Source organism: Rhizophagus irregularis, chromosome 6 (assembly GCF_026210795.1).
Source record: "Rhizophagus irregularis chromosome 6, complete sequence".
In the NCBI taxonomy this organism is placed as follows: Eukaryota; Fungi; Glomeromycota; class Glomeromycetes; order Glomerales; family Glomeraceae; genus Rhizophagus; species Rhizophagus irregularis.
In genome coordinates this window covers 2949907-3088207 of record NC_089434.1, presented here as the reverse complement: position 1 = coordinate 3088207, position 138301 = coordinate 2949907, and the positions used below count along the sequence as shown (strand labels likewise).

Genomic DNA, 138301 nt, shown 5'->3' with positions numbered 1-138301 from the left:
TTTCAACAATATTCATTGTTTCATTTATATCATTGTCATTGACTTCGGTGAGTTCTCCGTTAGATTCAATTTGATATTCAATTTCATTACGCACACGATCAAATAATCCTTGGATTTGATCAATTGAAGAATCTTCGTTTTTTGGAAGATTCTTTATAAAATCTCTAATAAAGCTAGAAAATGTTCGAACAAATAAATATCAGCTTGCTGATTCCTAATATTTAATTAAAAATAATTCTTTATTAAAAATTCATACTCATCAAGTAATGACTCCGGTAAAGATCCTTCAACCTTTTTCTCCATTTCCGTACGCGTCGAAATGCGCTCTGCAATTTCTTTTGTTCTGATAGGTGATTCTATTACTATGGTTTGAATGGGCATACCATGTAAAAGGATGTCATTATTATCACGTAAAATTTTAATTGAGGGATAATCATAAGAGAGATCGGGCTTAGAAAAAGCTTCAAATATAGATCTATAATATAATTGTATAAATATGAAATTATTCCGTGAATGGCATAATTTAGGCCTAGACAAATTTTCAATGAAAATAATATAATAAAACTAACTTGTGACTCTTGGAATTCTTAATATCAACTGGTTCTGTAGATATTAAACCAACGGCTTTGAAAACATCCCTTGAATATATGAAATTATTTTTGAATATATTACAAGAAAAGCCAAGATATTTACATTATTAAAAAGCATACTCACTGTTGTATAAAACCTTTTAGCCCATTTAAAGTTATCACTTTGGCCCCACCTTCAGTTGATTGAGAAATAACAACATGAGCTTCTAGGTAAATTCGGTCAACATTCTCGAAAGGCGTAACTTGAGACGCAGGAAGTAAAAGTGTCGCCTGATAGCAGCACGAGAAGTGTCCATCCAGAACAAAATTTACAATAATGTGTCAACCAAAAAAGTTTTATTTTGGAGACACTGCAAAACTTAACTTTGATACCACATTAAGGTCAAAAGACATGCAGTCTCCAACCTTTTTTGCAATCAACATATGTACAATATCATCGAAGCCCGCATTCATTTCACGAAGTTTCGTAAGTAACAATCCGCCTACTGAGCCGCCTGGAACGGGATGTATAGAAACTCTAGGCTGCAAAGACGAGGATGAAGAAGTCGAAGACGATCGTCTGCTTCGCTGACTGGACCAGGCTGAAATCACATCACTTTCTTCATCGTCATGGTTTAACAATGGATGGTGTGTAAGAGAATCTGTACTCTTAGCGGGTTTTAAACGAAGATAGGCAAGTTGAGGTAAGTTGATGGTATTAGTACCAGATATAGTTTTAGCCTCAGGTAAAGGTGTCAGAGAGGAAGACGTTGCTTTTTCGTCTGGACTTGATATCGTGTTTTCCTTTTCGTCCATAACTAATAAAAACAAAAGCAAACAGCAATGTACATTAAACTGAAAGATCAGCGCACCCTTTTTTGTGTGCCAGGTTCGTGGCTTGACAAGCCGCACGCGCCACAAACTTTATTTTGGCCAGAATTAAAGATGTTTAAATTAGCCAATCGGAAATCGTGAATTGAATGTAAAATTTTAATTAAATAAATAATAATTATCTTTATTGTATGTATATGGTAATATGGGCAATTTTAATAAAGTAAAAATATTAAAAAATATAAACTTTATTTAGAAATCTTCCAAATACACAAGTAAAATGAAATTTAATTGGCTGGTTTCTAAGGATATTTTTGCTCAAATTGTGTTCTTTCTTACCAGTTTTCCTTTTTTTCCAACTTGGAATAATTTATGGATTTAAATTTTCTTTTCCATTAACTTGCTTAGTATTACTTAATCCTATTTTCTTGTGCCACTTGACAGATTTTACTTGAACATAAATCATTGCACCGCTTTTAACACATGTTGGATCTACATTTTGGCTAATATCATAAAGGAAGGAATATAAGCAAGGAACTGATTTCAATTTTGAAGCATGGTAATGCTTAGCAAATTTGTCTAATGCAGTATGAAACTGCAGACCACAACTTTTATAATCTGTTTTAATTTCTTCCAAAAAAACAACTAAAGTAGATGTGTTAATTTCAATCTCTTCATTTAATTTATTCTTTTCATCTAACTTTTCTAAAAATTTGTTATAAGTAATAAAGTTTAATTGATAGTTGCAATTTAAAGTCATTTCATTTTCATCATATGATTCTATTAGGACTCAGAATTCTCTAATACAGGTTATAAGTCACACTTTCAGGCAAACATGGCATAGCAACCTTTATCTTTATTAATTATTTATCGAACTTTATAATTTTATATACAAGAAAAAGAAAATAAAATAAAATAAAAAACTAACTAAAAACAAAGCTATATAGTCTCCTAAAAAGAAATTATAATTAAAAGAAAATTCAAAAAGAAAAATCGCTAATACTAACACTTCCTAGATCTTCTCCCTTGATATATTCCAACCAAAGTAGAAGCAACTATGCTAACAAAATAACAAATGACACATCCATTATTAAAATCGACACTCTATCCTGCAAAAGCTATTATTAAGTAGCAATGTTAAATGACTCATAAAACTCGAAATGTGATTAAACTAAGATAATTCATATTGCATCAAGTTCTTCAACAAATCAGTTCTAGAGTCACGTGAATCAACATGGGTCAGAGGTGGTAAAGATAAGTAAGGAAGATATGAAGATTTGGACAAACCTTTAGACCTTGAAGAGTATTTAAGTTTTGAAGTGATGTTCATCACATATTCTCATAATCCTTTATAATAAGAATGTAGATTCCAAATTCGTTTCCAAAATTTGTTAATAAAGTTGTTAGGGGCGTGCCAGAAATCACGTGATTATGTTCAATTAGAGACCTGACCCCCCCTACCCACCATGTGATTGAATTCTGATTGGCTAAAAAAATACATACAATATAATATATATATTATATTAATATATATATTATAATACAATTAGTTTGCTATCTAATAATCCAATTTGCATAAACTTTTTTTTGTTTTGTAGCTCCATTTATGCTTTATAAAATAAAAAAAAATTCATACTGCTAGATGGTGAAATAATTGCAAAAAAGCTTATTAATAAATAAATTACCATATATTTTATATTATAATACAATTATTTCACTATCCAATAATTCAATTTGCATAAACTTTTTTTTATTTTGTAGCTCTCTTTATACTTTATAAAACAAAAAAAAATTCATTAAAATTGGACTTTTAGATGGTGAGATAATTGCAAAAAAAGCTTCTTAATAAACAAATTATATATTATTTACTATAAAAGATATCTTATTACCATAAAAGGTATATTGTGACACCTGATTGCAAGACCTGACCCCACCCACCCACTAAATCATGTAATTTCTGGCACGCCTCTTATGAATAACAGCAATTACATTTATGGCAGTGAAATGAAGAATATCAAAATTCTCAAATACTTGGCAAGAAGGCAAAGAATCTACGAACCAGACTATAGGAGAACCAGTTGCCAAATGAGAAAGACCAACAGGGAGAGAAGTAGTTCTATTAATTTAAATATAAGTGCTTAAATTTGCTATCCAAGTTGCGCTGAAAGGAATAAACCTTAGCGCATTCTTTGTTAATAGTGGGCTTTGCTCCCAGGTAACAGTTACAGGGAGGGAGAAGAAGACCCGCCTACTATTAAGATAGGTCACCCTGTAGCCTAAGGTAAAGTTTACATATAAAACTCTTTGAAGATCCTACTATAAAAGGAAATTTTATATTATATTATTATGATTTTTTTCCTTTTTAGTCAATTAACTAATAGAATTTAAGCAAATTCTAAAGTAAGATTTCATATGAAAGTGAAATTTCTACTAGTAACATATCTTAGTAGTAGGCAAGGTCCTGGGAGGAGATATAGGAGCGTAGCTGAAAACTGGGATTAATGGTAATAGAAAAGCATTACCAGAAGAAATTAAAGGTGAAGAAGGTTGACTGGAATGTGTAATATTAGGGGGGACATGTGAGTTGTCATCAATCAACATTTGTGAAGAGTCACTAGGATCAGAAACTGAAACATCATCGTATTTATGACCAAAAACATGTTTTTCAAGTCAGAATATTCTTTGATCAGCTAGTTCAGTAACTAACCCTAGCGCACTAGCCAAATCTTTTTGGAGGATTTCAAGTACAGACAAGATTTCTTGGATTTGCAAGCAATTTGGATTGACCAAAGGACGGTTAGAATTGACAAAATGGGAAGAAAGCGTCCCATTAGGTTGTGTGTTGGAAAAGAAGACAGAACGGTCTTTGCTTTTTTGTTCATTAGACTTTGGTCGATAGGAAAAATTAGTTTGGCCTAAAGATTGATTATGGCCGGAAAAGAGAACATTATCATTGTAATCAGGTTTACTGGATGAGTAGCTGCGTTGGTGAGAATTAGAGCGATCTTTAGATTGAGAATGGAAGCGCTGTTTATTTTAATTAGTTAAAGAATTTTTAGAAGGTTGACTAATATTAAACCATTCTTTGAGCCGAGCAACAGAATTACAAGTACATGAATGGCTTCTAGAATTGTTCATTACGCAAGCGATAGGAGCACATCTGAGTTTACCGCATCTGTGGCATAATTTGTTAGTATTTTGCAGAAGTTCCCAGGTGAATCTACGTCCTTGTAGAGCAATTGATTGTTTCATGGTGGTATCCATCATTTGTTGTGATTTGAAGGTGATGTAAGTCCATTTTTTCAGCTTATACGAGTTGAGAGATAAGGGGACATTAACAGCCATAACACCAATTTCACACATTAAAAATGCTAGATGAATATCCTTAGTATTTGGAGGAAGCTGCAATAAAATAGCGATAAATTCACAACAAGATTTCTTCTGATCTACCGTAAGAGAACAAGGGTGATCTGTAGACAAGTGGAGTAGCAATAAATAGCCCATTATTTATTAACAAAGTGGTTAATCAACGAAGTATTGTCGTGATAATGTGTGTTTAACTTTAGCAACGTTACATTGGCACATATGAGCTGGCAAGATTGAATATTCCCATATTTCTTAAAGAAGATACATGATGTTGTTCTTTTTGGGTTAACAAGGAATATCGGTAACTTTATGGCATGAGATGCTTTGAATCAGGAAACAGTTATTCGAATAACTCGAGTATATTCGAGTATTCGAATAAGCATAGTGGTTATTCGAGTATTCGTTTGTAGATATAGTATAGTTAAAATTCTAATTGGGCATTAAATCCTTAAATTTAACTGAGTTAAAATCATAATTCAGGCTAAAAATTATGTAAATCATTACTATAAAAGGAAATTTAACTTATTCGAATATTATTCGAATACACTTTATAAATTTAAATGAATACTGAAAGATATTCGAATATATTCGATTCTAAACACTAGCATGGAGATCTTCATTAGTACAGAGTTGCTGCGGGTTATACAGATAGAATTAAAGATTTGCAAGATCTTTATGTAAGACAGAAAGACATGCGTTTTGTTCAGTAGATGAGTTAAAGTGAATAACCAGTCTTTTTTGGTCTCCAGAACCAGAAATGCGAGCACGGCCAATATAGAAGTGATATGTTTCCAAAAGGAGATTTTTAACAGCATCAATCATTGCTCTATTGGTAGGATATTTTTTAATAAATTCAGAGAAAGCATTAGGCACTGCAGCAGCCTGAAAATTGTACCTAAGAATGGTAATGATAGGCGTGTCGTGGGAAAGGGCTAGTATCATTAGTTTTCATAATATATATCCTTATTAGGGGACATGTCTAGAGAGGAGTTTTCTTTGTCTTTCGAGCGTCGTGGACGCGTCTGTACCAGACGTGTTATAACCTGGCGCAGAGGGTGTAGCAGAGTCCTTGGGAGGAGAAGGAGACAAAGAGTTGTCAGTATTCTTTGGTTGAGAAGGTGTATCACTATTGCCTCTAATGTCAGCTGCTGAATCAGTGACGTAGTCTTCTTTTATAGAGTTTTCTAGGGACGTATGGGTAAGCTTAGAAGGGTTGTTTTTATTGTTTGGATTTTCAGTGTCAGAGTTTGAAATATCAGAACCAGAGTCTTCCATTTTTCTTGTCGCTTAGCAAGACCCTGTTAAGGTTGTTGCCAGCTTTCTTGTTACTTTTACCAGTTATGTAAGTTGAAAAAATAAGAGTTGTATTAGTATGAAGAGTAAAAATTTCTTCCGTGAAATTTTTGTCCAAGGATCTACAAGAATGAGTTTAGCAGATCGGGATCAAGTCACACTTTCAGTAAATTGATCCATTTTTTAAGGGCTCAAAAATCGTATTTTGTAAATATCTCAGCATCCAGTGATATTTCGATAAACTTTTTTTAAATTGTAGATCTGAATGAGGACTACAAAATAAAAAAAGTTCATTAAAATTAAATCACTGGATGTTGAGATATTTACAAAATACGATTTTTTGAGTTTTGGTAAAAAGTGGTGTTTTTGGCCAAAAGTCCCTTATAACCTCTATATTAGTTTTCCGTAGTCATATTCTATTTGTAGAGTCTAAACTTATAAAAAAGGTCCTATATGTAGCGAAGCATAAAAATAACTATTCTTTGCAATGAAACCTAAAAAAATAAAAAATTAAAAGTGATCATTATAATAAATATTAAAAGCAATGGGATCTATTTACAAAGTGCAATATAAGAATAGATCATGTAATCATTAGAAATTAATGATGATAGAAATAAGGTTGCTTGCTGAAACCTAGGGGTTTAGGCAAGATGGTGTTTCGCCAAAAAGTGAAATTCTGCCGAAACTATATTAAAGTTATATTAAAAAACTGGCGAAACTTTAGAGAAAGGCAAAATTGCTGAAACTTATTATAAATGCCGAAACTGCTGAAACTCTGCTGAAACTATAATAAATCTATAGTAAAATTTTGACGAAACTAATCATAGGATTTTGAAGAGGTTTAGACAAGCAACCTTAGATTAAGATTGCTTAGCTAAACTCATTTTAACTTTTGACAAAAGTCTAAACTTTAATTAGCAATAGTTTAAAGAAAATTTCTTAAAATACACTAGTGTGCGAAACACGGGTCACGTGACTTTAATTTGTCACCCATGTCACACCCTTTTAGTTTTCCATTTTTACTATTTATTCTAGGGACTTAGAATTTTTTCAGTAAGAAAAACCTTATTTGTCATATATTATATGTCGCGCCCTATAATTTCGGCCAAATTTATAATTCCAGCCAAAATTTACCTGAATTTCCATTTTTGGATATTGGAGTAACGTTACACAACCCAAAAAAGCAATTTTTATTCTCGGTAAAATGAAAATTAGTTACACAAAATTCCAAAAAAGGAAATTTTTATGTAGATCACCGGAAAGTATGATAAACACGTGATCCGTGTTTCGCACACTAGTGTACAAATAGAAATAGTCTAGTTTAAACTATGACAAAAGGTTTCAACAATGGCTAAATGTCTAAACTATGTCTAAACTCTTTAATTAATAAAATTTAAAATAAAATATTAAATATTAATTAACAATTATTAATAAATACAGTTAGACCTCTATATAGTTACACTTCATATAATCACATCATATAAAATTTCTTCATATAATCATACTTTTAGAAAAAACCAATTTATATAATTATTATATAAAAAAATCTTTATAATCACATCATATAGTAAAATTCTTTATATAGTTACCAATTTTTGCAAAATCCAATTAAATAACTATATAGAGATCTAACTATACTAGTAATAATATATAAAAAGTAAAATTATAAAACTGATTATTAGTTAAATTTACTATATATTTTAAATATATAATGATTTAAATAATTAATATAAATCATATAATTTATTATAATAAATGGTAAACTTTATTAATTAATATATAAAAATATGTCTAAACCTTTCACAGTTTTACCAGTTTTGTCAGTTTCGCAGTTTTGCAAATTTTTAATTTTTTAATAAAATGTTTCAAGCTTAGTTTCAATTTGACAATTGTCATAGCTAGTTTCGTAAAGCACCTTACCTTAGATAGAAAATTGAAATTTAAAATGTGAAATTTTATAGAAATGACTCCTTGATATTTGCATAGTATGCCTAACATTCTAATGGAATAACTACATATTCCAATAGCAGTATATCAGGAAATTTGTTTAGGCGTAATTTAGTGTAATATTTTGAAGGTGGTGTAAAATTTCAAAATATTACACTAAAAACATAATATTACAAAAGTTTACGCTTTTAAATTTAAATAATTAGGCTGTCCCAATTTGATTATTTGTTTAACGTCCCCCACTCCCCTCTATTTTTTAAAAAATTTGAGATCTAATAAACATATATTATTAAATACCCCCTCTATTTTTGAAAAAATTTAAAAGCAAATAAACATATAGTAATAAATATTCCCTTTAAATTTTGCCTGAAATTTTCAAATTTTCCTATGTTTATTTATTTAGTTTGTTTAACTTAAGCCCCCCCCCCTTAATTTTTTCAAAAGATCTGGACGTTAAACAAACAATTAAATTGGAACAGCCTTATAGTAATTTAAGAATATCTCGCTATCTACTGATCCAATCAAGATGATCTATAGCTCATTGGAATCAGCTCATCAAGACGAATCGAATGGTAGTAAAATCGCATTTCTACAGTTGATAGAACGCTCTATAGTATACAATAAAGTTTTAAATTAATAGAAAGCCATCTATTGAACGTAAAGATGCGATTTTACCACCATTCGATTCGTCTTGATGAGCTGATTCCAATGAGCTATAGATCGTCTTGATTGGATCAGTAGATAGCGAAATATTCTTAAATTACTATAATTATTTAAATTTAAGAGCATAAACTTTTGTAATATTACGTTTTTAGTGTAATATTTCGAAATTTTACACCACCTTCGAAATATTACACTAAATTACGCCTAAACAAATTTCCTGATGTATTTACAACATAAAAATATGCCAACTCAAAACTAAGTATTCATTTTCAATAGTTGTTCGCTAAATAAAACTACTATCCACTATACATAAAACTGAAATTGGTTAATTTTGACCTCCGAAATGGTTGAAATGGTTGAAATGATTTAGACTTGAGCCTCTTCAAAAGTCAAAATAGTCAAAATTACGTCATGGTCATATGATATTATAGTAAACAATAATATTAAAATTCAAAGTTAACGAACTCCGCATCCAGTGATTCGATTTTTATGATCTGTACGCGGTTGGATTCAGCTCATTGAGAGGATTCCAATGATATGTATTTCATATCTGTAGCATCAATATTGACGAAGTTATTCACGTTTAAAATTTTATATTAAATTATAATTATAAAAATCACATGACTATGATGTAATTTCGACCATTTCGACTTTAATTTCGACTTTTGACCTTCCTAAGTCTAAATATTTCTACTTTTGGGCTTTAATTTCGACTTCATATATACTATCCACTGTCAACCTGGATAAAAGAATCTTTTTGCAATTGTGTGTCCCAGATGTTTGTGTACGATTCTGAGTAGCCTAAGTTTGTAAAAACAGTTCATATTTTTTGTGACAAAATAAAAGATTTGAATTGAATTAAATGCTTAGATTCTAGAAAAAATGATACCCTTCATTATTTTAAAGTTACATTTAATATAATTGTTCATATTATTTTCACATATTGGTAGTTTCAAACAGAAAGATAAAACCTATAATTAATACCGTTTCTATAAAAGAATAAAGTGCTTTTGTAATTAAAGATATGAGTAAAAAAAATTATGGTTAAACTCTTGATAATGGTTATCTATCTCCAGTTCTGTTGATGCATAAATAATTTTTTTCATCATCTTTATAATAAGTATTATCTTTATTTATATGATGTTTTAAATTATACAACCATTTTTAAAATATCTGGAGTATGTGAAACATGTACAAAAAACGTATTCTCTGCAATCAATAAAGCTCTAAGGCATTTCATTCTATACTTGAATCATCTGTAAGAAATACCATAGGTTCGACTTGAAGTTCTCATTCATAGAACACATGTGGAAGAAGAATATTCTTTAACAAGTTAAACTGATTGTAAAAGAATATTATTATTATTATTATAAAAAAATTTTAATTGCCAGTAAAAGAATTATAGGAAAATTACCATCTTTTTCAATGTTATTTTTAATTCATCTGATGTAATTAATACTTTAAGCGGTAGCACACCTGCTACACAGCTTATATATAAGGGGATGGCCAGAAATTACGTAATTTAATAAAGGGGGGAGGGGGGTCAACCTGTGATGACGTTACACACGATTTTGATTTTCCATTTTTAGTATATGAATCATCAATTATATTCTCACAGTAAAAAAAGCATATGCTTTGAAATATTTTTCTTTACATAATAACTTTACATAATTATTTTACATAATTATTAAATGTAGATTGTGAACTATGCGGCCTTTGCAAGATTTAATACGTTTGTTCTTTTCCTGCAATGAAGCAAACGTATTTTAAAGAACCGAAATACTCCAAAAATTACCTTATCCAAAGTCCTAAAAATTTATATGAACAATATGTGAATGCCTTTGCATTCAGCGAAATGGTAAAAAGTCACAATAAAACACCAAACAAGAAAGTACTACACCAACAAGCTCAAGATAGTTGGCGAGAAGTGAAAAAGGAAGATAAAGAAAATATTCAAAATCGTATCTTTGAATTACTACGTACACCCATTCGATCTTACCCTTTCACTTTTTACGAACCTGTAGGAGAATCTCAAAGTGAATCTCAAAAAGAATCTCAAAAACGACCCTTAATACCTTTAGAGAATCCTCCCGAACTATTTGATAATATTCAACCTTCGTCAAATGCAACAGCACAAAAAAAATCGCTTGATATTATTCAAAAGTCTAAAGTTGACTTGTATGAATACAACAATCTATTACGAACAGCATCATCACACGAACTTCGTTCCCAATTCGTCTCAAGTATTAAAAAGCTGGAGGAAACAATATTAATAGAAGAAAATAGACTTAAAAAGTTGAGGAACAATGCAGCAGCTCAGCAACGAGTACGAAAGAAAAAGAAGGAAAATATAGAGGAAAACATTGTGGAAGTGTATGATACACCAGGTCGTCTGTCATTTTTAATTAAAAATCCTGATCTTTTGGAAAAAATGCATGCGAGTGTTGAATTTGGAGCAGCAGATTATAAACGACGCAAAGAAATAATTAAAGTGCGTACAATCAAGCACTTTCGCGAAAAAATGGACGAAGATTATGGTATTTATATGGCTAAATCCACGTTGCAAAATTATATGCAACCCAAACATCCAGGATCGAAAGAGGCACAGCGCCATCATCATCCCGCGCAGATTCGTTTTGCAGCTGTTAGAAGAGACGAAATGAATAGCCATGTTGACGAACATTACTGCCTGGCATCAGTCAAAGGCGTGAAGTCGTTTGCAACGGCTTTTCCTCAAGACGTTTTAATAATTTCGCAAGATGATAAAGCTAAGGTATTTAAATATTTTTTTAAATTTTCTCTTTTAATTTTATTATTTTAAATTCTAATTTAAGTTTCGATAGGTTCCACTTGGAATGGCTGCTGTTGGAAGGACATTCAAGACCATACAAACAACGAATGAGCCGGTATCCGTTCCTGATCATGACTTTCCTAAAGCCGCAAAGCACAAATTAGTTCCGTCTGTCTATCTGTTGATAAATCCTTCCGATACGAACGATTCATTACGCTCTGGTAAAGTGCGAATTTTTATTCGCCCGGAATATTTCTTAAGCACGTCTTGCGAAACTCATATGGTGGATCTCATGTCAATAACAAAAGAAGAAAATTTTCGTGAGTTTACACATAATGGAGATACTGTAAAACCATTTTGGTACTTATTAACTGATGGTGGACTGGACGAAAACCCTCGATTCCTTGCCAACATCACAAAATATCTATTACTTTTTAAGAAACTTGATCTTGATTATCTTACGGTCCGAACCCATGCTCCAGGGCAGTCAGCTTATAATCCAGTAGAGAGGAGTATGGCGTCACTTTCTGGAAAATTAGCTGGAGTTGAGTTAAATGCATTTACGTATGGTAACCATCTTGGAAGTGTTGAAGGAAAAATTACAATTACGGATAGGAATCTCGGACGTAATAATTTTAGACATGCAGGTGAATGTTTATGCGAACTTTGGAGCCGGGATAATATCAATGGGCATCCAGTTATTACCACATACGTTGAGGATCATGATCGGGCAGATTTTTTAGATATAGAAAAGGGATCGTGGGATTGGATTGATCGGCATGCACAAATTTGTAAGTATTCTCTTGATATAAGGAAGTGCAAAGACCGAAACTGTTGTGCACAACCACGTGCACCGGAGATACATAATCTTTTATCCGCAAACAATGGCTTTTTACCACCCGTTATACAAGGTCATGATGGACATTTTTTAAATTTAATCCATACTCTGGAGTATTTTGGAGAAAAATTGCCGGGCTATGATGAGCACTGTCCTAGCATCACTTCAGATTTATATCACAGTTTAACATGTCGAAAATGCTTTAGATATTTCCCATCCAAAGCATTTCTAAAGCAACACACTAAAACAATTCATTCAGGTGAAAGGGAATACCAGTAGAAAGAGTAGCAATAAATGTTGTTATTGAAGCATCCAAATATTTGCAACAGGATTATGAATATAATGCAGAAAGTACACAAGATGATGAGAACGAGAATTCAAATGATAATACTTCACAGGAACTTCAAAAAGAAAAGACAACAAAAAGAGGTAGAGTAGTAGGCCACGAAATTACAAACATAATTAATTCAATAGTAAAACTTTAGAAATAAGGAAATTTTACATTTAATTATCATGTATTACAGATGCTTAATGATAAATAAAATACATTGAATTTATGAAACAAAAATATAAAATTCATTATTTAAACTGTTAAATTTATAAAATATACGCGTTCAATAAAATAAATAAGAGAGATAAATATTTACGTCGTCAAACCTTTTTAACATATCACGTGATTGTATGATTTCTTTATTTGGAAATGATGACAGAGGGGGAGGGGGGGTAAAAAACTCAAAAATCAAATTACGTAATTTCTGGCCATCCCCTAAAAGCATAATTAAGATATTTAAAGAGTTAAATGAAGTAGAGAAGTCTATATAGTAAAGTTACTAAGCACTTGGAAATTTTTCATAAATGTGGCATATTAAACTGGTCATAATGCAAAGGATGAATGCCTTTCCAGTTTACATATTATTAAAGTTCTTTGCAAGCTAGGTTTGCAAGCTAATATATTTTAAAGTACTTTTAGTTTATAGGCTGACTTATGAAGAGCTTTATATTTTTATATAATTACTCTACTATTACCTAAAGCATATAGGCTGATTTGTTTACCTTTAATTAAAATATTAATTTTATTACATTTTTATTATACAAAATACTATATAATATACAGTAAATTGGGAATGAGTATTAAAAAATTTTTATTTAATGTTATTATACTATAATTTGGTAAATATTTCTTTTAAATTAATATAATTCTTAGCACTTATTATATATGTTAAAAATTTATATCTCAACTTAAAATGTAAATATCTCCAGATCCAGTGATCCAATTGGTAAGCTCTTTTTTTGTTCATATAGACCAGATCAAGGGCTTTTCAAAGAGTCTAAATTTATACAAAATAGATCTGTGGATCCCAAAATATTTGCATTTAAGCATGTTAAAAAGTTTGTACCTCAACTTTAAACGTAAATATCTCCAGATCTAATGATTCAATCGGCGAGCTCTTTTTTCGCCTATAAAGTCCAGAATAAGGGCTTTTCAACGAGCCTAGAATTATAGAAAACGGATCAGTGAATCTTGATATATTTACGTTTAAAGATAGTAATACAAACTTTGACATAAAATAATTATTTTTATTGTTTGAAAATATCTATTATGATACCATCTTTTATATGATATTTTTATTATACTTTTATAAACATTTATAGCTACTAAGGCTATATAAATTTTTATTTTACTTTATATTCTATTAAAATATACTTACTTTTTAATAATATATATTAAAAATTCCATATATATGAGAAATGGGTTTTTTATTAGTGAAATGGGTTTTTTCACAGTTCTTTTACATTTAATAATTTAAGTTTCACAAATGTAAATTTTTGTTTAACTTATTATTTAGTCAAGTGATCATCAATCAGATGATTTTTTGGTATTACAAAACAATTTTGAGTAACAAAAATTGTGAAAATCAATCAATAACTCTTTTTAATGCAGAGTAAACAAATCAGCCCATATGCACTATTATAATTATCAATTACTTCTATTAAACATTCGAATATTTTCTTGCCATTACGACTTCTAAAAATATTATTATGGTATTTGTAGAAAAGTTTAACAACATAACTATAGTCTAAATTTATAGCTCAATCTGCAAGTGTTTTAAGTAACTTTTAATCACTTTCTGTGTAATGTGAAGTTCATTTTCATAAGTATATATTGCTGAAGCTGATAAATATCCATCTTTAAACAACTCTAGAAATCTTTCACATACTTCTTCTTTAATATGCCAAAAACTTAAAGATTCAGCTAAATCTATCACATGATTGTATGTAAATCTAATGCTAATTTCTAGTGGTTAGCTATATGACTCAAGATGCCAATTTTCTAGCCAAATTTTGATGCTTGCACTATAATGAATATTTTGTATTCTAAATGATAACTGTGTAAATTTTGTTTCATAATTACCTTATTTTTTTTAACTTTATTTCCATGTATACAATGTTATTTCTTTCTTAAAGCACCTTTTTTCTCTTTATTCTATATCCTTTTATTTATGGTATAGTTATTTTAGAATGAGATTCAAATGTTTGAAACTATTCGTGAGCTTTTTCTTTATCACTGATATTTATAAATGCTTCTAGTTCAAATTGCAGAATCGAAAAATTCTCAAAAGTTTAATAGGATGGTGCTGATTAAACTTTTTGATTAGATACGAATAGTCTGATAGAAAAATTAATTTTAAAAGATTGGGTAATGAATTTCAAATTAAAATTTAAAAGAAATAACAATTGTAATAAATTTAGTAACAAAAAAATATTTTAACAAATCGAATGTAAATCAATAAAATTTTGCAATATATTTATATTTAATAAAGATAATATATAATAATACAATAATAATACAATTTAATAAATTAAAAACATAATATAACTATATAAAATATTACTAATAATTTCATATTTGTATTCTTTATATTCTAGGGATGCAAGATCAGCAAGATAATCATAACTACCCCAGTATTGCTATAAAATTTTTTTATCTCACATGATTTTGTGACATCTGAATTTAATTGGTACAATATTTATTTTGCATAGGACTCCGTCTACTATTAAGATAAGTCACTCTGTGACTTAAGGTAAAGTTTACATATAAAATTCTTTAAAGATCCTACTATAAAAGAAAATTTTACAAGTTTTATCATGTAGATTTTTTCAGTTTCTTTTTTAGCTTAATTAATTAATAGAATTTAAGCAAATCCTAAAGTAAGGTTTCATATGAAAGTAAAATTTCTACCGGTGACATATCTTAGTAGTAGGTGAATCCCTTTTGCATATATTATAACATTTATTTTGGAAAAAAAAATTGAAAAATAATATTTTCCCTTTAATATATTAATTATTTATTACTTTTAGAGTAGTAACATATATTAGCTAATATTATTTTAATAGTAATATTTACTGACCAATCAAAACTATTTCACATATTTTATATTATGTGTAACCTAAGATTTTCTTTTACTTCTCCACCAGGGACGATGATTTTTTGTGGCGGTATAAAGTAAATTTTGTGTGTGATAAAAGTAAATTTTGTGAAATTTTGTGATTTGGCCAGAATTATGCAAGGTTGGCCAACATTACGATTCGTAAATTCTGGCCAAATTTAGTGTCTGCCGGAATTATAATAATTTCAAATCCTAAATCAGGCCAAAAACTTGAAAATTATCAACATTTTTATAGCCAAATTTTGTGATTTTCTGTGAAATTCTGTGATCACAAAAAATCATCGTCCCTGTTCTCCACCTCCTAAAATATTAGTTAATATATGTTATTGCCCTTACAATAAATACATTTGAAAATAATTCTTCTCACTTTATTAAATTTAATTTTAATTAATCCTTTTAAAGAAAAGAAAACTAATAGGAAAACAATTATACACAAGTGCAATATTTAAAGTCAAGTCATCTAGTATATAACTATTATGACTTTTAGAAATATGATAAAAGCTTAATTTTGCAGAAGTAAAATTTCTTTAATGAGAATTACTTCTGAATGAGTTCTGATATCTGATATATAGCTTCTTTAAAACTGGAAATTTTTAGCTTAAATGAATTTTGAAAGAATTACTTTTATCTTATATGGTCTTAAGATAAGAAAAACCAAGTTTTTCTTTCAGCTATCTTCTACTGCTAGAAAAATAATCAAGTGATTAGCGTAGCAGTCAATTCTCCAATTTAAATTATTAATTAATTAAAAAAATAGAGATATATAATATATTAAAAACATATACAATAGTATACATTTAATAGACAAATAAACAAACATTATTTTTAAAGAAATAATTTTTAGTAAAAGATACTAAATTTATACATTATAAATATTTGAATCAGCTTGATAAAAATTAATATTTAAGTAATTCCATATATGCTGAACAACTTTACTTAGCCTATTTTATCTAGTTAATTATGCTTTAAAATAAATGTAGAACAGTAAATATCAATTTTTACAAAAATTTAAGAAATATTAATACTTCCTTTTTTTACCTTTTCATGTATTTTTAATATGAATTTTGTTATACATATACTGTAAGTGCTCTTTTTCTATAATAGAAGCATTTTTTATATTTATAATATTACCATTTTAAAGTTATTTAACAAGTATGAAAATACTAATTTATTAATTAATTGATCGCTACACACAAGTCACGTGGGGTGAAAATTTGGTGGTGGTACGATATTGGTGAAAATTCATATAGTCACGATCAGTTATAAATTTATCCCGTTAAAAAGATCAAGATTATAACAATGTCTTTTAATAAAAAGAAACCTAAACATATAGAAGACGATGACGATGCTTTTAATGAGACTTTCGTTATATATGGAACAGAACTTCCTGATACGGATGAACAAGACAAGGGAAAATTTCAACCTGTTTGGAAGCAAGAGGTGAAAATTCTTTTACTTTAATTCATGGTTCAAAGCTTATTCTGACATTTATATATATATATTTTTTTCTTTTTTCTAAAGGTTCGTGATGAACAAGGCTTGAGGCGTTTTCATGGTGCTTTCAAAGGCGGGTGGTCCGCGGGCTACTTTAACACGGTCGGATCTAAAAAAGGTATACCGCAAAGTTTTAGGTTTCAATTATCTGTATCTTATTAATTTATATGCTTATTACTTTGCTATAGGATGGACGCCGTCAACATTTGTTTCATCACGAAATAAAAGATCAGACCGTAAAGATTTTAAACCAGAAGATTTTATGGATGAAGAAGATTTAGAGGTAAATATCAAAACATTATACCGATTATTTGTTGTCTACTTAAAGAACTAATGACTGTATTTCAATGTATAGGAATCGTTACAAAATCAAAAACTTGTTGCCACTGATGAATTCGATTCCTTTGGTTCCACTGAACGCGAATTAGAAAGGAAGCGTATGTTAGCTAGCTCTATGGAAGAAAGCGGCAGGTATTTAAAATTAAGAATTAGTATTTTTTTAATATTTCGTATTTTATATACATATTTTTGTTTTACTATAAGTGTGTTGGGTGCGTTACCAGACAAATTTATTGATGATTTGGTATTACCTAATAAGGAGCCTGTAGGTATGATATAGTTTTTTATTTTTTGAATTTATTCATCATCAAATACATGAATGATTACATATTTCATTTTTTTTAATAGGTGTTCGATTATTAAAAGCAATGGGTTGGCGGGAAGGTCAGGGAATTGGTCCTCGTGTTTCAAAGATTCAGAGTGAAGATACAGGTAAAGCAATCAACAATTTTTATAAATTTACTCAATATAAGTTTAGAACTTACATTCATACTTGTTTAACTAGAATTTATTGAATCTGATAAAAGTGTCTTATTCGCTCCTAAGGATACTCAAATAATAAAATTTGACCAAAAAAATGACACTTTCGGTCTTGATTTTGATCCTTTCAAGAATGCTACTGAATTTATCCCTCATTCAGGCAACATTAAAGGTAATTAATTGTATTCGATAGTGCAGCTAATTCAACAGAATGTAATGTACTACAGTCATATTAACCTCATTTAGGTGACAGTTATCTTCAACACAAAAAGCTTCAAGATTCATTATATACGCGAGGTAAGGATATTCAAGTTATATTATTTATCTCATGTTATTCTAACGTAATAATTTTTTTTTTTTTGCAAAAAAAGAATTAGATGACGATGACGACGCAATTCTGTATGGTGAAACTTCGAAGTCAAATTTTCATACATCACTAATTGATGACGATGAGGATACAATAGTCATGGGAGGAAAAAAATTATCTAAATATTTATCTTCTAAAAAAAATCGAGAAAAAAAGGTGGCATTTTGTTTCATAAATCTGTAAGATTTTAACTTATGAACTATAATACTAAATTTTGTTCCCGCCTCAATTATGCTAGTTTTCAAACGGAGTATGTCATGATGGGAGGTTACCTCTACAAGGATTTGTATTGGCATCACGTCCTGTTCCGATTGATAAATGGTAAATTTCATTTATGCTTTGTTTAATATTTATTATATAATAATGAATTTATTTTTGATAGGTTTGCTCCGCCAATCCTTCCACAAGGATTTGTACCTATGCATGAATTTAATCCTTCCGGAGAAATAAATAAGATAGATACTCAAGAATTATTTCAAAAGGGTAAACAAAAGCAGACAACGTTAGCTATATTAGCCGAACAGGTATTCACATATATACTGTAAAATACAGTACGCTTCTTTCATATAAAAGTAATAAAAACTAATATGTCTCGTTTAAAGCGTGGTGAACTATTAGGAGAGACTCCACTGAGTGCACCAGCACGTTCTGTGTTTGATTATGTCTCCCGAAAGGATAAGGATAGATTGGATAATCTAATTGGTTATATGATTGATACTACAGGTGAAGTAAAGAAGAAACAGCCCAGTGAGGTAGAAATTCCAAAAGTAGATAAAGACGTCGCATTAGCAGCTTTGCAAGGATTTATTCCTTTTGAAAGTGATAAGAAAAAGCAAGCAAGATACAAACACTTTTTGGAGGTGCAGGCTGAATTGAGTACTATTCCTTTGAAACAGACCGAAGTAAAATTATTTTACTATTTATATTAAATGAAATTAAATTCTAGTATCATTAATTCATTAACGATACATATGTTTATTTAATCCTAAGGGGATTACCGTTGAGGAATATATCAAAGAACTCGACGAATTTGCGCAGTCTGCGAGAATATTCCGTCCAATGTCAAAAATGATGGCATCTCGTTTTACCAGTGCAAAATCTGTGGAAGATTTCAGACAACCTGAAAAAGATAGTGCGCAGCCAACCCAAATAGATCAAGATGACACTGGTATTCGCAAGGCAATTCAAGTTCCTCTAGAGTCTTCTGAATCTTCAGCTGAAACTGCAGCTAGGATGAATATGTTTGGTCCTCTTACAAGAACTAGAACAAGTTTTTATCCTAGTCGTCTTTTATGTAAGCGGTTTAATGTTGCGAATCCACATCCCGAGTATAAATATGATAATCAATCTGGAAAAACTCAAAAAGGGCAAAAAGATATTTTAAGCAAAGAAACAATGAATGACATTCTTGAGAAGCAGGATTCGCAAAATTTTATGGGATTTACTAATTCTAAGAGTCAAAAAGAAACCGAAGAGGATAAGGCCGTATCTTTGAATACATCTACAGAAAGCGGTGATGTTAAGGAAGTTGATGTTCATAAAACTAGGCCTGCTATGGAACTTTTTAAATCTATATTTGGCGAATCAGATACAGAAGACGAAGAAGCAGCACCAAAACATAAGGTAGCAAATATAAATTTTATGTAAATGACCAATTATCATGCAAGTACAAAAGTAATATTAATTTTTAAAATTTATTATCAGGAACCACCAAATATGGTTATCGGGACAATAAGTGCGGTAGAAGATAAAAAATCACCGCCTGTTTCATCGGAATCTGTAGAAGCAGTTAGCACACCATTTCGACCAATGTTCAAAAAGAAAACAGATCGTGCAGAAAAGGTACAATCTAATGAATCAACGGAAGTATCGCAATCACAGACTTTACATTCTAAAAGAAAAGAGAAAGATCATGTGACTCGAGTATCATTGTCATTCGATGATGAATCGATAATTGGTCCATCTATAAAGCGAACCAAATCCAGTGAAAATGATAGCTCGTCATCAGTAGAGTCCGGCGAATCTTTATCACGTCGTGAGCATAAATATTCACACAGTCATCATAAACATTCTCATGTTTCATCATCTAAGAAACATAAATCGGAAAAAAGGAAAAGGAAAAAGAAACACTCGAAAGGTTACGAGAAAAAAGCTAACAAAAGATCATGTGAAGAGAGCGGGGATGATGAAAGACGTAGAAATAGTAAGAAGAAACGTCATGAAGACGAAGATGGATATAATGATAGAAGTGAAAAATATCATCGCGATAAAGATCCTCATCATCATCAAATAACAAAATCATTAGATAAAGCGAAGGAAGAGGTGAATGATAAAAAAATTGAAAATCGTTCAGAGAAACAAATAGAAACAATAAAACCTAAGAAATGGGAAATACCATCTCCATCTTTAATACATTCAAAAGAAAAACGAACTACTTCACCACAATCCAAAAATGACAATAATAATAAGTCTAATACTAGCAGAGTTAGAAATCGACCAAGAGCAATGGATTTATGGTGAAACATGTACAGATGGAGCATTTTTATTATGTAATATATAGTTTCCTAAGACTGTTTTTGTTCAAGCCGAATTTGAGACGTTTCCATTATTAGAAAAAGTCAAAAAAAAAAATATTTACCATACCAAATAAATAGAACCATTTAAAATGATTAAATTAATACACTATATTATTAACAATTAAAACTTGGTAATTAAATAATCAAGATTTCTAATCGGTTGAAATTGTACGTTAAATATCATTATTCATCAAGATCACTAGTAGGAAAGGGTACATTCAATGGATCGATAACAGTTCCCATTTTAGTTATAATTCGTGGTGTTACTATTTTCTGGAAAACTTCTTGAGTATTCCATTCTTTGCCAAGAGGAGTACGAAGACTTCGTTCATATTGTTCACGGGTTTCAAAAGGATGCGGGATATTCGTAGAAAGATATTTCTTGGCCTATATGAATAAAGTGTTGATTGGTTATCAAATTTGGGAAAACAATAATATACAAAAATTCAATAATATACAAAAATTTTTTACCTTCTTAATCCTTTTCTCATTAATAATCACGTGTTGCAATTTCACGTCTTTTCTTTTGGAAGCTTCAATACCTCCGGGTAGTGGCTTGGCTAAAACAAGTTTCTTCTTTTTTGGCTTCTTCACTCCTTTGCCACCCCATGAACCCTAAAATATTTAAAACATGATTATGTAAATAATTATGATTGATTAAACAGAAAATGTCAATGTCTAAAATACTTACCCATCCTGGTAACGTCAAGTCTTGTTCTTTTGGCTCATCATCCTCTATAATTGCTTGTTTTTCCGCTTCAAATTCCTGAAGATATATAATATAATTAAGTTGAATTGAAAGTTGAAACCTAATAGATTGATAAACTAAAAATTATGATTATTACTTACTTCTACAACATTATCATTTGCAAATGCACGAGCAACTAATTCTCTTTGTGAAAATGCTATAGAATCTTTAGTATGTACAAAATTTGCTTCAACGTCTAATGTATCGTCAGAATTTTCTTCCGCAGATTTAAACTTCGATTTTGCGTTTGAAGTATTATCATTTCGTGAAATTGATGAATCCTCTATTTTATTATTTTTATTCTCTTAAATTAATAAATTAATTAGATCTTAATAAAAAAAAATATGTGTATATTAAAGACTTACCGGTCATTTGTACAGAACCGATTGTAAGTACTTTGTCTGCATCAATTTCAATACTATCTTGTGATTGGTCTCCTTGTTTCAATTTTTTCAATTTTGATACTATCTTATCAGATCTATTGTTTTCTTTTATAATGCCTTTATTATTCTTTTTACTGGAAGATACTATTCTGGAAGAATCTGTTTGGAGCCACGGATTCTCTTCTTCGGAATTAGTTTCCACAGAATAATCATTAATAGGTTCAGTCTGTCTACTATCATCTTTCGATTCCTCTGAGAGCGAAGATTTCGGGTCAAAAATAGATTTCGACAACTTATGAATAAAAAAAAAAGGACGGATAAATATACATTTAGATAGTTCCAGCTCAGATTATTAAAATAGATACCTTTTTAATATCAACTTTGTGTTCGGAAGTTGATTTCTAAATAAATTCAATTTTAATACTAATATATAATTGTTTATAATTGGAAAATAATATGTATTAAGGAAACATGTTTTAATTTACCTCAATGTCCCCTCCAAATATCATTCTACCAGGATTGTTTCCAACGTGAGTTATTGAACTCTCTTTCGCTTCTTTTTTAGTTTCATCTTTTGTTGCATTTTCTTCATTTTCTTCATTTTCCAAATCCTCGATGAAATCATCGATCATTCCTTGGGTGCGATGTTTTTCTCTTTCTGTAGCAATTCGCATAAATTTCATTCCAAATAATCCTTTCATTTCTTCTTCATTTTCACCTTCTTTCTGTTCTAATTGTGCCAATTCGTCAAATACTTTTGCTTTGATAGCGTCAATATCATCCTCTTTTTCAACATCAGTATTTTCACTTGAAAAATCATCTAATTCTTCATCAGATCCAAGGTCATGAATTTTTCGTTTTAATTCCTCGTGTCTTCGCAGTTGCTCAGCAATTGCTTGGCGACTCTCTAAATTATGATGTCCATGTTTTAAAGCCTGCTTAGCCCACTTGCTAGTATTCTTATGTTTCAAAGTCATACGTTCTTGAGCACGTGTTGTTTCAAGCCTTAACTGTTCTTCACGAGCAAGTTTGGGATCAAGTTCGGCCAATTGTTTAAGACTTAACTTGTTTTTTTCCTTCTTTCTGATTTTACGATAAGTCTTACTTTTAATTTTAGCGATCCTTCTCGCTTTGATCTCTTCGCGAAATGCTAATTCACGCATTTTACGCAATTCTTTCACTCGTTTTTCAACCTCTTCAACCGACAATTTACTCATCTGAAGTTCTTCATATTGTTGTAAATTCTTTTCCTTTACACCACTTTCCACCAATACGGAATCTACTTCTTTTTCAAATCCTGTTGAGGGCTAATCAAAGATTAGTAAATTAGTTATAAAACAATGACAAAATAAAGTTTAAATAATAATGAAAATAATTTAACACACTTGAAATGTGGCAACCAAAACACTATTTGTTTGCTTATGTGGAAGAGATGCATTGATGGGAAATTTTAAATGTTCGGCTTCCCGATTTTGCTTAACAATTGGTTCCCATTTAGTAATATCTTTTTTAGTCTTTTCGTAAGCAACTTGTCTATTCAATCTGTCTTGAATTCGGGGAGGTAAAGGAGCTGGTAAAGGTTCCTTATAAGTTCCTTTATTACCACCACTTTCCAGTGATGCTAATTTTTGTTTCAATCCACTAAAACCAGTTTCTTCTTGAATTGATCCAAGAAGGTCACTCAGATCAATCTTCTTTCTAACATTTGAAGACTCTCTAGTTGATAAATTATATTCTGATTCTTCATAAGCTTCTGTTCGCTCTTTTAATTGCTTTTTTGGTTTTTCGAAAGAATTTATTTCATCATCAAGAGTTCTTTTCCTTTTTTTATCTAATGAACCAATAAAAGAAGCCAGATTATCTGCCTTGGTTTCATCATCAATTTCTTGCATATCATTATCTTCCTCATTTTCTATCAAAGCTTTAACTTCCTCATCCGTTTCGTCTTCATCGCTGTCTGATTCACCAAATCCAACAAAGCCCTCCACATTTATTCCTGTTATCCCACTCTCATCTTCCTGATACTCTTTATCTAATTCATCACCTTCATCTGATTCACCCTCCTCACTGGAGTCGTCATCAGTTTCGTTTAAATCGATCTCTTCATCCAACCGCTTTTTTATGTCCTACAAAATCTTTAAATATTAAAATCGTGTTCTATATAGTAAAAACCAACTCAAATAATAGCGATAAAAACTAACTTTCTGAATAGATCCTCTAAATATAAAATGTTCAAACCTTTCTTCATCAGAATCATTAAAAGCTTCGTCACTATCAATCTCCTCATCATCCTTTTTTTCAATCTTATCAACACCGATATACTCGTAGCTTTCTATTTCATCGATATTTCTACGACGTCGTTCGTATTTAGTTTCGTCTTGTTCAACTTCAAAAATATCATTTCCGAAAATTTTATTAGGTTTTTTCTGCTGTTTGCTTATTGAAGAATTTTTTGGTCGAGGTTTTTTAGAATTTGTAGTTGAAGTTTTTGAAGTTTTTGAATTTTTAATAGAATTTTCATCAAAGCTAACCCTAAGTTTTGAAGAAAATTTCGTTATTTTTTTCTTTCCCATGTTGGAAAATGAGTTTTTTTTTTTAAAAAAAAAAATTTTAGATTGTAGTGTTGATCATTAGATCAATTTTTCAGTAACACCAACAAATTTTCTACCCACGTGACTTCATATAATTGAATTGAATTACGTACAGTCGTACAGAGTACATTTGAGGCTGTCACGTGTTGTAACATAAAAAAGGAAGTTTCGTTTTAATATCATATTATCTTAGCCCGAATTAAATCCACCAGAACTAAAAATCTCCTTGTTTATAAAAGAAAGAAACACGCGTATATAAACAACTTTTATAAAAAAATAAATTTTTAAACCATTTGTATTAAAAACTTAGAACTCAAATTTCAAATTTCCTTTTAGAAAGATTTCATTTATATTCCTTTATATAATAATACTATTATTCTTTTATTTTTGAGTTTTTTTTTTGAAAAAAAAAAAAATGTCTTCAGATATCAAAAGTGGTTTTGAAGTTATAAATAATAAAAATCTTAATCTTGGTAACATGGTACAAGAAGATAATCATTCCAATTACGCGTCAGCTTGTTCTTCACCTGTTCCAAATCGTACTTATACTTTTGAAGAATCTAGTAACGTTTCTGATATAATTCCTTCTATTATAGCCAAAACTGTGGTATCTAGAGAAAATATCGATTATCGAGATATAGGAGTTGAAATAACAAGTTTTGCTCACCCTGCAAAAGCGAATGAGTATGATCAAACTATACAATATTCACAAAATGATTTGTCAATATTAAGTAATTCAACTATTACTGAAATGCCTTCTATCATGAGTAAATAAATCTTTTTAATAGATATATATATGTTATATATGTATATATATGTGAAAAATTTCTGATATTAAAATTTATTTATATTATATCTAGTTGAAAAAGGAGATGTAACACATTTTGTCGCAAGTGTTGTAGAAGATGATGAAGTTAATTACACAAAATTGAGACAATTATTAGAAAACCGAGAAACGAAAAGTTCATCATCAAATGATTCTTCTAATATTCTAGGAAATGTAAATTGTTTTTAATGCATTATTACATTTTTTTTTTAAAAAAAAAAAATTTCAATAATAATTATTAATTTAATCAATTTTAATTTAATTAGTCAAATGAATCGTCTAATCTCATAAAAAACATTTCACAAGAAGGGATTGCGTTAGAAAAGGAAAACATAGAGAATAAAACAAAAGAAATAGTAGAAGAAGTAATAAAAGAAGCAATAGAAGAAAAAGTAATAGAAGAAGTAGTAGTAGTAGAAAAAACAGTAAAAGAAGGAAAAGAAATTAAGCAAGCTAATCAACTTGATCCCATCATTCAAGAATTAGAACAAACGCGTGAAGAGAATGAAAAACTAAAAATTCATTCTGATAATCTTCGTAGAGAAGTTGATCTATTACAAAAAGAAAATGAACAAATAAAAATTTATTCCGATAATTTCTTGAAAGAATTAAATCATTTACGTGAAGAGAATAAAAATTTCAAGTTTGATTCCGTTAATTGGCAAGAACTTGAAAAGTTACGTGAGGAAAATAAACGCTTAAAAATGGCGTTGGATAGTCAAAACAATACCAATTCTCTTGAACTTGAATCTATGCGTGAAGAGAACGAACGACTCAAATTGGAATTGCATGCATACAAAAGAAACACAAGACCATTATCTAAGAGTCCTTCTAAGGGTATATAGAAATATATAAAATGTGATTGATTTATAATACACATTTTTTTAAAGTTAAAAATTTATAATTAATTTATTAGATACAAAGGAATCAAAAACAATAGAAACGCGACGTAACATTTTCAGGGATAAATTATATTTCAAATTGCAATTAACCAAAGTTGATGAATTGGAAGTAGAAGCCTTGGCTGATTTAGTCAAAGTAAGCGAAATATTTGTATTAGGTAATTAATAATATCTGAATATCTAAAACAAATAATGATTAATTACCCTACTTCATTAGGAAATCATGTTAATTTTAAAAATAGATGATGTGAATCGAGTTATTCCTTCTCTAGAACAAATTAACAAAGTTGTGCGATTAGTACCACAACTTCGAGATTTTATTAAGACAGTTATTCTATTGGTACTAAATGATTATGAAGAAATAAATCAAGAATTTTCATCTAATGTATTGCCACAAGATATTCCACCGGAAAATATGCTCAAGACGACGATAGAAGTTTTATCACAATGGCGTGAAACTGTCAAAAATATGGAAATATTTGCAGCTCAACTTTTACAGAATTCTAGAACGAATACACAAAATATCTCATAAAAAAATATTTGGCGTTTATTGTTGTTATCTATTAAATAAATAAAAAAAAATAATAAATATTAAAACCCTTTTTTTATTTGTAAATAAAAAATGAATTATTTACAAATAAATAATAAGTGTAAAAAAAATTTTTTTTAAAGTTACACGAATGAACGAATTTTTGTTTCGAAAACAAAAAACTTTTTCGTACAACCATTAAATTAAAAAAAGCATCCACAAAAAGTAGGAAAAAAATTTTTTTTTTTTTGAAATTCTTTTCACATGTAAAATAAATTGGACAATGCGTATAGAAATCAGGATGATACAGGATTGATGTAAACAATAACAAGTTTTCTTAATTATTTATAGTAATAATTGAATTACCTATTTCCCATATAAATTGAATTGGCACAAAAAAAAAAAAATTTTTTTCGCAATAAAAAAACAAGTTTAATAACTTGTAATTTCACATTTGAACTAATCGATTTATGATGGTCCGTGCATATCTATTGGAATTACCGGAAAGAAAAGTTGGAATTTGTTGAATAAATTGGAAAAAAAAAATTAAACATTTCTCACAAATGGCGTTATCAGTAAATCCTGTTTAAAATGAGAAACTCACCTGCGGTAAGGCCATAAAATCGGATCGATGAAATCCGGTCATTTTAGTAAATTTTGATATATAAAATATGTCAAAAACTATAAATTCAATCTTCATGTGACAGGCTATTAAAAACAATAGGAAGGAAATGTAGATACTCATGAAAATGTTAGAAGATGTTTTCCATGTGGTAACAACAATAAGATGTTACACCCTTAAAACACTTAATCATCGATAATGGTCTGTGTTACTTTGTTTGTTAGGGTGCCATGCGAAAAATACGATACGCGCCAATTCACACTTGATTTCCATTTAAGGATTCCGAAAAAGATTTTTTCTAATTCCTAGATTCAAATATAAAGAATATAGTACATACATATACATAAATATTGTATATTTTTTTATAGATCGGATTTATGGTAACATGGATTTATCTATCAATCATGATCTAACATTCGGAAAATTTTCCGACATATCTAAATTTCAAATGGGATTCATTGTCGTTATCAATAAGAACCTGGCAACCGCCAAACAATAGCCACTAATTTCAATCAAGTTAATCAAAGCATATCATGGCGCATATAATATAAACAATAAAAAAAATTTTTTATATGTAATTCTCTAAAGGTTCCTAGCTTGTACAATATAACATTTCATCAATCAAATCAATTATCACAAAATAATGCTGCTTTTAGTGTTCCAAATAATTATATATACCCGACTATTTCTCTCTTCTTTTGTTTATTCGGTTAACTGATTTTTACACCCCAGTTCCTATAACGTTCCTACCTTCTCTTAGACTTTTTTTAAAAGTCAAAGACTATTTCAATTTTTTAAGTTAACGAAAAATTTTTTAAACTTGCAAAAAATTATTTTATGATATTTTCTCATATTTTTTTTTTTAAAAAAAATTACCTTAAAAAAACCAACCCTTTACTCTTTTTCTTATTTTTAACCGATATAATTAAACAAAATATTTTTATGATATAAAATTTATCACTTTTTTTAACGAAAACATAATAAACGAAACACACTTTTTCCCTTTTATACCTTTCATATCACACAAATAATCATGGTTTTACTCGTATTGACTGACCGTATCCGAACTGCCATATACCATGCTTTACAATCACCTGAATTTGATGAATCTGCCAAACAAAGGCTCAAAAATTATCTTAAACTTTCCTCTTGTATTCCTCTCGACCTTATCAAAGAGGTTTCAAAATTCTTGGTTAGCCACGATGGCAAACTCGGTAAAGAAATTGGTAAATTATCAATATATTTTCTGCGGTACTTTTATTGTATAACTTTATATTATTATTTATGTTATGTAAGCTTGTATCATTTTCCCGAGTTTTACCGAAGTTGCTTACCATAAATAATTAATATCTGCCAACCTTGTTACATTACCACATTACTAATTTATTTATCTTTTTTTTCACTTTAGGCCTTTCACACTATTGGCTACATGAGCTGCTCACCGGGAGCGGGGTGTACTTGGAACCTCGCAAAGAGAAGGTTAAGGTAAATAAATAAATTCAATGAAACTGACTTTGTATAAATTAAATTTAATTACCTAATATTTAATAAATTTTTTTTTTTTTTCACATTTTTTCACAGAGTCCAGAATTAGTTGCTAGGTTAGAAAAAATTCTTGCCGAACAAGCCAATAAAGAATATGCGCGTATGGTTGGCAAAGTCGCCTCCTCTTATGATGTAGAGACCTTTAAACTACTCGATACCGAAGAATTCCAAAGTGTTCGCAGCCAGCTTACTGCCATAGTCAACATCACGTTTACCGTTGTCGCCGTTTTTGCAGCTGTATATCATGTAGCTCAAACAATTACTGGTGATACGGGAATGGTATTTACAGATTGACTTAAAAAATCTTTTTTTTTCTTCGCATATTAAATTGTATTATCTAATCTTTATTTTTTTTTTGTCCACCCCCCTATTCTTTAAATAATTAGCGTGTGTTGCTCGCTTTTACCGGAAGTGTTATCGTTGGTGTTGCAGAAACATTTTTGTATATGCGATATCTTACTGGATACGACAAAGACGATACGAAAGAGCGTAAACCACGAAGAAGGTCAACCACTACAGGCTATCATAATAAAGCTGCTACTACCTATACCTCTACTTCAAGAAGGTCAAGAACACTATGATCAATTATAGCATCTCATTTTTCTTACAGTACAAAAAAAAGATATTTTTAACTAAAAAATCCTTATGGAACAAAATTTAACAAAAAAAAAAAAAAAAAAATTTTTCTTTGTATATTTTTTTCTTCTTCATTTGTGCCATGTTTTAATGTCTTCTTTCAAAAAAAAAAAAACAAAATTACCTAATAATAATTGTACAGTTTTTTTTCTCTTTATAGAGAGAAAGAAGAAGAAACATGGCACTCAAAAAAAAAGCCTCTATTCTATCTTTTATTTTTAGCATTATTTTGATCATGTAGTATAGTAGCAATCAAAATTTACTTCTCTTTAAAAAGGAAAAACATTTATGTGATTTAACATTTTGCATATTATGTTATACTTTTTATTTTTCAAAAAAAATATTTTATTTCTTATTTTTTATCATTTTTTATGAAATTGAAAAAAAAGTAGATCTTCCTTTCCCTATCCTCAATTTTCCCTTTTTTCTTTTTTTTTATTTTAGTATTAATCTTATTAATTACCAATCAAAATCATAAAAGGGAAAATTGAACTTTTGGGAATGACTTTGAACTTTATAAAAAAAAAGACAATGAAAACCAAAAAAAATCGGGAAGATCTCAAAAAAAAAAAAAAATTATTTTATTTTTATTTAGTTTTTTTTTACTTTTTATATAGCGTTTGTAAACTATAACAAAAAAAAATTTGCTATATTTAAAGTAATTTTCCTTTTTTTTCTTTATTTTTTTTTCTTTAATTCAATTTTTTTTTCTACTTTTAAATTTGAACTTTTTTTTTTTAAAAAAAAAAAGAAAATCAAAAAAAGCAAACAAAAAATTATCAAATAAAATAAAAAGTTATGATTTTTTTTATGCGACTAAAAAAAACGGCTCAGTAGCAAATGTAACGTTCTTATACGTGTACGACATACTATCTTATACGACCTATATTATGTGACATATACGTCGTATAAGAACATAGCACCTGATCGTATAAGAACGATACATTTGCGGCTCAGTAATATCAAATGATCAACAAGATCTAGTACAAATTGTATTCAAACAATGACTGATCATAAATTTACTAACAGCTAATATTTTTAAATAAATAAATGAACTGAGCTTATTTTTTTTTAAAAAAAAAAATTTCAACTCTGATCAAAAAAATGTCGTCGTTTATAGAGACTGAACAGAAAGTGCTCGTTAATACTAGAGCGGGTGGTGTATATATTCCACCCGCTCGATTACGGGAGATGCAACAAACGATAACCGATAAATCTAGTAAAGAATATCAAAGAATTACTTGGGAAGCTCTAAAAAAGAGTATTAATGGTCTCATTAACAAGGTATTCTTTTTATTTATTATTTTATTCCTTTAGATCTATTAGGTAATATTTCTTTATTTAAATCGCAGGTCAATACTTCAAATATAAAAAATATTGTTTTTGAGTTGTTTAATGAAAATTTAATTCGTGGAAGAGGTCTTTTTGCTAGATCGATCATGAAAGCACAATCGGCTTCTCTACCGTTTACACCCGTTTATTCTGCATCGGTAGCTATTATAAACACAAAGTTACCACAAATTGGTGAACTAGTTCTCACTAGGTTAATTGTTCAATTTCGTAAAGCATATAGGCGTAACGATAAGGTATTTTATTATTGAACCAAATTTATATTTTTTATAATGATGTTGACTAATTAATTAATTAATTTGAATTTTAGACAACTTGTTTAGCTACTACTTCTTTTATTGCACATTTATGTAATCATCTAGTAGCTCACGAAATTGTCGCATTACAAATTTTAGTTCTTTTACTTGAGCATCCTACTAGTGATTCAGTAGAAGTTGCTGTCGGGTTTATGCGTGAATGTGGTGCTCACTTGGCTGAGGTTTCACCAAAAGCGAATAATGATGTATTTGATCGATTTAGAACTATTCTTCATGAAGCAAATGTAGATAAAAGAGTTCAATATATGATTGAAGTTTTATTTCAAATAAGAAAGGATAAATATAAGGATAATCCACCAATTCCATCAGAATTAGATTTGGTTAAGGAAGATGATCAAATTACTCATCATATATCAATTGATGATGAATTAGATGTTGAAGAAACTCTTGGTACGTATAAACATATATACATATGTATATTTTTTTCTTAATTAAAATTTTTTTTTTTAATTTTTTAATATACTAAAATTGGATATTTTTTCATTGTTTTTAGGTGTCTTCAATTTCGATCCTGATTATTTAGAAAATGAAGAAAAATACAAGGAAATAAAATCACAAATATTAGGTGAAGATTCTGATGATGATGATGATGGAGAATCAGGTACTGATGATAGTGATGACGAAGATGAAGATAATGAGAGCGAAGAGGAATTAGCAAAGAAAATGGAAATTCATGATAATACAAATACAAACTTGATAACCTTACGTAAAACGATATATCTAACTATTAAGTCAAGTCTTGACTTTGAAGAATGTTGTCACAAACTTATGAAATTAAATATTCAAGAAGGACAAGAGGTATGGTTTTATTTTATTTTATTTTATTTTATCTATTTATTATTATTTTTCTTTCGTTATTTATTTTATTTATTAAGGTTTCTTTATTATAATTTATTCAGATGGAACTTTGCAACATGATAATTGAATGTTGTTCTCAAGAACGTACTTATGAAAAGTTTTTTGGTCTTACAGGTGAACGTCTTGCAAAAATAAATTTGGTTTGGGCTAAATCTTTTGAAAAATGTTTTGTTCAATATTATGAGACAATTCATCGATACGAAACGAATCGGTTAAGAAACGTATCAAAATATTTTGGACACCTTATAGCATCAGATGCTATTTCTTGGGAAGTTTTTAGTGTAATTAAATTGACAGAAGATTCAACCACATCAAGTTCTCGAATTTTTATTAAAATATTATTTGAAGAACTCACTGGTACTTTAGGTATACCGAAACTTAAAGTGAGATTAAATGATGAAGCAATGTGTCATTATTTCGACGGTCTTTTTCCAAAGGATAATCCACGGAATACTCGTTTTGCAATCAACTTTTTTACAAGTATTGAATTAGGTCAATTAACTGAGGGTTTAAGAGAGCATTTGGTGGTAAGGATCATTTATTTAATGGATGATGATACGAATTCATGTGACCTGTTCAAATGCTGAAACTTAAATTTTCTTTTTTCAATAAATATAGAATGCACAAAAACTCATTGCAACAGAAAAACGTAAACGAGTAGAGAGTGATAGTTCTTCAGATGATTCAGATGATTCGTCAGATTCGTCAGATTCGTCATCATCAGACTCATCTGATTGATACCTGATTATTTTCTAACCAGAATAATAAGATGAAGTCGGATAAGGTTCATCAAATTTGTAGATTCATCATCATCAGATTCATCTGATTGATCTTAATTGGGTCAAGAAGTGAGTGAGTTTGATTATTTTCCTACCAGAATATAAGATGAACATGTTAAAAGTTGTCAATTAATTTCGATCGAAGCGTACAATATTTTTCCGTATCCTGTTTTGGTTTACTTTAATAATGTAAAATGAAAAAAAAAATTTTTTTTTCATAGCATTAAATTTTTTTCATATTGTTCTATGGGTGTTGGGCATGAATTAAAAAAAACATCAATAAAATATATTTAAAGCTAATGAAACTTTTTTTTTGGGATATAGATAAAATAGCATATATTATATTTATTTCTTATAGATAAGATAAAATAATTTAAAATAGTACACTAAAATTATTGCGTTTATAATAAATAAATTATTTTAATGCAGCCGTTTCCCTTTCTAACCATCGAAATCCAAGACTATCTGGTTTTAAGAAAGGAGATACTTTCTTAAAACATTCGGCATTATAATCATTAATCCATTTATGTTCAATAGGATCCAAAAGAGAAACATCAACAAGTTTTGTCTGAATAGGCACAAAGGTAATACGTTCAAATCCTAAATAACCCCTATTACCAAAATTATGAGGTGTATCCACCTCTTTAACTAGTACAACAGATTCAATTCGGACACCAAATTTACCATCTTCATAATATCCTGGCTCATTGGTCACCGTCATACCCGCTTGAAGTGGCACGTCATTGAATACAATTCGAGTTCCGATTCCGTGAGGACCTAACAATTAATTCATAATAAACGCCTGCCATTTATTTGTTTTATATACTTAAAAAATCCTTACCCTCATGTACATTCAAATAACATCCAACACCGTGTCCTGTACCGTGGCGAAAGTCCAACCCATCTTTCCAGAGCGATGTTCTCGCGAGAACATCCAACAAATATCCTAAATTATTTAATATTTCAAAACAAGGAAAAAGAAAAAAAAAAATTGTACACAATAATAATATGATTTACCTGTAGTGCCCTTTGGAAATATCGCACGATCAATTGCAATATGACCTTGAAGAACTCGTGTAAATGCACGTTTTTCTTGTTCAGTTGGTTTACCAAAGTGTATAGTACGCGTCACATCGGTAGTACCATTTCTAACAAAATATATATGAAATTATTTTTTTTTTTGTTAAAATAATATAATAATAATAATAATAATTGATATTACTTGTATTGACCACCGGAATCGCATAAATAAAGCAAATTGGGATCAATGGCGGCACAGGTTTTTGGTTCTGGTGAATAATGTATAATAGCGCCGTTAGGGCCAGATGCAGAAATAGTGTCGAATGATAATCCAACAAAATCTTCTTGCTCTCTATTATCAAATTTTATCAGTATATATATTATCACTAATATAGTGCATTCGTATTTATGTAATCATACCCTCTAAATTTTTCCAACCGATTTGCTCCATCGATTTCATTCAATACATTTCCGGCGGAAAGTTGTTGTTCAAGCCATGCAAAATAATTAATCTTTAAATAAATAAATAAACGAATAAATAAATTAAATTTATAATAAACAAAATAGACATTTTTCGAGTTATATATACCACTGCCGCTGCATCTCTTAAATGACATTGTCTCATACCCTCTAATTCAACTTCATTTTTAATTGCTTTCGCATCTAGGATAGGCGAACGAGCTGATTCTGTATTATCCTATAAATTGGTATATTTTAATCACAATCGCATAATTATTATTCAAACACAAGAATTAATTATTTTTTTTATATAAACTCTGTAAAAAAAATACCTACTTCACCAGCAGCCAAAGTCAAAGCATAACTCGTGCGTGTACTGATAAGAAGTTTCTAATATAATATAATATTATAATATTTTAGAATTCTATAAATAAACCAATACCGATATAAATATAATTTAATAAACCTGATTATCACTCTTAAATTTGACACTTAAATGCCTTAAATCTTCAAAAACTGCATTATAAGAGCGAAACTTGACACTGGATCCCAAATGCGCCTTGACTTCATTGGATAATTTTTTTTCATCAATATAAAGAATAATGTCGTCTTTAGTAATAAGAGCATAAGCAAAGAAAACGGGGTTATATTTGACATCAGATCCACGTAGATTGAAAAGCCCTTATTTCGAAAAGAAAGGTTAAAATTTATATGTATAAATAATAAACAACATAATAATAATCTACAAACATGCAATCTCATCAAGAGCAGACACGACAAACCCATAATAATTCTCTTTGGAAAGTTCTTCTCGAAGATTTGCAATTTTATCGTCATGTGAACGTCCTTTATAATATAATGTAAGTAAATGCATACAGAACCTGTATAACAAACAAATTTAAACCCCTATATTCATGTTATAACGCGTATTTACCAGTATATTTCGATGGTAAAACATTTGCTGGGTTACATGGACGAGGTGGTCTAGCATTTCCCCATACCAGATCAACTAAATTCTCTTCGGTAGAGACTAAAGATGATCCAACTTTCCCAAGTGATTCTTTCAAAGTTTTTGCATCGCCTTTAATATGATGATATAAATAATGAATAACACAAATTAATTGCAATACTTACTTATTTTGCAATAACAATGAAATAAACTTACATGCCGTGATCAACGTTGGGTCAATTCCAATTCTTGAATCTTTAGGAAGATTCTATTAATGTAGATAAATAACAAACCTATTTATTTTTCGCTGTTTTCTGAATTAAATAACAGAAAACCTTTGATAACTACCTGTACTAAATACTCTTGCCAAGTTGGGACATCAGGTATGCCCTGTTTCATTAATGTCCAATTGTGATCCAGCTGTTTATTGGCTTGCAAAAAATACCGACCATCTGTAAAAAGAGCAGCATCGTCTGTTGAAACAACTGCCAATCCTATTGAAATGTTAAATAAGAAGTTATTATTCATCATTTTTTAATAACTCAGTTCAAAAAATTTAAACAGACCAGCCGAGCCAGTAAAACCAGAAATAAACGCTCTCCGAGCATCACACGCTGCAGTATATTCACTCTGAATAAAATTATAAAAAATTATTAATTAAAAATTGTATAATGTCTCTAAAAATAAATTTAAACGCTCTATATATTAGATAAAAACTTGATAATTAGAATTCTTATATGTCGTTGTGAAAATTGAGTTAACGACAAAGACTTCATACCTGGTGAGCGTCTTCCGAAGGAATTACACTAAAAAAAAGAAAAAAATAATAAAAAGAATGTTCAATGTTCACATACGTGAAGAATTAAACTCATTAGGAACGAAGCGTAATTTTACTTACTACGCAGTTAAGTTATATTCTTCTTTCTTAAATAAAGTCCTAAGTTTCGTTATTCTTTCTGTTGTATCAACAGCTTGTATTTCGGACGCGTTTTTATTGTTGCTCATTGTTCTTGATTTTAATAATGAAACAAAACTATTTAGAGAACAAACTCTAAAGGCTGCACTAATACAGCAAAAACTTCGATAAAAAGAAGTAGCCACGAAGCAAAAGAATATTTTCTAAATTTCTAAATCTATATCGGATCAAAATTGATTTATATAGTAATTATTCCGGGGCAATACTGGCAATACTCAATCAATCGACATTATATTGTAGGGGTTAATGTAAACACCCTTGATTTTGATTGCATCATAGTAATCATACTGCTTACGAGCGCGATTTATTTTTTTTTGCATTTCGGTTCATTTACAATGACTGACCGTTATAGGTGACATATTCTTTAATACTTATACTTTGTTTATTTTATTTATAAATACTCGAAATACTATCGTTAGTAACTAAAGAATAAAATTTTCTTTTTTCTGGTTAGTTTCTCTTTAACGACTTTTTCACCGTCGGGAAAACTTGTTCAAATTGAATATGCATTAAATGCTGTTGCTCAAGGTGTAACGAGCATCGGCATCAAAGGTAAAGGACAATTTTTAATTTTTTAAAAATGTTCGTTTTATCTTATTAAAGTTATATCACTAGCAACCAACGGTATTGTTATCGCAACCGAGAAGAAAAGTGCGTCACCACTTATCGATGATTCTTCTCTTGAAAAAGTTGCAAGTGTTTGCCCAAATATTGGAATGGTTTATTCTGGAATGGGCCCTGATTTTAGGATCTTATTATCTAAAGCAAGAAAGGCAGCACAAAAATATAAAAGAATATATAATGAATATCCTCCAACAGGAATTTTAGTAAAAGAAGTTGCCAGTGTTATGCAAGAATTCACTCAGAGTGGGTAAGTTAATAAAATATTAAATGGAATTAGATTTGAATTTTTTTTAATTAATTGGTTGTATAATACATTTTAGAGGTGTTCGTCCATTTGGTGTTTCCCTTTTAATTGCTGGTTATGATGAAACTGGTCCAGCATTATATCAAGTTGATCCTTCAGGATCATATTGGGCATGGAAGGCATCTGCAATTGGGAAGAATATGATTAATGCCAAAACGTTTCTGGAAAAACGGTAATTAATTTAATTTACAAAAATTACATAAATTATTATTAAATTGTCACTAATGTCATTTGTCTCCAAACAGATATAATGATGATATTGAACTTGAAGATGCTGTTCATACTTCAATTCTTACTCTTAAAGAGGGTTTTGAAGGACAAATGACTGAAAATTCAATTGAGATTGGTATCATTGGTGGCACTGCAACAGGATTTACAGAAGGAAAGGAAAGACCCTTATTTAGAAAGTTGAGTCCTTCGGAAGTTCGAGACTATTTGACCTAGCTTTTCAGATTTCACAATAACATGAAACTGGAATTGATAAACTTTTTTTGGATCATATTTTGTGATCTTATAAATTTTTTTCTGTAAATTGGAATTTGAATTCAATAAATTAAATGATATTATTACAAATAAACTGACTATATCCTAATCAAAGATAGTGTGATGGTTATGAAATTTTGCATTTAAATTGGATTTTTAAGACTTGAATTATTATTCATTGATCCAAATTTAAAATAATAAATACTCTTAATATAATTTGTAACAATAAATTTTTTCTTTAAAATATAGGTAATGTTATTTCTTGAAAATAAAGATCCATAATATGACAATATCTTGCTTGAATATCAAATTGCATGTCATTAAGATTTTCTTGAGTTATTTCACATGAACGACATCCATGGTCTGCAAAAAAAAGGTTAGCTCAGTCTTTGTCTTTTGTTGTAAGATTATTAGCACTGTAATTAGTTTCAAGTTATTTACAGTCTTTTTTTTTTATAAAAATAAAATAAATAAAACAACTTTCAATAATTAAATATTTAATAATTACAATGATAGTAATATTAGTAGTAATAATTATTACTATATTAGTATTAAAGCAAAATTTCAGTTAGGATTTTACATTTTAATTCTACTTAAAACATAAATTTTATAACAAAAAGTTAAATAATAATAGTAAAGTAAATTTAAAATTAATAAAAAATGGTGCAAAAATATTTTTTTTTTATTAAACCACTTAATAAAGAATATTTTTGCAACATTTTTTTGTTAAAATAATTAAAAACATTTGTAAAAACATTTTTTTATAAATTTATTAATTAAAATAAAATTTTAAATAATTTTTATAATATATATAAGTAATAAAAAATTGACTTTACTAATATATTACTAAGTATTTAATATTATAATATATGTTTTTATAATATTATAATTCAAATTAAACAAGTTATATTAATTAAAATTATTCAATCTCTTTAAAAATAACCAGAAAAAAATTTAAATAATACTATTTTTTTTTATACTAAAAATTTTGCAGTTTCACTTTTCCCTCCATTCAAAACTGCATTAATATTTTTATATAAATCATTTATTATTGTTACTTTTAAATTAATAATCACCATTTTACCTACATAGTCTGATGCAAATTTTATAGTTATTTTTATATAGGATACTCTTAACATTGCTATTCAAAACTCATTTAATGATAAAATTTAAAATTTAAAACTCAAAAACTTTATTTTTAATGAAATTCAAAACTTTTCAAAATTTTAATTAGTTTCAAAAAAGAATAAAAACAGTTTTAGCAATTAATTTTATTATAAAAATTAGTTTCAAATTGAATTTTAATTAAACTAAAATTTTGAAAAAATAGTTTTAGTAAATATCTTTAGTACCTTTTATCAATATATTCAATTTTTTTCATTAAATCTATTATGATTTCTTGCATAATCCTTAATTGAAAAATTTGTATAAATATGGACTATTTTGTAATTAATAATATTTATACTATCACTTCCTTCAATATATTTAAGTAATATTTACATTGTATAATTCAATTGCTTTTTCAAGCTCATTTAAAATATCTGAATTGTTAGCACTCTCTAAAATGTAATAAGGAATCCCTCCCCACTTTTTGTACAATTCCAAAACTCTCTTTTTAGAAAGATGATCGAAAAATTTAGTTTTATATTCATCAATTTTCTTTCAAGACTAAACATGTATAAACTATATAGTTGGATTACATTTATCAAATGCAGTATAATGACTTTTACATAGTGAGCAAATTAGTATTATCTAGTTGTTTTGACTGTAGAATGGTTTAATATTTTTCCATCTACAATATACCAAATTTCTTCGCTTATATAAATAACTTTGAATTTCTTTATTGTTAAGTATTGAATTAAGATAAGAAACTTTTTTTTGACTAAATAAAATAACACAGTTTTTCATATTATAATCCTCATATATAACCGTCTTATTATTTTGTATAAGAATATAAAGTAAATAATAACCAAAAAAGGGTTTTCTAATACCAGGATTTCCTGTAATATGCAAATTTCTTACATCATGATTTAAAGCAATATCAAGCAAATAATCGTAATAATCACAAATATAGAAACTATAAGGTTTATTATCTAATCCAAAAAAATTATAAAAATGCCCATTATTAAATACAAAAAGAAACTTATCATTATAAATATAACTTTCATCTTTTAAGGCCTACCAAAAATTTTTCAAAGCTATTTCATTCTCTCTAAACTCTAATATATAAGATATAATTGAAGTAAATATTTAAAATAATATCACATATTTACTATATTGAATATTTATTATGATTCACTTACCAGTAATGGCAATTTTTTTTAATTGAGCTAGTTTTTTTTTTAAAGAATTATTTTTTTGCATTAATTTCTTAATCTGTTGCTCTATGATAATATAAATGTATTTTTTAAGCAGATTTGACAATAAAAAGTAGAAAAAAAAGTATAAGAATAAGTAAATATTTGGTATTGTTGGCAAATATAAATGATACAATATAAATAAGAATAAATTTTACTTACCCTCCTAAATTTCTTTGATCAGTTCTATTAATTTTAAAGCTGGTCCAACTGGAAAATTCAAAGGGTAGCTTATAAGCATTTTATATTTTAGTGCAAAAAAAACTGAACCATCAACTTTTTGAGCTGTTAATATATCTATGTACTTATCAATATTATTTGATCTCATTTTTAAATAGCCATTAAGTTTTTTATTAGAGAAACTTGCAATATTAAATGACATAATTATTGTGATTAAAAAGGTAATGAAAAAGTAGTATAAATGGGCAAATTTTTTTTTTGGGTATATCAAGATTATCAAGTAGAGATGCTAGGCAAAACTGAAATATTTAGTCATTTGATGAAACTGAAATAGTTTAGACATTTAAAATTAAAAGACGAAATGCCGAAATTCAATATTCCATGGTATTTTTATAGATTTTCATAAATTTCCATGGATTTTTAATTATAATAATTATTTAAAAAAATAAATTTTTATTAAAATATAATATTTTTAGGACCCCGGATATCTCCAAAACAGGTCATAAGTCACACTTTCGGCAGATTGGCCCATTTTTCAGGGGCTTAAAAAATCGTTTTTTGTAAATATCTCGGCATCCAGTGGTCCAATTTTGATGAACTTTTTTTAAATTGTAGAGCTAAATGAGGGCTACAAAATAAAAAAAAGTTCATTAAAATTGAATTACTGGATGCTGAGATATTTACAAAAAACGATTTTTTGAGTTTCAGCAAAAAGGGGTGTTTTTGGCCAAAAGTCCATTATGACCTTTATATTAGATATCCGGGGTCCTATATTTTTTAAAAAGAATTTATAAAACTATTATAAATACAATTAATTTTATATATTTTTATAATAAAACTATAATTTTATATAATTAAAATTAAAATTAAAAATTATTATTATATAGTTTAGTCAATGACAAACCTGAAACTAATTGGTGACGAAACCAAAATTTTTTGCAAAAAGAGTTTAAGCAGGCATCACTATTATAATCAAGTATATATAAGAAATCTATTATTGCACAGGTTGATTTGTGATTAGTTACACAACATACTATAGCTTTATATAATTCATACAAATTTTGAGATTGGGATTTTATAATTTTTATATATTAAATGATAAGCAAAAAAAATATTTATAATACTTTATTAATTAATAAAATAAATGCAAATGTAAAAGTACATGATAAAGCTTTTATACTACAATTAGTTTATTGCTTGAAGTGTTGCAAGTAAGACAATATTTTAACTTATTTTGAAGTAATAATTTTGGATCTTATAAAAGTTGATTCCTATTTTTAATTTTTACAGTACTATAAACTATATAATTCATAATTTCCATATTTTCTATTATTAAGAATATAATAAACTTTATGGTTAAAGTAATGCAAAATTATAATTATCAATTGTTTTAAAACTATTTCAGAATTTTAGGTATATAAAATACTCTAATACAGATTTAATAATTAATTCTAAATTTAATAAACTCTTTTTCTTTACATTATTTAAAAAAAAATAAATAGAATACTTCATTTTCTAGCTTCAAATTTATAAGAATGCAGGCTTTTAATAATAATTACTATAGTTCATGTCCAGTTTTTTTTTTATAGTTTTTGCATACAGTAAATTGGAATGAATTTTATCTGTCAAAATATTTGGTAAACCAGTTAATTTGGTATACCAATCCAGATATTTGGTTAATATTTTATAGGAATTGGTCTAAATATTAAAACTTTTGGATAAAACTCTGAATGGTTCAGTTCAGTTCCATTTTTCAGTTCTTTTCTGATTAATCAGAATTTATTTTATGCAATAATTCACTATCCAGTGATCATAAAAAGCCGATCAATAGCTCATTAAAATCATTTTGTCAAGACTATATATGAAGTCGAAATTAAAGCCCAAGTCAAAATAGTCAAAATTACATCATAGTCATATGATTTTTATAATTATAATTTAATATAAAATTTTAAACATGAATAACTCCGTCAATATTGATGCTACTGATACGAAATATATATCATTGGAATCCTCTCGATGTGCTGAATCCAACCATGTAAAGATCATAAAAATTGAATCACTAGATGCAGAGTTCGTTAACTTTGAATTTTAATATTATTGTTAACTATAAAAATTATAAGACTATTTAATACCAAATTTTAAACGTAAATAACTCCGTCGATATTGATGCTACAAATATGAAATACATATCATTGGAATCCTCTCAATGAGCTGAATCCAACCGTGTAAAGATCATAAATATTAAATCACTGGATGCGGAGTTTGTTAACTTTGAATTTTAATATTATTGTTTACTATAAAATCATATGACTATTAATTTCAACCATTTTGACTTTTGGAGGGGCCCAAGTCAAAATCATTTCGACCATTTCGACCATTTTGAAGGTCAAAATTAACCAATTTCAGTTTCATGTATAGTCAAGATAGTTCAAATGGTACTAAAATCATATTTTTAGAATTGATAGATAGCAAGTTATTTTTTGAAAAATTAGCAAAATTAACTCGCCATCTATTGATGCTAGAAAGATAATTTTAGTACCATTCGAACCGTCTTGATGAGGCGATTCCAACGAGTTATTAATCGGCTTTCTACAATTACTGGATGGCGAGTTATTGTGCAAAACAGATTCTGATCAATCAGAAAATAACCAAAAAATAAAACTGAATCGGATGCTAGACAAACAAATTCTTTAATTTTTTGTACTCTTTTAGAAATAATGATTTTTAGTTTTTTATTATACCATATTTCAAAAAAGGAAATTCTATTAACATATATATAATTTTTTAATTTAAATTTTCATCAATTTTATTTTAAAGATTGTAACAGTTATATATTAGGTAGTAATTAAACCTTAAATACTGCATTTATGTAAAGTTTTTCTATTAATTTCTTTATTTTTAGAAGTATTATAAAGAAAATAATACTGTATAGTGCTGCATATAGTTTTTTTTGATACTATTTAAGAAAGTTTACTTAGATTAAATAATATTTAAAGTTTTAAAAGTATTATAGAAAAAGAGAGGTACTATAAAAAGAATGTATATTAGAAGAGGAATACTAATTATGTAATAATAAAATTAAATAATTAATGATTTAATATTTAATTGCTAATCTGTTCAATTACTTAATAATATGTTTATACTTAGCAAAATACTATCTTAATAATCTGAAAATAAAACATTTTGTATATATAGTATATTAGAATACTCATTTAAGTAGTATTGTATTAATTATACAAGTTTTAAAAATTTAATCACATCAAGTTATTTAGTATTAAAAATAAAAAAAATTGAAATTTTTTTAAAATTTGAGAAATTTTTAATCTATTCATCCTAATTTGCTTAATATTTCATATTTCTTAAATTAGTTTTTTTGAAAATCTAATAATATATATTTGAAAATATATATCAGTTAATTTTAAAACTTCTAAATAACATTTTTATTAAACAAAAAATTTTAACAGGATTTTACTAAAAATTTGGTTAATTGGTAATATTTAGAAATTACTTGTAAATTTTTTGCTTATAAAATTACATTAAATAATTTGGATAAAAAAGTTTTAATTTCAAAGATTTTCAGTAAAAATTTTGAATAATTTGATTAAAAACTGATGAACTTTTACTATTTAAAAAAGTAGCATTTCAGTTTTGCCAATTATTTGTATCACACAAGTCAAAAAGTGAAAAATCGGGAAAAGTCAATCGTCACCAATCAGGCAGTTTGCTAACTTTTGATTCAGTGATCAGAAAAGGATAAAATATAGCTCATTGGAATTGTCTCAACAAGACGAATCTAATGGTAGTAAAATCGCATTCTTAGGATTAATACTTGATGAGAAATTAAGTAAAATATAAAAATAAAGATATATTATTTATATTTTATTTAATATTTTATTAACTATTAATCCTAAAAATGTGATTTTACTACCATTAGATTCGTCTTGTTGAGACGATTCCAATGAGCTATATTTCATTTTTTTCTGATCACTGGATTAAAAGTTAGCAAACTGCCTGATTGGTAAAATGCCAATTAGTCACCAATCAGTTACCAATCAGCTACCTGATTGGTGACCGATTGGTGACTGATTGATGCCTGATTTTTCACTTTTCAACCTGTGTCAGTAAGTAGCGAATTGGCTATACATGCTGCCCAAATTATTTTGGAATACTATAATTATAATTTGGATGCCGTAATTCATTTAATATAAAATAAAAACTTCAAATATAAAATTTGATAAATTCAAATTACCATAATGATTTACAATTAAATAAATCAAATAAAATATATAACTAATAATATAAATCAAAATAAATTGAAACATGTTCTTAAATGAAATAGGATGAGAACTCTAATGAATAATATTGATAACAACTTACATTTAAGTTTACTTAGAGTTTATATTTAAATTTTTTAAAAATTGTGTATTATAAAAGTATTTTCAAAATTTATTTATTCTACATACTTTTGTATTTAACATAACCAGTAATTCAATTTTAAAAAAATTTATATCATTAGATTTTCATCTTGATAAAAGGATTTTAATCATATTTCTAGCTTTAATATTAATAGAATTATGCTATAAAATGTATTTTTACTTCAATATTTAAAGTTTATTTGTAAATTGTATTAATATTATTTAGGATTCTACAGAATAGAACAGTTCAGAATTTAAACAAAATGTGATAAAAATTCATTATAAGAGGATATATAATTTATATATAATATTAATAAATTGGATAATATTTTAAACAGGATAGGATGAAACAAATAAAATGGACTTGAACAGAATATTAAAATTTTGTGAAACACTATTTTGTTATATTACTACCTAAATATAAATTTAAATAATATTCTAGTATTATTTAAAAGAATATTATAAGAAAATATTATATATAATGCTATATAGTAATTACTTGAAAAGTGGATTTTTCTTATATTATTAGTTAATATTTAAACGGTAATAGAAGTTTGGTATTTATATATTTTCTTTTTTTTTCAGTATTTCTAGATTTTATCTTTTAAAAAAACTGAAAATATTAAAATATAAACTAACTGAATTTGAAGGTTTAATATTATTAGTTTTTATTAGGATTTGTAAATTGGTTTAATAAGAAAAAATAATGTAATTGATGGATTTTATTTTAAAATTTACTAATCTAATAATGTAATTTACTTAATTACCAAAAAACTTGTTAAATTTAATATTAATAATTTACTTAAAGTGAAATTTAATATATCTATATAGAATCAGATAAATAGTAATGGTAATAAAATTAGACTTATTAATAAGGCCAATTTGCTATTTTATTAAAAGTGGAAAAAACTGAAAAATCCTATAAAGATTATAAGAAGGTTTAGTTTTTGTTTATATTAATATTAATATAATAGAGTGGTTTTAATTTAATTTATATAATTCAGATTATAGGATGTTAATATTAAGAATAAATCGCTATAAGTAAAACATATCTGTATAGTTTTAATAACTAGCCAACTGTGTATATAAGAGGTCTTAAAATAATAATGATAAGTAATTTATTAATAGTTTATATTTTTAGATTAAGAGCATTTGTCTTATATTATAAAAATATATATATATATAAATCAAAGGCTTAAAATATTACTAGATATTAAAATTAAAGGTAAAAAATAACTTTAAAATAGATTTCTAAAATATAAAATGAAACTTTTTTAAAGATATATAATAAATTTATTAAAATTATATATACTTTAAAGAATTAATAAGATTCCAAATATCATATTAAGTTTATATGTTAATTCTAACCAAAATTATGTATTATGGAGGTATGATGCTAGATGACAATAAAATATAATATTTAAAAAATCTCTTTTAACTCCTTTAAAAAAATACAAATTAAAAAAAATAAACTTGTAACTTTATTCTTTGAGATCAAATTTTTAAAAGAAGATTTATGTAAAAAGTTATAAACAATTAAAATTGTATGATTTTCATATAATTGGCCCAAATTTAAAATAAATATGTTGGGCCAGAACTTATGATAATTTAGGCTAACTTCATGCATTGTAATAATACCAGCCCAAATTGTTATATAATTTGATTTTATCATTTATGACTTTTATAAATGTTAGTTAATTTTCTTATATTTTATTTTATTTATAATAAAAAATTATCAAAAGCTAGTACTTTACATAAGAAATTCCAGTTTTTTATTGGCTGAATTCCAGATCACATGATATAAATCAACTCAAAAAAATCGAAACAAGTTGTTAAGTATAGTCTTCTGGTATCATATTTTCAAAAATTTTGTTAGATATTTGGAATTCTACTAATATTCTTATAATATTTATTAGCAGTTTTAAATTAGTTTAAAATTTTATTTTTAATTTTCAAAAATCAATCTAAAGAATTAAAAAAAAATATTAATAAATATTTTTAATTTAAAAAATTTTTTTTTTAAAAAAAAAGTTTTAGTTAAATATTTAATAAAGATTAAGATGCATTTTCCACATAAATCTTATGAACTTTTTAATTTGGTAAAAAAACTTCCTAAAAGACTTAGATTTAACATGCCCTAATTTCTAAAATTTGGTAGTGAAACCTTCACTTTTTTGTCATTTTAAAAGAATCTCTTGTGACATGGATATATCCTATAAGATCATACATTAAAATTATGTTTTCATCTCTGTAATATGTTAAAAAGGTAACAAAAAAAGTAAATGTGATATGATCACAGTGTGTTTATAATTTTTAATCCATTTTCTAATTAAAACAATTCTTTTTTAGGACTGCAGTTTTTAGTAGAGACATAACTCGTGGGACTGCCAGGTATATCCAGCGTCAGATAAGCCCAATACCAAACTACTCTTACTACCCTAACCCCTCAAGTAACAATTCTATGTATTAATAACATAACGAATATAATTACTCAACCCCCAAGTAACAATTCTATGTATTAAATAAATAACGAATGTAATTATATACATACTCATGCCATCAATCAAGTTATTCTAAACAATATTACATATTATAACAGATAAATATTAAAATAAAAAATTTAGATTTCATGGAATCTTTTAATTAAAAGAGTGTATACTACGATAATAAGTATATTAAATTTTGTTTGTATATATAAAGGCGCAATATACAAACATACTAATTCATTTTTTATCGTATGTAACTAAAGTTCGATTGAATTGAGTTTACTGATTTATTATCAAGTTGTACCAATTGTGACACGATAAGAAAGTTATAACATTATTGATACTTATAAATAAGAGTAACCCATCAAAAATCTCATCTATCATAAATATTAATACAATTTTTTTATTTATACTACAATATGTCGAATGAAGCTGGACTTTGTGAAGAAGTATGTGTAAATTGACCCAAAAATCACTCCTTCTTTAACTATGCTGGTATAGAAGATGGAGTAAAATGTCGTTGTGGGGATATGGATGCACTCTTATCTTATATTCAGGTTGAAAAGGTTCGAAAGCGATAAAATATGCAATATCAAATATAATTATACTACTACAGGAGGTATGGTTTCTTATCCATGTGGAGGAAAAAATGCATATTCTATTATTCTATATATAAGACCACCTTAAATGTTTCTATACTAAATATTATGGAATGTAGTCTTTATTGAAAGAAAAAATGATGACGGTGAAATAAGTAAAGCTGAAGATAGTCTTAGAAACTATGAAATAGAAAGACTTCATAGATGATTCCATGGTTTTTAACATGGTTCTTTATATCGAGGTTCTGACATCAACACTTTATATAATCTTATAAGAGAGAATATTTTAATCATATTTTTCAACAATTATAATTATACCTAATAAATTCAATAATATACTTTTTTTATTGGGTTTGTTTTAAAAAGGATATCGAAGAAAATGATTTTTTTTCCTAATGTAACAACAATTTGTAAAAATTTCTTCATTAAAACATATGATTTAAATGTTCGCTTATTTACTTACAAAAAAAATATATATATATAATGTTGTTTTGCTTTTTTTTTCCTCCAAATTTGATGTAAGTATCACCTTTCAGAATAAAATAAAATTAAATACGGAAAAATGGCGTTTGCAAGCTGCCTATTTTAGAAATAATTAATGTACGATTATCTATTCATGTCGTGCAATCCTTTGGTCAGAATTTTCGCAAAATTAGGTAATTAAACTTTTGTATCATGTTGATACATATTTGGGATCTAATGATTCTTATTGTAAATATTTGTGGGTATTATCTAATGACGCAGTACTCTTTCTTTGCCGATCTGTATTGAAAGGTAGTTAACCCTTTTATGGAATGTTAAATGCATAAAACGTAACATTTAAAATTGACTTTTTGAGCCGTTATACTTAGAAACTTTCATTCAATTTTAAAAAAGAATTTTTATTACAAATGATATTATAAGAACTTTATATATAAACTATTTTAAGCATAAATATATATGTGAATAAACTATATGTGCAAGCACATGTTATTTTATTAAGAGCTCATTGAATGACTTGAATGTTACAGTGTGTTACGAAAATTATTTAAATTTATAGTTCACCCCAATTTGGTTCATCTATAGTACATAATAATCTTGAACATTAAAGGTTACAGTCTCATAAACATTTTACTATTATTTGAAAAATTTAGCCTTTAAGCAAATTTGTGAATTATTATTGGTGGATTGAATTTAATAAAAAAAGTAAATATCAAAAATTATTCTTCAAATTGGTATAATTTCAATTTATCATCTAATTTGAATTATCTAAAATGCAAAATAATTCTGAATTTTAAAGTTATATTTTGATATCTTTTAAGAGTCATAGTTGTTTTTTTTTACTTCCTGAAAAAAATTCAACTACAAATGCTTATTACTGGTTTAGAAATTTAGTATAAAAATTTATTAAATAGAATTCACTTAAAAATTCTTGATTCTTAGTAAAGAAAAACGAATTAAAAAATATTTTTGTAGCCTAAATTAAGTTACGTATAGTCGTATAGTTAAAAAAATTTCACGTGATTGGAATGATCATCACATCAAATTCCGGTTTTTTTTGAAACACTTAACACTATTTTATTTGGCTGAACATGGAATGTTCTAATTTGGTCTTCACCGACATTGACTGAAAAAACAATATTTAAGTAAAACATATGAATAAAACAATATTATACCATCTTAAGTTTTGTTGTCGTTATTAATATTTACTGTTACAAAAAAAAAAAAATTAATATAGAACTCATGTCCACGTTGGTTCATTCCATTACAATGATACGATGAAATCAACATTTGTAATACATTTATAATGAGTTAATAAACTTTGAGTACAAACGGATTTTACGAAATGTCGCATCGGTGCTCATTGTAAAAAATGTACAGTACGTGTACTCTGCAGATATAATCTATTGTGGTATCTTTCGTGATAGTAATTTGCTACATTTATGGAAAAAAATGCGGAATAACGGAATTAAATGCGTTTTATTTTTATCTTTGTTAAAACTATTGTATTTAAGGAACTGAAAAAAATTCTTTCAGGATTTATTTATTTATTTCTTTCTTTCTTAATGTTAATGTCAAAATAAAATTCAGTCCAAAATTAATGACTTATTCCCTTTTTTTTTATTTTAATATTTCTTATTATTCATACTCGGACGTTATATAATATCAAATTCATTAGTATGGCAGAAACTTGTAATGAAAGCTGCGACTCAAACGGTGAGGTTCTTAGACAAGATCCTCAAGTTAATCCAACGGGATGTTTTATTTATAATACTAGTTCTATTGCCGATTCTTTCAATGGTCTGGCAACACTAAACAGTCCAAACAGACCAAGTTTAAATTTCCCTGATCCTTACACAAATCATAATCTTATGAATGTAGGTCACTGCATTAAACATTGTATTGACTACCTTTTTACTTATGCGGCTTTAGAGAATGGTATTAATTGCAGATGTGGATATGCAGATGCTCTTCAAACTTATATCGAAGCTGACAATAAACTTTGTAATAAATTATGCACAACAGCTACCTATAAAGGAAATGTGACTTACCCGTGTGGTGGATTAGGAGCTTACACTGTTTACAAAGCGGAAATACAATATTTTACCCCTCCAATCGGTATCACGGTTGAAGAAAAACTTAATATAATGAATAATATAGATAAAGATAAGGTTAAATATCCTAATTATAGAGGATGTATTGAGGATAATAGATATTGTGGTCAAAGAGTTTTGGGCAATAAATGTACAAATACTGAAACTATGACAGTTGAAGAATGCATAAATTATTGTCGGGAGGGAAACTATCGCTATGCTGGATTAGAAGCAAGAGTTCAGTGTTTTTGTGGTAATACATATAATCCTTTAGGACGATTATTAGGATCAGAATATTGTAGTAATAGTTGTCCAGGCAATAATTATCAATTATGTGGAGGTTCTTTTGCCCTAAGTATATATGAAGTTCCACCTCTTTCAAATTTAAATAATTCAAATAATCTTCCTTTAATAATTGGTTTGAGTGTTGGCCTTCCTTTGTTAATTATTTGTGTAATAGGTTTTTTAGTATATACTAAAAAAATTAAAATATGTAGTCAGTCGTCTGATGATCCTGATGATCCCAATAATCCTAATAATCGCCATTTTTAATATACATTTTCAATCAAAATTTACATTTAATATCAAATTTAAATATCGTTTATAAAAAAAATTCTGAAAATTATTTATGAATAAATTAGAGGTTAAATAATATTATTAATACGATTTTTTTTTATTTTAATAATAAATAATTAAAAATAAATTTTGAAAGCTGTTATCAATAATTTGAAAATAATATATGTTTAATTAAATTATCAGTTGAAATGTGGAAAAAATAAGGTTTTACAAGTAATATACCGAAAGTATATAGGGAAATCATTATTTATTATTATAGGGATGTTGGGTTGCTTAAGCAGTTCGGTTCAGATTCCAAACCAATTTGAATCTAGTTCAAACTCATCTATAAAGCTTCGGATTTTAAAACATGCTTTGAACTGTTTATATATATATATTTTAATAAATTTGCTTATTCAAACAATTTATTTTAAATCCGATTATGTTAATATAACATATTTTGTGCATTTATAAAAACAATGCATATATAAATATAAGCAAAAAATTATTGCTCATGTTTTATTAGTAAATCACATGATCATAGAACTCAGTTCAATCTCAAAACTCGATTAAAATGATATCATTTAATTCGTCCATTTTTATTGTATGAATATTGTGGCCTTGGATAGAACTACAAAAGAGGATATAATAATAAAAATAATAAAAGGAGATTAGACCAGCCAAGTGAGCGAAAGATTACAGTTTGTCTACAAGATACGAAGATATGAGTAACTCGCTTAGGTTTGGGCATAACCGCACTATTCCATCATAAAGACCCTCGGGATAACCCTCACCATTGCCATGACTATTATAAATAGTAACTTCTATGGCACTCCGCTCGTATACAACAACTTCCCCCTGCAAAACAGCTTTTCGCGAAGACTATAATATCTAAGTACATCAGCCCTATGGTAACCACCAGACGACGACACTTACTTAACGTTTGTAACGGTCGGAACGTAATAAGCTTCGAAGCTCTTGACGTCTACGAAATTTTTCAGTTTTCTAATAGATTTTTTTTCTATCTTTTTTTGGCATATTGTTGTGTGTGAAAAGTAATATATTTACATTGCGCCACAGCCCGACCACGTGATACATCCAATCAGAAAATCGTGTGCGCAGCGCGCCTATATTGATTATCAATTATTCAATAATTCAATATTAATACAAAATATAAAAGGCTAAAAAAGGCTAAAAGCTATAAAAAAACGCTACTATTGTTTTTTTTTTCAAATTAGTAAATTAGTGATGACGACATATAAATATCGGTATAACTTTGATATAACGATATTTTCTAAAAAATTTCATATTTATCCCGACATATCGTTATATAAAAGTTTGACTGTATAAGGGTACGCCAAAATGAGTCTGTGCTATACAGTAATTAATTTGTTTATTTTTATAAAGAAAATTTATTAATCAAAATAATTAAAATATAGAGACAATATCAAAGAAGTGAGTGGTACCAACTTAATAAAATAATTATTTCTCGTTGGTATTATTATCAATTCTAGGGACAACAATTATAGGTCAATAATAATTTTTATATGATTTTGAATTTCTTTTGATAAATATTATCAAAAATTTAATTCATAAATTAAAACTGAATTTTGTAATTGATCTGAATTTTGTAGTTGGTTTTCAAAATTGTGCGTAGAAAAAAAACATTAATAAGTCACGATCAAACTTTTTAAAATTGTTTTGACAATTAAAAAAAATTATGCGTAAATAACTATTTACACTTTAATTTAAAAGTAAGTTTTTTATATTTGTTTATTTGTAAAGTTTCCAACATTATTTCTTTTTGTGACTACCTAGCGTGACCACGAAAAAATGTTCCGAAATAGCTGAGAATTATGACATTCGGCTGTGATGTACATTGGATTTTTCCCACTAAAAAATTTCTAAATCAAACAAGGGAGAATTAACTATGCAAGTCCCAGCATCTTTTATTTCTCCGCTTCATAATTTATAACTTCAAAATATAGATATTATCCAAGTTGCTTATATTTTTAGTTAATTTTTAATTTATGATACCAAATTTATTTTTTTTCATTACAACAGCATTTTTATTTTTAATAAATAACAAGATACATGATAATATTTATCATTTGAAAATCACAAATTTCTAAAATTGGTAACTTGTAATTCGCCCAGATCTTTTCTCGCTTTTCTAAAGTTAGTGTATTAACAGAACGAGTATTTTAATTAAATAAATATATATATATATTAAAAAAAAAAGATTTAAATTTAGTAACTTTTCATACGATTATGAATAGGTTTAATCGAATGAAAGAAGAAAGTTATCATGAAATGAAAGTTTTCGGGTAACTCTGATTTTGTTCATATAATTTAAGTCAAGATTAGTAAACTTCTTTTCTTACTCCTGAGATGTGCATGATATCATTTATTATTTCCATATCTAATTCAGTCAATTCATTATAAAATCCTATTAGAAATAAAAAAATCAAACTTTGTTGTTTTAAATTTATACGTCTATTTTTTTTTTTCAGTTATCCTATCATATCACATCTAAATCATACACTTTAGCGGGAGTGAACAAGAATGAATTCATATAGAAATCTTATTTTATTATTATTCCTAAATTTACTAGAGTGTTATCTATACGCGTTAAACTTTGAATCTTAAATATTTAAGGAACAATATAAATCGTTTTCTTTCTTAATACTATAGTACCAAAAGTTTTTTTTTTTTACTTAATTTAAAAATAAACAGTTCAGTTAATAAACCTTTTATTATTCGTATATTTAATCTCCACCTTTTTTTTATTATCTTATTAAATCACATTACATACTGTTTATTATGGCAAATGAAACATGCGATTCATGTGATGAAAATGGTAATATTCTTCGACAAGAACCTCAAGTTATTCCAAAAGAGTGTTATATTTTCAATAATGGTTCTACTATTGATACATTCAATGGTCTTGAAAATTGAACAGCCCAAAAAGACCTGAGCTAATATTTAAAGATTCCTATACTAATCAAAATCGAACGAATGTAGGCCATTGCCTTAAGGTTTGCATAGATTTTAAATTCGATTACGGGTGGTATTAACTGCCATTGTGAGCGTGCAAATGCCCTTCAATCTTATATTAAGGTGGGTGAAAAAAATTGTAATATCTACTTCACAACTACTACTCTAAGCGGCAATAATGTAACTTACTCATGTGTATACGGTTTATAAAGCGGAAATTCATGAAGATAATTAGGCTTGTGGTAAAAGGATCTTGGGTGATAAACGCTTATCAACCGAAACTATGACAGTTGATAAATGCATAGATTATTGCCGTGAAGGTAATTATAAATATGCTGGGCTTTAAGCAAGAACTCAATGTTCTTGTGGGAACGCCTATTATAGTAGTATGGGACGGCAATTAAGTTCAGGATCTTGTCAGCAGTTGTCCCGGAAACAAGTGAAACAACTCTCAGTTGTGCAGGGCTCTTGGGGTCTAAGTTTGTATGACAAATTGGTTTTGGTGTTGGAAATCCTACGTTTATAATTGCAATTGTTGCAGTTTTATTTTTAAAAGACGTTTAACTCATGATGATAATTTTGATGAAGCCCAACGATGATTATCACTAGTTATCTTAGATTGTAAAATAGTTAACTTTTTCATTGATTTAAGGAAAAAAAAATAATAATGTAAAAGTAAATTTGTATACACTAGTGATATGTCATTACTGAAAAAATTATCAAAGTAACAGTTAAGGTAAAAAAAATTTTTTTTTTTTATTAATGATAAATACTTAGGGATGGAATCGGTTCAAAATGAGTCGACTCGAGTCAATTCTGGAACCGATCTTAAATTTAAAAGATTCTGGATCTCTTGGGCTTAAAACTACTTTTAATCATAAAAATCGTTCTTAGGAACTCCTAACCCCGAACTGACTCAAATTGAGTCATCTGATGATCACACACCAACTATCATTTGAAGGCCAATCAAAATTTTTCTGATTGATCATCATTACATGCTCTACTAGTGTCTTAAATTTGTTGCGCGTAACTCATTTTTTTTATTTATTAGGGCGATGTGGTACCGAATTAAGATACAACAGTGAATGAAATTGGAAATAATGTTTTTTAATTCAAAATTCGAAAAACTGCCATATCTTTTTTTTTTACCTAATAAAGTTATTAAAGAATAAATTAAAAAGAAGGTTGATATGGGAAATTGGGATGTAAGATTTATGTCTTATTAAAACTCATTAGATATCGTACTGTTAAAATTGCGAAAGTCTTTAGCATCATGATTTTTTGCATTCATGAAAAAGAAAGTATGCCGTTTTATTTCCTTAATTGAAATTTATTTTGTTAAAAAAAATAACTTACATTACGTAATGAGAAATTATATTTATATATAAATACTATTATTAATTTCCTCTTGCTTAGTGGTACTTAAAATTATTATTCTTTTTATCAGAATATTTTCTATCAAAAAGGGTACTAAAAAAAAGTACCTATTCAATTTAGAACTTCAAGAATGAAAACTGCTTTTGTCATACAAATAGATCGTCATTCTAGATGCGCACAATAGAGTTCGATGCCATTATCGAAAGTCAGAAGATCGTTCATATTTGTTAAATCTTCTAAAAAGTATTTATGTATACTGCATATGATCTAAAGTAATCTCACTCCTGAAATGTTTGAAGTATAAACTTATTCTATGGGGCATTTCTAATGAAAGCTCTCATATAAAATATACCAATTACCATTTGATTACCATTTTAGATATTATAATGATCTCAATTAGTCATATTATTAACAATAAATTAAAATTTTTTAAATCATGTTCAAACCTTAATGTTTCAGGGTTACATTTATTTTGTACAATGCTACCTCAATTGATATCAACCATTCTTAAATTAACTTTTTGTATAACTCTTGATATCAAATTTTATAAATGTATTTAAGGAATTTGACAGGAAATTTATTGATGGTTTCAGAAAGCTTTTTACAATTTGTTAATTAGCTTAGAAAATAAAATTTAATTCACCTGGATGTTTTATAATATACTGTGCTTGATTTATTATGGCAAATGAAGCGTGTGACTCATGTGATGAAAATGGGAACATTCTTTATCAAGATCCTCAAGTTACTCCATTAGGATGTTATGTTTTTGATAATAGTTCTGTTATTGACACTTTTAATGGTCTTGCAACGTTGAACAGCCCAAAAAGACCTGGTTTAGTATTTAATGACCCTTACACCTATCAAATTAGAATGAATTTGGGTCATTGTTTGAAACGTTGTATAGATTTTAAATTTAATTATGGAGCTTTGGAGGGTGGTGTCAACTGCCGCTATGGATATGCAAATGCTCTTCAGTCTTATATTAAGGATGATGACAAAAAGTGTAATATGTACTGTACCACTGCTACCTTTACTGGCAATGTAACTTATCCATGTGGAGGGAAAGATGCTTACACAGTTTATAAAGTAGCAGTGCATTTAAATTACACTCCACCTTACAATATCACTCTTGAAGAGAAACTCGATATAATGCATAATGTTAATAAGGATAAAATTAAATATTCTCGCTACAAAGGATGTTAGGAGATAAGTGTACATCATCTGATGAATCTATGACAATTGATGAATGTTTTGATAATTGCCGTGAAGGTAATTATAAATACGCTGGACTTGAAGCAAGAACCCAATGATTTTGTGGAAATTCTTATAGTCCTATAGGAAGAAATCAAGGCTCAGATTATTGCAGTGCTAGTTGTCCAGATGATAATTCTTAGTTATGTGGAAGCGTTTGGACTTTAAGCTTATATGAAATTTCAGCCATTCCTCCAAACACTTCTCCAACCCCTTCTCCAATTCCTCCCTCACTTTTAAATTTTACTCTCACTTTAAAAATTGTGTTGGGTGTTTGTATTCCAGTATTTTTAATTGCCATTCTTATTATAGTTATAATAGTGTATAATAGGCGTTGTAAAACTAAAGAGACTGAGAAGACTGATGAGAAATATAGAAAAGAGCTGCATGAATGATTTCACGAGTATTTTTTTGACTTTATGAATTTGCACCAGTTATTTTATTTCCAGTATTGTAGTACAAGCAATTTAATTATGATAGCTTTAGGAATATTTAATATTAAATATGGTAAAAATAAAATCTAAATTATAGTTTTAATGAGTCAATTGAACCATCATAAACACGTGAAAAATAATTCCATTGTATGCGCTGCAAGAGCATTATCCTAAAATGTACATTGATTATCCGCCAAATTCGCCAAATTGAACAGTATTATTATCTTTAAAACTCACTCTAAGCATGATATTTTTTTATTATATAAATTTTTCCTTAACCCTATTCTTGACAGCATCTAACTGAACTTTCTAATTTTTATGGCTAGCTCATGGGTAATAATAAATAAAATTTTTTCTTTCTTAGTAATGCAAAAATGTTGAGTGAGCTAGGAAAATAATTTCTTTAAGTTGATAATCCTTACATTTTTAATTCACTTTATTCATCTTTTGACTTTTTTTTAACGAAGAACTATATAATTCTACGCAAGGATGTTACTACAGCACGTGATGATGTCACGTGACGAAGTCTTTACCATTTTAGGCATGATCAGCAAATAAATCATGTGCTATTGATTTTTTGGTGTTACGCTAGGGAGCTGAATTTGCTCATACGAGAAGTGAAAGATATATTGAACTCCGACGAAGATGGACGTAGTGGTAACGAAAGAGAAGTTGGTTCGAACGCAACTGGGCTAGCATTTTCTAAAGAGATATTAATGGCAGATAAAAACTTTTCCAAGAAGGCTAAGATTCAGACACATATACGGATAACTGCGTAATTGTTCCGATTGATCATAAAAAAAGTACAGATAGCAAAAGTATAGCAAGTATAATCATCCCAAGTCTACATCTGATACTCATAATCACGTTTATTGTGATTATTGCAACAATACATAACTTCGAAGGGATATAAAACCATCTCTATACTCAAACCCATCTGTCAAATGTGTCTCTACGTGAAAAGGAAGAATATGTTATTATAAGTTACATATACTGTATACTGTCTCGTGTGATTTTTTGTATTTACGTGATACGTGAAGTGAGTCCCTTGGATATCATGTAATAAAGTATTAAATATGCAAAAATAAAAGTATTTTGTATAATGCTGTGACTTTTCTAACGCACATGTAATGGCGAAGGAACGGATTTCGTGATCAGGTAGATTTCTTTGGTTTTGCATTTTTTGTTATACAATGATTTTAACAGGTAAAGCCGTAAAGGTGAATATATGTACAGTAAACTAATAGTATATAAAATTTGGGATCGCAGATCTCCACGTTTCTCGATATATATATGTTATCAATTTTCAACGTAGGATGATTCGTTCCAGGTCGTTACTAATATAAACTAAAGTAGTTAGTGAAGTCCGATTATATATATATAATAGTAGGACCCCGGATAATTATAATAAAGGTCATATACAAAAAAAGTATATTTTATTGTATTTTTAATGAAAAGGTCATATGCAAAAGCGGGTATTTTAAGTAAAAGTCACATGCAAAAATAGAATACTTCTGAATTAGGTCACAGTAAAATAAGTATATAATTTTATGTAAAATTTTAAGGTCATATGTAATTTTTCTAATAAAGCGTATATTTTAGGGAATATAATATGCAGTAGTGTTACATCAAATTTAATATAAATAGCAAATTTTGTTTGAGATAATTTTATCATAATGATAACGTAATAAATTTATATTCAAAAAGTTCATTTTTTATCACAATGTAATATAATTATTTAAATTTATTAAATTTATTTGCTTTTCATGTCAGATAAATTTACCAGAGATTCAATATGATTTACCATTAATTATTTTTAAAATGTTAAGACTTAAGACACGCGCTTTCGTGTTTTAATTTTTGTCTTTAATGTCATTATATATCAATACAAAATGAAATATCTTGAGAAACTTTTAAACATTAATACTTTCTACAATTCCACCTCCTAATATTCATTCTGTTTATGTTTCAAATATTAATATATCTGATATCTTTTTTATTACTTTTGATACTCCTTATGAGACTCTTCCACCGTTAGCCAGAATTGATAATACTGCTGAAAAGATCCTTCATTTGCAATATTCACATTTAACTTCCGCAGCTGTCTTTTCTAATGGGGGTTGTTTATTAAACCTTAGCATTACAATTTAGACTAGCTATGATTTTAAAATTAATGAATTTTTGGGAAATTGCGAAAATTTCACTGAAAATATGGGATTTTTAATTTGTAGGAAAAAAAGAAATGATAATCTATAATTTTTAATTCAGCTATAGATAAATTACAGTTGATTATTTCTACAGAGTCAATTGATGATAATGCTGTATAATTTTAATATAAAATAAAATTTTGACCTATTTTTTAGTAAATTGATGTCATATGATAAAAAAGGATATTTGTAGTACAAAATAAGGTCATATGATAAAAATGTATATCAAAACGGCAAAATTTATGTATATTTCATTAGATTTTTAATTAGTACTGCGGATGTGACCTCTATTATAATTATCCGGGGTCCTATAATAGTGATAAACTAATACTCACGTGAGGAGTCTGTACACAAATTAATCATGTGATCTCTGGAAAGAGATTATCTTTTTATCATAGAGTCATGCGCTATCATTTAGTAGTTTGGATTGTCTGCTAATCACATATTTGTTTGTTGTTCGAGATACTATTTACTTAAAAAAAATGTTTGTTATTTTACGTAAATTTGCTTCTAGTTAAAAATGTATTCGTATTGCACTTATTGTGCCCAGTCACGAGTAACCTTACTATAAATAAAGAATAAGAATATGTTTATGCGAATTTTACTATTAGTTATGATTATGTGTCTAAATGTGACAATCTTAACACTCATATTATTAATGAAGTAGAGTAGTAGTAGAGTGTCTAGTATTCTCACAAATCACACCGTAAGTAAAACACATCTCTATGGTTTCTCGGTTAAACATCCAAAAAATTTCTTCCAATAAATGATAACAATGGATTCTTATGATAGATTTCATTTTTTTTATTCTTTTTAGAGGTAGGACTTACGACATTATCTACATAATGTAGCAACATACGAAAAAACGGATATCCGTAAATATGTTTTTTTTATTATGATGCAAAATATTTGTGATGTAAAAAGTTAAACAATTAATTCATATAATATAAGGGTCTGATCTAGAAAAATCAAGGTAAGAGAATTTTTTAGCTAAAATTTAGTCTATAACAATAAAAATCTCAATTTTGAAAAAAAATTCTCTCTTGATCTTCCTAGATCAGGCAAAAATAGGGCCGCTACGTTCGGAAAAGTAATTTAGTAATTTTTTATTACAATTCGTTTTTCTCTGTAGGAGTTCTCGATGTTCCTTTTTTAATCTTAAACGCTCTTCGTTATTATTATTTACTGGTAAATTACTCAATCTTTCTTTCACTATCAGAATATCGTTGTCAAGCGCTTGAATTCGAGAGAGAAGTGTTACTTTTGGAGGGTAAAGGTTATTAAGTGCATTTATATCACCGTCGCTTAATTTTATTCTTTGACCTGAGTTGTGGAAAATATTCGTTATTATGCGAAGTAGTATGAAACAAATAGAATAGTTTCGGCATACAAACCTATTTTAAAATTTATTCCTTCCTTCAAAGTCATTTTCTCATTTTCACGGTAAATCATAATAGAATGGAAATCAAGAGTATTACTATAACACACACTATTTGATTCTGAACGCTTCTTATAATTTGCAATTTTAGCAGCTTCATTGTTCACGTCCAAATATTCGTCTCGGTCGGGACGAGAATGCTCATGGTAAAACCCAAGCGCATGCATCAGTTCATGCATAATTTGGCCAACAGGATAAGCTGAACCCTCGGCAACCCATAACTTATAATGCGGAATGAGATAATAATGGGTTATAGTGATTGGTATTATTGATAGAATATAGTAATTATTAAGTCCGAACCTTGTTTCCATTATGTTGCATACCAACATTGGAAAGAAATTCAAGCCCCTTGATAATTTCAATGTAATTCGTTCCTTTTGTTGATTTAGTTATCTCCAAGAATTCTATTGCAGATTTAACAGAAATATTTTCCATTGCTTTTTTCGCAGAATCTTTAAGTTCTTCATTTACATTATCATTGAAAAAGAATGGGACGCTTCCATTTTTCCAAAGTTTTCCAAATTCGTTGATACAGCAATCAGATAACAATTCATCATTTTCATCTTTTTCATCCTCACTCAGAAGTGTACAATAATAATCTTCCCTTAGTACCGAACTCATTTCCTAACTATTAAAAAAACAATAAGAACATTAGTTACGACTAACGTGATAAAACAAAAGTATTCGACTTTTTCTTAACTATGAAGCAACTGTTGGGGAAATTCTCTAAATCGTTTTTGACAGTAAGAGATAAATAAAAGTTCTTTAGTCTTTTTATATTTTTCATGTCTGCGGAGATATTATCATTATCTGTTGTCAATTGAAAAAAATATATATATAATATATATATATAAAATAATATCTGCGGGTGTTCATGTGTTTATGATGTGCTTATGCATCGTAATTATCATTATCCCAATTTGTTCTATCACTATTACTACTACTTCCTAAACCAGCAGAAGTTTGTTCATATCGCCTTTTTCAATTTAGTGCGTCTCATAATTGTGTAACCAGATGTAAATCTAATTTGATTTCCCGATTTCCTCCATTTTTTTTTCAATTGCTTCTAATAAAAGTTTCTTGTTAAGTTTATTTCTCGCAAATTTCCCATGATTTTGTAAACTTTTTATGACAAACTATATACTTGCAAGGTTATAAGTATGATATTTACCAGGTAAGAGTTGTTTTTCAAGTTATGAAGTTTTACAGATTTCGATTTTCTTTTTATGCAAAAGTTGTCTTAAAAGTTATACTTTCAAACAAAAACATTACTTTTATTTAATTATATAAAGCTAAACAAGTGTTGATTAAGTATTTTTTTGTTTATATTTTAATAGGTTTAAGTTTAATTAAATAAACTATACATTTCACATAATTTATACTTTAATTAGTATTATGTATATTTAGATGGTTATAACTATGTATAGTCATGTCAGATTTTAAGTATTAGGACAAGCTTTGTTTGTTCTTTTAGAATATTAAAAATTATTTAAATTGAATCACAGGAAACATAGTTATTAAATTTTAAAATTATACTTTTTTCTTTTTTTTTTCGTTCGAAATTAATCATGTGATACAGCTAATTTTATTGGAGGTCGCACTAAATTGAAAACAGCGAAAAATTCATGGGAAAATCATGAGAAATGGAATCCATTTAGACAAAAAATAAATCGAAGTCGGGATTCTGAAAGCGGTGTTATATACTCTCAGTAAATACTTTGCCACTCAACTACGTTTATTTGATGAAGGTAAAATACAAATTTTATCTCATTTGTTATTACTTGGAAGGATATTTATTAAGATTAACAGTATATTCTGGACTTTCTTGATTCTACAAAAGATTATTCTGAAGAACGTAATTCTCTATGTAACTTCCAAAGATTTGTAAAAAGTTTTCCTCATACAAACCAATATTAAATAATAACCCTGTTTCGCCAACAAAATGTTGACCATTGAAATAAAAACTTTAGAACAGTGGTCATTCCATATTTATACCAAGTAAGATGTATCCGTTGGTTATTAGTCATATAATTATTTAACTAACTATTATTACAATATTTTACGTTTAGTGGGATGATCTTAATCGTTCTTTCTAAAGAAATTCGTAACATTGACGACAAGGACAATACTATATCAAGGATATACAACTCAGGCTAAGCAATGGAACAGTCGTTGGTGGTAACGAAGTCCTCGTTACAATTTTTTAATTATTCTTTTACACCCCATATTATATTCAGAAGAACGAAAACCAAAGAAATATCGAGAAAAAAATTCAACCACAATCCGAAGTTGATGAAAGGATAGATGAACCCTGTTGACCACGCAACCAAGGTTCTTGAAGTCAATGATTTCTGTTCATCGAATTGAATTAGATGCAAATTTGCATGATCATGTTTAATTTAATTATATAAGAACAAGTACGAATTTATAAATAATAGCTATTGGGTAGGGGTATCACCGAAATGCGAAGCAGTTCGGATGATATTTTAACCACCCAAATAGCTGTGTTATTATGTTCCATATAGCTTATTTATTAGCAGTATTTAACCTATAAAGATTAATATATGTGATATTTAATCCAAATGACATAATTTGTCAAAAATATCAAAGATATTTATGCAATATTATGCAATAAATAATTTATTTAATATGACTCTATGTAAAATATTTAGACCTATTTAGTACAAATTTAGATATAAAAATGATATTATAAATTTATGTGTAAAATAGCTTAAAATTAAGCTACAACTTGAACGAGTTAAAATAAATACAATCAAATTTGAAAATAATAAAGTTAAAGCCTATCGATGATTCTGACTTTATCATTATTCATTTTTAAAGGAAATAATGATAAATTATATATATAATTTCAGTCATCATTTTAGATTTTTCAGTTATTAGTTTTTTGTTAATCATTTCATTTATTGTAAAATAAATCAAATTATCTATATATAATAAAGTGTAGAATAGTGAATAATATAATTGAGTTACCAAATTCATCGTCCAAAGGTTGAATAATATATATAACATATGTATATATCATGGCGGATTTATGAAATACCCCCAAAATTTGTGCGTCATGTCAAATTAATAAATATTTGATAGTGTTTTAGGTAACCAAATTTCTATTTAAGTCCCAAATTTATTAGTGAACAGTCAAAATGAGCTCTAAAAATTTTTTTGTACCCCAAAACTTGCGTCTAACCAATTTTCCCATTACCTAACCAATTTTTCCAGGGTTAAAAGCGCGTCATTATTTGACATTTTTTAGGAAAAAAGCTTAATGTCAATTTTAATTCCCAAGTGCACAGCAGGGTTTTTGCCAAATTTCATAAATCCGCCGCAATGTTGTATATATTTTTAAGAGAATTCATATATTAACAAGAAAAAAAAGAAGATCGTTTCTACATTATCAAAGATTATTTTCTATCAAAGAATGCAGATATGTAACAAATAAAAGATTTTAGTTTTTTATCTTACATTTTATCTTACATTTGGGAATAACCTTTTACATAACAAATTAAAGAATTTATTTATTCGTGAAATTTAGATTAAAGTTCCAATCCGACATCCGACGGATGATCAATCTCTTCTCATTTATTTTTGGAGAGAGACATTTATATTTCATAATTTATACATAAGGAACTGCATTCGATGTAAGGTAATTAATTGAACATAAAATAAATGGGGATGTAAAGGTGATCAGACTATGCATTATTTAATTAATTGAACATAAAATAAATGGGGTGAAATCTTAGTCGGATTGAAATTTTCATCCGTCAGATAATATTTTAATCCGTTTATATTAATTAAACGAGCGTACAACTGTCAAAATATGATTATCCGTCGGGTGACGGATTGGAACTCTAAATTTTAGATCAATGAAAAAAAGGGTTGATATCACGAAATTAAATATAAATTTATATGTATAATTGAACTTGTTGTAATTGCTGAAACTTTGAGAAAAGCCTTTGCATTTACTATGTGATGTCAGTACCTTTTTTTTGATGAAATAGTGGCTGCATTGAGTCGCAAGATTCTAGAATCATTCAAAAATTACATACTGTATCAGGTATATGTAGTTTGTCTCATATTGTAATTTTCTTACATAAATAAAGCTTTCTGACAACAATAATTGGACTAGATTATGAAACACCCGCAGTATTTAAAGAAAAAGTCATTTTTTTACACCTTATTTTATCAAAATACTTCTTAAATGTACAGTGCCCAGAAAAAAGTCAGTAAGCAATTAAAAAATTAGCAATTAATTAACAAAGTTTACTATTAAGTAAACTTTTTTTTATACTAATAAAATTACTCTTTATGAAATAAGTAAAGCTGTGTATTATAATGAATTATATATATCCTGAAAATTTCGTATTAATTTGATCTATATTGAGTTATTTATTACAATTTTTGTCCATATATTTCAGTGTTTTTAACAAAATTTTTGGTTATAATTAATCATTAAATTTTTTGGTCTTGAAGTATTCTAATCGAATAAGCAAACTTGTTGGTTATGTTAAAAAACATGGTTCTTTAAAATTTAAGATTAATCGGATTCATACTTACTAAGGTTTGCTTGACTTAATTACAAAATTTTACAATCGATCATGTAATTAGTTACTGATTATCTTTGTTATTTTATAAAACTTGCACTTAAAATCTATAAATTTTTTTTAAATTTTGCTGACATTCTTTCAATAAGAAGTTTGAAATGTACGGAGACATAAATTTACTTAATAAATGATCGACAAACAAGCTATAAATAAATAGAAATGATCTTCAATCACGTGATTCATCACGAAATTTTGCATGCGAACTTAAATCCAGTTAACCTGAAATTTTAAGGACCCATGTTTTTTAACATGGCCAACAAATTTTCTTAATTAATCACAACATATTAAGACTAAAAAATTTAACAGTTATTTATAATTGAAAATTTATTATAAAAATACAAAATTTTCAAATAAAAATTGCACTATATAATTCATTTTGAATTTAATTAGCTTAAAAATTTTAGGATAAATGTAATTCATTATGACGCACAATATTACTTAATCTATGAAAGGCGATTTATTTATTATGAAAAAAAAGTTTACTTAGTGGTAAACTTCACTAACTAATTGCTAATTTTTTACGTGGTTACTGACTTTTTTCCGGGCACTGTAGCTCCCAAATAATGATTTCTCGGCCGTACCAATATCAAATGTTTTTTAAAGAATTAGTTCTCTCTTTAAAATAATTCAGAGAATTTTGTGACTAGTCTAAAACTCTAAATATATTAAATTATTTATATTCAAATTATTTCAAGCTCAGGCCATCATATAGTATAAATCGATTCATTATGTCAGACGGGAAAAATGAAATGTGTGTTGAGTCATGTGTAAATGATATATACATATGGTTGTTTACGTTCAATGGTCTTGCAACATTAAATAATCCAAGTAGACCCGGTTTGACATTTCCTGATCCTTACAATAATCAAATGTGGGATACTTTATTTAAATAATTTTCGGTGAAATGGTAATTTTTCATGTCGGTAAAATGGAAGTCTGTAAAATGGTGAAATGACTGTCTGTAATTCGTACCGTAAACATAATCACATACTTTTTGAAAATTTGGAATCTTTAAATTATTCAGATTCTTTAAGAACTTCGCTGTTCTTAACATTCATTATTACAAATTTATTGACTTTTCTAAATTTCACTTTTAATTCATTATATATTTGTTAAATTTATAATATTATCTATAGTTTTTCTTCAAACTACCCCTTCCTTGTATAACTGAAAAATAAAAATTGAATAACTAGAAGAGATCTTTTTGAATTCAAGTTAGTGGGTCAAAGAGTGAGAAAATACATTCCTCACACATAATTCTTGCACTTATCAACTAAAGAGTAACTAGAAATACAGTATTTAGTTTATTTATTTTTACAACAATACAATATATTCTTTAATATTCCTTTTTATGCTCTTGTAAAAATAAAAATTAATGCTTAACATAAAATCTAAAGGAATTCAAATATAATTATTAATAATGTTTTTTTGTCTTTTTTTATGTTAATATATCGAACTTCTATGTTATTTTAATCGAATGAATGGCACAGTAAATTAACAAGCTTAGATCATCGATAATCGCATAATTTACAAACAAGGAAATAATAAAAGTGGGAACAGCCCGCCTTATTTATTTTTTTATTTGTTTTTTTATGCAAGCAATATCATACTGTGTAATTATTCTATAAATAAAATTTATATAATTTCTAGATATTTCATTGATAGAAAGAATATTAGATTATCAAACATGTTTTTAGTTATTATTAACTTTGGTGGTAGAAAATATAGTAAGTTTCTATTGGAAAGTTTCTGATGCACACCAAAACATTGTACTTCCAATTCTTTCTAATAGAACTTCTAATTCCAATGGATGTCACCATTGTAATATAGAATTGATTAAATGAAAGAGAAATTAAATTGTTCAAGATGATATTATTTAGATTAGATGCTAAATCCAGGGGCAACCTTAATTTTGTTTATGAAAACATGAAATACATTGTACGGATTAAATTTAGCGGGATTGCTTCGTGTAATAAAACTTGTACGATATAAATAAATTTACAAAGAAAATATTTTGTTTATAAAAGAAACTTATAAATAGTTCGGTGATGCAATTAAATTCTATCTTAATAGTATCAAAAAAGTTTCTTCAAAATTAATGAAAAACAAACAATAATTTTTTTTTCTATTTTTTTTTAATTCTTAAGTTACATAACTATATTATTATGGCATGTATTGACAAATGCGATGAAAATGGGGAGATTCTCAGACAAGATCCTCAAGTCACTCCAATAGGGTGTTTTGTTCGTAACAATTCTACTTATGATAAATTCAACGGTCTTGCAATGTTAGAAAGCCCGAGCAGATCTGGTTTAATATTCCCTGATCCTTACACTACTCAAAATTACCATATTGTAGGATTTTGCCTTAAAACTTGTATAGATCTTAAGTTTAATTATGCCGCTGTGGAGAATGGTGTTAACTGTCGTTGTGGATATGCAGATGCTCTTCAATCTTATACAAAGGTTGATGACAACAATACGTGCAATTTATTGTGTACTTCTAATACTTTAACCGGTCCAGTGACTTATCCATGTGGCGGAAAGGGAGCTTATACAGTATATAAAGCCGAAATACAAGATTACACTCCACCTTACAATATTACTATTGAGGAAAAACTCAATATTATGTACAATATTGATAAGGATAAAAAAATGTATCCTTACTACAAAGGATGCATTCAGGATGATAGATTTTGCAATAAAAGAGTCTTAAGCAATAGTTGTTTGTCATCTGAATCTATGACAATTGATGATTGTATAGATAATTGTCGTAAAGATAATTATAAATATGCTGGACTTGAAGCAAGAACTCAATGTTTTTGTGGCAATTCCTATGACAGCATAAATCGACTCATAGGTTCAGAACATTGTAGAGCTAGTTGTCCGGGTAATAATTCTCAGATTTGTGGAGGCATTTGGGCTCTAAGTATACATGAAGTTCCTCCTCCATCTCCTTCACCTCTTCCATCCCCTCCACCTCCTCGATCCCCATCTCCTCTTCTTCTTGGTTTAATAATCGGTTCGAGTATTGGAATTTCTGCAATAATTGTAGTCACATTTATATTTATCAAAAGAAGATATAATAATAATAATATTAATATTAATAATAATAATAATAATAATAATAATAATAATAATAATATTAATATTAATAATAATAATAATAATATTAATAATAATATTAATAATATTAATAAAGATGGCAATGACGAAAAAGAAAAGGCCATTGGTGAAGCCCATCTATGATTCTGACTTTACCATTATTTATTTTTAAAGGAAATATGATAAATTATATCTGTAATTTTAGTAATCAGTAATTATATGGTCATTTATTTTAGATTGTATTAGCTTTTTTACTCTTAAATAGTTAGTCTTGTAAAGTAAATCAAGTGTTAATAATGAATAATATAACTAATTATAACTAATAGTTACCAAATTCATCGTCTTTGAATGAAAAAAGAATGTATATATTTTTAAGAGAATTCATATATTAACAAGAAAAAAAAAGAAAATCGTTCCTACAATTTCAAAGATTATTTTTATCAAAGAAAGCACAAATAAGATGATGTTACATTTATTGAATATCACATACGAGATCTAGCAATTTCCTTTTTTTTATCTTACATTTGGAAATTACCTTTTACATAACAAATTAAATTAAAAGATTTATTTGTTCGTAAAATTTTTAGATCAATTAAAAAAAAGGGTTGATATCAACGAAATTAAAAATAAATTAATATGTAATTATATATTATTGAACTTTTTGTAATTTCTGAAACTTCGAGAAAAAGTTTTCAAATTCACTAGTAATATCAGTATTGACAATATGTTATGAAACAGTAGTTGCATGAGTCGAGGATACATGAATCAGCATGATTATCATTCAAAAATTGCATAAATGTATTGTTCTCATCTTGTAATTTTCTCTTACGGTAGCACCTAAATAAAGTTTTCTAAAATTAGTAATCGAGAACAAATAAGTATGTAACGAGTGTGATTAGCGTATTAATGAACACCAAAACGATGATGTCCTTTAGATATAGCAAATCCAAAAGTTAGAACCTTTTATGGCTAAATAATGAGGCATAGATACAACAATAATTGGACTAGATTATGAAACACCCGCAGTATTTAAAGAAAAAGCTCGTATAAATATGTCATTTTGTACACTTTATTATCGAACATTATCATCTAATACTTCTTAAATGTAGCTCCCAAACAATGATTTCTCACCCGTACCAATATCAAAATGTGTTCTCGCTTTAAAATAATTCAGTGAATTTGTTTCAAAAATTAATACTAGTGTAGAGTCTTTTAAATATGTATAAATTTATTTGTTTAAATTATTCATATTTAGTAAATTATTAATCAAATTTTAACCTCTGATCGTTATATATAGTATAAATGTCAGATGGGAAAAATGAAACGTGTGTTGATCCATGGACAAGATTCTCAAGTTGCTTGTTATGTTTGATACATTCAATGGTCTTGCAACATTAAATACCAAGTATACCCGGTTGACCTTTCCTGGACCTTACAATAATTAAATAATTTTCGGTGAAATGGTAATTTTCATGTCGGTAAAATGGAAGTCTGCAGATTCTTTAAGAACTTCGTTGTCCTAAACATTCATTATTACGAATTTATTGACATTTCTGAACTTCACTTTTAATTCATTATTTGTTAAATTTATAATATTATCTATAGTTTTTCTTCAAACTATCCCTTCCTTGCATAACGTGAAAATCATCAAAAAATGAATTTTTCAGATATATTCCACTTCCTGTAATAGATCATGTGATGGGATAATTTTATTTATTAATATTTCTGCGCCATTCACTTGAAAAATAAAAGTTGAACAACTAGAAGAGACCTTTTTGAATTCGAGTTAGTGGGTCAAAGAGTGAGAAAATTAGGGAATTGAGTCAACACCCAAAATCATTGTTCGATTAATTGGTTAAAATTTTTAGGCAAGATCGACCAAAATCGACTAACAAGCTGTAATCGATTAAAGTTCGATTAAGTACACTCGATCTAATAAAATCGATTAATCGATTAAATGTCATAAATAATTAGTATTTTATTAGTAAACTAAAAATTAATAAAATAAATATAATAGATTATATAAATTTTATGCAATTTTATACTTTCGCATTATTTATTTATAATATATATTGATAATACACACGCCCGTCTGTTTTCTCCACAAAGTGATATCCCACACCCAACTGGTTTTATTGCAGTTTTTGGTATAATTTGTGGTTCTTGTTCGTCTGTAATATCACTTGTGTGTGTAAAGATTCAGTGGAACTATTTGCACGTTTTGGAGGCATTATTTACGTTAAAAGAGTTTATTAATACTATAAGCAGAGAGTGTAAAAGAAAGAAACTTTCTTACTTGTTACAAAGAAAAATTAGCAAAGTTGCTATTTTAAGATTTTATCACGTTTATTTAACCAATTTATCGTTAAAGCATGATTAATATTTTAATCGATTTATTTTATTCGAGTATTATATAATAGATTTTACGTGTTTCAAATTTATTCGATTATATGTTGATCGATTTTGAATTGGTCGACTCAATTCCCTACATTCCTCACACATAATTCTTGCACTTATCTACTAAAGAGAAACTAGAAATACAGTATTTAGTTTATTTTTACAACAATACAATATATGCTTTAATATTCCTTTTTATGCTCTTGTAAAAAATAAAAATTAATGCTTAACATAACATCTAAAGGAATTCAAATATAATTATTAACAATGTTTTTTTGACTTTTTATGTTATTATATCGAACTTCTAATCGAATGAATGGCGCAGTAAATTTAAAAGCTTAAACCTGTGATCATCCAGTCGCACAAGAATAACAAAATTGGGAACAGCCGCCTTATTTATTTATTTATTTATTTTATACAAGCAATAACATACTGCGTAGTTATTTTATAAATAAAATTTATATAATTGTTAAAGTGATATTAGATTATCAAACACGTTTTTAATTATTATTAACTTTGTCATAGTAAGTTCTATTGGAAAGTTTCTGTTGCACATTAAATATTATACTTCCAATTCTTCTAATAGAACTTCCAAATTCCAATTCCAATGGATGTCACCATCGTAATATAGAATTGATTGAATGAAAGAAAAATTAAATTGTTCAAGATGTCATTATTTAGATTAGAATGGGCAACCTTAATTTAGTTTATGAAAACATGAAATACATTGTACGGATTAATTTAGCAGGATTGGCTTCGTGTAATAAAACTTGTACGATATAAATAAATTTACAAAAAGAAACTTATAAATAGTTCGGTGATGCAACTAAATTCTTTCTTAATAGTATCAAAAAAGTTTCTTCAAAGTTAATGAACTAAACTAAAAAAAAAAACAATAAATTTTTTTTTCTATTTTTTTTTAATTCTTAAATTACATAACCATATTATTATGGCATGTATTGACAAATGTGATGAAAATGGTGAGATTCTCAGACAAGATCCTCAAGTCTCTCCAATAGGGTGTTTTGTTCGTAACAATTCTACTTATGATAAATTCAATGGTCTTGCAATGTTGAACAGTCCGAGCAGACCTAGTTTAATATTCCCTGATCCTTACACTACTCAAAATAATCGTATTGTAGGATTTTGCCTTAAAACTTGCATAGATCTTAAATTTAATTATGCTGCTGTGGAGAATGGTATTAACTGTCGTTGTGGATATGCCGATGCTCTTCAATCTTATACAAAGGTTGATGACGACAATACGTGCAATATATTGTGTACTTCTAATACTTTAACCGGCAAAGTGACTTATCCATGTGGCGGAAAGGGAGCTTATACAATTTATAAAGCCGAATTACAATATTACACCCCACCTTACAATATTACTATTGAGGACAAACTCAATATTATGTACAACATTGATAAGGATAAAAAAATGTATCCTTACTACAAAGGATGTATTCAGGATGATAAATATTGCGGTAAAAGAGTCTTAGGCAATAGTTGTTTGTCATCTGAATCTATGACAGTTGATGAATGTATAGATAATTGTCGTAAAGATAATTATAAATTTGCTGGACTTGAAGCAAGAACTCAATGTTTTTGTGGCAATTCCTATAACAGCATAAATCGACTCATAGGTTCAGAACAGTGTAGAGCTAGTTGTCCGGGTAATAATTCTCAGATTTGTGGAGGCATTTGGGCTCTAAGTTTATATGAAGTTCCACTTCCTCTTCCTGCTGATGATACTACTGATACTACTGGTTTAAAAATCGGCCTGAGTATTGGAATTCCTGCATTTATAATTGTAGTCATTGTAATCGCGTTTTTATTCATCAGAAGACGCTCAAGGCATAATAAAAATGAATACGATGAAGATGACAATGACGAAAATGATAATTATGAAGATGATAATGATAAGGCCCATCGATGATTCTGACTTTATCATTATTCATTTTTAAAGGAAATATGATAAATTATATCTGTAATTTTAGTAATCAGTAATTATAGTCATTTATTTTAGATTGTATTAGTAGCATTTTTACTCTTAAATAGTTAATCTTTTCGTTTATTGTAAAGTAAATCAAGTGTTAATAATGAATTATATAACTAATTATAACTATTCATCGCCCAAAGGTTTGAATGAAAACAGAATGTAAATATTTTTAAGAGAATTCATATATTAACAAAAGAAAAAAAAAAGAAAATCGTAATCTTTACCAAAGAAAGCACAAATAAGATGATGTTATATTTTTTGAATATCACATACGAGATCTAGCAATTTCCTTTTTTTTTATCTTACATTACCTTTTACATAACAAATTAAATTTAAAGAGATTCATTTATTCGTGAAATTTTTAGATCAATTAAAAAAAAAGGGTTGATATCAACGAAATTAAAAATAAATTAATATGTAATTATGTATTATTGAACTTTTTGTAATTTTTTGCTGAAACTTTGAGAAAAAGTCTTCGCATTCACTAGTAATGTCATTTGATGTTAGTATTGAAAATATGAAACAGTGGTTGCATGAGTTGCATGAGTCGCAAGATTCCAGGATGCATGAATCAGCATGATTATCATTTGAAAATTGCATAAATGTATTCTCATCTTGTAATTTTCTCTTACGGTAGCACCTAAATAAAGTTTCTAAAATTAGTAATATTGCCAATCGAGAACAAATAAACATGTAACAATAAAAGACGAGTGTATTAATGATCACCAAAACAATGATATCCTTTAGTCACAGCAAATCCAAAAATCAGAACCTTTTATGGTAAAATAATGAAGCATAGATACAGTAATAATTGGACTAGATTATGAAACACCCGCAGTATTTAAAAAAGTTTACCACCGCTTATAAAGCTCGTATAAATATGGCGTTTTGTACACTTCTTATTATCGAACATTATTATCTAATCCTTCTTAAATGTAGCCCCCAAACAATGTTTTCTCCCTTACCAATATCAAATGTTTTTTAAAGAATTAGTGAATTTGTTTCAAAAATTAATATTAGTGACTAGTCTTCTAAATATAGATTTATTTATTATTCATATTTAGTAAATTATTAATCAAATTTTCGTTATATATAGTATAAATCGATTCATTATATGTAGGTTGTTATGTTTTAATAACAATTCGTCTATTGATACGTTTAATGGTCTTGCAGAGCCGGTTTAACATTTCCTATCGATCTTATGTTTGATTATGCTGCTTTGGAGAATGGTACCAACTACCAACTAACGCTGTGGATATAAAAATGCACTCCAATCTTATATTAAGGTAAAAGTGTAATGTATATTGCACTATTACTACTTAAAAGGTGATGTAACCTACCCATATGGTGGAAAAGGAGCTTATACAGTTTATAAGGCTGAAATATAATATTACACTCCACCTTCAAAAATAACCATTGAAGAAAAACTAAATATAATGTATATTCTAAAAGATGTATAAGGTTCGCGGTAAAAGAATCTTGGGTGGTAAATGCAATTCACTTGAAACAATGACGGTTAATGAATGTATAGATTATTGTCAAGGCTGGATTAGAAGCAAGAGTTCAATGTTTTTGTGGTGATTTCTATGATGGTGGTGTAGGACGACATTTAGGTTCAGAATATTGTAGTGCTAGTTGTCCAGGAAATAATTCTCAAATTTGTGGTGGTTCTTGGGTTCTTATATGTATATGAACCTTCAACTCTTTCAAATCCTTCTACAACTTTTATATCAACACTTCCTACTACTGTTTATAATTCTCCTTTAACAACTGAAGATATTATTTTAAAAATTAATTTGGGTGTTGGCATTCCTGTATTTTTAACTACTATAATTTAATAATATTAATCATAAGACGTTGTAATACTTCTAATACTTCTAAACCCAAAACTCTTAATGATGAGATTGAAAAGATCCATCAATGTTAAAAATATTAATATATTTGAATCATGAGAGATTTCCATAATTTTGACCAGCATTTACTATATAAACCTATAGGTTTAAAATATAAATAAAAATGCTTATTTTGTTGTAAAATTTACCTAATTTAAACAATGATGAAATTATGCTTTTCATTAAATAAAGAGATGAATTTATTTTTTTTTCCTATAAAAAATTTTTCAGAAAAATGATCACGTGTCTGAGTTTCTTCGGAACAAAACTAGAGTTTTTTTTTATAGGGTTAATGCTAGTAAAAAATAAATAAATAAAAATCCTTTATTTATCTCCAAAATTTCTGAGATCTTTGTTTTCTTAAAGAAAGGAAAGGGTAATTAACTAGCTGTTGATAGAGAAAGTACACTGATTCGATATATAACTACTTCGATGATGTAACTAACGAGTATTATTTATTTGTTTGAATAATAATAATAAAAACCGCCTTAAATTATTCAGCCTGCATTATTTAATTACTGACATAATAACACCCCTTAAAAAAAAAAAAATAGTTCGGCCTTTCTCTTTTCAAGGTTTTCCGTTTGATTATTATAATCAAGAATAATCAAAGTATAAATATATAAAAGGCAGTACTGTGCCAAAAAAAGGCGTTAAAAGTTTTGTTGATAAAGATCTTCAAATGTTAAAGGTAAAAAATTTTTTATCTTAAAAAAAAAATAAAAAATCTTCATAATAATGGCATCCGAGCCATTAACGAATACTCTTAATCCAACAACTTCTTCAACAATAACAATACGTATAATAAAAAATTTTGAGTATCGTACCATTAAAAATCTTGTTTTACAACATATAAATTTAGAAACAACAACTTTTAAAGAATTAAAAGAATTAATAATTGAGAGTACGTCTTTTTTTTTTATTACAAATTCAAAAAATATTAAATCATAAATAAATGTTGTGTATATACTGTATATAATTTATATATACAAATATATATATTTTTCTTTTAATAACATAAATTAGAGATAAATTCTACACCCGGATTAAAACCTTTTCGTAATGTGAATTATGGTGAATATGATATATGATAAAGTCATTAATTTATTGTTAAAAACCGATACACTTTTAATATGTATACACATATATCACGTGAATTTTCTTAAGATACGTTAAAACTTTATACAAAGGCCCACGGAGCTAAAGTAAAAAAAAATGGTTTTTTATAAGTATTTTCTTTTTCTTCTAATTAATCATAATTAAATGTAACATATATTAAATTATTAGACACAAAGCTTGATTATAAACATGGAAGATGACGAAAATATGATTTTTTCAAATGATGATGATAATTTGGCTTCATGTGGTATTGGTATGTATAGTTTTCTTATCTCAGTAGTAATAAATATATACATACATATATTTATTTACACATTTTTTTTTTAAAAAAAATAAAAAAAAAGAAAATGAAACAGAAATTTCTTTTTTCAATCGTGAAGCATATGAAACTTATAAAACACATCCGGACGTAATTAAATGGGATTAGAATTTTACTATTAATTCATTATAGATACATGATTCTAATATTACAAATTTTGAAGTTGTGATAAAAATATAATATATATAATATATATATATATATATTATATATACGTTTTTTGTTCATCTTTCATATTACAGAATTTTAATAAAATTATTTTCGGAAAAAACCCCCTCCCCCCTTCAAACTATTTCAAATTAATAACGCATTTCTGAATATCTACCAATTTTTCTAATGGCCGTGTTCCCGTAGTTCTTAATATTTTTAACTACGAATAAAAAAGGTTATCTTATTGTAAAATAAATTGTAAATATCCATAAAATAAATAAAACAAAAAAGGAAAAAGGAAAAGAAAAAGAAAGGAAGGAAAAAGATAAAATAATCTTTTCAAATTCTTTTCCATTATTAAGTAGACAAAAAATTATTTCCCGAATTTGTCGTGTTATTATTATTATTGTTACCTTCAACCAGCTCCGCAGTGACAAGATTTTTCATTTTAGGAAATAAAACCTTTTCATCCAATTCATCTTGAGCCCAGAACAACATTTTTAACATGTTCGGTAATTTGGGATCTTTCTCTTGACTTTGTGAAGTTAAGATTGCTGCATTTAATTCACTCGCTGTTCGTTGACGTTGTGAGGGATGTAGTAAATCACCAACGGGAGAAACTGTTGTATCGTCAAATGCTAATAATGCCATAGTGCGTTCCAGTTCTTCTAAGAATTCTGGCTATTATCATAAATAAACAATAAAATTTAATAAAAAAAAAATATATATATATATATAATTCAAATTTCAATTGAGAAAAATAAATAATCACATTTTCTTCTCCACGAGGAGCCAATTCGTCTTGAGCAAATTCTAAAGCTTCAGCTATTTTTCCTTCACGAATATATTCTATTAATCGTTGCTGTTGGAGATGAAAATATAATTTTGGATTTGTATCCAATATCTAATTCAAGATATTTTCCACAATTGGGACACAATATTAATGAAATATTGTTCTAATTTTTTTTTTTGTATATTAACTAATTAAAAAACTCATATTGAAGACTGAATGATGTGTAATTTTCATCATTGACTTAAATAAAGTCCTAAGAGTGGTGCATGAACACTTCGCTAATCATTGTTTTTTGTTTTTTTTTTAATTCGTTATAAAAGACATAAAATCATGTATATATTACCTCTGGATTTAAATCATTTACACGTTCAATTGCTTCTTCAACATTTCCATTTTGTATGGCATTTCGAATATTCATACGATCTTGTATAGAATCAACATCAATGCTTGGTAATAGACCACACTCTTGACTGAACGTTTCGGCAGCGTCTTTATATCCTTCGATCACGAAATAATTCATTATAAGTTTATTAAGATCACTACAAAATATAAAATAAAATCATTTAAATCATTTAGTTATGTTTAATGCAAATAAAAGAATTTTTCTTTCTATATTTGATCATTTAAATATAAAATAGTAGCTTTTACTTTTTATCAATTTTAACGTCTTCTAATTTCTTAACCCAATCATCTTTAGTCACAACTTTTTTTGATTGATGTGAGGATGTCCCTGTATTACCTGACTAAAAAAGTTATTAGCTTTTTTCGTGAGAAACAAAAAAAAATACTTTTTTGAAATTTCTTGTACTTACCATTGTTAGGTTTTTTTTTTACATAAAATTAAGGAAAAACTTTTTTTTTTGTTTAGAGGTATAGATCTAAATTGATCTTCTTTAAAATATGTGACACTATAATTCGTCACAAGCTGATCAGTCTCAGATTAGATACTTATCTATTTATTTCCAAATTCACGTGTTGTTATAATGACCACATATTATCTTGATAATAAATTAAATTTCCCCAATATTTGGTTGAACATCTTTCGAATACTTGTCTCACATCCAGCCATGCTCTTCCCAAAAAAAAAAAATGTAGTATGATATAAATTGTGTCTTTTTTCCTTTTATTTACCGTAACGCCATTATAACCGTCACATCAATATCTTCAATTCAATTATTAATAACAAAATGTCTCCCCCACAATCTTTTGAAGAAGATTTGGCCTTTTCGAAGACATTACATAACCATGAATCTGAACATGGTGGTTTACTTGCAAAAATTACTTCAAAGGACAAGGAAGCCTTTGAAAATGTTGTTAATAATTATATGAAATATTGGGTCGACAAAGATCCTATGACGGAAAGTGAAGAAACGAAGGAAGCTAGACGTTCCAATTATACTAATATGACCAATGCTTATTATAATATTGCCACTGATTTTTATGAGGTATTTTATTAATAAAATTATGTTTTAATAAAATGAAACAATTAAATTTAATATAAAAATTTTTTTTTTTTTTTACTTCCTTTAATTAGTATGGTTGGGGCGAAAGTTTTCACTTTTGTCGGTTTTATCCTGGTGAAAACTTTTACCAAGCTATTGCGCGTCATGAACATTATTTAGCTGTGCAATTGAACATTAAGTCAGGAATGAAAGTCTTGGATGTTGGTTGTGGTGTTGGTAAATATCCCCTTAAAAAAATTTCCCCCCCTTTTTTTCCCCCAAGAAATCTTGACCATTTTTTTCTGATTTAAGGTGGACCTGCACGTGAAATTTGCCAATTTAGCGGAGCTCATATTACCGGTATAAATAATAATGATTATCAAATTAGCCGTGCAATTCGATCGGCGGCCAGAATAGGGCTAGAGAACAAGACAAACTTTATTAAAGGTAATTTTATGGAAATGCCATTTGAAGATAATAGTTTTGATGCGGTCTATGCAATTGAAGCCACATGTCATGCACCTAAGTTGGAAGGAGTTTATGGAGAAGTATTTCGTGTTCTAAAACCTGGTGGTACCTTTGCATTTTATGAATGGTGTGTAACTGATAAATATGATCCAAACGACCCTGAACACAGAAGAATTATACGTGGCGTTGAGGTAATTTTATTGATAACTTTATAATTTAATATTGATAACTTATAATTTTATAATATCACGCGTAAATCATTTACCTTTTTTTACTTATATATATATATATATATATATATATATTTTCGCTTTCATTTTAAGTATGCTGACGGTATTCCAGAATTGTTTAAAACTTCAGTTGCATTACAATCTTTAAAAAATGTTGGATTTGAAGTTGTTTCTGCCGAGGATATGGCTTTAAATGATGATACTATTCCTTGGTATTATCCATTAGAAGGCGATATTAGGAAGGCTCAATGTCTTTGGGATTATTTTAGCGTTTTTCGTATGACGCACTTTGGCAAATTTTGTACTAGAGCTTTGGTAAGCATATAAACAAGTGAGTTGATTTTTTAAACAAATAAGCATATTTTAAATTAACAAAAAAATTATTTTAGGTTGGAGGATTAGAAAAAGTTGGTATAGCTCCAGCAGGCTCTTTTCAAACTCAAATCGTACTTGAAACTGCAGGCGATTGTTTAGTTGAAGGCGGTAAATTAGGAATCTTTACTCCAATGTATTTAATGGTTGGCAGGAAACCACAGAATTAAAAGAATATTTCTTATTTTTTAAGAAAATTGTATTTTTATATTTATTTAATAATAAAATAAAATCACTATTTACCACAAATTGGTGATCGACTATCCTATTTCGTTAAACCCTTTTTTATTCACGTGATAATTTTATCTGGTTTAATTAATTTGATCGATTCAAAAAAATTTTTAAATTTTTTTAATTTGCAAAATTGCAACGTATAAACCTTTTTTCCCCATAAAAAAAAATAATGACACTTGGAAATAAAATTACAAATGTTGCTCATAGATCTTTGATTGTAGTATTAGCTGGTATTACAGGTAATTTTTATAATTTTATGTTTCATATAAAAAATTTCAGTTTATCATATAAGAATTAATGAATTTCATGTTTCTTTATAGTATATTCATTTATTGGAGCAGGCGTAATTATGAATCGAAGATTTAGTCAAAGTAAAGAAAATGTTACGCGTCGAAAATTGGTTGGTCAAAAAAATAATAAAAATAAAAAAAATATGTTTTTTTATTCTATCTTTTAATAACATATCTTTTTTTTTTATTTATATATTTTTTTAAAAAAAAGCAAGAGTTTTCTAGAGAAAATTCCAATAATTTAACAACGGATGATAAGAAATCGTGATATGAAATTTGTTCTTTTAATAATAAGAATGACTCTGGTTTTCTTTTTTTTTTATAAAAAAAAAAATTTTTTTAATTGCAATTTTTTTTTTCTTTTTTTGAAAGAGAAATTAATTCTTTTTTTTTTTTAAAAAAAAAAATTATATTATTCTTTAAATATTATATCCAATTATACTAAATCTACCAATAATTTCACCTAAAGCAAAGAATCCAGCTACTTCAATACTACGTATACCAAATTTTAAAAAATCATTTGGACCTAAATCACTAAAATTTTTCCATCGAATAGATTTAAGATTTTCCCAAGCTTCAGAAATTTGAGCTTTATTAGGTGGACCAAGATTTTCTTTAGTATAAACTTCTTTTGCAATTTCATTGAATACTTTTACATTGTATACGATTGGTTCTTGTAAACCTTTTTTTTTAAAAAAAATATATATTAAATTTGTTGAAAAAAAAAACGAGAGAAAATAAAAAACAAAAAGAAATAAAAATTGAAAATGATGAAATTTAAACGAATTTTAAAAGCAACTTTTTATTTATTTATTTATTTAATTTTTTAAAAAAAAGTACCTGTAATTTTAGATAAAACGCCTTTAGAACTTTTGGCTTGTTGAGTACTCATATTACGAATACATTGTCCATACGAATGACGAAGAATTACATTTGATCGTTTCAAAAAAGTAGGTTTTAATAAATTTGAAGTTTTAAGCATGGTAATGATGAAAGTCTTCTATTACGAAACTTTTATTTTTTTGAGTTTCGGTTTTTTTTAAACAACAAAAAAAAAAATCCTGATGACGACACGAAAAATTTTTTTTTTATCATAATCAGATCGGACATCGGTGGCTTAGCAGAGGTGACGTAATGCAGATTTGATTTTCAATGGGAACAAAAATATGCTTTTCACAACAACCGTTTTATAAAAATCAAAAATTTTATTTAGATATTCTTATACATTTAATAGAGTAAGTAATATATGAAATTAATATGAATAAAATAATATTTAACAAAAAAAAACAGTGATCAAATAAATCAATAAAAAAAAATGCATCGTTTTACTCCTTAATTAAGTTTTCAATATCGGATGAGATTTCTTCAGGCTAGAAATCAAAAATCAAATTATTATGAATAAAATTTCTTTTATTAAAATAGAGAAGAAAAATTTCAAATTTTTTCTTTACTAACCTTAACGGAAGAAGTATATTTTTTAACAACTTTACCACTTTTATCGATCAAGAATTTTTCAAAATTCCATTTAATATCACCAGGTTGTTGAGATTTTAAATATTTATAAACGGGTGATTCATTTTCACCATTAACATCAATTTTTGCAAATAATGGGAAGGTAACATTATAGGTGGCGGAACAGAAGGATACAATTTCTTTTTTTTTTTTTAATAAAAAAAGAGAAAAAATAAAAGTATTAAATTTACACGTCAATAAAATTCTTTTGAGATCTAATAAAAATTTACCTTCTTCAGTTCCTGGTTCTTGAGCACCAAATTGATTGCAAGGAAGACCAGCGACAACTAAACCTTGGTCTTTATATTTATTATAAAGACTTTCAAGACCAGAATATTGTGGAGTATAACCACATTTTGATGCTACATTAACGAGCAATACAACATTTCCTTTCCAAGCTGAAAAGTTAAAAGGATTCTTTTTAATATCAGGGGTTTCAAGGTTATAAAATACTTCAGCAGACATTGTAGAGTGTTTTAGAGAAGAAGTTTGTGAAGATGATGATCGACGTAAAGAATTTGAATTTGATTTCAACAATTTCAGCGAGATCAGGGTCGTATTTGTAGTTGATGCTGATACGGAACTCGGAAAAACTCGGTACAAATTACGAAACATATTTTTTTCTTAAACAATCGTTTTTATACAAGGTATCAAAGGAACAATTAGTTTTTTCTTAACCATTAAGTCTCAATTTAGAAATTTTATTCATTATATAGAAAATGTTCATATAAAGTTAACCCCCTTTAGATTGTTAGATTTTCTTACGACTGGTTAAATAACTTGTAATTATTATAATTATCATATTGCATGCTGCTGCTGCTCATCACTACTTTCGGTTTAATATTGAATCTACGTGAGAATAAACTTTACAAAGAACAAAGCATTGAGAAGCCTTAAATTTACATAAATCATTTACTTAAACAAGAAATTGAATGAGAATTGCTGCATGTTAGTAATCTTTTAGGTGGGAATTTATTGTCATACACATTTCTTTGCATTTTGTATTTGCATTTATTAATATGTCGTGTATTAATTTTTAATTTCGAAAAAGGAATCATTTATTATAATAAAAAAATAAATTACACGAAAAAATTTCTTTTACGAATTTCATCAGAACCTAAAAATAATTGCAAATTCTGCTATCTTCTTGTTCATTGTTATAATTCCTTTAAATGTACAAATGAAAAATGATTTCATTTTTATTTAAACAAATAAAGTTATTATTTGAAAAAGAATTTAGTCCATTTTTTGAAAGGATTAAATTATCAATGACAAAAAAAGTTTCATTTTGAATATATGAGATCACTTAATTGTCCGGAATGATTATTTATGGATTAACTGTTAAGATAAAAATGTTAGGAAATTTAAAATGTTATTCGGAATAGAGTATACCCATTAATTTTTAATTTTTAATTTTTTTAAAAGATAAAAAATTCTTTGAATTATAAAACAAAGAGATAAGGTCTTTAATACGAAATTTCTAAAAATTTATTGATATTAAAGATAATATTAATGAAGTAATCTTTTAAACAATCAACGATCTAACCATTTGCTTTTGCTTGGTGAATCCATCCAACTTTATACGATTCTTTAAAACATTGTTTGAATCACATGATAATTAACGTCACATAAGTCACAATAATCACATGAGTATTTTTCTTCTCGATCGTGTTTGTTAGATATCTTTAAAAAAACATGCCACCAAAATCTCTGTCTTTCGTTGTAAGTTTACAAAATTTTACTCGTATTTTAAAAGTTAAACTTACCTTTTTTTTTGTGCTTTAGGATGTTACAAAAGAAAATTTGGTTTCTATTCAGCACATTATTGAAAAAGCTTTAAATTCTGCAAGTTTCATAGCTTTGGATACTGAGTTTACTGGTCTAGGTGGAAAAGAAGCTAACACTAAGGCTCCGTAAGTGTTTTAAATTTATTTTACATATACAATATACATATACATATGCTGTTTATATAACTATTATATTTTTTTTATTAATTTTGGAAGTATTATACTTCTTTAGTAATATTGAAGAACGTTATGTCAATTTATGTAAAGTCGTTAGATCACATGCCTTGGTTGCTTTTGGTCTCACAATATTTGAAGAAGTAACAAATGATGTACAAAGAATGTCTGAATCTTTGGAAAAACGTTATAACGTTCATAATTTTAACTTCAGTCTCTTAAGTCAAGTAAATATCCTTTTAATATAATAAATTGGATTAATTTGCACGTATTACACGTATTTAATAATCACTTTTTTATTCTAGGTTGATCATATTATAAGCCCACAAAGTTTACAGTTCTTATCTGATAGTGGATTCGATTTTAATAAGCAAATCCGTAAAGGAATTCCATATTTTCCAGGATGTGATAAGGTTTGATCAAAATTTTTTTTATAATAATCATTTTAAAAAAGTATTGTGAGTATAAGTTAAATTAAAAATTTTCTACTACTAGTCAAATTCCAACCTCAAGGATCCAAATAATATTATGCGATCAATATTTTCTTACATTCTATCAAGGAATGTACCTATTGTTGTGCATAATGGATTCTTTGATTTGATATACCTTTATTATTCCTTTTACGCTGATTTACCAAGTAAATTAAGTACCTTTATCGCGGATTTATCTGAAATGTTTTTAGGTGGTATTGTAGATACAAAATATATAGCAGATTATGTCACAAGAGAAAAGAGTAGTTTTTTAGCATATTTGTTCCGCAAGTAAGTCTTTTTATATATTTATATAAAAAAACTTTTTTATTGTTCGATTTTATTAATTATCTATTAATAAAATTTTTTTAGATACGAAAGAGAACAGGTTGATAATAAGTTTTCTGGCAACAAAGAATATTTGTTCTTATCAATTCAAGAAGATATTAAAAACACTTATAACAATCAAATTCTTCAATCAAATCAGTTTGAGAATTCATCTTATTCAAACGAGAAGAAAGTATTAAATCGATCCCAAAATATAAAGTATTGTGAACAATATGCTGTAAGAATTATGAATATATAGTTATTTTATTAAATTTTATATAATTGGTTATACTAATATTTTATTCATTAATTAGTTTCATGGATTTTGTAAACAAAGAATGAAATGTGGAAATTCACATGATTTAGATTTTATATTGGATGAACAAGCAAGAGAGGCCGAAACAAGACGAAAAAAACGTAAATTGAATCAAAATCAGGAACGATTACCAAAAGATATTAACCAATCAACAGAATATGTATCAGCATCAGAACCACCAACTCTTTTACCTTCAACTAAACCGGATCAATTTGATATGTATCATTCAGCACATTTTGATGCATATATGACAGGATTTATTTTTGCTAGACAAATGTTAAAATATGGAAAAACTAAAGTGAATAATGAATATAAGAATAAATTATATCTTATGGGAAAGAATTTACCACTTTTAGTTGAAAAAAGTCAATTTAGTAAAACGAGTAATGGACATAATAAAAAAAAAATGATGTAATTTCTTAATGTAATGAACAATCCTTATAACTATTAACTACATTTTTGATTAATGTTATTATTACTGAGATCTTTCATAGTTTACTCCGGTATCTATTGTTTAATGAATAACATAACGTACTGGTATTAAGCCGTAAATATTATTGATATTTTTGACGCATTACGTCATCTAGATTAAATATCTCAATAGATAATTAGATAATTAGATATTAATCTAAATAAAAAAAAAAAGTAAAAATAGTTTATTGTCATAATGTCATAATAACACAGTTATTGGATAAGGAACTGCAAAGCATTTTCTTAAACCCATATCCTAAACCAATATTTATTGTCCTATGATTAAGAAATGTTAAATTTGTAAAACGTAGTAAAAAATGGCCAAATTTAGCTGGATTTATTACTATACAGTCTATGCTATATCATTATTATGTTATTCGGCTTTAATTAAAACAATTCTTTATGAAATAAAAGAATCAATTCATTCGAAAATTATAAACCGTTCATGCTAATGCTAATTGTTGTAATTAATGTGCTAATGTTGTAATGCATAATGTGCACATCGGAAGTTTTTTGAATTTTGATAGGCAATCACGGATCAGATCACACAAATTTAGTTCATTGATCGGAAATATTTAAATTTAAAAATTTTGTTCCTTAACAATTTATTTATTTTCTCGTTTTTATATTGATCTATCAAAATGGAAGAAAGTCAAACAACAAATAAAGAACTTATTCACATATCAGATGATCAAGAAAAAATTTCTTCAAAACCAAAACAAGAAATTTTAGATGAAGATTCATATACGGAAGCTTTAAGTGAAATCATAAAGAGGGATTTCTTTCCTTCCCTTTTAACTCTTGAGGCGCAAAATGATTATGTAGATGCTTGGAATACAAATAATCCTGAACTTATTAAGGAAGCTACTCGTAAATTAACCGAGTTAACGACTCCTACATTGAAAACACCTGGTAAAGTTTCTGTTTGATCCCCTTAAAGATTCCATTTTATTGTTGACTTAACAATAAATTCTTGCTTTATTATTTAGTTCAAACGCCGTCAACTGTAATTGGGATACATGGAGAATGGGATACACCAATATCAACTAGTAGTAGATCTGGTGAATTTAAAAAGCCATTACCGAAAAAATATAATATTAATATGTCCTTAGATTCATTTCAATCAAAGTACACTAGCGAAGATAATGCTTCATATCCTTGCAATATATTATTATTTGCATCTTTTTTATTTTATATCATTTTAAGTTAATTTGAGTATTATAATAAATTTAATCCAGTGATTTAGATCTTCCTTTTTTATTCCTTAACCAAAATTGACCGTACCTTTTCAGAATTAATGAAAAAAGCTAGTGAACAACAAAGGGAGAAACATAAGTGGATGTATGAAAAAGAAGATCAAGAGGATAATAAGGGTGAGATAAAATTGATTGAAGGACCTGATCAGCCTAGAATTGCCGGAATTGCGTCATGGAAATATAAGGTAATTTTATTTAATTAGTCTCGCTTTTTTTTTTATATTACCTCCTTTTTTTAATCTAATGTTTTTTTACATGAAATTTGAAGGTTCGCAACTCTCTTATGTTTTATCCCGAAGGCCATGATAAAGGAACTGTTGAGGAAAATACACGATGTGCTCCTAAAAAAATCGTTCATAGTGCCACAAGGTTTGAGTCTGCTGAAGAAGCGGTAATTTTTTTCATTTTTTTTTCATTTTTTCTTTTCATTTTATAATCCTTTTATTTACTTATTTATGTCTTATAGACAATAGCAAATCATGCGGCAGCGACTGCAGCAGCAGCTGCTGCTAGTGGTATCGATTTGGATAGTACGTTTGTTTCTTTAAAATCATTTTAGTTGATCTTTAATAGTGGATATTTAATGAATACCATCTTTTTGGTTTTTGTTGTAGGTAGCAGTAATGCGTCTGAAACTCCCACAGTTGGCGGTTACAGTTTTGTAACTGCTACACCTTCCCCAAACCCTTCACAAATTGACAGTTCAGAACTAATGACTTGGGGTATGATAGAGGGTACTCCGTTGTTGATTGGGGGAGAAACACCAGGTATGTAATTTTATTTTTTTAGCATATTTTCGAGGATACTTTTTTTCAATTTCTTGGTTGAGCTTTAAAAAAAAAAAATTCACCGGCCATGCATATAGGTGCCGAGTGGAATAATGTAATAGCTTTTAGTAGATTTATGGTAATTTCTTATTGAATAGAAGTAGTAAATTATAAAAAAAATTACATATTTTATTTCCCGCGAAAGTTGAATATTAAATTTTATTTTGATTATAATGTTTTAGGACGTTCTTTTCAATTACCACCTACACAACGCAGAGAAATTATTGGAATGAATCTTTCAAATAATGCCTCACGTAATATACGCAAACGAAATCTATCTATGAAATCGCCAAATCCATACGTTACTCAAAGTCCAACGTCAAAGTATATAATATATATAAGAAATTAATTTGTTTTTTTTTATTATCATTTTAAAGTTTCTCACTAATTTTTATTTTTTCTCTTTCTTTTTTTTTATAAAAAAAGAATAGCTAGTCCAAGGGAACGTGCTTCATATTTATCACCAGCTGCAAGAAAATTACTGCGCAAGTCGAATTTACCAAAATCAGTTGGTGTTGATGTCCAATTAAGAGCTTCTTATGCTGCATCACCAAGGAATAGGGGTATGTATTGATTAAAACATTATTATAACATTATTTAAAATTGTGCAAAACTTTTAATCCGGTTTAATTTTTTTAAAAAAATTATCAGCGTTAGTAACACCGTCTAAGCTAGTAACACCCACATTCAATTCATTTCCGGACAAATATGATGTAACGCCTAAAGTTAAAACTGAAGAACCTTCAATAAAAGACAAATAATAATAGTGATTATAATTCATCAAATATCCCAACTAAAAATTATGTAATAAGAATAAAAAAATTTTTTGGATCATTATTAAATTTTTTTTTTTATTTTTATTATTATTATATAAATATACATATATATATAAATATTAATTACAATTACTAATTCATAATATGATTAAAAAAAATAAATCCTTCCTATATATTAATTAAATTAGTAATAGATAAAATAAAATATAATAAAAAAATGATCAATGTTCAATAAAAAAAAAATCATTTCCTAATATAATTAATATAATTCAATTTCTTTAAGAATTTTCGAAAGAGTTTCAGGGTCACAATATCCTAAATGTCCTGAAGTAAATTTAGTAATATCATAATTTTCAACTTTATCAAAATTTACAGCGCGCAATCCTGCAACGTTTAAATCTAACGAATGCATTCTATATATTAACCCAAGTACAATATCATTTGTTGCATATGCATTAACAAATCTACGGCTAACTACACTTATAGCATTCTTCCATTTAGAAGTTTGTGTAGATGTAATAGGTGCTCCAATTAAAATAACTAAAATTATTATTTCATATAATATATTTGTTAAGTTATTTTATATTAAAATATAGTAAAACTTTTAAAATTTATTCTTACCTGTATCAATTAATCCATATTGTTGTTTTTTTGCTAATTCAAGTAAACAATGCCAAATAACTAAAGCTCCAAGTGAATATCCAATCTAGAAAAACATATATATATATATATATTTTTAAATATATATATATTTTAAATCAAAAAATTTAATTGTATATATAATTGTAATTACCAAAACGGTTGGCCTTTTTCCTTGAACTCTTTGTATTAAAACATCCGCCAAAACTAACCCAGCTTTTTGAGCACGATCCGCACCTAAAGCCCATGGATTGTCTATCATATCTACTGCTTTCATTAAAACGGTTGGCAATAATAAAGCATTTGCTATAGCAGCAAATACTGTTTGTTGGATAGCTGAATTTGCTACTACTTTAACAGCCGATTCTGCCAAAAATCTTCGAAATGCAAGTCCGAGTGATCGAAGTATTTCTTTATCAAATGACAATGCAAATGTGTCACTATAATTTGCACTATTTTGAAAAGTTGGAAGCCAAGGATTTATTATTTCATCATCATTTTTCAAAAGATATCCGGAAATAACAATATTCACCTATGAATTAAAAAAAAATATTCATATAATACTCGAAAGATAAAAATATATAAATATATATTTTTGGAAAATACTAACATGAAGAGAAGGGATTAAAGGAAGCGAATCATCTTGTAAAACTCTAGTAAAAGAAAATTCTTTAAGACCTTGAGTTATCTTGTGCATTTTGTAACCTACATAAATAAATATGATCACTCAGTATTTTTTTTTTCATAATATAATATAATATATATAGCGTAAAGCATTACCAGCAAGTCCTCCTCCTGCAATTCCAAATAAAGAACCCATTAAAGCAGCACTAGACGCAGCAGTAACTATGATACCTGCCCCAGTTATTGCACTTATACCAGCAGCTACAAATGGAGCAGCTTTCTTTGACAATACACGAATTTGTTATTATTAATAAAAAAATTTTAATTCAAACAAAAATAATAGTTAAATTGTTTACCTAATCCGCCTGTTAAGCCGATCGCTGTAGCACCAACAACTACACCAACCCCAGTAGCCATCCATCTCCATTTTTTCTTTCGTTTTTCACGTTCATTTAAGCTTTCATTTGCGCTAGTGTGCAATCCTTGAATTTCATGATCTTGGTCATTTTTTCCAGTTTCCGCTTGTTGCCGCAAGAGATATAGATGTTGTGCCACAGCTTTTTCTGTTGATCTTATTTTGTATGGAGAAATATTTAAATGAGAAGCAAGTTTAAATAAGATCGCTCTTGCTCTAGAATCATATTCTGCTGGCATAATCGGCGGTGAATCAGTGGAACCAATCGTATTTGATATTACATTATCTAACTTTTCCTTGAAAGAACTTTCTTTAGAATTATCATTTGCTTTTAATTGCTTATCAACCTTTTCCAAATTTGATGGTGATAATCCGAGGCAAATTATAATCATATCAGATATAACTTCTTCACAAATGTCGATTTTTTTTTCATCATTGTTTAAACTTTTAAAGGATGATGAAAGTAAATCAATTGCTATTGAAACGTTTCCTGTCTCTCCTGGCATCCTTAATAAAACATCTTGTTCTGCTATCATAATTATGAATAAATTTTTTTAATTTATGGATATAATATATTAAAATAATTATTTATGATGATAAGTGATAATAATACCTTTTTTATCATCAACTGCCAACTGACGAAAAATATTAGCTAAAAAACTTTGTTTCCAAGCTTTTTCAGCATCATTATTTGACCATGAACTATCAGTCACAACATAAACACATAATGCCGCTAAATCAAAACGTTGAGTTGAAGTCTAAAAAAAAAAAAATCAGTTGTCTTATTGTGGCTAAGTGGATTACGTGTAAAATTAATTACCCAAGTGTGACTGTACGTGGGTAATTCGGAAGATTTTTCTTCTTTCATTTCCCCGGTATCAACATAAAAAATGGTACCTTTAACAAGCCACACGACTAATTGTTATATTGAAATATCCAATGAATGTAGTACAAAAATGCAAATAAACGCACAAGGAAAAATTCTATTAACTTTATTTGGAAAGGTTGATATGTAATGCAATTTTTTTTGTACAGCTTAATTGTATATTATATGAAACTTAGAAGGGTTGGACCCTTTTGCAAAGATTTATATCATTCGTTTGGCGGGTAGTTTTTTTTTTCTTAGTTTTTTTTAGTAAAAAAAAAATTTAGTATTGAAACATTGTATTAAAGATATAAGTATTATTGAACTTACAATAAAAAAAATTAAATGATATTAAAATAAAAACCTTTTTTAGCTTTTTGATTGTATATTTATTTTTATTCTTATCGTATTGTATTTTATTATTATTATTATATATATATATTTTTTTTTTGTCAAGTATTTTAAAAGATTTTATTTAACATAGTAAAAGATCGGTTTGTAGTTTAAACAAAATAATTAAAGCAAGAAAAAAAGAAAAATGTCCTCGATTTCTCCATCTACACCATCTTCAAAGACTACAAAAGAACTTTCAACACCTGATCTAAACGTTAAAATTAAAATTGAGCCTAAAGACGATTCAAACAACATTTCAACTCCTATTCAAAAGAATTCTGAAGATACTGTTTCACCAAATGATAGTAGTGTAGAGGTGTCTGTTTCTTCAGTACCCTTAACTTCTAAAGAAAAGTCAACTAAACCAGTTGGTTCTTTTAACACTACTAATAGTAGTAATAATATTGACGGAAAAAGTGAAGAAAAAGATTCCAATTCTAATGCAAATGCACCTAGTTCTCTTAATCAGCAACAAAGTTCGATAGTATCAAATAAAAAAAGTGAATTTTCATATTTTAATGTTGGTGTTAGTGAAGATCGTAACAAGCGATATAGAAGAACAATGGAGGTAAATGAAAATTTTCGTGTTAATTAGAGATAATACATTATACTACCACAATCACCGAAGACAGAATCTTTTTTACATCTTTTTTGATCAAAGTTTTTCTAAAGCAGGGACCCTTGTCATTATCTCAATTAAATATGATCTTATGCCATTCCCTCGCTAAATTTCTTTTTTATAGGATGCTCATTCGTTTTTCTATGATTTTGCGGGAATTGAAGGTCAGGGGTTCTTTGCTGTTTTCGATGGCCATGCGGGAAAACAAGCAGCTGAATGGTGTGGGAATCATTTTCATGAGGTAAAGAACATCCCAATAAAAAAAAAAGAAATTTGATTATGTGAATTTTTATAACTGGGGTATGATAGTTCCACAAGAGATAACGTAAGGCGTACATAACAAAATTGATTTATAGAAGTAATTGCTCTTTAACATGTTTCTTATTGTTCTTTTCTCCTCTTTTTAAAAAAATGCGCATATTTACGTAGACTTTTCAAGAAGTTCTTCAGGAAAATAAGAATCTCCCAATTCCAGAAATTTTTCATTTGTCTTTTCTGCGAGCAGATAAGCAACTCAATCAGAATGCAGGTAAACATTCTGGATGTACGGCTATTGTTGCTTTCTTGAGAACCGAAGAGATATCGGAAGGTGAACCTGCCAATGGTAAGGAACCTGTTAGCAATGGTGCAAATATAAAAAGTAAACAGAAGGTATGTTAATAATGATTGTATCATATTTTTTATTATTTGTTAAAGCTAATTATTAATTGTAAATAAATTAGCGAGTATTATATACTGCAAATGTTGGAGATGCTCGTGCTGTTCTGAGGTAAAATTAAAGTCAAAAATATTAAATATTTAGTTCGATATTTAAATCTTAATGAATTCATTTTATTTAATTAGTCGTAACGGATTAGCGATTAGATTATCATATGATCATAAAGGAAGTGATGCACAAGAAGCAAAGAGAATCGTAGATGCTGGTGGATTCGTCATGAATAATCGTGTCAACGGTATTTATTGAAATAATTTCTGTAGTGAATAGTATCATTTTTTTTTTTATGATCCATAATTTAACAAATTTTCGTGAAGGTGTATTGGCAGTTACGCGTTCACTGGGAGATAGTTCAATGAAAGAATTTGTTGTTGGTAGTCCATATACTGCAGAAACTGAGTTGACTGAAAATGATCCATTTTTGATATTGGCATGTGATGGGGTAAGTATATTTTATACTTATTTATATTTATTTTTAAATATTTTTAGCATTTTATTTATATCTTTTGTATATATTAGTTATGGGATGTTTGTGATGATCAAAATGCTGTAGACCTTATCAAAGACATTAAGGATCCACAAATAGCGAGTGCGAAGTTGATTGAACATGCTTTAGCAAATTTTAGTACCGATAATTTGAGTGTAATGGTCATTAGATTTATGAACGGATAACAAATATACTTGCATAATTATTTTAATATTTTTCATTTTTCAACTATTTTACTACCTTTTTATTTTATTTTAGCATTTTGCGTATTTATTTAACTAGTATAATAGTATTTGATATGCTAGTTGGCATTTATTCTTTTTCGTTTTTCTTTACTGTCTATTATAATTTTACGGTATTTTAAATATATGTTATATGTAAAAATTTGTTTTTTTACAAAAACGAGTTATATCTTTTAAAAGAGTAATAAATAGAATGATTTTAAAAAATACATTACTTATTTTACTTTAATATAATATTATTCACGCACAGTATAATTTTTATTACAAATAAAAAACCTCTCACCAAAATTAATAAATTAGGAAAGAAAAAATAAATAAATATGGGAGAAAAATTATTATTAAAAAAGTTGCTATTTAATTATTATTTTGTTAAGTTGAAATTATCGATCCTGTTTGTAATTCTTTAGTTTGTTCTTTTTCAATTGGTACAGAATTATTTTCATCAACTTCAATGGATTGAACAGGTGGTTTGAAAAACGATGATACTTGCTCTGCATTCACTTTAATTTTATTATTTTCATTTTGTTGTGGTTGCAGCTCATTTAAATCATCGCCATTATTATAGGTAATAACTTCTTGTTTTATGTCTACTCTTATATCACCTTCACCAAGTGTATTATTGTCTATTTCACTCGTATTAACTTCACCTGCTATAACCGTACTTCTAACACCCTCATTGAAAGTGTTGCCTGGAAGTGCTGATGAAGCGCCAACACCACCAATCTCATCTCGCAAATTTTCATTATCAACATAGGCACGTCTACTAACAAAACTATAAATTTAATCAAATTTTAATTAAATATTATTAATATAAGTGACATGTCTTATTTAATTAATATGATATTATGAAAAAAAAAAACTACTAACCTTCGTGACATAGGTCTACAAAGAACCCAAAGACAATTCTTATATATATTTCTAAAATCAAATGGATTTCTGTTACCATTCCTTCTTGCCATAGGAACACGTATCTTAAAAAAAAAATTAATATGCATAATTATTATTTATTAATTATTATTATCAATAAAAAAAAAATACTGAATGATTTACTTGTTCATGCGTAGTCAAATTATTACTTATTAAATACATATGATATCCTGTTAATCCACCCACAGACCACATAAGGAAAAAAGATAACACAACTAACAGAAAAGTTTTCAATTAGTTAAGGAGAATTATAATTATTTGATAAAAAATGAGATTTTAAATATGAAATGATAAAAGGATATCTAACAGGTGCTCCCATGATCGCATGAAAAAAATTGTGTGATTTTTGTTGTTTCATAAGGAGTAATAAATGTACCAGACAAAATCCTAGGACATAAACGCATATAATAGTGGCTGTTGCTATGAATGTGAAAAACGTCCTATAATTTCGTCGTCCTATACAATTATTTAGCCAAATACAATGATGATCTTCATTTTCTAGATAATAAAAATAAAAAGTTATTCTGTAAATAAATAGTAAATATAAAAAATAAGGTTTAAAGATTCTTACCTACGCAATTGTCACATTGTCTACAATGACTACATCTAGGTGGTCTATATATTTTACATGTTTCACAATATTTTAATCTAACTGGTTGCCCATTGATTTTAACTTCTTTTGGAAGTGGAATACTACGAGCTTGTTCATAAGCAAAGTTTGTATTATTTTGTGCATTTTGATCCTCTATATATTCTGTTGGGGGAGATGGATCCAAGTCTCTTGGAATAATCTGTAGCAGAAAATTATTCCATTATGTCAAATAAATTTACTAAATTGTTGTTAATAAAAACTGACAAATAATTTGAGAATGCAATAGATTAAAAATAATGAAACTTACTCCTGGATCAGACCATGAAGTTCTGAGCATGCTAGTCACAGCTAACAAAAATAAATAAACAAATATAAACACCACCGCCGGCGATACATTTTTAAAAAGAAATGGACAACTAAATTTTTATAATAAATTGATTAGAAAAAGATACAGAAACACATTATGTTTAACCTAATGAGCCTTTTTAAACTTACGTAAATCCCATAAATAATCCTGATGGAACTACAAGAGCAGAAAAAGCAACCAAAAAAGCAGGAAAATCTCTACTGGTCATTATCCTACCGCCTAAAAAAAAACGATTTCTTCCAGGCCATACTTGATATAAACGTTTTTGCCCCTTATAATCAGTTGAAGATATTGAATGAGATGATATAATACGAGGCATTTTGATTAATGCATAAGGATTAAAATTAGACTGTTTTGTTGGAGAAGAGGGGTTAAATTTCTTTGATGACATCATAGTAAGTTTAGTGTTAGAGGTAGGTGTATTAGGAGAAACATCAGAATGTCTAGAATAAGCGGTAGCAGCTGCAAAATCCTTTGATGATAAATCTGAACCAGCATTGATTGTAGCTTGACGCATTAATTGTCTATATGATGAGGGTTCTAAAACTGGTGCAGGATTAATAGGTTCCATAACAGAATCAATAACAGCTTGAGATAATTCTGTACTTCCACCTTCACCGCTTTGACGTTGTTGACGTCTTAAAAGCAAAGCACTTGGAGGTCTAACTGGTGTAGAATTTCGATTAATGATAGAGACATCTGAATTAAAAATAGTATTAACCGATTGGTCAAGTGAAGGGTTATTGATGATGGAAGGAGAGTGTGATGAAAGGGTTGTAAGGGCGAGTGAAGAAGGCTGATGTAAAAGAGAAACTTCTTCTTCAGATGGAATATTTAAAAGTTGTGAGCCTATTGCGGAAGTAAATGTTGATCCAGGCGAAGGTGGTGTATTTGGTGAATTACCAACGACAGAAGATTTCCTTCGTAACGAAGCACTATGTGTTATTGGTTTTCTTGGTGCAAAAAACTGCTTTGATGGTAAAATACCAGACGCGTGACGCGATGCCCGCGCCTGATTATTCATATTCTTTCAATAAATAATTTCTTAACGAAAGATAGATAATTTTATTTAATTTAAATGAACCAAAAAAGAAAATTATATTTCTCTTTCGGGTCGAAATTACAAATTAAAGTTCGAAAACAATTACTCCCTAAATTTAAGAAAACAAGCTTAATTTTTAAAAATTGAGTACAAATCAGTTTATAGTTTCAGCCAAATTTTGGTTGATTTTAGTTAAATTGTCATACAATCCATTAACTACTTAAATTACTCTATTATTTTTTTTTGGTTAAATTGAAAGCTTTACTAATATTATTATTAAATCAATATGTACGAAACGAACGTTTATTTACAATTGCAAGTATAGAAAGAACTTGTCACTTCAACTATCGAATAAAATATTGAGTTTTACGTCATGGCGTTCTTGCAAAGAGAAAGCAAAAAAAAGCATAATAAAATTTATTAAATTTATTATATTCTCTGGTATTTATTACAAATCAATGTTTCGAAAATAACTGTGAAAATAGAAATATCCATAAAAGAAGCAAAATTTACTAGATACTAAAGCATCATTTTATATTAATACCCATTCACGATTGTTGTTGTGCTTGATATTTGAGACGAGATTGTGCAAACAACTGTTCTTGTTGTTTCAATAATTCCTCTTCTGTCATACCTGAATTTTCTAATCTTGAGCTTTTCTTATCACGATCCTAATATACACAATAAAGTAATTGATTAGTTTTTTCTTAAAATCCATTTAATAGATTAAGAATGGGAATCAATTTCTTTACCTTCTGCAATTTTTTATGTTCTTTGAAAACTTCTTGTACTTCAGATAAATAATTTTCAAAACCTAAAGTCTGATTAAGAAAGTTTAATTAATTAATAATGTACAAGGTAAATTTTGGAGACAAAATACTTTCATACTTGAAGCGCAGTAATGACATGTTCCGCAGCTATAGTTTTTTTAGCTTCTTTCTCACAAATCTCGTTTGCTTCAGAAGCGATTAGATGAATAAATTCTGGTAGAGTATTGACATATTTTATTATAAATATTAAACTGACAAAGACGATGAGATAGATCCTTATTTAATCTACTTACCAACACAACAGTCTATTAATAAATCGCGGGTATCTTTTGCACAAGCAATGTCGGATGGTAACATTTCTGTAATGAGCTTAGTGACAGTCGCTTTATAAAAATAATAATAAAAAAAAAGTGTATAATATTCATTAAAGGTTTTTAAAAAAAAATAGACTGTAATAACAAATAAATACCTTTTGGAAGTGATAACTCGTCCTCCACGCCACCATTACCAATTGTAGTTTCACGATCGCTCATGCTCATTGTAATGACAAAAGTTCTTTATGGTGTATATTTGCCATCGTATAAAGGATTTAGCTTGTCTTTATATAATGAAGTAAAGGTTTCTTAATTCGTCCCAAGAAAACTCTACTACAATGAAACAGAAAAATGGGGTCCTGAATTTTGCCCCCTTGATGACGTAATTGAGGATAATAAGGCTGATGGATCACATGATTATTTAAAAAATTTTTTATCAGATATTACTGTATTGTAATTTATACTAACAATATATTAAATTACTTTAAACTAATAAACTTTCAGTAACTGCGTAAATTTTCTGGTTAATCAAGAATAAGTAAAATTTTACTTGGAACGAACTCATGTATGTATGTATTAATTATATTGACAAATATTTTATAATTGCTATTTATATCAAATATCATATAATTCTTCCCATCTTCTTTTGCTGTTAAGAGAGTCTGCTTGATAATCACGAACACCGGTCGACTAATTATTTTGATACAAATTCGCTTGTCAGTCAATAATATAATTTTTTTTAAAATGATAAATGATAAATCTAGCTTACATTAATTTGATAATGTACGGTAGTTTCTTGTAAGCTCGGAGACTTGACAAGTTGTGCACAACTATTTCATATCAAGTAAATTATAAACATAGTAATACAAAATATAATTTTTTAAACAAGTCTTACCGAATTTCATTGCGCCAATAAAGTACTATACGATTTGTACATTGATGACCCCAACTTTCACCTGTATAAACATTACAAATAAATTTCAAGCTTTAGCATCTCTTTTGGCTATAATCTCGATTACATTTTTTTACCTAATGCGGGGACTAAAGCAGCCTGATCTTTGAGATTATATTTTCCAGATATTATAAATTTAGTAGTCATTTGATTAAATAAAACAACCTAAACCAGACGATGGTCATGTTTATTAGTTAATTAAAACATTTTCTTAAGGAATAGAACGTACGTACTGCGAGCTCATATGATTGAGCAAATTTATTCAAATCCTGAGCTAATCCGTTTAACAGCCGCGTTCGAAGCGCCATATCATCGAATTGTTGACGAAAATGAAATGCAATCGAATCAATAACAAGAAGTTTTACCTGAAATAAACACGTTCTTAATTTTTAATTTTAATATTTAATTATTGTAATTAACAATATATAAAGATTATAAATACTCGTGGATGTTCCTGTAAAAATTCGTCTAGAACTTTTATAAGTGCGATTAACTCATCACAATTATGAACTTTAGACACGTAAATTTTTGACATAACGATATCGAAATTCATGGGTGGATCTATTAAGAAAATAACTCTTGTAAGAAGCAACGGAATATCAAGTTCACTTTATCACGTGATCTTACCACATTCAGTCACACTATTTTCGTTTAGTTTATTTATCGTAGCTCTTGCGATTTCAGCAGCACGCTGAGCGATAAAACTACCTTCCGTATCTAAGGGAAAAAAAAGAGAGCAAAATATTTAACCATATAGAACGATTAATAATCTTCTTTGCATACCTATAAATATCGCTTCGCCTTCCGGACCAGATAAATTTTGTGGTATTTGGACATTAACGCATAGTTGCATCCTAGAATTTACCAAGCATTTAAATGAAATATTTTGTATTCAAGATCGTACATATAATTAGATAATTTACCCTAGTTGTGTTTTACCCATACCAGGAGCACCACAAAATTCAGTTATTTTCCCTACGGGAACTCCCCGCCCACCAAGCATTTGGTCCATGGCTTCACATGAAGTAGATATGGGACATAGTTTACGTTCTTGTTGTAGTGCTTCTGAAGCAGATATTGATGTAACTTTATCTATAATTTAATAATTCAATTTCTTTAGTTTAACTTGCCAATACAATAAATACGTGTTAATGATAGTACTTTTTTTAATTTGTTGTAATATATTTAATGCTTCATTGTTTGATATCCCGATTTCTTTTATAAATAATTTAATGTCAATATTATGTGATTTATGTTCAATTACGAATGAAAACAAATTCTTGATACCTTTACTCAATTCTATTGGAGTAGTTTCTTGCAAGTCTTTAACTGTTTGAAAGCCGGCTTTTTGTAATTTGGTTCGGGTGCTTGGACGTAAATTTAGGGAAGATACTAGCCTTGCGCTCATACTTAAAGATACTGCGGAATATAACGCGTAAAATTCTTAAATAAGATTTTCCTTTATCTGTAATAGTTTCAATAGTCTTGTGATGTTAGATGATGTGTGACGTAGCGTGACAATTTAATTTTTATCAAGATTTTTCTGTGGATTGATCATTTATGACATTTTGTATAAGAGTCTGTTACTTTTTAATTGATAGCATCATTCCTTAAAATGGCACCTCACCCAACAACTGATTGGAATCAATTACAAGATCGTTTCTATCGGTGAGAATTATTGTTATGACTTTCGGTGTTTATCAAGTAGGCTGGTTAATATTTCATTTTTATTAATTATTTTGTAGGAAACAAGAAATCTATGCGATGCTTTGGAAGCAATTGGACCTTTCGAAATTTATGATTGCGGGAGCTCCATATGGTGGACCAATTGGTAGATATAATTTATTTTTATTATTATATTTTTTTTACTGTAAAACTCTATAAATCTTTTGACTAAAGTTTACCTTTTTAATATTGTATTAAGCAATGATCCGTGACGATAAAAAAGTAATTTTGTTACAAAAACAACAGCCAGTAAAGCCTACTATTTATCTTTATACTTCTGCAGGAAAATTGATGGAACAATTACAAGTAATCTTATTTAATTTTCTGTCTATTAACTATTTAAATTTAGTAAATAATGTTCCCTTTTTTAGTGGGATAAAGGTCGAATTGTAGCAATGGGTTGGTCTGAATCTGAAAAATTGGTTGTAGTCTTAGAAGATGGTACAATTAGGCTATACGATATTAATGGAGAATATACTCAGCTTTCTCTTGTTAAAGTAAGTAGTAATGAGTTCACTATTACAATATATACGACGTTAGAATGATATATTTATATATTATCCATTGAATATTTTTAATAGGAAGCAAAAGAATATTCAGTTATTGATTGTCAGATATGGGGAACTGGGTTGGTGGCTTTAACAGGAAATTTTAAATTAATAGTTCTTACCAATTTTGAAGAACCTAGACCTCATCTTATGGCAGATCCAGGTGTTTTGGAATTTCATAAATTTTTTTTTTTTAACTTAATAAAAATTCTATTTATTTATATAATTAAATTTATTAGGTTTAAATGAACCACCACATAGTTGGACGGTGATTCCACCACAATATACACTTAGCCGTCATGTAGAGGTATTATTAGCAACCGGCTCTACAATTCTAACTGTTGACACTAAAGAATCTCAAGACCAAGTAAATTTTTTTTTTAAAGAAATCTATATCCCAAAATATACAGGCTTATTAATCATTAAATAATTTACTTCATGATGCAGTTGCTTCAACAAGGTCCTTTTACTAAAATGGCCGTGTCACCAAATGGCAAATTTTTAGCACTTTTTACCTCTGACGGTAAACTTTGGGTAGTTTCCACTGATTTTCAAAAGAACCTTTCGGAATTCGCCACTAAATCCCAAGTTCCTCCTCAACAATTAATCTGGTAATATTTTTGTTAATCGCTATAGTCATATTGTAAATAGCTAAAAAATTTATTAATAAATTTTTTTTAGGTGCGGTACTGATTCTGTCGTATTGTACTGGGATAAGATTGTGTTAATGGTTGGTCCATTTGGCGATTATATAAAGTATTCATATGATGATGCTATTTATCTTATTCCTGAAATAGATGGTGTGCGTGTCATAAGTAGTGACAAATGTGAATTCTTGCAAAAAGTTCCAAGTAAGTTAATTTTACATAAAAAATTGAATTTTTTTATGATTAATAATTACTTATAATTACTTTATGTATAGATGTTACTGAAGAAATTTTCAAAATCGGTTCGACTGCACCAGCAGCCATGTTATTCGATGCATTAGATCATTTTGAAGTAAGTTAAGTTAGATATAATTCGATATCGAATTCAAATGTGTTTATATTACTTTGGTCACTTTCAGAGACGAAGTCCAAAAGCAGATGAAAATATACGGAGTATTCGAGCAGAACTTGCAGAGGCAGTTGACGCTTGTACGGAAGCAGCTGGACATGAATTCAGCCAATATTGGCAACGTAATTTACTTAAAGCTGCAGCATTTGGTAAAGCGTTTTTGGAATCGTACAACGCCGATAATTTTGTGGATATGTGCCAAACTTTAAGAGTATTAAATGCTGTACGATATTATGAAATTGGAATACCGATAACTTACACACAGTAAGTGATCAATTTTTTTTTTTAAAAAAAGTATTTAACTAAATAACTTTACATTCATCCATTCAGATATACACGCCTCACGCCCGATGTATTAATTGATCGATTGATAAATCGTCATCATCATTTATTAGCACTACGGATATGTGAATTTTTGAAGATGAGAACAGACAGAGTATTAATTCATTGGGCCTGTGCAAAGGTGAATAATTTATGTAATTTACTATTTCTTTAAATAAATTTAAATTGAGAAATTTTTATTTGCTTTCAATCTATTATACTGTAATTTTATTGTTATAGATCAAAAAATCGACTGATGATGAAGAAACTATTTGTCATATGATTGTGGAAAAGTTGATCAACAAGCCAGGTCTGTCTTATGCAGAAATTGCCAATACTGCTTATAAAGTTGGTCAGCCAAAATTAGCAACAAGAGTTAGTATTTGATCTTTTATGCTTTATCCCTATCCCTATATACATATTTCTAATTAAATATGATTTGCTTATAGTTGCTTGATTATGAACCGCGTGCAGCTGATCAAGTACCTTTGCTCATGAGTATGCAGGAAGATGAATTGGCTTTAATTAAGGCAATTGAAAGTGGGGATACAGATTTAGGTAATTAAAAAAAATAAATGAATAAATTTTATTCTTGTTTACGCAATTTATTTATTAACTTTTATACAGTATATTTGGTAATGCTTCATCTTAAAAGGAAACTTCCGCTTCCTGAATTTTTCCGAATAATTAACAACAAGCCTATGGCTTGTAATTTATTTGAGGTATATTGTAAACAACAAGATTTGAAACTTTTGGCGGATTTTTACTATCAAGATGATAGATGCGTTGAAAGTGCGAATATCACAATTTTAGAAAGTTATAAGCAAAAGGTATGTATAATTTAAGAGTATCGTTCCAAGTGATATTTATAATTTGGTAATATCTTATTTTTTGCAAAAGGATTTGAATGAAAGAACTAACAAGTTGAAGATAGCATTAAAATCGTACCAAGACGATAAAGAGCATGCTTTTGAGGCAAAGGTATAATTAATATAATTATAAATAATTGAATTTTTGTCTTGATTAGTTTAAATATTCATTCATTTTATAGGCAGTTGACGAAAACATCAGATTACTGCAAGTTCAAGCTCAATTTGAAAAGGAAATGAACCAACAATTGGTAGGATTACCTTTGAATGAAACAGTACATAAGTGTATCACTACTAATAATCCCAATAAAGCAAATAAACTAAAGTCAGATTTCAAAATTCCTGATAAAAGGTAAATTTATTAAAATCTATCTATTAAAAAAGTGACATATTTAACTTTTGAATGATAACATAGGTTTTGGTGGATTAAATTAAAAGCTTTGGTGGAAATGAGAGATTGGCCTGAATTAGAACGTCTTTCAAAATCGAAAAAATCTCCAATCGGATATGAGGTAAAATCACTATTGAAATTATTTAAATATAATGTTTATTTAAATTATCAATTTTTATCTTTTTTTTAGCCATTTGTGGAAGAATGTATTAAAGCTATACAACATAAAGAAGCTATAAAATACATTACAAAATGCGACCCTGCTGTAAGACCAGGTTTATTTATTAAAATAGGCGATTTCAAAGCGGCAGGACAGGAAGCACTCGCATTAAAAGATATTCAGTTATTGAGGTTTGTAATTTTTTTTTTCGAGTGAAATCTCTAATTCTTTTACATGACGTTCATTCATTTATTTATTTCAGAGAAATTCAAAGTAAATGTACGGACCAAATAATTGCACAAGAATTAGATGCTTATATTGCACAATTGAGTTCAAAATAGAATAATAGATTTTTGTACTTTTTAATTTATTTGTATATGTTTTAAAACAAATTACAAAATAAAATATAATTTGATTTATTATTGAATTATTACAATTTTTATTTTCAGATATAATAATTTGAAATCAGTTTATTTGATGAATGCAAATTTAAAAATATATTATACAAATATATTACTTAAAATATTTTTCCTTGATAAATGTAAATGCAAACTTACTCTCTGTCGATTCGTTCTGCTATTTCACTATTGCTGATCACTAATTTCAACTTTTCCTCTAGCTCCTGAAGACTGTTATTTCGAGGAATAGATAGCTTGTTAAAGCATGTCCTACCAATCGGGTAGGCTCCGAGGTCCTCAATTACAGCCAGTTCAGGTTTTAATTTGGTCCATCCCCCAATAGGAAGTCTTGTCGATCCAGTAAAAAAGCGGAGCATCTTCCGTTGTTCGTCAATGTTAAATTTTGATAAAATTTGGGAAATCTTATCAACTTCGATTCTAATACTTTCATTATTAACGAAAAAAGCACGACGAATGACATCGGCTGACCAATCCTCTTTTTTATTATGAAAGACCACCTTATGTATTTCCTCTACAGTATAGAAATTTTTTAAATGATCAAGGGGAAAGACATGATTGAAACCTTCTCTAAATTTACTTATCTGTTCATGGATTCCGGTTTCAAATACAACTTCTTTAATTTTATTTAAATACAAATAAAAAATATTTTGTGTCTCTGTTTCTGGAAGATCAATAGACACCAGATTATTTTGGTGCCAACTACGACCAGCCGGAATATAAAAACTTTCCAAACAATCAGAAAAATTATTCTGAATATCTCGAAGATGATTCGCTATTTTTGTAATTGTCGGATTAATTTGATTGATTAAACCAAGCAATTTTTTAATTTTCATGTCCTTGCGACTTTGATCATCAACTTTTGTAAAATCGTAGTTAGAAAGCTCTACGGATGGGTGTTCTCCAAAAATAAATCTCTTTAAGAACATTTTGTTTAGTGGAACTTCCATTATTTGTTTGTCAGCTAACGATTTGGCAGTTAGCATTCCAAGGATTTGGAAATCCTTAAGCACGCGAGTTCCTTCATCAGAAATAGCATATTTTTCATCAAACAATGTAGGATATAGGCCGTATTCATTAGTTACATAATCTTCAGGGTTAGGGGAGGTTTCCAAATCAGTCCACATATTTGATCCGACAATTTGAAAATACTGGGACATTTGTGTGAAAAAGTCGCGAGTAACCCCCGCACCTATTCCCATTTCTCCTGCAAAAGTAATTCCAAATGTTGTTTTTGCATCAGCATATCTATGGAATTTTTCTCGTGTCCAATTAGCTAAATTTTCCTTTTGAACATTCTCTTTTTTTTTAATTTTCGGTAATAGTTTTTTATTTCTAATCGTGTCAATTAGATTTGGAGTCAAGCCCCTTGGTACTTTCCTGAGTCCAAATAGGTTTCTAATAAAATATTTGTGACGACAAAAACCATCAAATAAGAATCCATAATGGTTCAAAAGCGTAACGATCACTTTTGGATAATATCCAGTAATGCGACTTATTAATTTCTTCTCGAACGGTCTCAATTTTTGAATTATTTGAGAGCTTCGAAATATATCAGGATCATAGTTATCAATAACGTTTCTGTTATATGTATTATATAGATTTTTCATAACATCTAGAATAAGGCGTGTTTGGTCATTAAATTCAAAATTTTCTGGAAAATCACTATCATTTTCATATGTATTGTCCTCCGCCCTTTCGAAGTAAATAACATATTCTTTTTCGAATATTTCATCAGTTTTTAATGTGCATATCTCTTTCCTTGTTAAATAACTATGGATAATCGTATAAACGGTTGAATCCGGTGATATCTTCTTCTTGATACCGTTTTTCATAAACCAAAAAATGTAGTGTTCAGATCCACTTGAATCGGAAAAATCATCATCAGACGCGATATTTGGTTCTAAACCGCTTTCATCATTATTAGTTTCTTCCTCCCATTGACTTGGATCAAGAGGATCTCCATCAGGAATTATATCTTGGTTATCTTGATTAACGACATTTTCAATAACGTCTTGATTAACAGCATCTTGATTAACAGCATCTTGATTGACAACATCTTGATTGACAACATCTTGATTGACAACATCTTGATTGACAACATCTTGATCTTGGTTAGTGGCATTTTCTTCATTATTATTACTACTAATTCCTTCTTGATTGTTTGAATCAAGAGGATTTTCGTCCGATATATTTTCTTCATCATCATCTTGGTCCGACTCATCCTCATCAGGTTCAGAAAATTCCGTCACGTAGCTTAAATCACTCGTTTCTTCAACATCATCACCCTCCGAAAAATCATCATGATCATCAGCCGACGTACTAGAATCAGAATCGAACCGATTCGAATCCAAACTTCCTCCACTTTCATTGTTCGCTATTCTGCGAGTTAACCTTTCATTTATATTTTTAAACCTCCGATAAGGCCATGCTTTCTTTAAATAAGGTTCTCTCTCGCTATTCGAGACGAATTTTATTTTAATTTTTTTATTTAAAACATCTCGGAAATAAATTTTCGCACAGTTGGAGTCTACCAAATGTGGAGTTGTTAGGATATCATCTAATTTTGCCCTCAATCCATTAATTAATAGTAAAAAGAGAGACGATGGTTTTCCATCATCGATTAGAAATTCATCGATAATTTCTTCATTTGCGCCATATTTTTCACATAGCTTATCCCAAATTTTGTATTTATCAAATCTTTGAAATACGATAAATTCATGAGATCCAGATATTTGTCGGAGGCAACTAAAAGCACTCTTGACTTCATTTCTATCTAACAGTTCCGCAACTTTTTTTAATGAATTGTTAAGTTCCTCGTAACATTTAGAAGATTTAGTCCTTGGTGCAGCTTTAAGAAAAGCTGAAAGTCTTTGTTGACGTGTAGAATCCACAGAATTAATATTAGGTGGGACTGAACTCGTAACGGTTCCATGATTCCTATTCGATTTCATGCCAATCTCAAATTTTCTCCATCGATCTTGTTCATTTTCTATTATATGTGCCTCAGTATCCCCCCCATCTTCAGATTCATCATCGTTATTCTCTAAAGACACATTTTCACGTGAATCATCAGTAATATTCGTAATAGCAGCAACAACTTCTTCACGCAAATCATCAGGAGACGTAATAACAGCAGCTTCATGTAAATCATCACGGGTGTTCGAAGGATCGCCACGCAATTCATCTTCCCTAGCATCAGGATCAATAACTTCTTGACTTACATGGACCTGTGAAATAATTCTCCGTGATGTTCTCGGACGTAGTGTAACATCATCATTTGAGCTAACTTCGTCCCTTACATCTGATTGAGAGATATCACTTGCCTGCGAAGTCCTGCTCTCACGTGGACGAGCTCTAGGTCGGCGAATACCATGAGGTGGAATTACTTCTTGAAGAAGTGTAACGTCATCATTTGAGCTAATTTCATCTCTCGATAAGTTAATTTCCGGTTGTGATATCTCAGGTGTGGCTGTTTGCGGCGTCGAGCTGTGTATTGGGTGATTGATCCTTCCACGTGGACGACCTCTAGAACGCCTATGTTCTTGAGGATTTGTTGATCCATTTGAGCTGATTTCGTCCCTTGATGAGTTATCTGGTTGAACGGAAGTTTCGCCTTGAGAAGGTAAACTTATATGTATTGGACCCTGTGAATTGTCTCGTGAACGTACTCCTCCTCGAAAGCGTCCTCGTGAACGGCCACCTCTAGGTCTACCCCTAGGTCTGCCGCGAACATTTTGTTCGTCATTTTGTGTAGTAGACTCAGTAGAAGGTTGGCTATTATCATTATTTCTACGAGCAGAGTTTTCTCTACGAGTTGGAGGTCTTCCTCTTCTTGGTGGCATTATGAAATGGAATATTAACTTTTTCTACAACGCCAGGTTATAAAATGAGATCAAATATGAGAGTAGTCAACGAAATGGTAGGAATGATGCGAAGCGCAAACCACACGTGTCTTTATTTGCATCTCATTCACGTGACTTGTAATAGCGCAGTATCTCTGTCTAGAACTTTCTCTTTTTCATTCCACAATGTTGAAATTGCGTTAATTGTGACCTATAAAAATGTATATAATTATTAGCAATTCGACGAATTGACGAGGAAATATAAACAAGCCGAGCCATGATTTTTTGTCAAACTGTAATACTAGTCCGACAGTCGAGCAAGCCAGGATTTTTTATGACAAAAATATTTTAGGAAATTAGCGTCAGATACCTTTATGGGTTTTTTTTAGCTTTTTAAATAATTTTTGGAATTTGCAATAATAGTGTTATAAAGCTAGAATGCGAAGATTAAATTCAATTTTGGTTGAAAATTGTATTTATTTCATGATAATTGTCATCTAACTCGCCGCTTGAAACAACAAAATGTAAAGTCATTAATTCTTATGCTTTTTGACTCGCTCATATTGAAATAAAAGTTTTTGATCTACATATAAATTAGAATAATTAAAATATTTTTTTATGATTCTCCCGTCGTCACCGAAAGACATGCTTGAGCGATACGATCAAGATCTTGTTGCCCATTTTGAGTGATCCTACGTCCACTAAAATTATTCAAAGATTTAGTTTTTTTTTATTCCTAAATAAATAATTGAAATTATCAAATAATATCTACCCTTTAGGATCTTTCTCTAAGACATTGATTTTTTCTAAAGCTTGGAGGACTTTACGAGCAACAGATCCTGATGATTTGGCATGGTGAGAAGGACGAGTTCCTCTTCTTTTACGACCTCCATGAAGTTTTTTTAACGCACCAATTCCAACCCCATTACGAAGATAAATGTGCCGTGCAACAGCAGCTAAAATCGCCATTGGAATTCACCAAAATTTAGATCGAACCAGATCAATTAAAATTAAAACAATATCACTATTTGATAAAAGATACATACCGGCCCTAATATAAAACCAATCCGGATCATATGGAGCCAATTCTTTATATGGACCAGTTTTTACAATGTCAACCCATTTTGGCACTTCTAATTTACCTGCACGCTTTAAATATGCAGCGTAGGCTTTAACAAAGTCATGGGGATTGACATCTTTTACAGTTGCGCCGCCAGCCATCTATTCCAAAGATATAATGTTTGTCATTATAAAATTAAAATTATAAATGAAAAGCTTTTACGTTCTTTCGCGTTACGTACCTTTTATTTTTAAAGGTGAATAGATATGAGAAAGAGGAGGATCAAAATTTTCAAAGGATCGAGTTTTTATAGCGGTGTTTGATAAGCCAATTAAATTTCAGGACGAAAAAAAAAGATTTTTAACTCACGTGGCTTGCATAATTTGCGAATTTTGATATAACTAATCACGTGATGTAAAGCCAATAGAATTCGCCAAAATACTCTCACCAACCAATTAAAGTCTTCAGATTCTTCATTATAAAATTATAACGTTTTATCACGTGACTTGATACTATAGCAAATAAGTCAAAAAAAAATTATTTTATCAATTGACTTTGTAGCAGTAATTTATCTATAACTAAATTAAAAAAAATTATAGATCTTTTCTTTTTTTCTACAATATATATATATAGTGTTAGTACTGGACTATTGGTCTTCAGTAGAGATACTAGAAGAAAAAAAAAAAATTAAACACATATGACTTGTATACATGTTTTAAATTTTAATGGATAAATAAATTTACTACATTGTGATAAAAAATATGAATTTTTCCAAAAAAACAATGTACTTTTATATTGTAATATTTAAAGTCCTAAAAATATATGCTTTTACTAGTAAATTTACATATAACCTTAAATTTTACTTAAAAATTGTATACTTTTTTTTACTATGACCTAATTTGATGGTACTCTATTTGAACCCAGAATCTACATCCTTTATCACCCCATTACCGGAATCATATGACTTTAACAAATTAATAGAATTAACTCTCACTTCTTCAGTCGTTTATTTTGATTGGTTGACATCATAATAATAATGTAGGCCAGAATTATAATGCTGGGCAAAAATTTGTCATTTAAATCACTAGTTACACTGTTTATCTTAGATTGATTACGCGTTTTCGTTACGTGTACATACAAACGTTGTGTAACGTTCAATTTTTTTTTTTGTTCTGATATTTGAATAGACTCCATTTATAATATTTTCGCAAGTTGTCTTGATCGTGATGGTTGGTTTAACTTCTGCAGGTATAACGTGTTTTCAATTTTGTAACATTATTTTACTCTTATTAATTATTCGGTCCCAAATAAAAGGTGGAATAATTGCTTTGCTTGACGAGTCGGAAGAAGAACTTAAAATATATGCGCTTGAGAAGTTAAATACACTTGTTGATCAATTCTGGGCCGAAATTTCGGACGCAGTCTCTAAAATGTATGTATCAACTGAAATGAATATTGTTTAAGGTTTCAAACTTTGAATGCTTCACGTGATATTGTACCTTTCTACTGTTTATTATTGTTAGCTGATCAGTTTATTTTGATTTGAGGCTCGTATATTTATTTACAAGAGAAAAATTTAATTACTCTTTTAAATAGTGAAATTCTTTACGAAGATGAATTTTTCCCTCAAAGAAAATTATCTGCTCTTGTGGCATCTAAGGTCAGTGAATTATGGTGAAGTTTTCGTGTTAATTTATTTAAAATATAAAACTCAAAATTATCAAAATTAATAAAATTATATATTATTGTTCGCTAATAGGTTTATTATCACCTTGGGGAGTTTGATGATTCATTGACATTTGCATTGGGAGCAGAGGACATGTTTGACGCGTCGTCTAAATCAGAATACGTTGAAACCATTATATGTAATTCTAATATTTTTAGATTCTTGACATTTTATGAAATAAATTGCAATAAAAAAAATTAATTAAATTTATTTACTTTAGCAAAATGTATAGATAAATATATTTCCTTGCGTGTAAAACAATATGAAGATGATCCTGCTAGTAATATTCAAATTGATCCGCGCTTACAAGACGTAGTTGAGCGTATGTTTCAGAGGTGTTATGACGACGGTGAATTTAAACAAGTATTTATTTTAAAATGTTTTTTTACTAATTATTTTAATTATTTCGCCTTAGTTTTAACTTTTTTGATCCGTGTTATAATCTATTATAGGCAATTGGAATTGCTCTGGAAGCTCGTCGTTTGGATATTATTGAACAAGCAATATCTAAAGGTCAGGCTTCGGATCTCTTGGCTTACGTATTAGAAGTTAGCATGACATTAGTATTAAATTTAGATTTTAGAAATGAGGTATCGTTTATTAATAGTAAAATCTCTCAGATTTCCATTTCATAATTGTTAACTATAAGCAAAAAATTTTTTGGTTAAGGTTTTACTTCTGCTGGCAAAATTATATCAAAATCTCGCGGAGCCCGATTATGTTTCTATCAGCCAATGTTATGTTCACTTAAATAAACCTATTGAAGCAGCTAGATTGTTAAAAGATCTCGTTTCAAAAGGAGATGAGGTATGATATCATTAAATTTATTTAATATAATAGTTAATTCAACTTACTTAACATTTTTGTTATATTGTATAGTTTTATTTGTTAATGGCATATCAGATTGCTTTCGACCTCGAAGATAACGCTACCCAAGAATTTCTCCAAAAGGTTGGTTCGGAGTTACCAGTAACTAGTACAATAACTAGTACTCATGAAAAATCGGATAGTGAAGCGATGGAGACTGATGACCAGGAATATGTAATTATGTTACAGTGACCTATACTTTATCAATATATATTGCATACTAAATTTAAGTCTTATTTATTAGTCCACGAGTCCGACTGATGAAAAATATGCGAAAATTCAACGTATACTTTCAGGGGAAGAGTCAATCAAATTACACTTGGAATTTTTATATCGAAATAATCATACAGATTTACTTATACTTAAAAATACAAAAGTATTTATTCATTATTTTGTATTTATTTTTCTTGTAAATTACCATTGAAAAATAATTGATAATTTTATGTAATAGAATGCATTAGAGTCCCGGAACTCAGTATACCATTCGGCCGTTACATTTGCAAATGCGTTTATGCATGCTGGAACAACAAGTGACGAATTTCTTCGTCAGAATTTGGAATGGCTCTCACGTGCTACTAATTGGTCTAAATTTAGTGCAACAGCAGCTTTGGGTGTAATACACAAAGTGAGTTTTGGACTATTATGAATAACTTAGGAAGCCATTATAAAATATTTTACATAATTATTATAGGGGCATCTTTCTCAAGGTCTTTCCTTGCTACAACCTTATTTGCCTCAAGATGGAGTGAGTGGAAGTTCTTATTCAGAAGGCGGTTCTTTATTTGCTTTGGGACTTATTCATGCAAATCACGGTGCTGGTGTACTTGATTATTTGAGAAATGCTTTAAAAAATACTCAAACCGAAGTCCTTCAGCATGGTGCATGTTTGGGGCTTGCAACTGCAGGAATGGCAACGGGCAATGATGGTATTTGGTTGCTTTATTAATTTCTTAAAATATACAAATATAAAAAACTAGTTCTGATACCATTATGTCATAAATCATAAGAAATATATGAGGAACTCAAGGATGTTCTTTTCAGCGATAGCGCTGTTGCGGGAGAAGCTGCTGGTTTGACAATGGGACTTGTTATGCTTGGAACGGCTTCCAAAAAAGCTATCAGGGAAATGCTGCAATATGCCCATGAAACTCAGCATGAAAAAATTATTAGAGGTTTGGCAATTGGGATTTCACTTATCATGTATGGTAAAGAAGAGGCTGCAGATGCTCTAGTTGAACAGCTTACCCTGGATAAAGTATGTAGAAACTTTTAATTGTATTGTAAAAAAAAAAAAAATTTTTTTATCATTCAATTTGAAAAAAAATTTCTTAGGACCCAATTTTACGGTACGGTGGAATATATACAGTTGCATTGGCCTATTGTGGTACTGGAAATAATAAAGCTATCCGACGATTATTACACGTGGCTGTAAGTGATGTCAATGATGATGTACGTCGTGCTGCTGTTACAGCACTTGGATTTATCTTATTCAGAACACCAAAACAAGTTCCTCGAATAGTTCAATTATTATCAGAGAGTTATAATCCCAATGTACGGTATGGCGCCACATTAGCTTTGGGTATTTCATGTGCTGGAACTGGCTTAATGGTTTGTGTTATTATCCCTTAAAAAATTTGAAACTTTTTCAATATTTCACATATTTATCATTGTTTTTAATTTCTATTTAATTAGGAAGCCATTGAACTTTTGGAGCCAATGACAAAAGATCCTGTTGATTATGTTCGACAGGGCGCTTTCATTTCTTTAGCTATGATTCTAATACAACAAAATGATGCTATTAATCCTAAGGTTTGAATTATATGAACATATTCTATTATTATTGACAAGTTTATTAACATATAATATCTAAAAGGTATCACCAACTCGTAAATTATATGAGAAAATCATAAATGATAAACATGAAGATGCAATGGCAAAATTTGGAGCTGTTCTTGGCCAAGGAATTATTGATGCCGGTATTTCTTAATTTTAATTATATAATAATATTGCTATATTTAAGTGGGATCTTTTTTAATATGGCATTTATCTTTTATTTGAAATAGGTGGTCGTAATGTAACGATCTCATTACAATCAAGATCAGGTCATTTAAATATGCCAGCTATTGTAGGAATGGCTGTATTCACACAATTTTGGTATTGGTTCCCATTGACACATTTCTTAAGTTTGGCTTTTACTCCTACTGCTATTATTGGTTTAAATAAGGATCTGAAGGTGAAAATCAGTATTTTTTGGCTTAAAATTTATTAGATTTATTTGACATCAAATTTACTGATTTATTTTAATTGTAAAAGATTCCAAAGTTTGAATTTATTTCTAATGCAAAACCATCACTTTTTGCGTATCCTGCTACTACTAAACCTCCAACAACTAACGTTGTAGAGAAGGTATTGTTTCTCTTTATTATTTTTATGTACTAAAGCACATTGATTTCATTTGAATTTATTTTATTTTATAGGTAGCAACTGCTGTACTTTCTACAACTGCAAAAACAAAGGCAAGAGCCAAAAAATCCGAAAAGGAAAAAGGAACAGAAAATACAGATGCAATGGATATGGTATATATAAATTATAAATTTATATAAATTAAATTGTCCCCTATGTATTATCTAAATGAAATTAATATTATTATAGGACGAAAAAAAAGAAACTACAGAACATGTCAAAAAAGAGGAAGAAAAGGTTTGGTTGTGTTATCTTTTTTTATTCTATTATTATTTATTTACATTTTTTTTTTAGGAGGATAAAAAAGGAAAAAAGAAAAAAGAAGAATCATATGAAACTCTTGAAAACATGGCACGTGTTTTGCCAACGCAGTTGCAATATATCACATTTAAAGAAAATTCACGTTATATTCCTGTAAAAAGTGTATGTTATTATTTTTATTATAGAATAAACATATTGATTAGTAATTATCATTTACTTAATGTAATTTTGTAATTTTGTAATTTTTAGGGTGTAATTGGTGGAATTTTAATGATGGTAGATGGGTCACCTAATGAACCTGAAGAATTAATTTTACCAAGTGCACCTGTTGGTAAGTTGAATTTCAATTAATATAATTAATATCAAATATAATTGATCAAATAAAATATTAAATATCATGTTTTATTATAGCAACTGAAGTTACTGAAGAAGAAGAAGCATCCCCACCAGAACCATTTGAATATCCATTTAATGAATAAAATTTGGATCTTATTATAACTTATCAATTAGCTATTTTTTTTAAAGAATTAGTTGTACTAATTATTTTTTTTTAATAAAAAATCAATAGAAATACTTATTAAATTTTTTTGTAATAAAATATATATAAATTTAACTTACAATATACTTTATATTTTATTTTTTTATAATATTAGTAAATTTAAATTAAATAATACATTAATATTATTATAATAAATAAAATATTAATGTAATTTTAAACTAACTAAACTAACTAGTAAATTTGACAGATTTTTTAATATAAAAATAACCGGTACAGTCAACTCTCTTTATAGTCACACATTTGGGACAGTCCATATTTGGTGATTATTTTACAAGTGTATTGTACGTTTAGTGGCCACTACTTTCCGCACCCTCTACTGAAGGTTATGGAGGTAGGTCGTTCATTGCATCATCTTCACTAGGCCATGATGTAACCATCCCGCCGCCTTTAACAGGGACAATTCAACACCACAACTGAAACGCAAGGACATATCCCAGGGACCCGAAGGCCTTCAAATCTGCTGAACACCACCCTACTCATCCTTTAATCCGTTGCATTATACTGTAATGGCTACTATTATAAACCCCTCACCACTACTACTGTCACGGAGGACTTTCGTCAGATAACCTTCAAACATCTAGACCCCTTCCATACCACCATATTAGGTATCAGGTCTCACTCAAAGGCCACTACAGCCTGCGATTACCTACCACCGATAGTACAGTTGTAATCCCCAAGTGGTATACTTTTTGTAGTGACCACCTGGACAGTAAACTTGTAGGTGTTACCCAGGATCATCCCTTTTGGTGGGTATCAACTACCAGGAATCACCAATCCAAGGCCATCAGAGAAGGGAATCGAACCCAATCACCAAGCTATCTGTTCTGTTCAGGAACATCACGGTTGGTCTAAGATCTATTAGAAGGTCAACTACCATTAAGACATTGCACCCATGATGTTACCATCTATAGGACCATCTAGCACAGCGAACTGTACCCCCAGTGGTATTGTAGAGTGACCACCAGGACAGGACACCACCTCTAAGGTATACTATGCAGTGACCTCAAAGACAGGACTCCGAACATACCAATGACCTCTTAGGGAATGTTAGAAGGACACCATGATTCTTAGTTGAAATGTGCAGCCTAACTGTACACACTAATTCACCATAATGCAGTCCAACTACACTAATCCCTGTACCTTCACGCTATTGGTTGTAGCGTCCGCAGTAAAATTCTTTTTATTTCCGTGGTCATAGGAATCGAACCTGCGACCTCACCATACTCAGGCTTAATGAGGGTCTCAGTGACTAACCACTAAGATAGGGTGACCAACCCATATATATTTGGTGATTATGAGCAAACAGTCTTATGACTTTATTTTTTATTTAATTTTTAAACGAAAAGTACAATAATCAAATCGAACAATATTACAAATACCAAATATAGAAAATAAACATAAAAAATAAAAAGAACTAGCTTCACGATTCATACAAGTAAAGAAATCTAAACAAAATAAAATTAAGTAAAGAAAAACTAAACTATTACAGAAACGCATATCCCAACTTTACCCGAAGGCCAGTGTGAGTCAACTATCCAGCATGTCCTAAGATCCAATCCGTTACCAAAAAGAAATCCTAAGTAGAGGCTGAACTGTTAAGCGGCGCCAAAAATCCGAGTGCGAAATCCAAGATCCCCCACGGATTACATAAGAGAAAACCCAAGAAATCCAGGAATCCAAGAAAACTGTCGCCAGGGAAGGTGTCGAAAAATCAGGAGAAATATGAGAGGAAGGATGAGAAATAGGAGAAGGACCAATAGCAGACGATTTAATTTTATTAGTAATGTCTTGAGCTAATTCCCAATGATGAAAAAAAATGGAACGGCATAACCAGATTTGAACATAAAGGTCAAAGTGGAAGTTGTGTAGAGGTGTATCAAGGATAGACCAAATATTGAATGGCGAAAAATAAGTTCCAAGAAAACTTATAAGAGACATCGGTATAAGGCCACATGTAAGTCGCAGACAGGAATTTGAAGGAGGGTCACATTCCCAACAATCAATAGCCATAAATTCTGCAACAAAAGAGTCCGGTAAAGGGTTCATAGGAGTCGCGGAAAGAAGTTTGTCAAGATAAACAGTACGAAGGTCCAGCAGAAGTGTTTTAAAAGTATTAAAAGGGCCAAATTCAGGTAGAATATAAGGACAAGTCCATAAGTGGTCTAAAGTCTCAGGAGAGGAGTTGCACTGAGGACAGAGCCAACTCAGATCATAGATATGAGGCTTTCGTTTCTGAAGAGTTGTGAGTATCGGAAGCATATCCAATAAAATCTTGATACGGAAAGCATAAAATTCAGAACGGCCATTGCGATGGAAAATTTGTAATTGTTTATTATTAAAACAAAATTTGGTACAAGCCCAATCGATGTCTGAAATAGAGGAATTAAAAGTGAATCTTGGTAGTAAAGCAAGAGTCAAAAGATTCTTGGCGTCAAAAATTTCTCCAATGAATTTCTGGATATTCATATCCACAGGTAAAGAATTAAATTGTAAAATGCAAGGAGCCAAAAGTACAGGCAACTGAAGGGAAAGACGCGAGTCCGTATAAGCAGCTTTCGCTAAATCATCAACGTGATTATTCAAAGAATCGTCAGCATGAGCAGGAACCTTGATTAAAGTAACTTCCAGATTTTTTTGTGAAATAATAGCTCATGCCGAAGACCATAAAAGGTGGTTGGATTCTTTAAGCATTCTAGGAATGAAAGGAGCATCCACATACATAGACCATAGGGAAATTAAATGAGCACAATCAGTGGCGACAGTAATTTTGGAATTCTGAGGGAGAGAGTCCAATCCATGCAATAAAGCAAAAATTTCAGAACGCAATGCAAAGGGGAAAAGAGAAGGAATGGTGTTATAATGAGATTCAAGAAGGAATCCATCAGAATCGATAGCAGTCCAAACATAAGCCATCGAAGGTACCGAATGACTGGGAAAAGGAAGGAAAGAGCCATTGATATATAATGTAGACACTGAAGAAGGAAGTTGGATATCAGAGATCCTAGACACATAATTGTTCATAGGAAGTGATCGAACTGGAGCAAAAAGATAAAATAATAATAGAGATTTGGCATAGCCTAACGAGGCAGAAAGTGAGACCGAACGAGTTTTCGCATGTATATAAGTACGAGGCTTCGTAGGGTAACGGATAAGAGTTGATAAAGGCACATAAGAAAAGCACTTTTCAGAAGGACACCGTTTAAGCAATGTCTTGAAAGTAGAGGATCGCGGAATAGCAGAGGCACAACCTTGGCATGCAGTAAAATCGGATAATAAGTCATTGACAGATGACGCAATCCAATGTGAAATAAGAGCTTCATTTCGCGGAGCAGGATAGGTAATGATCACACGGCCAACAAGAAAAGAGTTAGTACTGCGATTAAAAGAAATAGCCCATTGTGGATTAAACATATAATTTTGACTAATATCTATAGAAAAGATAGAAGCTACAGTATGGGAATTAGGTATTCTAAATTGCGGTAAAACAAAAAAGGAAGAAGAATTAGAAATAATAACAAAATTAAATAAATAATTAAACCAAGCAGACACAGATCCTTTGTTCAAAACACGTTTAAGAAAGCGTAAATCTTTCCATGAAAGAAGTCTGGAGCCACACGGAGTAACCAGTTGGACAAGAAAACGAGTACCAAAGTTAGTTCGAACATTTTTCATGGAAGTAAATAGTTCTTTAGGTAAAATAGACCGGAGTGGAATCACCAGACGTAGATCTTTTATCGGAGGTCAGAACAATAACGACCACGTGATATTTGGTGATTATTTTACAAGTGTTTTGTAAGTTTAGTGGCCACTACTTTCCGCACCCTCTATTGAAGGCTATGGAGGTAGGTCGTTCATTGCATCATCCTCACCTATGTATGATGTAACCATCCCCGCCACCTTTTTAACAGGGACAATTCAACACCACAACTGAAACGCAAGGACTTATCCCAGGGATCCGAAGGCCTTCGAATCTGCTGAACACCACCCTACTCGTCCTTTAATCCGTTGCATGATACTGTAATGGCTACTATTATAACCCCTCACCACTACTACTGTCACGGAGGACTTTCATCAGATAACTTTCAAACATCTAGACCCCTTCCATACCACCATATTAGGTACTAGGTCTCACTCAAAGGCCACTACAGCCCGCGATTACCCACCACCGATAGTACAGTTGTAATCCCCAAGTGGTATACTTTGTAGTGACCACCTGAACAGTAAGCTTGTAGGTGTTACCCAGGATCATCCCTTCGGTGGGTATCAACCACCAGGAATCACCAACCAGGGCCCATCAGAGAATGGGAATCGAACCCAATCACCAAGCTATCTGTCTGCGCACGAACACCTTGGTTGGTCTACGACCTAACAGAAGGTCAAACTACCACTAAGACATTGCACCCTCAGCTTTACCATCTAGGACGACCATCTAGCCATTACTGACCCCAAGTGGTATCGTAGAGTGACCACCCGGACAGGAAGTCCCCCCTAAGGTATAGTAGTGACCTCAAAGACAGGACTGCGCACATGCCAATGGCCTCATAGGGAACGTTAGAAGGACATCATGACCCTTAGTTGATATTTGGTGATTATGAGCAAACAGTCTTATGACTTTATCTTTTATTATTAAATTTAAACGAAAAGTACAATAAACAAATCGAACAATATTACAAATATCAAATATAGAAAATAAACATAAAAAATAAAAAGAACAAGCTTCACGATTCATACAAGTAAAGAAATCTAAACAAAATAAAATTAAGTAAAGAAAAACTAAACTATTACAGAAACGCATACCCCATCTTTACCCGAAGGCCAGTGTGAGTCAACTATCCAGCATGTCCTAAGATCCAATCCGTTACCAAAAAGAAATCCTAAGTAGAGGCTGAACTGTTAAGCGGCGCCAAAAATCCAAATGCGAAATCCAAGATCCCCCATAGATTATAGAAGAGGAAACCCAAGAATCCCAGGAATCCAAGGAAGCTGTCACCAAGGAAGGTGTCGAAGAGTCAAGAGGAATGTTAGAGGAAGGTCGAAGAATAGAAGAAGGCCCAAGAGCTGACGATTTCATTTTTTTTGTAATGCCTTGAGCTAATTCCCAATGATGAAAGAAAATGGATCGGCACAACCAGATTTGAACATAAAGGTCAAAATGAAAGTCGTGCAAAGGTGTATCTAAGATAGACCATATGGTAGGTGAAGAAAAATAAATTCCAAGAAATTCTGTCAAAGATATCGGTATAAGTCCTCTTGTGAGTCGCAGGCAGGAAATTGAAGGAGGGTCACAATCCCAACAATTAAGAGCCATAAATTCAGCAGCAAAAGAGTCTGGTAAAGGGATTAAAGATGACGCGGAAAGGAAATTATCAAGATAAGTAGTCTGAAGAGCCAATAGTAATGTTTTAAAAGTTTGTAAAGGGCTAAATTCCGGTAAAATATAAGGACAAGTCCACAAGTGGTCTAAAGTCTCAGGAAAGGAATTACATTGAGGACAAAGCCAACTTGGATTATAAAGATGAGGCTTTCGTCTCTGAAGAGTTGTAAGCGTTGGAAGCATATCTAAAAGTAGCTTGATACGGAAACCACAAAACTCGGAACGGCCATTCTGATGAGAGACAAAATGCTTAATGTTATTGAGACAAAATTTGGTGCAAGCCCAATCAATATCAGAAGTTGAAGAATAGGAATTAAATCTTGGTAATACAGCAAGAGTTAAAAGACTTTTGGCGTCAAAAATATCTCTAATAAATTTCCGGATATTCATATCCACAGGTAAGGAATTAAATTGTAAAATGCAAGGAGCCATCAATTCCGATGGTGGACAAGAAGAAAGATGTGAGTCAGTATGAGCGGCTTTAGCTAATGCATCCACATGATTATTCAAAGGGTCGTCAGCATGAGCAGGAACCTTGATCAAGGTAACATCCAGATTCTTTTGCAACATAATAGTGCGTATGGTGGACCACAAAAGGTAATTGGATTCTTTAAGCATTCTGGGAATAAAAGGAGCATCCACATACAAAGACCATAAAGAAAGTAATTGAGCACAATCAGTGGCGACAGTAATCTTTGAATTCCGAGAAAGGGAGTCCAATCCGTGCAATAAAGCAAAAACTTCTGAACGTAAAGCAGAAGGAAAAATGGAAGAGATGATATTATAATGGGATTCCAAAATAAATCCATCAGGATCTATAGCAGTCCATGCATAAGCCATCGAGGATGCCGGATGACTAGGAGGAGAAAGGAAGGAACCATCAATATAAAGGGTAAACACCGAAGAAGGAAGTTGGATATCAGAAATCCTAAGCACTAGTTCATTCGTAGGAAGTAAGCGAACCGGAGCAAAAAGATGAAATAGTAAAAGAGATTTGGCATAGCCTAACGAGGCAGAAAGTGAAACCGAATGAGTATCCGCATGTATATAAGTACGAGGTTTCGTAGGATAACGGATCAAACTTGATAACGGAACATAAGAGAAACATCCTTCAGAGGGACATCGTTTAATCAAAGTCTTAGAGGTAGAGGATCGCGGAATAGCAGAGGCACAACCTTGGCATGCAGTAAATTCAGAAAGTAAATCATCAACCGATGACGCAATCCAATGTGAAATAAGAGCTTCATTACGTGGAGCAGGATAGGTAGTAATCACACGGCCAACGAGGAAAGAGTTAGTATCGCGATTAAAAGAAATAGCCCATTGAGGGTTAAACCAATAATTTCGACTAATATCTATAAAAGAAATAGAAGCTACGGTATGAGAACTAGGAATTCTAAATTGTTGTAAAATAAAAAAAGAAAGTGAATTAGGAATAACAATAAGATTGAACAAATAATTAAACCAAGCAGGCACAGATCCTTTGTTCGATACTCGTTTAAGAAAACGTAAATCTTTCCATGAGAGAAGTCGAGAGCCACACGGTGTAATCAATTGAGCAAGAAAATGAGTGCAGAAATTTTTCCGAACATTTTTCATGGAAGTAAATAAATCATTTGGTAAAATAGACTGGAGTGGAATCGCCGGACGTAAATCTTTCCTCGGAGGTCGGAACAGTAAAGACCACGTGATATTTAAACGAGAAGAGAACAATAAAGAATTAAATAAAGAATGTGTTCGCAAAGAAAAGGTGTGGGACCATGGTTCCAGGTCAATAGTAGAAGGGCAGACATCACAGTCCAAAAAACCTTGGAGATAAGTAATCATATAATTAGCAAAGAGCTTATATGAAGGGTGAGAAAAAATTTTCTGCCATGAAGCCACATGAGATGATAGAAATCGACCAAATGCTTGTTGAATAGAGAAAGGCAACAGTGTGAAGAGTGTGGAAAGAGGAGTGACTGAGGCCAAACCAGCCTTCTGACGAATAAGAGAAAGCATTGGAGAAACCATGCGATTAATGGTGGATTCTGCAAATAATGTGGTTTGTAGGCGAAATTCTAGCCTCGGAAGTAGGACAACGTTATAAAGATAAGCTATATGTTGTGCTAAAAGTTTTTTAGGACTGAGTAGAGCGGCCATGTCTTTGACCATGGAAACAGTTTGGTTATGAACGAAACGAGAAGAAGCCAAAAGGTTAAACCAAACACCTAAAAACCGAAAAGATGTAGATAAGGCTACCGCCTTTAAAGTAAGGGTATGAATCGTATTTAAAGAAGATGGGAATAGATCAAATACAATAATTTGAGAAAATTGTTCAGAAGAAAGAAGGATATATTTTGCTGAATTTGCTTGAGTATTATTTAAAGTGTAAAATTCAGCAGTGATATAAAGGCGATCTTCAATTCCTTGTTTAGATGAAGCAATCAAAGTAGAGTCATCCATGAATGTAATATGTGAAACGGGAAAATTATGTTGTTCATATTCAATTGGAGAATAATCCAATAATGCAGAAGATTTCAAAATAAAGGGATCACAAGCTTCTCGATTAAGTGTGGTAAGTAACGGATCCAAGTATATAACCCATAACAGTGGAGAGATGATTTCACCTTGGTCAATACCAATTCTAACTCTATATCCAGAAGTATCACCATGATGTGTAATAATTTTATTATTACGCCTTGTAAAAAGGTTAATGATAAATTTGATCAATAAAGACGGAATATGCAGACGGATTAAAGCCAGTCTAAGCATGTTCAAATCAATTGAGTCAAAGGCCTTAGAAATGTCCTGAGAAACAACCCATAGTTCTTGGTCATCGCTTTTATCAAAGCGTCGTTGATGAATAATAGCATCAAGCATCTTAATAGGAATGTCGGTGGAGCCGCCTGGTAATCCGGCAAAATTACCACCTTGGAGCACTTGATTGTCGGCTAGGATTTTTGATAGTCGAGTTGTAACGACCTTAACCACACATTTTCGTACTGTTTCCAATAGAGTGATAGGTCACGTATTCTTCAATTGGGCGTCAAATTCATGAGGCTTTGGAATGGGATAAACAAGCGCTTCACGCCAATCGGCAGGAATATCTCCATGAATGAGACAAGCATTGGCTAATACAAGGGACAAATTGAAAGTTTCTCCAGTTAAATGTTTGAGCATCTCATAAGAGATCTTGGAAGGACCAGAGGCTTTATTATTAGGCATAGAATTGAGAGTGTTTTTCCATTCATCGGCCAGAATAGGAGACATAACCGAGTTATATAAGGACGAATCAATATCTGGAAGAGGAGTATAAGCTCGTTGCCATCGTGAAGGAAATGAATCCGTAGAAGAATACTGGACCAAAGGAGGAGTGACAACTGATTGGAAGTGTTTAATAGCAGCTTGTTTAATATCTGAAGGATCAGTAAATAATGTGGGTTTGGAGTCAATAACAACCAAAACTCTATCAAGGACGATAGAACGATGTTCCACTGATAGGGCTGAAGAAATAAAAGAGCCCGAGGATGTAGAGAAATGTTCATCTCTAAGAGCAGTATAATATTCAATGGAATCTACACGATGCTGATGAAATTGTGTGGAAAGATAAGCTGAGACCAAAGCTTTTTGTGAACGTAAAAATTTGACAAAAGTAGAAAGCGGTGTTGTACTATAAGAAGGTATAGTATAATCTGTTAAAAGAGACTTAAGGAGGATTAATTGGATTGGTAAAGAATTAATCATTTGTGAAATTTGAGCAGGACGACTAGGCCTAGATGTGGTCAATTTAAACAATAATCTATCCAAGAATTTGTTGACAGCAATAAGCATGGTAAGTTCAGGAGGATATTTATGGTGATGAGTATTGGATACATGTTGGAATGGTAGAGAATCAATGCCACCACCAAGAATAGAACGTTTAAGAACGTGCCAAAGTTTGTCCAATGAAAGAGCTGAAAGTGAAGATACTGAAGGGTGGTGTGTGATCAAGTATAACTCAAGACGTGAGTTTACTTCATTGGAAAATTTGTCCCAAGTGTCATCTTTCAAATTTTTGTAAAGAAAGATGGTGCGTTGTTCGCTTTTCTGCTTTAATCGAGCTTTGGATAAAATAGCGAAACATGAGCTAAAATCAAAGGCCGTTATAAGTACACAATGATCAGTAAATTGATTATCATTCAGCTTAGGACAAGTTGCAACTTGAGAGAAAAGACCGGGAGCAGGAAATCCAGGGGATGACCAGATATAATCAAGTCTTGAAGAACCATTTTGATGATAAAAGGTAGGACTAGGACCTGAAATTGAGGAAATATGGGATTGGTGATCCGTAAAATATCGAGAAGAGAGTGATCGTAAAATTTTCAAATGATGTTGAGAAAGATGTGAATGTGAAATTTTATCTGCATTAAAATCACCAAGGATAACTACGTGATAGTTATTGGAACGGGCTTGATCAAGCCATAAATTAAGTTGAACAAGAATAACATCACGTTCTTTATAATGAATAGAATGATAAGGAGGAATATAAACAGAGATAATAGAAATTTTTGTCTGATGAAAAAAAAGATCTAATTTTAAAAGACGACCTTTCCAGGGATCAATCTTCTGAACATGTTTGTGTAAAGGATGGCGAAGTAAAAGACCAACACCATCATGTGGTCGCGAATTAGAGGGGGAAGGAGCCCAATAAGATTTAAAATTATATTGGAAATGTTCATTTTGATAAATAAATTTAGCACTAGAAGAAGTAAGACGAGTATCATTTAAAGATAAAACGCCAAAAGAAGAATGAAGGAAATAATTTAACAAATGCAGTTGTCGTACAGGGGAACATAATCCATTAACATTGATTTGTCCAAAGTTAATAAGAGGGGAAGAAAAAGAAGGAGAAGGGGGATTATAAGGACTATTAAAATTAGGTATCGCACTATCAGGGGGGTGAAATCCCTGTGAGACACCCGATACAAGTTGGTGTTCAATCATTAGAAGGGGAGGGTTTTGAAGGAGAGAAGGAGTCCAATTTTTCCATAATCGAACCAAGTTGGGCAGAAAGATTCTTTTGTGTAGTAGTAACATTAAAAATTTCTGATTGCAAACGGGAAGTGTTAGCGTCGGGGGTGATATTAGTAGGTCGGGAAACAGGTAAGGGGACATGTCGTTTTGATAGGACGGAGCTAGGATCCAAAGCTGAGAAAGAAGCATCAGGAGAAACGTCCATAAGAGAAGAGGAAGTATGGGGAGGAAGATTGAAACCAGAATTCGTGTCATGGGTTGGAGCATCATCCCATCCATTATCATAAGAATAATTTTGATTTTCATGATCATCACGAGGCGGATACAAATCAGAGTCACCAGGGTTATCATAATTCATCATTGATTCAAGCTCAGATAGCCTATATTCATGGGACGTGATAGTATCATTCATCCAAGAGACAGTTTCCTCGAGAGTATGGAGGGTGTTAGCGATCTCTTTAATCTGCGCCTTTAGTTCATCAATAATATGTTGAGGAAGCGTAGGGGCAGGATTGTCAGAGGAAGAAGTAGGTGTCGTAGAAATAATAGGATGAGGTCTGTGCGGAGGTTGAGTAGGTCCGGAAGAATTTCCATTGTTCCTGGGATTATTATTATTATTGTTAGTCCGGTTACTACTTCGAGGAGTATTGGGACGAGAAGTGTTAGACTTATTATTGCTGTTGTTAGAGCGAGATGAAGAGGAATTATTATTGCGAGATCGAGAATTGGAACGCGATCTTGAACGGGAATTAGAATTGTCACGTGATTGTCATGAATCCTGACGGCCTCGTCTAGGGCCAGCATTGAAGCGAGAGTAAAGTTTGTTAAGGCGATCGTCCACTTTTCGTGTAGGGCGAGGGCTACATACAGAAGGAGAGCAACCCGAACATTCACAGATATGACATAAAGTGTGAGCTTCATTAGGAGGGTGCCAAGTTAAACCTTTGCCGCGGAAAGCCACGGTCATTTCTTTGGCAGCTTCAAGAGATTCAAACGAGGAGAAGTTCAAATATACATAGGGTTTAGGCTTGTAGGAGCTGATAGATAGAGGAACGTTAAGGGCTTTAGCGTTAACTTGAGTAGCAATTTCCAACAGATCAGCTTCTTTAATATTCTTTGGGATGCCAGCAAGGATGGCGACATGTTCTCTACGGCTGTCGCGTTGGGTTTTTGAGAAAGATGCCGAGCAGACACGTAAAGAATTACCAAGGCAAATGATCGCCCAAATATCATTAAATTGGGTAACTGCATCCGCGGAGGAAAACTGGATATGTCCATTATAGTAATGTTTCCTAGGAGTAAGTTTGCACTTGATTACAGTACCATATCGGGAAAATGCCTGACGGACTTGAGTCTCAGTTAGAAAAAGTGGGATATCAGTGACGAATAAGGACTTCATCTCGTCACTGAGCTTGGCGTCTGCAGGGGAGTAATGACTGAAGGCCAAATCGAGGAGATCGGCATGTGGAGAGGTGATACAATCAGTATAATCATCATGATTATTAAAGAGGACAAGGATTTTCTTGTTATCGCCTAATCCATCACATCGTGCGCGAGCGCCATAAGAGGAATAACGGGAGAGTGAACAATCCACCTCGTCACATATAGAGCGATTGGTGGTGAATTTAGCTTTGAACGCGTCAGGCGCGTCACGTAGATAGGCCGCAGCATGATAACGAGAGGGTGCAGATTTGATAGCAGCAGCATTACCATCGGGAGATGGTCGTCGTTCTGGGACATCAAAGACAACAGCTTTGCCTTTACCACTGGTGTTAGAGGGAGCATGGATAGAAGCGTCAACAGTTTCAACAGGAGTGGTAATATTTTGAGGAGAAGTAATCACGTGGACTTTGTTGACAGGAAGACCAGAAGGAACAGTAGAAGTAAAGGTGGAAGCAGGAGCTGAGGGCGAAGTTATATCAACATTCATCGCGTCATCAGAGACAGTACGTGTACGTTTATTAGGAGCGTCAGCGGTATTGGTAGGAGACAAAGGTCGGTCTCCAGAGGGAGTAGAAGTAACAGGACGCGGTGGTGGCGGAATATCCGGGTTAATAACAGAAGGAGCTGGAGGTGAAGTCATAGTATAAAGCTCAGTAAAGAGGAAAGCAACTGTGGAAATATTAGTATTTTGAACGAGCACTTAGAAATTTTCGAACGAAAATTTCAAAAATAAATTTTATTAGTATTTTCAAAAATTCAGGAAAGAGTTGCGATGATCCTCCATATTTGGTGATTATAAAGAGATGTGACTATATAAAAAATTTCTTATATTTGTATATCATAATTCCGGCCAAAAATTAACATAATTTTAGCCAGAATTATACTTAAAACTTTATTGTATCGTAACTTCGCCAATATTAATCGTAGAGAGATGATCTTACCGCCATTCGATTCGTCTTGATGAGACGGTTCTAATGGTATAAAATACGTCGAAATCCAATCACTAGATTAATTTCCGAAATTAAAAAAATATTAATGGTTTTTGTGTAATAACTCTACCAATATTGATCCTAGAAAAACGATCTTACTACCATTCGATTCATCTTGATGAGACGAATCTAATGGTATAAGATACATCGAAATCCAATCACTAGATCAATTTCCGAAATTAAAAAATATTAAATGGTTTTTAAGTAATAACTCCGTCAATATTGATCACAGAGAGGTGAGCTTACCACCATTCGATTCGTCTCGATGTGGCGATTCCAACGAGCTATAAATCGTCTTTTTACAATCACTAGGTACCGAGAAATCTAGCAAAATGTTAAATGGCGCAGTAAACGTAAATCAAGAAATATTATAATGCTGATGTTTAACATTTTGTTGAATAACTCGTCAGCCAGTGATCGGAAAAGGATAAAACCTCAAGGGTTGGTCACCCTATCTTGGTGGTTAGTCACTGAGACCCTCATTAAGCCTGAGTATGGTGAGGTCACAGGTTCAATTCCCATGACCACGGAAATAAAAAGAATTTTACTGCGGACGCTACAACCAATAGCGTGAAGGTACAGGGATTAGTGTAGTTGGACTGCATCATGGTGAATTAGTGTGTACGGTTAGGCCGCACATTTCAACTAAGGGTCATGGTGTCCTTCTAACGTTTCCTATGAGGCCATTGGCATGTGCGCAGTCCTGTCCTTGAGGTCACTACTATACCTTGGGGGGACTTTCTGTCCGGGTGGTCACTCTACGATACCGCTTGGGGTCAGTAATGGCTAGATGGTCGTCCTAGATGGTAAAGCTGAGAGTGCAATGTCTTAGTGGTAGTTAGACCTTCTGTTAGGTCTTAGACCAACCAAGGTGTTCGTGCACAGAACAGGTAGCATGGCTATGGGGTTCGATTCCCTACTCCTTGGGTCCTGGTTGGTGATCCCTGGTGGTTGATACCCACCATAAGGGGTGATCCTGGACAGATGCCTGCTACTTCCTGTCTGAGTGGTCACTATAAAGTATACCACTTGGGGTAAACAACTGTACTATCGGTGCTAGGTAATCGCAGGCTGTAGTGGCCTTTGAGTGAGACTTAGTACCTAAAATGGTGGTATGGAAGGGTACTAGATGGTTGATGTTACCTGTCGAAAGTCCTCCATGAAAGTAGATGCTCTCTAAAGGTCGTTAAATAAATTGAGTATCAGTATCATGCAATGGGTATAGGATGAGTAGGCGGCGTGTACCTAGCTTCAGATCAGCCTAAAATGGCCCGATGGGGGATGTCTTCTATAGTGGTGCTGTTACCTGAGGAATTAAGTACTCGGTATAATGGTTGCCCATTGAAGATGATAGGACACAGACCCGAGATTAGTCTCATAAGAGGCAATGGGTGGTCTGGCCGTAAACACTTGCAAAGGAAAAGGATAAAACCAAAAAGGATAAAACTAAATCTCTCTCCCGTTCGCCCTCACGACAATTTTTACATAAAAATAAAATAATTTTTTTCAAAGTTTTTTATTAATTTTTCTTTTATTTTTATCCTTCCTCTGGCCTATGGCCTCTTCTCATGACTTCTCAACTTTGAGTTGGGATGAAGTTCTTTCAAACTTCGCGAAGTTGAGGACCTTTGCGCTAAGTGCGCCCTTAAACAAGAAACTCTTTTTTGCTCGTTACAACTCTCTTCCTGACAACTCTTCCGCCAAGTCACGTGCTTACCTCGCTTTTGGCCCCCTCCGCCTACTAGACGACTCTCTTTCTGAACAAAAACGCCTTTTACACTTGCGCTTGGACTCTCTTTCGTCTACTGCGGATTCAAAAAAGGATTTCGCTATCCCCCCTGTTGACGATCATCCATCACATGATGATCCAATGAATGATGATCTACCTCCTCTTCCATTAGCTATTTGGGCTTCTAAACACGAGGCTGATCCTAATATCATCTTAGATTTATGTACCCCTTCTACACGATGCACCAATCGTTTACGCCCTTCACGGCGTACTCCTAAATTTCTTTGTAAACGCGTATCCTCTATGATTTCCCCTGCATCCTTTAAGCGCGCACAGAAAATTAAAACTAAATTGTCTTTTGCGCGTTTGGTTTTATCCCCTTCTACAATACGTTTATTGGTTCCACCTTTACCACGTCCTTCCGAGCCTAAGAATTCTTTTCAAAATAATTTTCTGGATTCCTCTCTTATTACTCCCCAAATTTCAGCCTTAGTAGATACCGCTGATTATGACAATATCGTTCCTCCTCTAGCTTCTCCGGTCCTTTCTTTAAATAGTATTCCTGCGGAAATTTTTCCTGCGACTTCTGTTTCAGCCTTCCCTTATGATCACACACAGTGTTCATCTTACACTTTCACAATACGTACCATCCTGGATGGACGGATACGTCCTGCTCGAAATGTTGGCTCTAACCGTTTATATTCTATTCGACGAGGCAACTGTTACTTCCTTTTGGACCCCACTCCTGATTCGAATAATTGTTATTCGATTCATACCAATTCTCCTCTTCTTTCAACTACTGATCCCTTTCAATTTACATCTGATCGTCCTTCTCCTAACTTAAAATTTATTTTATCAAAATTTTTAACCTTTTTCTTTTACCGACAAAACCGTATTCCCTCTCATGCTCGACGTAAATATTTTAATAGATTACGCCAGCTTTTATTAACACAACGTGTTACCTCTCTTGCTCGTTGGTCATCTTCTCATCGTAATAATAGACGTACTCGTACTTTTATTCAATTTCGATATCATCAATCTTGCTTTTACCTTGGCCTTTATTTTGGTTGTCCGTTTTGCAAGACTCCTGCTGCCTATGTTATGTCTCAGTTTCGTCATGCTTGTCATATTCATGACAAAAAACTTGTTCACACTCCTCCCCCTCCTTCTTCCCCTCCTTTCAGTTTACCTTGTAACCGTGTGTCTAAAAGACATGCTGATGGTTTTTATAAAGACGTAACTTCCCGACGCCTAGGAATTTCCTACCGCAAATCTTATGCTTTTCACCATGTTCTTGAGGACGACAATGGTTCACTTTCTGCACGAACTCTTATCTCATATTCTGCTCACCAATCCATCTCCCACCCTACGAAGAAACAACTTGCCCGTCAAGTACGCCATAAAGACCTTTTATCAGACCGGAGTAAATTTTCACGACATGTTGTTCACCCCGATCTTCTTGACTCTTCTATGTGGATGGCTACTAAGGATCCTGCTATAGTCATTCCTCCTACCTCCTATAATTTGACTATGTCTACTACTGATTACTCAATTGTTCAGAATATACGTAATCTTGTATCCTCGCGTCCTGATGTTTCCTTCTGTTTGAAAGAACGTTCACATCAATCTTCAGTTGCGTTCGTTTCTTCTAAGTTTACGGGTTCTATCCAAAAAGTGATTTTGAATCCCTCTTCTGTAGTTGCAAGTCATTTTATTACTAACAAACCCACCTCTGGTCCTTTTGTTTGTCCAAACTGCCCTGTTATTGATTATCAAGATTTCAAAACTCTTGGCTTTAGTCGTTCCATTATTGATATGGTCCGAAGGATACTCTCTCGAATAGTGCTTCCATTTATGTACCTTCTCACAATTTCCTCTGGTTATTAATTTCCAAGCACAATACTTCTTCGGTATCAAAGAAGTATCTTCGCGATGCCATCCAATCTGTTATCACCAAATCGGCCTCCTCTTCAACATTTTCACAATTTTGGAACAGTGATACACGGTTTTCTTTCAAACTAGGTCGTGTTAAACCTTGTGATATCTTATCATTATTGGATGTTTGTGCACCTTGGTTTGATTCACATCCTTACCCTGCTCCTTCTGATTTTCGATCACAGTGGGTTTTACCCGCTGATTTTGTTCATCCTACTTTCTTAATGCGCTAATTGCGCTAGTTCCCTTTTAATTAATTACTTTCTTTTACTTTCTTTTAATCATCTTCCCTTTTTCACTTCTTTTATGCTTATTTTAAGCTTTCCTATTTCCCTTCTCTTTATGAATACAAATTTTATCATTCTGTATCAGAAATTTATATACAGCGCTTTAGCGATTGATGAATTTACTTTATTGAATTACAAATTTTTACAACATTTTATGTCAGCCAGAATTTACACATAAAACTTCGGTTAAAGATTAATTCGACTAGCTTGCTAGTGATGTTCTTTTCCATGCTTGGGAAGAGTCGCAGGGTATCTCGGCTGCTTCCAAATTACGTGGCCCATCTACAAATTCTTCTCCTAATACTACTTCTCCACCTCAACACAACTCTTCTTTGGCGTCAGTCTCTCAGAATTCCTGGATTTCTTGGATATCCTCTTCTATAATTCGGGGTGGATCTTGGATCTCGCACTTGGATTTTCTGCGCTGCTTAACAGTTCAACCTCTTAGGATTTCTTTCTGGTAACGGACTGGATTTTTGGATGTTGGATAGTTGACTCACACTGGCCTTCGGGTAAAGTTGGGGTATGCGATTCTGTAATAGTCTAGTTTTTCTTTGCTTTAATTTTATTTTAGTTTAGATTTCTTTACTTGTATGAGTCGTGAAGCTACTCTTTTTATTTTTATTAGTTTATTTTCTTATTTTCGTAATATTGTTCGTTTGAATTTTCGATGTTAAATATAAATAAAAATAAAGTCATAAGACTGTTTGCACAGGAAAAGGATAAAACCAGGGTTGGTCACCCTATCTTGGTGGTTAGTCACTGAGACCCTCATTAAGCCTGAGTATGGTGAGGTCGCAGGTTCGATTCCCATGACCACGGAAATAAAAAGAATTTTACTGCGGACGCTACAACCAATAGCGTGAAGGTACAGGGATTAGTGTAGTTGGACTGCATCATGGTGAATTAGTGTGTACGGTTAGGCCGCACATTTCAACTAAGGGTCATGGTGTCCTTCTAACGTTCCCTATGAGGCCATTGGCATGTGCGCAGTCCTGTCCTTCGAGGTCACTACTATACCTTGGGGGGACTTCCTGTCCAGGTGGTCACTCTACGATACCGCTTGGGGTCAGTAATGGCTAGATGGTCATCCTAGATGGTAAAGCTGAGGGTGCAATGTCTTAGTGGTAGTTAGACCTTCTGTTAGGTCTTAGACTAACCAAGGTGTTCGTGCACAGAACAGGTAGCATGGCTAAGGGGTTCGATTCCCTACTCCTTGGGTCCTGGTTGGTGATCCCTGGTGGTTGATACCCACCATAAGGGGTGATCCTGGACAGATGCCTGCTACTTCCTGTCTGAGTGGTCACTACAAAGTATACCACTTGGGGTAAACAACTGTACTATCGGTGCTAGGTAATCGCGGGCTGTAGTGGCCTTTGAATGAGACTTAGTACCTAAAATGGTGGTATGGAAGGGTACTAGATGGTTGATGTTACCTGTCGAAAGTCCTCCATGAAAGTAGATGCTCTCTAAAGGTCGTTAAATAAATTGAGTATCAGTATCATGCAATGGGTATAGGATGAGTAGGCGGCGTGTCTCAGCTTCAGATCAGCCTAAAATGGCCCGATGGGGGATGTCTTCTATAGTGGTGCTGTTACCTGAGGAATTAAGTACTCGGTATAATGGTTGCCCATTGAAGATGATAGGATACAGACCCGAGATTAGTCTCATAAGAGGCAATGGGTGGTCTGGCCGTAAACACTTGCAAAGGAAAAGGATAAAACCTCCTCTTCTTAATGACTTCCAAGTCAAATTATATGGTGAAATTTGGCTATGTCGGAATGTTCTTTTCCATGCTTGGGAAAAGTCGCAGGGTATCTCGGCTGCTTCCAAATTACGTGGCCCATCTATAAATTCTTCTCCTATTGTTTCTTCTCCACATACAAATAACTCTTCTTTGGCGACAGTTTCTCAGGATTCCTGGATTTCTTGGATATCCTCTTCTATAATTCGGGGTGGATCATGGATCTCGCACTTGGATTTTCTGCGCCGCTTAACAGTTCAACCTCTTAGGATTTCTTTCTGGTAACGGACTGGATTTTTGGATGTTGGATAGTTGACTCACACTGGCCTTCGGGTAAAGTTGGGGTATGCGATTCTGTAATAGTCTAGTTTTTCTTTGCTTTAATTTTATTTTAGTTTAGATTTCTTTACTTGTATGAGTCGTGAAGCTACTCTTTTTATTTTTATTAGTTTATTTTCTTATTTTTGTAATATTGTTCGTTTGAATTTTCGATGTTAAATATAAATAAAAATAAAGTCATAAGACTGTTTGCACAGGAAAAGGATAAAACGGCCCTCACGACATTATTTACATAAAAATAAAAAAAAATTTTTCCAAAGTTTTTTATTACTTTTTCTTTTATTTTTATCTTTTCTATTCTTATTCTGGCCTATGGCCTCTTTTCACGACTTCTCAACCTTGAGTTGGGATGAAGTTCTTTTCAAACTTCGCGAAGTTGAGGACCTTTGCGCTAAGTGCGCCCTTAAACAAGAAACTCTTTTTGCTCGTTACAACTCTTTTCCTGATAACTCTTCCGCCAAGTCACGTGCTTACCTCGCTTTTGGCCCCCTCCGCCTTCTAGACGACTCTCTTTCTGAATAAAAACGCCTTTTACACTTGCGTTTAGACTCTCTTTCATCTACTGCGGATTCAGAAAAGGATTTCGCTATCCCCCCTGTTGACGATCATCCATCACATGATGATCCATTGATTGATAATCTACCTCCTCTTCCATTAGCTATTTGGGCTTCTAAACACGAGGCTGATCCTAATCTCATCTTAGATTTATGTACCCCTTCTACACGACGCACCAATTGTTTACGCCCTTCACGGCGTACTTATAAATTTCTTTGTAAACGCGTATCCTCTATGATTTCCCCTGCATCTTTTAAACGTGCACAGAAAATTAAGACTAAATTGTCTTTTACGCGTCTGGTTTTATCTCCTTCTACAATACGTTTATTGGTTCCACCTTTATCACGTCCTTCCGAACCTATAAGTCCCTTTCAAAATACATTCCTAGACTCCTCTCTTATTACTCCCCAAATTTCAGTTTCAGAAGATACTGCTGATTATGACATTAACGTCCCTTCTCCAGTCCTTTCTTTGAATTGTACACCTGCGGAACCTTTACCGGCAACTTCTACTTCAGCCCATCTTCTTCATGATAATGTACAGTGTTCATCTTACACTTTCACTATATGTACCATCCTGGATGGACGGATACATCCTGCTCGAAATATTGGCTCTAACCGTTTATATTCTATTCGACGAGGCAACTGTTATTTCCTTTTGGACCCCACTCCTGATTCGGATAATTGTTATTCAATTCATACCAATTCTCCTCTTCTTTCAACTACTGAGCCATTTCAATTTACATCTGATCGTCCCTCTCCTAATTTGAAATTTATTTTATCAAAATTTTTAACCTTTTTCTTTTACCGCCAGAACCGTATTCCCTCCCGTGCTCGACGTAAATATTTTAATAGGTTACGCCAGCTTTTATTAACACAATGTGTTACCTCTCTTGCTCGTTGGTCATCTTCTCATCGTAATAATAGACGTACTCGTACCTTTATTCAATTTCGATATCGTCAATCTTGCTTTTACCTTGGCCTTTATTTTGGTTGCCCGTTTTGCAAGACTCCTGCTGCCTATGTTATGTCTCAATTTCGTCATGCTTGTCATATTCATGACAAAAAACTTGTTCATACACCTCCCCCTCCTCCTTCTCCTCCTTTTGCTTTACCTTGTAACCGTGTGTCTAAAAGACACGCTGATGGTTTTTATAAAGATGTAACTTCCCGATGCCTAGGACTTTTCTACCGCAAATCCTATGCTTTTCATCATGTTCTTGAGGACGACAGTGGTTCACTTTCTGCTCGAACTCTTATCTCATATTCTGCTCACAAATCTATCTCCCACCCTACGAAGAAACAACTTGCTCGTCAAGTACGCCATAAAGACCTTCTATCAGACTGGAGCAAATTTTCACGACATGTTGTTCACTCCGATCTTCTTGACTCTTCTATGTGGATGGCCACTAAGGATCCTGCTATAGTCATTCCTCCTACCTCCTATAATTTGACTATGTCTACTACTGATTACTCAATTGTCCAGAATATACGTAATCTTGTATCCTCACGTCCTGACGTTTCCTTCTGTTTGAAAGAACATTCACATCAATCTTCTGTTGCGTTCGTGTCTTCTAAGTTTACGGGTTCTATCCAAAAAGTGGTTTTGAATCCCTCTTCTGTAGTTGCAAGTCATTTTATCACTGACAAACCCACCTCTGGTCCTTTTGTTGGTCTGAACTGCCTTGCTATTGATTATCAAGATTTCAAAACTCTTGGCTTTAGTCGTTCCATTATTGATATGGTCTGAAGGATACTCTCGAATAGTGCTTCCATTTATGTACCTTCTCACAATTTCCTCTGGTTATTAATTTCCAAGCACAACACTTCCTCGGTATCGAAGAAGTATCTTCGAGATGCCATCCAATCTATTATCACCAAATCGGCTTCATCTTCGACATTTTCACATCTTTGGAATAGTGATACCCGGTTTTCTTTCAAACTAGGTCGTGTTAAACCTTGTGATATCTTAATGTTATTGGATGTTTGTGCACCTTGGTTTGATTCACATCCTTACCCTGCTCCTTCTGATTTCCGAACATCGTGGGAATTACCCGCTGATTTTGTTCATCCTGTTTTTTTAATGCGCTAATTGCGCTAGTTTCTTATTAATTAATTACCTTCCTTTTATTATTCTTCTTTTACACTTCATTTCTTTCATGCTTATTTTAAGCTTTCCTATTCCTTTCCTCTTTCTTTATGAATACAAATTTTATCATTCTGTATCGAAAATTTATATACAGCGCTTTAGCGATTGATGAATTTACTCTATTGAATTACAAAATTTTACAACATTTTATGTCAGCCAGAATTTACACATAAAACTTCGGTTAAAGATTAATTCGACTAGCTTGCTAGTGTCTCGGCTGCTTCCAAATTACGTGGCCCATCTATAAATTCTTCTCCTATTGTTTCTTCTTCACATACAAATGACTTTTCTTTGGCGACAGTTTCTCAGGATTCCTGGATTTCTTGGATATCCTCTTCTATAATTCGGGGTGGATCATGGATCTCGCACTTGGATTTTCTGCGCCGCTTAACAGTTCAACCTCTTAGGATTTCTTTCTGGTAACGGACTGGATTTTTGGATGTTGGATAGTTGACTCACACTGGCCTTCGGGTAAAGTTGGGGTATGCGATTCTGTAATAGTCTAGTTTTTCTTTGCTTTAATTTTATTCTAGTTTAGATTTCTTTACTTGTATGAATCGTGAAGCTACTCTTTTTATTTTTATTAGTTTATTTTCTTATTTTTGTAATATTGTTCGTTTGAATTTTCGATGTTAAAATATAAATAAAAATAACGTCATAAGACTGTTTGCACAGAAAAAGGATAAAATGCCTAAATGGCCCGATGGAGGATGTCTTCTATAGTGGTGCTGTTACCTGAGGAATTAAGTACTCGGTTTAATGGTTGCCCATTGAAGATGATAGGACACAGACCCGAGATTAGTCTCATAAGAGGCAATGGGTGGTCTGGCCGTAAACACTTGCAAAGGAAAAGGATAAAACTTTCTTCTCCTATTGTTTCTTCTCCACATACAAATAACTCTTCTTTGGCGACAGTTTCTCAGGATTCCTGGATTTCTTGGATATCCTCTTCTATAATTCGGGGTGGATCATGGATCTCGCACTTGGATTTTCTGCGCTGCTTAACAGTTCAACCTCTTAGGATTTCTTTCTGGTAACGGACTGGATTTTTGGATGTTGGATAGTTGACTCACACTGGCCTTCGGGTAAAGTTGGGGTATGCGATTCTGTAATAGTCTAGTTTTTCTTTGCTTTAATTTTATTTTAGTTTAGATTTCTTTGCTTGTATGAGTCGTGAAGCTACTCTTTTTATTTTTATTAGTTTATTTTCTTATTTTTGTAATATTGTTCGTTTGAATTTTCGATGTTAAAATATAAATAAAAATAATGTTATAAGACTGTTTGCAAAAGGAAAAGGATAAAACTAGGGTTGGTCACCCTATCTCGGTGGTTAGTCACTGAGACCCTCATTAAGCCTGAGTATGGTGAGGTCGCAGGTTCGATTCCCATGACCACGGAAATAAAAAGAATTTTACTGCGGACGCTACAACCAATAGCGTGAAGGTACAGGGATTAGTGTAGTTGGACTGCATCATGGTGAATTAGTGTGTACGGTTAGGCCGCACATTTCAACTAAGGGTCATGGTGTTCTTCTAACGTTCCCTATGAGGCTATTGGCATGTGCGCAATCCTGTCCTTGAGGTCACTACTATACCTTGAGGGGGACTTCCTGTCCAGGTGGTCACTCTACGATACTGCTTGGGGTCAGTAATGGCTAGATGGTCGTCCTAGATGGTAAAGCTGAGGGTGCAATGTCTTAGTGGTAGTTAGACCTTCTGTTAGGTCTTAGACCAACCAAGGTGTTCGTGCACAGAACAGGTAGCATGGCTATGGAGTTCGATTTCCTACTCCTTGGCCCCTCCATGTTGGTGATCCCTGGTGGTTGATACCCACCATAAGGGGTGATCCTGGACAGATGCCTGCTACTTCCTGTCCGAGTGGTCGCTACAAAGTATACCACTTGGGGTAAACAACTGTACTATCGGTGCTAGGTAATCGCGGGCTGTAGTGGCCTTTGAGTGAGACTTAGTACCTAAAATGGTGGTATGGAAGGGATCTTAGATGGTTGATGTTACCTGTCGAAAGTCCTCCATGAAAGTAGATGCTCTCTAAAGGTCGTTAAATAAATTGAGTATCAGTATCATGCAATGGGTATAGGATGAGTAGGCGGCGTGTCTCAGCTTCAGATCAGCCTAAAATGGCCCGATGGGGGATGTCTTCTATAGTGGTGCTGTTACCTGAGGAATTAAGTACTCGGTATAATGGTTGCCTATTGAAGATGATAGGACACAGACCCGAGATTAGTCTCATAAGAGGCAATGGGTGGTCTGGCCGTAAACACTTGCAAAGGAAAAGGATAAAACTAGGGTTGGTCACCCTATCTCGGTGGTTAGTCACTGAGACCCTCATTAAGCCTGAGTATGGTGAGGTCGCAGGTTCGATTCCCATGACTACGGAAATAAAAAGAATTTTACTG

General features: G+C 30.0%; 33 protein-coding genes across 34 annotated transcripts in view; 19 read left to right on the top strand and 14 right to left on the bottom strand.

The window, feature by feature from the left end:
* Positions 1-1461, bottom strand: part of OCT59_026407 (uncharacterized protein) — a 3596-nt gene extending 2135 nt beyond the window's left edge. The window contains exons 1-5 of the mRNA XM_066143144.1: positions 996-1461; positions 715-860; positions 570-638; positions 257-475; positions 1-173 (exon numbers count right to left, since the gene is read on the bottom strand). The exon at positions 1-173 is cut by the window's left edge and continues 28 nt beyond it. Of these exons, the coding sequence (XP_065992688.1) occupies positions 1-173; positions 257-475; positions 570-638; positions 715-860; positions 996-1385 (997 nt within the window). The 5' untranslated portion in view covers positions 1386-1461. The remainder of the gene's footprint in view (positions 174-256; positions 476-569; positions 639-714; positions 861-995) is intronic.
* A 309-nt stretch (positions 1462-1770) lies between these two features.
* OCT59_026406 (uncharacterized protein) lies at positions 1771-2160 on the bottom strand (the record flags this gene model as incomplete). Its single annotated transcript, XM_066143143.1, has 1 exon — positions 1771-2160. One exon carries the CDS (start codon positions 2158-2160, stop codon positions 1771-1773), a length of 390 nt encoding a protein of 129 aa, XP_065992687.1.
* An 8259-nt stretch (positions 2161-10419) lies between these two features.
* OCT59_026405 (uncharacterized protein) lies at positions 10420-10942 on the top strand (the record flags this gene model as incomplete). The annotated part of the gene is made up of 2 exons (XM_066143142.1): positions 10420-10847; positions 10924-10942. The coding sequence occupies 2 exons, from the start codon at positions 10420-10422 to the stop codon at positions 10940-10942; spliced, it is 447 nt and encodes a 148-aa protein (XP_065992686.1).
* A 6104-nt stretch (positions 10943-17046) lies between these two features.
* Positions 17047-21103, top strand: OCT59_026404 (uncharacterized protein; the record flags this gene model as incomplete). The annotated part of the gene is made up of 14 exons (XM_025310006.2): positions 17047-17187; positions 17269-17359; positions 17430-17524; positions 17597-17712; positions 17785-17849; positions 17929-18012; positions 18086-18232; positions 18307-18357; positions 18432-18583; positions 18666-18748; positions 18810-18951; positions 19030-19329; positions 19418-20050; positions 20132-21103. The coding sequence occupies 14 exons, from the start codon at positions 17047-17049 to the stop codon at positions 20945-20947; spliced, it is 2916 nt and encodes a 971-aa protein (XP_025187218.1). The 3' UTR covers positions 20948-21103.
* Positions 21104-21186: 83 nt separating this feature from the next.
* On the bottom strand, positions 21187-24707 carry OCT59_026403 (uncharacterized protein; the record flags this gene model as incomplete). The annotated part of the gene is made up of 9 exons (XM_025310005.1): positions 21187-21390; positions 21475-21618; positions 21695-21769; positions 21853-22055; positions 22117-22426; positions 22500-22535; positions 22620-23441; positions 23520-24260; positions 24336-24707. 9 exons carry the CDS (start codon positions 24705-24707, stop codon positions 21187-21189), a joined length of 2907 nt encoding a protein of 968 aa, XP_025187217.1.
* Positions 24708-24993: 286 nt separating this feature from the next.
* Positions 24994-27038, top strand: OCT59_026402 (uncharacterized protein). Its single transcript, XM_025313440.2, has 5 exons — positions 24994-25492; positions 25586-25725; positions 25818-26388; positions 26468-26589; positions 26671-27038. The coding sequence occupies exons 1-5, from the start codon at positions 25141-25143 to the stop codon at positions 26983-26985; spliced, it is 1500 nt and encodes a 499-aa protein (XP_025187216.1). The 5' UTR covers positions 24994-25140; the 3' UTR covers positions 26986-27038.
* Positions 27039-28311: 1273 nt separating this feature from the next.
* OCT59_026401 (uncharacterized protein) lies at positions 28312-30161 on the top strand. The gene is made up of 4 exons (XM_025313439.2): positions 28312-28830; positions 29013-29089; positions 29186-29428; positions 29536-30161. The coding sequence occupies exons 1-4, from the start codon at positions 28638-28640 to the stop codon at positions 29728-29730; spliced, it is 708 nt and encodes a 235-aa protein (XP_025187215.1). The 5' UTR covers positions 28312-28637; the 3' UTR covers positions 29731-30161.
* A 728-nt stretch (positions 30162-30889) lies between these two features.
* On the top strand, positions 30890-33532 carry OCT59_026400 (pre-mRNA-splicing factor cwc22; the record flags this gene model as incomplete). The annotated part of the gene is made up of 6 exons (XM_025323233.2): positions 30890-31069; positions 31138-31371; positions 31446-31842; positions 31946-32250; positions 32352-32837; positions 32929-33532. The coding sequence occupies 6 exons, from the start codon at positions 30890-30892 to the stop codon at positions 33046-33048; spliced, it is 1722 nt and encodes a 573-aa protein (XP_025187214.1). The 3' UTR covers positions 33049-33532.
* On the bottom strand, positions 33405-36522 carry OCT59_026399 (uncharacterized protein; the record flags this gene model as incomplete). Its single annotated transcript, XM_025313438.2, has 15 exons — positions 33405-33866; positions 33931-34035; positions 34107-34237; positions 34312-34461; positions 34530-34621; positions 34699-34806; positions 34905-34958; positions 35035-35249; positions 35319-35414; positions 35503-35649; positions 35734-35785; positions 35866-36011; positions 36084-36147; positions 36296-36323; positions 36416-36522. 15 exons carry the CDS (start codon positions 36520-36522, stop codon positions 33505-33507), a joined length of 1857 nt encoding a protein of 618 aa, XP_025187213.1. The 3' UTR covers positions 33405-33504.
* A 266-nt stretch (positions 36523-36788) lies between these two features.
* OCT59_026398 lies at positions 36789-38052 on the top strand. 2 transcript variants are annotated; one of them, XM_066143138.1, is made up of 5 exons: positions 36789-36845; positions 36948-37045; positions 37109-37364; positions 37438-37593; positions 37667-38052. In XM_066143138.1, the coding sequence occupies exons 1-5, from the start codon at positions 36829-36831 to the stop codon at positions 37863-37865; spliced, it is 726 nt and encodes a 241-aa protein (XP_065992684.1). In that variant the 5' UTR covers positions 36789-36828; the 3' UTR covers positions 37866-38052. The 2 variants fall into 2 exon arrangements, with proteins under 2 accessions (XP_065992684.1, XP_065992685.1); XM_066143139.1 differs by having other exon boundaries at positions 36789-37045.
* A 12048-nt stretch (positions 38053-50100) lies between these two features.
* On the top strand, positions 50101-51234 carry OCT59_026397 (uncharacterized protein; the record flags this gene model as incomplete). Its single annotated transcript, XM_025313437.2, has 1 exon — positions 50101-51234. The coding sequence occupies one exon, from the start codon at positions 50101-50103 to the stop codon at positions 51064-51066; it is 966 nt and encodes a 321-aa protein (XP_025187210.1). The 3' UTR covers positions 51067-51234.
* Positions 51235-56121: 4887 nt separating this feature from the next.
* On the top strand, positions 56122-56646 carry OCT59_026396 (uncharacterized protein; the record flags this gene model as incomplete). Its single annotated transcript, XM_025324235.1, has 1 exon — positions 56122-56646. One exon carries the CDS (start codon positions 56122-56124, stop codon positions 56644-56646), a length of 525 nt encoding a protein of 174 aa, XP_025187209.1.
* Positions 56647-60444: 3798 nt separating this feature from the next.
* OCT59_026395 (uncharacterized protein) lies at positions 60445-61394 on the bottom strand (the record flags this gene model as incomplete). Its single annotated transcript, XM_066143137.1, has 4 exons — positions 60445-60461; positions 60533-60658; positions 60730-60994; positions 61074-61394. The coding sequence occupies 4 exons, from the start codon at positions 61392-61394 to the stop codon at positions 60445-60447; spliced, it is 729 nt and encodes a 242-aa protein (XP_065992683.1).
* A 6163-nt stretch (positions 61395-67557) lies between these two features.
* On the top strand, positions 67558-68640 carry OCT59_026394 (uncharacterized protein; the record flags this gene model as incomplete). Its single annotated transcript, XM_025333264.2, has 1 exon — positions 67558-68640. The coding sequence occupies one exon, from the start codon at positions 67558-67560 to the stop codon at positions 68638-68640; it is 1083 nt and encodes a 360-aa protein (XP_025187206.1).
* Positions 68641-71842: 3202 nt separating this feature from the next.
* On the top strand, positions 71843-72829 carry OCT59_026393 (uncharacterized protein; the record flags this gene model as incomplete). The annotated part of the gene is made up of 1 exon (XM_025310003.1): positions 71843-72829. The coding sequence occupies one exon, from the start codon at positions 71843-71845 to the stop codon at positions 72827-72829; it is 987 nt and encodes a 328-aa protein (XP_025187205.1).
* A 2669-nt stretch (positions 72830-75498) lies between these two features.
* Positions 75499-76330, top strand: OCT59_026392 (uncharacterized protein; the record flags this gene model as incomplete). The annotated part of the gene is made up of 5 exons (XM_025313435.2): positions 75499-75688; positions 75811-75858; positions 75952-75989; positions 76072-76156; positions 76248-76330. The coding sequence occupies exons 1-5, from the start codon at positions 75523-75525 to the stop codon at positions 76328-76330; spliced, it is 420 nt and encodes a 139-aa protein (XP_025187203.1). The 5' UTR covers positions 75499-75522.
* A 191-nt stretch (positions 76331-76521) lies between these two features.
* On the bottom strand, positions 76522-77980 carry OCT59_026391 (Glucose-induced degradation complex subunit; the record flags this gene model as incomplete). Its single annotated transcript, XM_066143136.1, has 6 exons — positions 76522-76592; positions 76786-77053; positions 77145-77276; positions 77509-77704; positions 77814-77908; positions 77978-77980. The coding sequence occupies 6 exons, from the start codon at positions 77978-77980 to the stop codon at positions 76522-76524; spliced, it is 765 nt and encodes a 254-aa protein (XP_065992682.1).
* Positions 77981-78298: 318 nt separating this feature from the next.
* On the top strand, positions 78299-79942 carry OCT59_026390 (uncharacterized protein). The gene is made up of 5 exons (XM_025313433.2): positions 78299-78610; positions 78700-78844; positions 78920-79266; positions 79399-79620; positions 79695-79942. Exons 1-5 carry the CDS (start codon positions 78353-78355, stop codon positions 79845-79847), a joined length of 1125 nt encoding a protein of 374 aa, XP_025187201.1. The 5' UTR covers positions 78299-78352; the 3' UTR covers positions 79848-79942.
* A 138-nt stretch (positions 79943-80080) lies between these two features.
* Positions 80081-80469, top strand: OCT59_026389 (uncharacterized protein; the record flags this gene model as incomplete). Its single annotated transcript, XM_025313432.2, has 3 exons — positions 80081-80150; positions 80232-80311; positions 80413-80469. The coding sequence occupies 3 exons, from the start codon at positions 80081-80083 to the stop codon at positions 80467-80469; spliced, it is 207 nt and encodes a 68-aa protein (XP_025187200.1).
* On the bottom strand, positions 80321-81264 carry OCT59_026388 (uncharacterized protein). The gene is made up of 2 exons (XM_066143134.1): positions 81042-81264; positions 80321-80883 (listed from the first exon to the last, which is right to left on the bottom strand). Exons 1-2 carry the CDS (start codon positions 81181-81183, stop codon positions 80621-80623), a joined length of 405 nt encoding a protein of 134 aa, XP_065992681.1. The 5' UTR covers positions 81184-81264; the 3' UTR covers positions 80321-80620.
* Positions 81265-81368: 104 nt separating this feature from the next.
* OCT59_026387 (peroxiredoxin hyr1) lies at positions 81369-82392 on the bottom strand. Its single transcript, XM_025313431.2, has 3 exons — positions 81944-82392; positions 81657-81853; positions 81369-81571 (listed from the first exon to the last, which is right to left on the bottom strand). The coding sequence occupies exons 1-3, from the start codon at positions 82326-82328 to the stop codon at positions 81527-81529; spliced, it is 627 nt and encodes a 208-aa protein (XP_025187198.2). The 5' UTR covers positions 82329-82392; the 3' UTR covers positions 81369-81526.
* Positions 82393-85850: 3458 nt separating this feature from the next.
* OCT59_026386 (uncharacterized protein) lies at positions 85851-88183 on the top strand. Its single transcript, XM_066143133.1, has 9 exons — positions 85851-86170; positions 86248-86410; positions 86543-86699; positions 86783-86905; positions 86981-87044; positions 87129-87281; positions 87524-87665; positions 87768-87904; positions 87993-88183. The coding sequence occupies exons 1-9, from the start codon at positions 85900-85902 to the stop codon at positions 88100-88102; spliced, it is 1320 nt and encodes a 439-aa protein (XP_065992680.1). The 5' UTR covers positions 85851-85899; the 3' UTR covers positions 88103-88183.
* OCT59_026385 (uncharacterized protein) lies at positions 88170-90663 on the bottom strand (the record flags this gene model as incomplete). Its single annotated transcript, XM_066143132.1, has 8 exons — positions 88170-88657; positions 88739-88823; positions 88911-89288; positions 89367-89461; positions 89537-89656; positions 89737-90324; positions 90409-90553; positions 90616-90663. The coding sequence occupies 8 exons, from the start codon at positions 90661-90663 to the stop codon at positions 88377-88379; spliced, it is 1740 nt and encodes a 579-aa protein (XP_065992679.1). The 3' UTR covers positions 88170-88376.
* A 535-nt stretch (positions 90664-91198) lies between these two features.
* Positions 91199-93059, top strand: OCT59_026384 (uncharacterized protein; the record flags this gene model as incomplete). The annotated part of the gene is made up of 7 exons (XM_025313428.2): positions 91199-91621; positions 91797-91913; positions 92102-92323; positions 92395-92441; positions 92516-92625; positions 92705-92829; positions 92907-93059. 7 exons carry the CDS (start codon positions 91199-91201, stop codon positions 93057-93059), a joined length of 1197 nt encoding a protein of 398 aa, XP_025187194.1.
* Positions 93060-93325: 266 nt separating this feature from the next.
* OCT59_026383 (uncharacterized protein) lies at positions 93326-96108 on the bottom strand. The gene is made up of 7 exons (XM_066143131.1): positions 95131-96108; positions 94943-95051; positions 94615-94834; positions 94346-94541; positions 94167-94269; positions 93984-94087; positions 93326-93888 (listed from the first exon to the last, which is right to left on the bottom strand). The coding sequence occupies exons 1-7, from the start codon at positions 96024-96026 to the stop codon at positions 93486-93488; spliced, it is 2031 nt and encodes a 676-aa protein (XP_065992678.1). The 5' UTR covers positions 96027-96108; the 3' UTR covers positions 93326-93485.
* Positions 96109-96428: 320 nt separating this feature from the next.
* Positions 96429-97439, bottom strand: OCT59_026382 (uncharacterized protein). The gene is made up of 5 exons (XM_025313427.2): positions 97284-97439; positions 97108-97197; positions 96933-97027; positions 96797-96865; positions 96429-96715 (listed from the first exon to the last, which is right to left on the bottom strand). Exons 1-5 carry the CDS (start codon positions 97351-97353, stop codon positions 96593-96595), a joined length of 447 nt encoding a protein of 148 aa, XP_025187192.1. The 5' UTR covers positions 97354-97439; the 3' UTR covers positions 96429-96592.
* Positions 97440-97650: 211 nt separating this feature from the next.
* OCT59_026381 (uncharacterized protein) lies at positions 97651-99512 on the bottom strand. Its single transcript, XM_025313426.2, has 11 exons — positions 99368-99512; positions 99242-99295; positions 99004-99172; positions 98864-98934; positions 98708-98797; positions 98523-98641; positions 98314-98445; positions 98158-98245; positions 98024-98084; positions 97898-97958; positions 97651-97818 (listed from the first exon to the last, which is right to left on the bottom strand). Exons 1-11 carry the CDS (start codon positions 99486-99488, stop codon positions 97744-97746), a joined length of 1041 nt encoding a protein of 346 aa, XP_025187191.1. The 5' UTR covers positions 99489-99512; the 3' UTR covers positions 97651-97743.
* A 183-nt stretch (positions 99513-99695) lies between these two features.
* On the top strand, positions 99696-103491 carry OCT59_026380 (uncharacterized protein; the record flags this gene model as incomplete). Its single annotated transcript, XM_025313425.2, has 19 exons — positions 99696-99748; positions 99826-99911; positions 100005-100111; positions 100177-100302; positions 100387-100516; positions 100593-100720; positions 100801-100964; positions 101035-101204; positions 101276-101352; positions 101420-101673; positions 101740-101872; positions 101971-102105; positions 102180-102288; positions 102358-102560; positions 102631-102711; positions 102782-102951; positions 103015-103111; positions 103181-103341; positions 103413-103491. The coding sequence occupies 19 exons, from the start codon at positions 99696-99698 to the stop codon at positions 103489-103491; spliced, it is 2463 nt and encodes an 820-aa protein (XP_025187190.1).
* Positions 103492-103506: 15 nt separating this feature from the next.
* On the bottom strand, positions 103507-107479 carry OCT59_026379 (uncharacterized protein). Its single transcript, XM_066143129.1, has one exon. It carries the CDS (start codon positions 107409-107411, stop codon positions 103704-103706), a length of 3708 nt encoding a protein of 1235 aa, XP_065992677.1. The 5' UTR covers positions 107412-107479; the 3' UTR covers positions 103507-103703.
* A 369-nt stretch (positions 107480-107848) lies between these two features.
* OCT59_026378 (40S ribosomal protein eS19) lies at positions 107849-108792 on the bottom strand. Its single transcript, XM_025313423.2, has 4 exons — positions 108713-108792; positions 108458-108632; positions 108184-108367; positions 107849-108112 (listed from the first exon to the last, which is right to left on the bottom strand). Exons 2-4 carry the CDS (start codon positions 108630-108632, stop codon positions 108028-108030), a joined length of 444 nt encoding a protein of 147 aa, XP_025187188.1. The 5' UTR covers positions 108713-108792; the 3' UTR covers positions 107849-108027.
* Positions 108793-109697: 905 nt separating this feature from the next.
* On the top strand, positions 109698-114370 carry OCT59_026377 (uncharacterized protein; the record flags this gene model as incomplete). The annotated part of the gene is made up of 22 exons (XM_025323393.2): positions 109698-109719; positions 109786-109903; positions 110068-110131; positions 110231-110336; positions 110418-110560; positions 110650-110787; positions 110867-111004; positions 111077-111238; positions 111309-111440; positions 111516-111689; positions 111756-111990; positions 112072-112319; positions 112397-112672; positions 112757-112873; positions 112938-113040; positions 113128-113297; positions 113378-113470; positions 113542-113640; positions 113717-113764; positions 113822-113950; positions 114038-114119; positions 114200-114370. The coding sequence occupies 22 exons, from the start codon at positions 109698-109700 to the stop codon at positions 114265-114267; spliced, it is 2865 nt and encodes a 954-aa protein (XP_025187187.1). The 3' UTR covers positions 114268-114370.
* A 14333-nt stretch (positions 114371-128703) lies between these two features.
* Positions 128704-130013, top strand: OCT59_026376 (uncharacterized protein; the record flags this gene model as incomplete). Its single annotated transcript, XM_066143128.1, has 2 exons — positions 128704-129868; positions 129988-130013. 2 exons carry the CDS (start codon positions 128704-128706, stop codon positions 130011-130013), a joined length of 1191 nt encoding a protein of 396 aa, XP_065992676.1.
* Positions 130014-133494: 3481 nt separating this feature from the next.
* OCT59_026375 (uncharacterized protein) lies at positions 133495-134579 on the top strand (the record flags this gene model as incomplete). Its single annotated transcript, XM_066143127.1, has 3 exons — positions 133495-133648; positions 133730-134488; positions 134551-134579. 3 exons carry the CDS (start codon positions 133495-133497, stop codon positions 134577-134579), a joined length of 942 nt encoding a protein of 313 aa, XP_065992675.1.
* Between the last annotated feature and the right edge of the window lie 3722 nt (positions 134580-138301).

What these genes read in the sequence shown, in the direction of transcription:
- OCT59_026379 (XM_066143129.1), bottom strand. Translation starts at nt 107,411, where the DNA reads ATGCCACCAAGAAGAGGAAGACCTCCAACTCGTAGAGAAAACTCTGCT.
- OCT59_026382 (XM_025313427.2), bottom strand. Translation starts at nt 97,353, where the DNA reads ATGAGCATGAGCGATCGTGAAACTACAATTGGTAATGGTGGCGTGGAG. An exon ending in CGAGTTATCACTTCCAAAAG is followed by an intron (nt 97,198 to 97,283) that starts GTATTTATTTGT and finishes ATTTTTATAAAG; the next exon opens with CGACTGTCACTAAGCTCATT. An exon ending in ATTAATAGACTGTTGTGTTG is followed by an intron (nt 97,028 to 97,107) that starts GTAAGTAGATTA and finishes ATACTCTACCAG; the next exon opens with AATTTATTCATCTAATCGCT.
- OCT59_026390 (XM_025313433.2), top strand. Translation starts at nt 78,353, where the DNA reads ATGTCTCCCCCACAATCTTTTGAAGAAGATTTGGCCTTTTCGAAGACA. An exon ending in GAATTATACGTGGCGTTGAG is followed by an intron (nt 79,267 to 79,398) that starts GTAATTTTATTG and finishes TTTCATTTTAAG; the next exon opens with TATGCTGACGGTATTCCAGA. An exon ending in AATTTTGTACTAGAGCTTTG is followed by an intron (nt 79,621 to 79,694) that starts GTAAGCATATAA and finishes AAATTATTTTAG; the next exon opens with GTTGGAGGATTAGAAAAAGT.
- OCT59_026381 (XM_025313426.2), bottom strand. Translation starts at nt 99,488, where the DNA reads ATGAGCGCAAGGCTAGTATCTTCCCTAAATTTACGTCCAAGCACCCGA. An exon ending in AGGCGAAGCGATATTTATAG is followed by an intron (nt 98,798 to 98,863) that starts GTATGCAAAGAA and finishes TTTTTCCCTTAG; the next exon opens with ATACGGAAGGTAGTTTTATC. An exon ending in TGCTTTAGTCCCCGCATTAG is followed by an intron (nt 98,085 to 98,157) that starts GTAAAAAAATGT and finishes ATGTTTATACAG; the next exon opens with GTGAAAGTTGGGGTCATCAA.
- OCT59_026398 (XM_066143138.1), top strand. An exon ending in AACGAGCATCGGCATCAAAG is followed by an intron (nt 37,046 to 37,108) that starts GTAAAGGACAAT and finishes TTATATCACTAG; the next exon opens with CAACCAACGGTATTGTTATC. An exon ending in CAAGAATTCACTCAGAGTGG is followed by an intron (nt 37,365 to 37,437) that starts GTAAGTTAATAA and finishes AATACATTTTAG; the next exon opens with AGGTGTTCGTCCATTTGGTG.
- OCT59_026402 (XM_025313440.2), top strand. Translation starts at nt 25,141, where the DNA reads ATGTCTTCAGATATCAAAAGTGGTTTTGAAGTTATAAATAATAAAAAT. An exon ending in CTTCTAATATTCTAGGAAAT is followed by an intron (nt 25,726 to 25,817) that starts GTAAATTGTTTT and finishes TAATTTAATTAG; the next exon opens with TCAAATGAATCGTCTAATCT. An exon ending in ATCTAAGAGTCCTTCTAAGG is followed by an intron (nt 26,389 to 26,467) that starts GTATATAGAAAT and finishes TTAATTTATTAG; the next exon opens with ATACAAAGGAATCAAAAACA.
- OCT59_026378 (XM_025313423.2), bottom strand. Translation starts at nt 108,632, where the DNA reads ATGGCTGGCGGCGCAACTGTAAAAGATGTCAATCCCCATGACTTTGTT. An exon ending in TTGGTTTTATATTAGGGCCG is followed by an intron (nt 108,368 to 108,457) that starts GTATGTATCTTT and finishes TGGCGATTTTAG; the next exon opens with CTGCTGTTGCACGGCACATT. An exon ending in TTAGAGAAAGATCCTAAAGG is followed by an intron (nt 108,113 to 108,183) that starts GTAGATATTATT and finishes GAATAATTTTAG; the next exon opens with TGGACGTAGGATCACTCAAA.
- OCT59_026387 (XM_025313431.2), bottom strand. Translation starts at nt 82,328, where the DNA reads ATGTTTCGTAATTTGTACCGAGTTTTTCCGAGTTCCGTATCAGCATCA. An exon ending in AGAACCAGGAACTGAAGAAG is followed by an intron (nt 81,854 to 81,943) that starts GTAAATTTTTAT and finishes AAAAAAAAAAAG; the next exon opens with AAATTGTATCCTTCTGTTCC. An exon ending in AATATACTTCTTCCGTTAAG is followed by an intron (nt 81,572 to 81,656) that starts GTTAGTAAAGAA and finishes TTTGATTTCTAG; the next exon opens with CCTGAAGAAATCTCATCCGA.
- OCT59_026383 (XM_066143131.1), bottom strand. Translation starts at nt 96,026, where the DNA reads ATGAATAATCAGGCGCGGGCATCGCGTCACGCGTCTGGTATTTTACCA. An exon ending in CTTCATGGTCTGATCCAGGA is followed by an intron (nt 94,835 to 94,942) that starts GTAAGTTTCATT and finishes TTTCTGCTACAG; the next exon opens with ATTATTCCAAGAGACTTGGA. An exon ending in ATTTGACTACGCATGAACAA is followed by an intron (nt 94,088 to 94,166) that starts GTAAATCATTCA and finishes TTTTTTTTTAAG; the next exon opens with ATACGTGTTCCTATGGCAAG.
- OCT59_026388 (XM_066143134.1), bottom strand. Translation starts at nt 81,183, where the DNA reads ATGCTTAAAACTTCAAATTTATTAAAACCTACTTTTTTGAAACGATCA. An exon ending in CGTTTTATCTAAAATTACAG is followed by an intron (nt 80,884 to 81,041) that starts GTACTTTTTTTT and finishes TTAAAAAAAAAG; the next exon opens with GTTTACAAGAACCAATCGTA.
- OCT59_026386 (XM_066143133.1), top strand. Translation starts at nt 85,900, where the DNA reads ATGGAAGAAAGTCAAACAACAAATAAAGAACTTATTCACATATCAGAT. An exon ending in TAGTGGTATCGATTTGGATA is followed by an intron (nt 87,045 to 87,128) that starts GTACGTTTGTTT and finishes TTTTTGTTGTAG; the next exon opens with GTAGCAGTAATGCGTCTGAA. An exon ending in TGCATCACCAAGGAATAGGG is followed by an intron (nt 87,905 to 87,992) that starts GTATGTATTGAT and finishes AAAAATTATCAG; the next exon opens with CGTTAGTAACACCGTCTAAG.
- OCT59_026401 (XM_025313439.2), top strand. Translation starts at nt 28,638, where the DNA reads ATGGTTTTACTCGTATTGACTGACCGTATCCGAACTGCCATATACCAT. An exon ending in CTCGCAAAGAGAAGGTTAAG is followed by an intron (nt 29,090 to 29,185) that starts GTAAATAAATAA and finishes ATTTTTTCACAG; the next exon opens with AGTCCAGAATTAGTTGCTAG. An exon ending in TTACTGGTGATACGGGAATG is followed by an intron (nt 29,429 to 29,535) that starts GTATTTACAGAT and finishes TTAAATAATTAG; the next exon opens with CGTGTGTTGCTCGCTTTTAC.